The sequence below is a fragment of the Mauremys reevesii genome, linkage group 5 (assembly GCF_016161935.1).
Source record: "Mauremys reevesii isolate NIE-2019 linkage group 5, ASM1616193v1, whole genome shotgun sequence".
Taxonomy (NCBI): Eukaryota; Metazoa; Chordata; order Testudines; family Geoemydidae; genus Mauremys; species Mauremys reevesii.
Window position 1 is genome coordinate 40,052,650 of NC_052627.1, and position 144,179 is coordinate 40,196,828.

General features: G+C 41.4%; 2 protein-coding genes and 3 long non-coding RNA genes across 5 annotated transcripts; 2 read left to right on the forward strand and 3 right to left on the reverse strand.

Annotated features, from left to right (window-relative positions):
- Positions 1-27,050: 27,050 nt before the first annotated feature.
- Positions 27,051-33,083, forward strand: RPL7L1 (ribosomal protein L7 like 1). The gene is made up of 7 exons (XM_039540858.1): positions 27,051-27,268; positions 27,553-27,661; positions 29,971-30,134; positions 30,334-30,471; positions 30,763-30,872; positions 31,524-31,736; positions 32,128-33,083. Exons 1-6 carry the CDS (start codon positions 27,099-27,101, stop codon positions 31,730-31,732), a joined length of 900 nt encoding a protein of 299 aa, XP_039396792.1. The 5' UTR covers positions 27,051-27,098; the 3' UTR covers positions 31,733-31,736; positions 32,128-33,083.
- A 4,230-nt stretch (positions 33,084-37,313) lies between these two features.
- Positions 37,314-42,123, reverse strand: MAD2L1 (mitotic arrest deficient 2 like 1). Its single transcript, XM_039540859.1, has 5 exons — positions 41,706-42,123; positions 41,075-41,221; positions 40,113-40,233; positions 39,279-39,382; positions 37,314-38,301 (listed from the first exon to the last, which is right to left on the reverse strand). Exons 1-5 carry the CDS (start codon positions 41,776-41,778, stop codon positions 38,129-38,131), a joined length of 618 nt encoding a protein of 205 aa, XP_039396793.1. The 5' UTR covers positions 41,779-42,123; the 3' UTR covers positions 37,314-38,128.
- Positions 42,124-42,185: 62 nt separating this feature from the next.
- LOC120406288 lies at positions 42,186-68,853 on the forward strand. Its single transcript, XR_005599201.1, has 3 exons — positions 42,186-42,343; positions 65,536-65,613; positions 68,670-68,853. It is a non-coding gene; the product is annotated as an uncharacterized LOC120406288 (long non-coding RNA).
- A 4,037-nt stretch (positions 68,854-72,890) lies between these two features.
- Positions 72,891-101,000, reverse strand: LOC120406666. The gene is made up of 4 exons (XR_005599460.1): positions 100,896-101,000; positions 83,054-83,184; positions 81,418-81,509; positions 72,891-73,106 (listed from the first exon to the last, which is right to left on the reverse strand). It is a non-coding gene; the product is annotated as an uncharacterized LOC120406666 (long non-coding RNA).
- A 32,143-nt stretch (positions 101,001-133,143) lies between these two features.
- LOC120406667 lies at positions 133,144-136,296 on the reverse strand. The gene is made up of 3 exons (XR_005599461.1): positions 136,119-136,296; positions 134,730-134,807; positions 133,144-133,413 (listed from the first exon to the last, which is right to left on the reverse strand). It is a non-coding gene; the product is annotated as an uncharacterized LOC120406667 (long non-coding RNA).
- Between the last annotated feature and the right edge of the window lie 7,883 nt (positions 136,297-144,179).

A 144,179-nucleotide genomic window follows, 5' to 3' on the forward strand; every position in this document is an offset into this window, starting at 1 on the left:
TTAGGGACTAATTAGGGCCCAACATGGGAGACCAATTAGACATTGACAGGTAGCATTGTTTCCCAAAGGACAGGTCGGTTTGACAAACCTGATTAACGTAATTGAGGATGTAAGAATAAGATGCAATCTACCTGGAATTTGAGAATTTTTTTTAAAAAGTACTCAGTGAAGTTTTGCCCTGATGCCTGATATACCAGGTGAATAAGAGATCACACACTTCTTTTGTAGGCTGCGAACTGTATTACTAAAAGTGGACTGAAAGAAATTATAAATGGATTAATCCTAGGACAAAAGGAGCTAACAACAAGAATGCCATGCAGGAAGCTATGTTGCACCCAGTTTTGTGTGACCTGTATATCAAACCTTACAAGAGCGGAAGTGGAACAGTGTCTACATTTGCAGATTATGTAAAACTAGGGAGAGACGTCTATTTATGGGTAAAAGCCACTTGGACCAGATCAGGTTTAGGGTCCAAGATTCTGCCTCCTTTGCCCAGATCTTGCTCCACCAAAACCCTCCCCCACAAGCCCAGACCATGCCTCTTTAAAACAAAAAAGCAACACCTCAGGGGTAAATTTGTATTACATTAGAGTTTCTAGGAAGGGTAATGCAGGACGCTTTATCCCCTATTCCACCTGGTTCTTTGGTGGGACATCTAGTGCAGGACACTGAGCTCCTCCAGTCCAACGTTTGTGTTTACTACATGCTGCCACAATGAGATCAGCATACAAAACCTCCTAAGGCAGCTGCCACCTCTACTGGACTCTATTTAATAGTCACTTTTTGTAACTTTTTATATCAAGATAGCATTTCTCTTCATTTGAACAAAATTTAAGAAAGCTTCCTTGTATTGTAAGTCTACAGGAATGCTGGTATATGTATGAAAATGAAATGCAAGATAATATAAATCTATTAAGACAATGTTACAATGTATTGGCAAAATGTCATCAGTGGAATGCCACAGGAGGTGACACTGGTTTAGATAGTTGTTATGGTCCTTTATTGGGAACAGTGAGTGATTCCAGATACCATATGTGCTGCAATATCTAAGCATAGTGCAGCTGGAGGTTTTAACTACGTTTCCTTACTTTTACTGGTGTTTGTCTCAGCCAAACTGATATTATTTTTAATTAGTGCTGGATGAAGACTACAAAAATGTATTCACAAACATTTTGTTCCAATAAAAACCACACATTTACTTTGGCAGTATTCGTGACTCCTCATACTTACTTTCAATAAACATTCTTACCAATGGATGTTTGTTTGTAGAAAGAGAAGGTGATGCTAATACGAGTGCATGTATGTATTTATAAGAGTATTCATGGTGCAAGAGTTTGTGTGGTCACCCTGAAACCTCTTTGAGGGTTTGGAAGTCATTCAATACCATGACCCAGTCACACAGTGCAAATTATGAAAAGCAAACAAAGTAATAGTGGCTGTGAATAGTTCATGAGCCATTCACAGTCTGAAATACATTCGGATAAATCATCTGCCAAATGATTTTGAATAACCAAAACATCAGTTAACTCAGATATTTGTTCACAGATAATTCAGTAACAGAAAAGTGGAGATAAATTCTAGATTTAGAAATATATGAAGAAAAATGAAGTGTTTCAACTAAATATCAATGTAAATGTAAAACATAGTATTGTGATTAAAAGAGGCTTCTCTTAGATTCATAGAATTTAAGGCCAGAAGAGACCATTAGATCATCTAGTCTGAGCTCCTGTATATTAGATGCCATTAAATTTCATCTGTATTAAGCCCAATACCTTGTGTTTGTCTAAAGCATAACTTTGTGGCTTGTGGGAGGCAGGCTGGTGGCCACGGGGAGGGAGGGAGGAGGGTGGGTCCTTGGGCGTGGCCGGCGTCTAGCCTCTCCCAGCCGGTGGCTCACCCACCTCCCGTGTTTTACCTTATACTATACAGATTTCACGAGGAGAACAGCATTTCTCAAATTGGGGGTCCTGACCCAAAAGGGAGTGGCAAAGTTATTCTGGGGGGGCTCATGGTATTGCCACCCTCTTGGCTGGGAACCCAAGTCTGAAGGCAGCACCCCACCAGCAGCAGTGCAGAAGTAAGGGTGGCAATACCATACCATACCATACCAACCTTACTTCTGTGCTGCTGATGGCAGTGGCTCTGCCTTCAGAGCTAGGCTCCCAGCTGGCAGCAACCACTCTCCAGCTGCCCAGCTCTGAAGGCAGCGCCACCACCACCAGCAGTACAAAAATAAGGGTAGCAGTACTGCAACCCCCCTACAATAACCTTGTGACACCTCCACAACTCCTTTTTGGATCAGGACCCCTACAATTACAACACCTTGAAATTTTAGATTTAAATAGCTGAAATCATGAAATTTATGATTTTTTAAATCTATGACCGTGAAATTAAGCAAAATGGACCGTGAATTTGGTAGGGCCCTATATACATGGTATAACACCTAGCGCGCGCACACACACACACACACACATATCCTCCTACAGCCTGTCAGATGCAGAGAAAAAATATATTAAGATCAAAATATATTTCTGTAGAGTACCTGCATCAGGATTATTTCTTGCTGAACTGAGATTGCTCACTGATGGAAAGATTACTTTTTATTACCAAAATGGTACCAAATCATTTTAGTTGTATCATGTATGTATCTATCTATATCTATAATAAATGTGATATATTGTACATATGTACATATTTTGTTGTCATCCCTCACCTCTACCACTTCATAGGTCATCTATTCTGGGTACATGGGGAAAAATGGGAAACCAACAGTGATGTGCTTATTATCATTCTGACCATTTTGTTTGTATGTTGTACATTGTTTCCTCTCCCTTCTTCTGTCTTTTGTTGTCTTAGATTGTCAGGGACTGACTCTTATTTGACAGTACAGTGCCTAGCACAGTAAAAATAATAAATAATAAGGTGTAGGAGCAGGGTTAGCCAAAAGGTAGACTGTGGGCCAAATCTGGACTGCCAGATGCTTTTGAATGAACTGTGAAATATTTTTATTTATTCATTATTGTTATTATTTTAGAATTATTTTCTCTGGAGTCTTGACCTTGACTATTCCTTGACCAAGAAATGTGGACCTTGACAAAAAAAAAGTTGATTACCCCTTGGGTAGAGCATCCTTCAATGGATAATGATCCTTTGGCTGAGCTCTCAATCCTTTACCCCATCCCTTTCTGACCTTCTCCCCAGTCCTCCACGTGAGGGATCTGTGGCAATCATCTATTTAGGGCCTTTTGTGCCCATGGTTGGAGAGGTGGCAAGATTTGATGCTAAAGCATTATAGAGAATTTTCAAATACGTTTCTTGGTGAGAAGTGTTCCTTACCTTATACATTTCAGTCTTCTAGTCTTTGCAAAGAAATTCAGTTTTCTTGAAATAGCCACATATAAATGTGCTGTATCTCTGTCCTAATCAGGCAGTTGTCACAAACTAGTTTTAGATAAAATCAAACCTTCTAACAAAAACCTTCCCTGAATAAATTAACAGGCAAAAAGTGCTTATATGTCCTTTTTGTTATGTACTGTTACAGCACTCAGCATCATGGCTTTATTTAGTACTCATGGGCACATCTTGCATGCTGGTGAATTGCTCTACTGTGATTCATACAAATTAGAAGACTATTTCCTCCTTCTCACCTTCTAATTCCCTTCTATGATCATTATTTCTGTTAAAAAATTGAACCTTTTTAAAAAGGAGTTTTGACAGGGAAGTTTATTGATGACAAATGGGTGCATGAAAAAATGTTTTTTGTACTTAAAGAAAATGTTATGGGATTATTTTTAGGGTGCAAACACCTTGTATCTCAATCACAGACTCTTAGGAGAGAAAGTAAAGACCAGGATTACAAAGAATTAATTTCTTATTGGAATCTCTGTACTGTAAGGGATAAATTGGTCTTGAAATGAAAAAAAATTATAGCTGCAAGCTATTTTGTACTTTCTGTTCTGACTCTTTTGTGGCTCCCCCTCCTGCAATATTGTTATGAATAGTTCATGCCGAGATCTATTTATTAACTTCCTTCTGTTAACTAAACAGCATAATTAGTTGCATTTATAACTTGAAGATCCAATTAAAAAGACTGTCTAGTGGGAGGCAGGATTCCCAATTATTAAGAGTGGAAAAGGCAGCTACTCTGCTCCCAGTGTCTTTCATCTCAGCCATATTTCAATCACTCTTCTCTTTCTCAAATAAAAGTGCAGCTTTTCATCTCCATGGGCAGTAGAAGAGATCATGGAGACCTGTGGAGTCCACGGATAAGTTTGTCTATTTTTCCCCATTTTTATTTTTAAAAGCGGCAGTTATACTTGTCTTACAATCCATGCTCCATTATATTAGACATGACACAAAGGGAAGTGACATTTCATTGTTGTTATAATTTATAAACTTTTTTTCTATTTCAGGATCATTATTCAAGTCTTTGCAAGTGTTTCTGAAGCAAATTTAAATTAATTTACATTTCATTTCTTATAGTCATCTCACTGATGGAAGCTTTTAAATAGACTTCACCACTGTTTTAGCCGTAAATGTCAGGACTTCATTAACAGATGTAAATCTAGTGGTTAATGTCCACTAGAGAACTTTAAAAAGTTTAGTTCTAATTTACGTAAGTAATAATTATGAATGGCAGGAGATCAAATGTTACTAAGTCAGGAAGACAAAAATGTGAAAAGACAAGGAAATAATTTGTTCTAACTCCGTAGTCACAAAAGCTTCTGTATAATCAAGTTTCTTTAAAAAAAAACAAAAAAACCCCCATATCAGCTTGAAATAGAACCAGTTGAAAAATGCAACAAAATATTAGCAAAAACATTTTTGAAAATTTTCACAAAACTTTTCAGTTGAAATTTCAATTTTGAAAAAAATGCTGGTAAAAAAACAGAGGAAAAAACTCGAAATTTTGAATATTTTTTTATCAGCTTTACTTTTTTTATTACAAAAAAAAAAGTCTGGGAGAAAAATGAAATCCTCAAAAAGGATGTGCTTTTCTGGATAAACTGTACAAACTTCACAATTTGTGGAGGAAGAAGACCAGTGTTTAGTTACCAGGAAGGCTTAGGAGACTGGATGCTTGAAACAGGGTTGTATTGTATTAGTGTAATCAACATATACATAAGACCAAAGACTGATCCCCACATAAGCAAAATTTCCATTATCTACGATGGGATCAGGATTTAGCTCTGGACCTTGATGTGCTAAACTACACAAATGTGAACTGAAAAACCAGGGTGTCTCTAAAGTTCCAATCTGTATACCCAAGGATGCCCATGGCCTCAGCTCTCATGAAGTACAAAACCAGCAATGAAATTTAAGTATTGTTTATTGCCCGTTCATTTTTTTATTTTTTATTTTTTATTTTTTATTTTTATTTTATTTTATTTTATTTTTAAAGTGAATTACTTACAACTTTCAAAGTCAAAAATTTAATCTTTTCCTCATTTAAGATTAAATGAATCAGTTTTTGAGTTATTACAAAAAGAACAGGAGTATTTGTGGCACCTTAAAGACTAACAAATTTATTGCCACAAGTACTCCTGTTCTTTTTGCGGATACAGACTAACACGGCCGCTACTCTGAAACCTGAGTTATTACAGCGCATGAAAGCACCAATTTTGTAAAAGGTACTTTTTTATATTTGAATAACTAAAAACAACTCAATGTTTTCTTTTAAGGCTTTTGAAAATTCTCCTTTGAGCTGAGATAGTTTGAAATTTTTTAGCCCCAAAAGAAAACCTTTCCAGGAAGCTATTAGGGAGTGAACAAGGTTGAAATCAATGGAGCTGGAGGATGTGGCCCTGAAAACTGAATGATTCTTTTAGGTACCTTTGGTGATTCTGAACTAGGAAGACGATTGCTGAGATTATTTGTGACCTTAGGTAGCTGGGTTTTGTTCCACACTTTATTTAAACTAATACATTTACATTTTTAAACAAAAAAAATCAGTGTCTTTTTGGGGGAATTGTATATGGCTTTGTTTGTTAAATAAAAAAAGACAAAATTGCAGTTCACCTTAAAACTTTTAAACAGATTACACAATCTATTCAGTTTATGTTGCTCTCCTGCCGGAAGCATGTGCAAGTTGATTGCGGGTTTCGGTGATTTGTTTGTTTTTCTCAGAGGGGTTTGTTCACTTGTGATTCAGTCTACAAATTTTCAGAAGATGAATTATTTCAATAGAGCAACAGCTGAAATCCTAGGCAGGTGAATGCCCATCTTCCCCTGCTTTGAGGATCACTGGAGCATAGGATGGATGGAGACATCCAGACACCTAGAGTGAGGCAGCAATGCACATGCCCAGAGACAAACACTTAGGTGCTGGGAGTACTTTTACCCTGAATGTTTAGGCACCTACAGAATTCTGAAGCCTAGAACTGGGATTTAGGCACCTAAACCTCAGATTTAGGCATCTAAGTCTGGCGTTTAGGTTACTGAGTATCCTTGTTAATCCCACTGTCAGATACTATAGTGATGAGGGTAATATAAGAACCTATATAGAATAGAATAAAGGCATTTAACCTTCCTTTCCTTTCTTTGTACTTACTAACATTGCCATTCACATGCTGTCAAAGTTAAGTGCTGTCAATATTTCCATTATAAATCCTAAAATTTGGGTGGATATTTAATAATAAAATACATTGCACTTGCATAGTTGTCTAATTGCATCCAAACTTAATTATAAACTGTCAGGGTTCCCTCCCCAATCTGAACTCTGGGGTACAGATGTGAGGACCCACATGAAAGACCACCCTAAGCTTTTTTTCTACCAGCTTAGGTTAAAAACTTCTCCAAGGCACACATTCCTTTCCTTGTTCTTGGATGGTATTGCTGCCACCACCAAGTGATTTAGATAAAGATTCAGGAAAAGGACCGCATGGTGTTCCTATTTCCCCAAAATATCCCCCCAAGCCTCTTCAGCCCCTTTCCTGGGGAGGCTTGAGAATAATATACCAACCAATAGGTTAACAAAGTGAGCACAGACCAGACCCTTGGGTTTTTAAGACACTAAAAACCAGTCAGGTTCTTAAAAGAAGAACTTTATTATAAAGAAAAAAGTAAAAGAAGCACCTTTGTAAAATCAGAATGGAAGGTAATTTTACAGGGAAATAAAAAGATTTAAAACAGAGAGGATTCCCCTCTAGGTTCAACTTCAAAGTTACAAGAACAGGAATAAACCTTCCTCTTAGCATAGGGAAAATTCACAAGCTAAAACAAAAGATAATCTAACGCATTTCCTTGCTATTACTTACAATTTCTGTAATCCTAGATGTATCATTTCAGTAGGAGCTCGGTTACCTGCTTGTTCTCTCTCTCTCTTTCTCCAGAGGGAACAAAAACAAAGAGATCACAAACAAAACCTCTCCCAGCCCCCAGATTTGAAAGTATCTTCTTTCCTTATTGGTCCTTTTGGTCAGGTGCCAACCAGGTTATTTGAGCTTCTTAACCTCTTACAGGTAAAGGAGGGATTTTATGCTACTCTTAGCTATATGTTCATGACATAAACCAAATTATTTATGAACATTGATTATGATGCAGGTATTTAGGCTGATGTTTGACTTGCCAGTTTGAAAAAATGGCACATAACATTCAAAAGGTACTAGGTGCCAAAAAAGATAGTAAGAACCGCTTCAAAAACATATAAAAAAGAGGGATGATCTTTCCTTTCTTCTCTAAACACTTACACTCTAAGGCCTAATTCCTGTGATGAAATCAACAGTGATTCTATTGGACAAAAGGGTCCAATGATGTGGATCTGATTGCAGGATCAGAGCCTGAATTTTGGAAAAGATACAATGACTGCAGGTAACCAATAATGAGACAGGAACAGGAGAAGAGAAGAGAATGCAAGGGTTGTAAAGATAAACTCGCAATTAGCTGGGGAATATCTTGTTTCTGTATTGTTGGTATAACCCAGGTCTCCTTATTGTATTTTGTCTACAAGGTCATCCTTCCTTTCTCTCTGAGCACGAAACTCACATTTAAGAGAAATATTTAAAATTATATGAAGTCTCTTTTGCCATTTTGTGCAGTCATTAACAGTAAAAGTACTAAGTGCTGATTAAAAGTCTCCCATTTCAGCGAATGAACCAAGCTCCTAATACGAAATTTGGCTATCGCTAATTCCCTACAGAAAGGCGCCAGAGATTTATTTTGCCAAGCTCTGATCTAATCTTGGGAACATTCTAATGGGGAAAATACCTTGTGATTGTACCCATTTTCAGATCTTATAAGAAAGTTTATATGATTTGGAAGGAGGCCTATGAACTGCTCTATACACAAACACATTCCAGTGATTTAATCAAGAAGTAGGCTGGGTGGTCCAAGTCTCCATTTCACAAAAACAACTATCATATGGAGATGGACTAATGTTTAATAAAAATATTTGTGCAAAATTTGTAGATACGTGCATATTTTTTCTTGTCTTGTTTAAATAAATATTCCTCCTTCTAAGGTAGTGCACTCTGAGGCTTTCTTGTCAGAAATGCCTACAAATGTATTGCATGTTGTAGAGAACCTGTCCTGGGCACAGTAGAAAGAATGGAAGTGGGATGGGCCCAACTTTGGTGTCTGCTTCTTCCAATCAGAGCAGATTTCTCATGGAGCAGCTGCTGTTGGACATGAACTCTAAACTTGAGATGCAAGAAATCTTTAGGAGATAGCACTAGTGATCCACTCCTTTCTCCAGGTTACTCCGTAACACAGTTTAATAAAAAAAAAAGTGTGAATATAGTGTAATATCAGTTACAGTGAAATCCTGGCCCTATTGAAGTCAATGGCCAAGCCCTCATTGATTTCAACAGGGCCAAGATTTCACCCTTAGAAAGGATCCCCTTCTATATTAATTGTAATCTTGAATATAATTTAGGTTTTGAGCTAATAGGGAATACTGAAGTCTCAGTTTGTGGGATGGAAAGAGATACTTTAGCCATATGCCTAATTTGATTTAGATTGCCTTTCCAGGTGTTTGTAGATCAGGTTTCAGGAATTAATCTGTCTCTTTTGTGGATAGGGTGGTTTGTCCTGTGTTATATTAGGATGGTTGATTTTAAAAAATATTATTTCTATATCTTTTATATTTGATTTTATCACTAGGATCTTAAAGTTGAGATTTTCAAAATTGCTTGACATTGGCCTAATTCTTCGCTTACTGAATTCAACAGGAGCAGAGTTAGGCCAAAACTGACCACTCTTGAAAACACCACTTTAGTAAATACCTTGCAGTGCATTTTATAAGTGGATACAATTAAATACAATAATTACCATTCAACTGTGACAAACTGACTATTGATTAATGGCAAGTTCATTGTTAATCAATGCACTCCCACCTTGATACATGACTGATAGCTAAAGGCCTGACATTACTGACATATACTCCTGTGAGCAGTCCCATTGACTTCAGTAGTGCTACTCATGACTGCAAGCATTACACATGCTAGTATGTTAGCAGGACTAGTTATGAGACTTGAGAGCACCTCTCAATCAAGAGGTAATCAGTATCTTGTAGAATTGAACCCTAAATTGCTGCTCAATATAATATTTCATTATGTTTTCATTTTCTTTTCAAGCTGCCTTTAATGAGAGAAATAGAGATCTGATATTTGTCAAGTACTCCTCAGTGTGAGGAATCTCTCCATTGTACAGCCACTTGGTGAGGTCAACTGAAATAATTCAGAAAAGGCAAATGTGTTCAATAAATGCTTCTGTTCTGTATTTGGGAAAAAGTCGATGATGTATTCAGATAGGATGAAATACTTTCCAACAGTAACTAAGGAAGACGTTAAACCGCTAGTTCTCACAGAATACTCCTGATCCTGCTGCAGCCTGTGCCTGCTCAACCCAGGGCTGGTTGCTTGGTTGTCCAGACATTACTAAAGTTAGTCATTTTAAAATCAGCAGTTCTGGTTAACTTTTTCAGGATGTCTTAGAACAGTGAGGAACTTCCAGAGGACTAACAGAAAGCTAATCTTGTGCCAGCATTTGGAAAGAGTAAATGGGATGCCTTGAATAATTATATGCCTGTGAGCCTAACTTTTATGCTACGCAAAATAATGGGAACGGCTGATATGGGACTTGATTAATACATTAAAGAATGATATTATAATTAATTCAGTCAACATGGATTTATGGAAAATAGATCTTGTCAAACTAACTTGATATCTTTTTTGATGATATTACAAATTTGAATGATAAAGGTAAGGTTGTTGGTGCAATAGACTGAGACAATGAAAGAAAATCAACATGGCACACATTAAATGGATTAAAAACTAGGTAACTGATAGGTCTCACGGTCATTGAAAATAGGTACCAGAGGGGTAGCTGTGTTAGTCTGTATCCACAAAAAGAACGAGGAGTTCGGTGGCCCCTTAAAGACTAACAAATTTATTTGGGCATAAGCTTTTGTGGGTAAAAAACCTACTTCTTCAGATGCAAAAAGAATGCATCTGAAGAAGTGGTTTTTTTGCCCATGGAAGTTTATGCCCAAATAAATCTGTTAGTCTTTAAAGGGGGACAGGACTCCTCGTTGTTGTAAATAGGGACTCATCATCAAATGGGTGTGTTTCTAAGTGGATCACTGCAATGATCATTTCTTGGATCTATGCTATTTATTTTTATGAATGACCTGGAAAAAGTGATAAAATCTTCAGTGATAAAATTTGCAGATGAGACAAAGATTGGGGAAGTGATAAATAAATAATGAAGAGGACAGATTACTGACAAAGAGCAATTTGGATAACTTAATAACTTGGGGGCAAGCAAACAATATATGTTTTAATATGGCCAAATATAAAGTCATAAAGTCATACTTAACGGATGGTGGCTTTTTCCTGTGACTCTGAAAAGAACTTGAGGGGGGTCATTGTAAATAAGAAGCTGAACATGAGCACCCAGTGCAATGCTGGGGACAGAAAGGCTAATTTCCTTGGATGCATAAACAGAAGAATATTAAGCAGGAGTAGAAAGGTTATATTACTTCTATATTTGACACTGGTGGAACTTCTACTGAAATGCTGTGTCCAGTTCTGGGGTCCACAATTCAAGAAGGATGTTGATAAATTGGATAGAGAAGAGCCATGACAATGATAACAGGATTATAGTGAAAGACTCAGTGAGCTCAATCTGTTTAGTTTAACAAAGGGTAGGTTAAGGGTTGGCTTGATCACATTCTATAAGCACCCACATAGGGTAATTTGATAATAGATGGGTCTTCAGTCTAGCAGAAAAAGATAAACAAGATCCAATGGCTGAAAGCTGAAGCTAGGCAAATTCAGACTAGAAATAAGGTGCAAATTTTTAACAGGGAGAGTAATTAATGATTGGAATAATCTACCAAGTGTTGTAAATTACTGGCAATTTTTAAATCAAGTGGATTTTTTTTAAAGATATGATCTAGTTCAAACAGGAATTAATTCAGAAAGTCCTAATGCCTGTGTTACACAGGAAGTCAGACTAGATTATGTCAACCATCCCTTCTGGTTTTATAATCTATGAAATCATTTTCAGCCTTTTCTCTCTTTCTAAGAGCAGAGAAAAGAACTTACTGTTCTGTTACATCGTCTTATTACTGGATCAGAACCTCCTTTTCTTTCCCTTTGCAATTCCTTTCAACAGCATAAAATACTATTAACTATAATGTTTTTCTAAGACTCTTAAGCCTTCCTGTATCTCCTCACTCATTTACCCTCCATCTCATTTCACAGATCAGTTAAAAACACACTTTTTTCTCCCCATCTCGTATTTCTACATCCTCTTTTCTCCCTTTTGCTATTAATTATTCTTTAATTCTCTAACTCAGTGGTTTATAACCTTTTTTTTCATTTGCAGACCCCTAAATATTTTCAAATGGAGGTGCAGACCCCTTAGGAAATCTTAGACATAATCTGTGGACCCCCAGAAGTTTGGGGACCACAGGTTAAGAACCACTGTTCTATGCTAACTGCAACCTTTCGTGGACTCTTTAGACATAGTTTGTGGCAGAGGCAATGTGTGTGTGGGGGCATGCGGGGTCATATCCCCGCCCAGATTCTTGGTCATATGATGTAGCCGGGCCCACCTCCCTGCAGTTGAGCCGGCAATCTGCACGGGCAGGCAGAGGCAGGAGCAGAGGAACATCTGGGAGCTGCACAGAGCTTCTTCTTGATTGCTATATTCAAAGCAATGTTAGGGCCTGAACTGAATGTCTGTCTTCTTTTTCATTGTACTGTCTGTTTTGAGGTTGCAAGAAAATAACAGCTGTAGAAAAAATTGCACAAATGTAATTAGCAAAAAGGAGGGGAATTCAATGAGCTCCTAGAAATTTCATGTGAATTCTCCCTGTATCATTCCAATTAAGTCTGAAATGTCTCCTGATTTTTTATGAATCACACATCTAACAGGTGTTCACTTAAATTTGGTTGTTATTATCTATTATTATCATAGAACTTACAAGCCTTAATCATGGACCAGGCTCTGTACAAACATAGAATAAAAAAGATGGTCCCTGCCCCAAGGAGCTTACAGTCTAGGTATAAGACAAGAGACAACCGATTTGGGGGAGGGGAGGTGCAAGGAAACAGTGAGACAATATTGGTCAGCATTCTAGGAAGTGGTCTCAGGACACCACTAGCCTAATTCTTGTCAAGTTTTTTGTAGGCATCATGAAAAAGGTGCATTTTAAGGAGGCTCTTGGAGGATAAAGAGGTGGCTTTGTGGATATTTATGAAGGCATGAAAGTGCTTGTTTGAAACTTTAAAAAATGGGTGATGGAGCTAAAATCATGGGCTGATTGAGGGCAGGAGTCAACATCTCAATATTAAATGAGAGATGATAAATAGGGCAGGGAAAAGCCGCGAAGGGACTCGATGAAAGTGAAGATAAGCAGCTTATGTCTGATAGGACAGAGTAGGAGAAGCCTGTGGAGTAATGGGTTCCAGGGTAAAATAGGGAAAGACCAAATTTGTTTTTACATTCAAACCTACTACAAATCTTCATGCTGGATTTGGTGCCTAGATAATATAGTGATGGGTGTATTAGAATTTCCTAAGTATCCTGACTCATATGCCAAAAACCAGCATGCCCTCACTACCCATTTCCCATTTTTTGATGAGGCCCAACTGGATAACCTTATTTTGAAATAATACAAACCTGCCACTTATTCAGGGAACTCATTTTCCCTAGTCTTTTCTATGCCTGGCAGTGTATGCTGTTGACCTTTCTGCTTTTCTTTGCAGTCTTTAGCATCTCTGTCCTTCTGCATTTCTCATTGGAGAGGACATCATTTAAATGCTTTCATGTTTTAACATCGGTTGGATTCCTGCTTTCCCGCTCAAACACTGGAGTTATCACAGAAAGAGATGACATTTTAATAGCACTTGCAATACATTTTTCTTCTTATCAGTTCACAAATACATTTAAAGGACCTAGTGTCCCATGTTATCTTTGCTTTTGAAATATATCTCTGTGGAACCAATGTATTTTTCTTTTTTGTTTTTTATTTTAGTTTACAATTATTTTCCTTGAGTAAATGTATTGCCCATGTGAAAGACGCCAGATTAAAGAAAGTGAAGTTTCTTTTATCCAGGATAGATAATAGGATAGTAAAGCACAAGCCAATGAAGCACAAGTTTGCCTACAGCTACAGACCGATGTGTCCCCACCCTAACCTGGAGGCAGCACTGTGATGGTGTAGTTCAGCCTCCATGCTCAGATGGCCTCTCTAGTGCGAATGCCAACAGGGATGCCAATTAGTGTGCTGTTGGTTTTTGTGATGGCGTCACCAATCTGCCAGGAAGTGAGCTGAGACCTCCAAAGTCACACCCATAAGCATGGGTTCAAATAGATTTTTGTAGAAAAAAATATTCGTAGGAGATTTTCCCTCTGATTCTCTGCCTACCCAACCAAATGTCTGTCTCCCTCAGCTCTAATTCTCTCCCTGCCAACCTTCAGCCTGGCAGAGAGTGATCTCAGGGATTAGTCAGTGATGAGGGCAATACAATATATAGAATAGAATTATTAAATTCAAAGACCTCTGTACCCATTGCCACTTTCTCTGCTTACCTTGACTGTACTGTTCTCTCTAGTGCTGCTGCTGTCTCTATGGTTGGCACAAGGCAATAGCATTACTGGGAACAATGCTCAGAAGCACTCTCACTTGTTTCACCCAATCCTCTCCCCACTGCCAAGCATGAGTGCTGCCCTTCAATTGGAGCTGGTAGTGCTACCAAAGATGCCATCTCCCAAATGGCTCTGTAGCTGCACTGGCTCAGCAAATAATTGGTTTGCCCTCGTTTACAGAAGTTCACATGCAAAGTGGTGGACTAGATACTTGAAACTCTGCATATGGGTCACTAAACTGATTTGTGCTTTTTGATCACTGCTGAAGTGCATTGGATTCAAACTGGTGACCTACGCGGAAAAGGCTCCATATCCAGTCCCAGTTCTATGAGTCATCCAGTTACTTAGGAACTAGTATTCTGAGTGTGACGGGGGAAAAATGCTACTGACAAAGTTGTTAATTGAGCTTTAGTTGCTTTGAATAGATACAGTCAGTTGATTTTTGAGTAGAACTCCTGATGAATTTTCCTGTTTTACTAAAGATCACATTTATCTTCAGAATGGCAGGTCTTCCTGAGTGAAATACAGTCATTCTTATACTTTCAACTGAGTGACAGACAAAAAGCCACATTTACTAAAGTGGTGTGGAATTTACAGTCTCATGCTTGCATAACACTGCAGCTGTAGCATGATCAAGTCAGCCAACTTTAACTCCAGTGTGCATTCTGGCAAGAAAAGAAAATCTTTAAGCAGTTTTACTGTAATGTGAGCAGGGGAAAAAGGAAGATATGACAAATTTTTAGGAAAAGCAAAGTGTGGATAGTTATAGACAGGGCTGGCGCAACCCATTAGACAACCTAGGCAGTCATCTAGGACGCTAACATTTGGGGGGCGGCAACCACGGTGGCCATCGTCATCGGTATTTTGGGGGTGGGACCTTCCGCCACCTCCATTGGGGGCGCATTTCGGGGGCGGGACCTTCCGCCGCCTAGGGCGCCAAAAAGGCTGTGGGCCCAATCCTGAGAAATACTATGGGTCCTTAGTTCCAGATGAAAACAATGGGAATTGAGGGAGCTCAACATCTTGAGGGAGAGGAGTGGAGGAAGATCCAGGAATGCACGCTTAAAATATTGGCATTAATGTTTAATATGGTTCAAAAAGGTAACATCTGGGTTAAGAAAGGCTTGAAGAAATGGTTATGAGTGATTTCTACCCCCCACCACTAATTTTTGGCTCACTCCACGAGGTTCTGACATATCACAGACCTTTACACTGTGTCTGCTAAATGTTATAGTAAATTATTTTGTGCTAGATGTTAAAATGCACACCGTGTGAACACGCAGTCATATTACTCATAAATCAGTCCCATATTTGCTCAAGCCAACTTGATTCTTCAACAAGCCAAGTTATTCAAAGAAATATCACTTCATCACTGAAGACATGATTTTAATTTGAAATCAGATAAGGAAAATGAACTAGAGTCCAGGTTTTCTTGAGGGAGCAAGGTATCGGGGGAGAGGAAGACACAACACAAGATACAACTATGGTATTTTGTTCCAAGCAAATGAGAATGTTTTGGAATTCACAGTCTCCATAGCAAATGAATCAATAATTAAATAACAAACAGAATGGGTGCCTTTTTTTTCAGTTAAGCTGAGCAGAAGCATACATGGCAGATAGTCATGAATTTAAAAAGTAGGTTAAGTAGGTGGAATATTTAAAATACTAACCAAATTGTATGAATTAATAATAACTAATATAAGGTCTGCTGGATATAACACAAATAGCAATGGATTCTGTGGTTTAACTAGGTGTATTTTTTTCTGCTTCATCAATACTTCAGTTGCATATAGTTATATTATAAAACTGTGTTGTCCAAAGGAATGAATCCTGTGATTGTAGTTACTGGTGTTTTTATCCAATCCATGAACCAAGATCTTTTATATAACTGTGTATATTTGAACTTCTGCCAGTAAATCTGTTTTTTGGTTTTTTTTGCTTTGAAGCAAAATTTTGGCCTATATATGTCATATTCTGATGAATAATACCTTCCATCAGTGTAACATCTGCTTAATCTTAAATTATGTTTTCATAATGTGCTGTCTAATGTCTCCTGTATAATGCAGAATATACAACTATCTGAAACAATTAGGACAATGCAATCAATGAGGCTATCCTGGCTGGCAGGTGTCCACAAGACATGTTTGTAGATAATTGTTCTTAATTTTTTTAACCATATTTTAGTAATTTATACATAAATTCTAGACCCACTAAAATCATTTGCAAAACTCCCAATGACTTCAACAGAACTAGGATTTGGCCCTAAATTTCTATTGTTATAGTGTGTTAAGGTGACCAGATGTCTTGATTTTATAGGGACAGTCCCGATATTTGGGGCTTTTTCTTACATAGGCTCCTATTACCCCTCACCTCCATCCCGATTTTTCACACTTGCTATCTAGTCGCCTTATAGTGTGTGTATGTGGAAATTGCTATGACAACATGACAAAATCATGTGGTGTCCAGACTGTAATGTGAGAGTCTCAAAATATATTTTCAGATTGTTTTTAAATAGAGGGTCTCTAAATATGCTTAATTATCACTATGATACAATGACAGTTAAAACATAGACAGCACAGTCTCTGCTTTGGAAGAATCTATAACAAAATGCGGGAAATCATTGGGTCATATTCTCAGTTGTCATGAATTGTCTTTATTCGTAGGCAAACATACTCATTTACACCATTTGAGAATCTCATCCATTCTGTTCAGTGAGGATTCAAGCCTGCAAGGTGCTGAATGGATGCTGAGAGATAGCTGAGACCGGGCTGTTAAAAGTCCCATCGGCAGTGCTGCCCAGCTAAGGCAGGCTAGTGCTTACCTTTCAACACCACGCTGTGCCCTGGAAGCGGCCAGCAGTGGGTCCGGCTTCTAGGCAGGGAGGCCCCGGGGCACCATGCGCTGCCTCTGCCCCGAGCACCCACTCCGCACTCCAATGGGAGCTGGCGGGGGGCAGTGTCTGTGGTCGAGAGTCGCGCGAAGCCGTTTGTGTGCCTCCACCTAGGAGCCAGACCTGCTGCTGGCTGCTTCCAGGACACAGCATGGTCCACGGTGCCAGGACAGGCGGGAAGCCTGCCTCTCTACCCCAGCTGCTCCGCTGACTGGGAACCACCGAAGGTAAGTCCGTGCCCCAATCCCCTGCCCCAGCCATGAGCCTCCCCCAAACCTGGAACCCCTTCCTGCACCCCAAACTCCTCATCCTTGGCCCCAACCCAGAGCCTGCACCCACAGCCCAGAGCCGCCTCCTGTACCCCAACCCTCTGCCTAGCCCTGAGCCCCCTCCCCCAAACTCGGAACCCCTTCGTGCACCCCAATGCCAGCTACAAAAGGGCCATGCAAATGCCTGTTCTCACTTTCTGGTGACATTTTAAATAAGAGGAGGGCAGCATTATCTCCCTTAAATGTAAACAAACTTGTTTGTCTTAGCAATTGGCTGAACAAGAAGTAGGACTGGGTGGACTTGTAGGCTCTGAAGTTTTATATTGTTTTGTTTTTGAGTGCAGTCATGTAACAAAAAAATCTACATTTGTAAGTTGTATTTTCATGGCAAAGAGATTGCAGTACAGTACTTGAATTGAAAAATACTATTTCTTTTGTTTATCATTTTTACACTGCAAATATTTGTAAGCAAAAATAATATAATATACACTTTGATTTCAATTACAACACAGAATACAATATATATGAAAATGCAGAAAAACACCCAAAATACTTAATAAATTTCAATTGGTATTCTGTTATTTAACAGTGCACTTAAAACTGTGATAATCACGATTATTTTTTAAAATCACAATTAATTTTTTTGAGTTAATCACGTGAATTAACTGCAATTAATTGACAGTCCTACTTTTAACCGAGCAAAACAACTGACCAGGAAGATGGACTTGATGTATTTTATTAAATACTCAGCAACGTTCCGTATTAAAAATGGTCACAAGATAGAATCATTCAGTTCCCCTCAGGAGGCAGAAAAATACCTCAACTCTTCCCTCACAAGGGGAGACTATAGAATGAGCCAACCATATGGAATTTATGTACTGCTTTCTGAGATCTGATATGGTTGCTCTAAACAAGTTGATGGGTGCTAGTTGATATTAGTTCCTTTTTCTTTTTTTTCTCATTGGGGTTAAAGAGTTATTATCAATTTACTTCCAATTGCCTTAACTCATGGGAAAGAAGCATCGATGTAAAATCTATCATTTTGATTAGTAATTGTGTGTGTGTGTGTGTGTTTATATACACACACACAATTACTAATCAAAATTATATATATTTATATATATATATATCACTGCTTTATTAGATGGTGCTTCTTTATGGACTAATGTATCAAAGTTCTATTGGTAATAGGTGATTACTATACTTGCAGTGTTTGGGACTGTGAGGATTTCCAAATTTCACTTGATCTGGATTTCACTTTGGGTGTCAAGTGTGTATTTTTGGACCATTTAAATGGATTCTTGTTTTTGACTGTATTGTACTCTCCACTATCTTTTCTATTTTGTTTTTTCACTTTTTAAATTCCTCTTTCTGTCCCCCTCATGTTACCCTCCCATGCTGGGAATTCCCTTCACACTCCTGGGAAGTGACATCCTACCCCTGGATTATATAACTTTTGCTGTTTTGATATGCAAGAACTATATGCTGCTCAGGAAAATTAGCAATTTCTCATTTATTCATAAAACCACTTTGTATTTTATCCGGTATATTTTAACAATGAAGGATCTGATAATTACATGTGTCTCTTGGAATAGAAAGGGTGCTAATAGCCCTATTTAAAGAAAAAAAATATATAGTCAATTTGATTTAAAAAGAGAGTATTGACATTGGCATGCTCCAGGAGACACATCTAACAGAACTTGAAGCTTGTAAACTGAATAGAGATTGGGTCGGCCTCTCAGTGTCTAGCTGCTTTAATTCTAAAGCGAGGAGCATTGTTATACTGATACATAAAAAGTTGAATGTTAATATTCTGAGCACAAGGTCTGACAATGAGGGCAGATTTACTATCCTCGGAGCTGAAATGGGCAATTCTGTAATCATCTTTGCCAATCTTTACATGCTCAACCATGACGATCTCAATATTTTCACTTTTTTTTTTTTAATCAGTATAAATGGCATGGGCCATCATGCTATTATTATAGCTGGAAACTTTAAAAAAACTGTAGACCAAGTCCTTGATAAATCTGTATCTCCATATAAAACACAAATACTCATCAGGTATTTCATACATATATAGCTGATTTAGGCTTACAAAATGTGTGGAAATTGAATAATCCTATGGCTAGAGACTAGAGTCTCCCCCCCGCCCCCAGCTTATTCAACATATTCAAGATTGGATTATTTCTTATGTCACAAAACTGGATCAATTCTGTCACTGATTGTGGCATTGGTACTATTGTTATATCTGACCAGGCTCCTATGCATGTGTCTTTTATGCCTCAAGGGTATGCACCCCTAACTAAAATGCTATTTGATACATCATTTGTTAACTCTGTCCAGCAGGAGTTAGAACTTTTATTTAAAACAAATGCATGACTGCCTCATCAATTGTCACACTTTGGAAAGCCTTGAAAGCATTCATCAGAGGCCAAATCATCTCTTAATGCCATTTTTAAAAAGAAATGTGGAGAACATAGAGTTGATACCCTTATGAAGGAAATTAAGGCTGTTGATGTAGTCTGTGCGTCTGCCCCCTCTCCAGAGAAACTCAGACCCCCTCATAGATCTAAGATATGAAATCAGCAAACTTCTGTCCCAAAAGGCTGAGTTTGCTTTATTTTGTTTGAAGCAAAACTACTGGGAATCTGGTGAGAGAGCTGGCAAGCAGTTGGCATAGAGATTTAAGCAAAAGGCTAACAGAAATAAGATTGCTTTTAGTCATGATAGTAGCAATACATTATATACAATAAACAATTTCAACAATTTTATTCAAAACTATATTTAGCCGAAAAGGGAACTAGTAAAGATGCCCTAGATAACAGATCTCTGACTCTCAGAAGGAATTTTTAGATATCCCTCTAGAAATCATGAAACTGACTCAGGCTACACAAGAAATGAAGGTCAGAAAGACTCCTCACACAGATGGGTTCCCAAATGAATTTTACAAGACGTTCTCTGAAATTTTACTACCCATATTATTGAATATGTTCAATGAAGCCAAGAATGAGCAAACTCTCCCGCCTACGCTAAGAGCAGCTATAATTTCAGATATTTCTAAACTGTTAAAGATCTTGGATTATGTTGTAATTACAGTCCACATTCTTTAATCAATTGTGACATTAGGTTTTAGCTGAAACTCTTGCTGTGCAATTGGACAAAGTTCTCCTATGTTGTACACATAAATCAGGTAGGCTTCCTTCATAACAAACATGGCTCAGATAATTTGCATTAACTGATTTATATTATTGTATTTGTATTATTGATTATATATTATTCACAAGATTCTAGCTGTAATTTCTTTAGATGCCAAAAAGACCTTTCACCATGTGTTAGCAAAATTTGGATTTAGTAACCAATTTATTGCTTGATTAAGCTTTTATACTCTAACCAGACTTCCAGGGTAGTATCAGGGTAAATCAGAAATCTTAGGCATTATTAAATACGCTCACAAAGGCCTTTTCTTAAATTGGGACTTTCAATAGCAATCCACTTATATGAAATATTTAGGAATATTGGTTCCCAAAAATATTCACGACATCCCTAAGATGAATATAGAACTAATTATTCCCCAGGTGGCTAATGAATTGGGAAGATGGAGTTTGTTAAACCCTTAGTTTGTGGAGTAAAATTAATATACTGAAAATGAACGCCCTTCCCAGAATTTTGTATGCCCTGAAAGGTATCCCTACTTCTATTCCTCAAACTTATTTTAAGAAAATCAATAATATTTTCAGAACTTTCCTTTGGGATGCAGGTCAGAAACTGAGACTGGCTCTGAGCAAATTACAGCTCCCCTGATCTCTGAGATGATTTTGTTTTCCCAACTTGGGAAATTATCATATCTCCCTTTTGTTAAGACAGGCATCTTTGTGGATGTTAGATATGAGCACATAGATCTGAGTCTGGGTCCAGACTGAATAAGAATATACCCTCTCACCCTTTCAGGCATTGTAGGGTCAAATTATTACAGATTTGATGGCTCCAGCGCTCCCACAATAATGGCTGCGAGGCAAGTGTGGTGAAACTTGACTAAAAAATTCTGCATCCATCCAGTCTTCCATGCAGAGGCAGTCCTGTGGAGCAATCCTAGTCTTAAAATCAGTGACAAAACCTTGATGTGGAGAGATTGGACAGACAGAGGAATTATGACTGTGTGGTAGCTAACTGATGATACATTTAAACCATTTGTAGATCTTCAGCAACAATTTGGCTCGCCCTGCTCTGGGGCATGCAAATATCTCCAGTTAAAGTATTTACTTAAAAATATATTTGGATTGGATGCATTGGGAGCTCAAGAACCTCCAGAACTTTTATTATTTTGAAGGAAACTTCCTGGATTTTCTTAGCCAGTGGTATCCTTTTATGATTTTCTGGCCCAAAAAACTTGCCCAAAGATTGGTAATTTGAGAGTTTCTTGGAATAGAGTTTTGGATACACAACTATCTCCGACCCAATGAAATACAATTGTGTCTAATGTTAAAAAAGCAGCTATAGACCAGGGGATGTGGCTTATTTACCAAAAGACACTTTTTTGAATATACTGATCCGCACATAGGTTAATGGTAAATGGGCCTCATAAATGCTGACCCCTGTTGGAAATGTGTTTGGGAGTGCCCTTGTATTGAGATTTTCTGGTATGAGCTGGGTCAAAGGACTAATTGGATATTGGATACTAAGTTGGAGCCCTCCCTCTTAAATTCCATTCTTGGATATATTCCTGATACCTGGAGATTACTTAGTAACAAGGCTGCATGGTTCTAATGTGTAGTGTTGGTCGCTAAAAGATTAATCCTGCAAAAATGGAAAAGTCAATCCCCATCCAATATTGATGACTGGCTGAGTAATATGGCTGACCTCAGCTAACAAATGACTTGCATTCTGAAGAAAGGGAATGCCTGAAAAATTCAAAGCAATTTGAGCTGACATTTTAGAGGTTTATGATTAAAACACACCTTAAAGATAGATATGTTAAAGGTAATAATTGGAGATATACCAATCTCCTAGAACTGAAAGGGACCTTGAAAGGTCATTGAGTCCAGCCCCCTGCCTTCACTAGCAGGACCAAGTACTGATTTTGCCCCAGATCCCTAAGTGGCTATCTCAAGAATTGAACTCACAACCCTGGGTTTAGGAGGCCAATGCTCAAACCACTGAGCTATTCCTCCCCTCCCTTTATCTTAACCTTCTTTATTTATTTTGTGTATTATGATGAATCTGGCATTTTGGCATATGTGGTATTTATATTAATTTGGAAAAATTAATAAAAATTATAAATAATAAAAAATCAGTGTGCTTTTGCTATATATTGCTTTACTACATATACTTTCTTAAACTATAATTAAATGCAATAGACCAAAACTATTAGAACACAAGCTTCTGTCACCCTAATTTCAGCTTAATAAGCATAAAAAATGGAAACTAGATTTAGTTTAGGATTAAGGAGTGGGATTTATGAGGAAATTGAGATTACACTTCTTTACACTGCAGAAAAAAAGATGATTGATTAAAACTAAGGGCTGAAAATAACACAGTGGAAACAGTGGCTTTTTACACAGCCCAAATAAAAAGAATTTGGCTCATAATTAGAAGTAAAAGGACAGGACCTTTAGCAAAGATATAATCAAACTTTTCTTTGAAGTGGAAAAGGGAAAAAATGGAATGGTACATGAGGCAAGTCTGCATATGCAGAAGTCATGCATATTACTCAAAAAACAGTTGCCTTAAATGTAGAATGGTGGATTATGATCTTGTTTTCAATCATATTCATATGGCTCCCTCTTAAATCACAGTGGTGACTGCAATGCCAGCAGAGCACTGGCCACAGCAAGGACAATCGCATATCATGTGCCGCTGCATTGCCCATAATATTAAAGCTGAACATTGGGATCATGGAAATTGTCCAGGGCATCCCCACCCTCGCACCAAGGCATGCATATTTCAGCCACAATACAAGTACTGGAGCTAGTATCAGTTTCCTGTCCCTCCACAGTAGGCCCAATGGTGGGGAAACACTGTGAAATATCCCTGTAATGCTGATGATCAGGGCAGTGGTACTTGATTTAAGGACATGAAGCTTCAATCCCCATAAATTAGTGGTTGACCAAAAAGTGGTAAATGTAATAGATTTGGATTTTGGTACAGTATTTGATACACCTCACTAAATCCTGATCTCAACATAAATTTAAATTATCTTGCTTATGAACACTTATCACATGGACTGAGAATAAATAGAATGACCTTAAATCACAAGTAATTACTAAAAGGCAAAAGTAATAAGTTGGAGGGAGGTGTTTGGGCATGTCATCAACAGCCATGTCATGTGTCAGGGGAGGCTAGAAGACCAATTAGCAGATGGGGATAGGAAAGGTTACACAGGCCTGAACAGAGAGGTCAAGCTGAGTAAGCATGGTGACCTATTTACACTAACTCTCCAAACCTTTTCACCCATTCCTACTTGTTGAACCAAGTATACATTATTTTAAAATATTTTACAAATGATGTTATAAATCACTTGTAAAAGGGGGAGGAGGGCATCTAAAGGGCTGCATCTCACTCACACCGATAGTCTTATGGAAAGCAATGGGACTACTTGCATGATAAGGACTAGTTAAATGGCTAAGGGTTGCAGGATATGATTCAAAATTATTTATACATTATAATGTGTTAGAAAAAGCAATTCATATTTATTCATTGCAGACAGTATTACTTACATCATAGCATCTTCCCAGTAACCCAGAAAGTGTTCCTTTAGCCTGGGCGAGAGCAGAATGGAGTATATCTCCATTCTTACATTCTCTTTGCATTTTCCATTTATGGTACAGTACATTCATCTTTATTGGTCAAAGCTGAAGAGACAGATCTATCACAGGAATAATAAGCTGACCAAAAATATGACACAAAAAGTGATAAATTCAGACATTCCTATTAAGAATATATTAGAATCAGTATCCTGCTCTTACAACCATTGCCAGCAGTGAGTCAGATTCTCATATCTCTTACGCTGAGTGGCATCATCCTCTGTGAGTAGCCTCATTGACATAAAGTGTCGCTGCTTTGCACTCTGCACACATCTTGGGCCTAAGCTAGCAGCTCTTAATCAAGTAAGTACTTCCACTGAATTCTGGGTTGCAGTCACTGAGCCTTTATTCAGAAGTAAGTCATTTACTCATTTAGGAAACATTGTTTCACATTGTGTTGTCCTTTAGGATTCATTTTTTCCTTCAGTTTTTCCCAGGTTAATTATTGTTAGCCATTAAAAATGTTAAAAGGGCATCTGTTACAGTTAGAAGTTCCTTGATGTCAATTAGCAGAAGCTAAAGAAAATATTCAGAAGTGCTTCAGGAAGTCAAGTTTTCCTGTTCACTGTCTGTAAAATGATATCCCTAAAGTCTCTAGTGCTACACTCTGAAACAGAATTCATTATTTCCTTTTAGAAAGTTAGTGGCCCATGAATGGAACATGTTGAACCTCACAGAATGAGGTTAAAGAATCTACTAACACGGAGCTCCAAATGTTAACTTGGTATAGTAAGAGAGGGACTGTAAGGGAAATATAAGAATAGAAGAACACTTTAATTTACACCCAGCAGAGTGAGATACTTAATGTGATTAACATTCTGGGATGGAAACTAATGTTCATCTAACACATCTGTACTTGTCAGGAAAAGAAAGGTGCCAAAAAAAAAAATCTTCATTCTGTTCTAATCCTCTGTTCAGTTAAGTGAAAGGGTGCAGTCAGCTGAATAATTGAGCAATTAATTCATGGCAAGAGGTTAACACTATAGGCTGTTGAAGGGGAGACTTGTTGACAGTCTATAAGTACCTATATGGGGAACAAATATTTGATAATGAGCTCTTTTATCCAGCAGAGAAAGGTATAACACGATAAAATGGCTGGAAGTTGAAGCTAGACAAATTCAGACTGGAAATAAAGTGTACATTTTTAACAGTGAGGGTAATTAATCATTGGAACAACTTACCAAGGGTTGTGCTGGATTCTCCATCACTGCAATTTTTATATAAAGATTGGATGTTTTTTCTAAAATATATGCTGTAGGAATAATTTGGGGGAAGCTCTATGGCATGAGTTACACAGGAAGTCAGACTATCAGCAGTTTTCAACCTTTTTTCATTTGCAGACCCCTAAAATTTTTGAATGGAGGTGCGGATGCCTTTGGAAATCTTAGACATGATCTTCGGACCCTCTGAAGTCCAGGGACACACACTGAAAACCACTGTTCTATGGTAACACAACCTTTTGCGGATCCTTTTGACATAGTCAGCACACCCCCAGTGGTCTGCGGACCACAGGTTGAAAACCACTGGACTAGATGATCACAATGGTCCATTCTGGCCTTGGAATCTATGAACTTATAATGCTTGTTGTATTGTATGTACAATTATCTTTTTGTTAAAAGATAATAGCAATATTCATAAATTAGCAAGAAGCATTTGTAAATATGGCTGCCTCTTACAGAAAAAGAAAAGTGATTTTGTTTGGGTATTATAGCTGCAATATCACACAAGCTAGCATCACGATTCAAAGGTAGGTGTAATACCTGTAATGATATTAACTTTCAACTTGTGCTTGAAAATTATTAGATTTCAAGTTCTTGGTGTCTATCATACTGCAATTAGATAGGGTGCCCCAAAGGACTTTGATTATATGATATGCAGTGTTATTGTAGTCATGTCAGTCCCAGAATATTAAAGACAAGGTGTGTGAGGTAATAACTTTTATTGGACTAACGCCTGTTGGTGAAAGAGACACCAATAAAAGTTGGTCCAATAAGAGATTATCACCCACCTTGTTTCTTTGATTATATGATGCAGAGAGATGCTTCTTTATTTTTTCCATGGTTTGGAAAGTAAAAAGGACAAGGAACTCACATTTGTATTTTAACAGTAGCACCTAATGATGCCAATAAGAGAGCCCCAGGCTGCTTGGTGCTGTACAAACACATAGACACATAGCCTCTGCCCTGAATAACTTATTGTTAATATAATTGTTACATTATTCCAGGCATATGCATCACTCTTTTGTGGAGTCACCAGCATGCAGGAGTACCAAACCTTGACTGGTAGTGTGCAGATCACCCCTTGGCTGAGACAGGCATTGTAGGTACTTCAGGTACTAAGGCTGTGTGGTTCCCAAAAAACACCCTTCCCCAATTGTTTCCTATACTCCTCCTCACAATATTTGGTGCTTTTCTTAAAGCCCCAGCTCCTGGGAAGCATGTGATTAGGTAAGAATCTCAGCTTTCATTTTTTTAAATTAAGTTTCTATCCCTTGTTGTTGTGAAAAAAGCTTGAAATTGTGACCCAAGTGAATCTTAAAGTCTCCAAAACAGACGGTAAATAAAAATAATGTCTTATGTTGTTAAAATGTCATGATTTTTAAGCCAATTGCATGATTATTGAAGGGGCTGACGTTCCTGTCGGAATGCCTACACTACTGTCTGCAATTGCCTTACAAATCTCACAGAACTTTTTCCTCTTAGCTACTTGTATCCCTCCTGAGCAGGAGGGGAGTAGCAGCTGATGCATGGGTTGACACCTGGAAGGACCGGTCCTGTAGGGTTCCAGGCATCTTAAGGGCAGTAGTTCAGCCTTCTCGGGCTGCACTTTCTCCTCCATAGGAGATCACCAAGTCTCACGATTGTTTTATCCCAGCCCCATGCTCGCTGGTGTTGTTTCTGAAGCCCAGCGCCGCTCCAGCTGCACGCGGAGCCCCAGCGCGAGGCGGAGGGCGGAACGCGTCCCCCAGCTCTTCTTAACCTCGGCAGGAAACCCCCCCGCTCCCCGGCCCGCAGTCACAGCCACACCATAGAGACGGCGTCTATGCTTTCAGGGGAGCTAGAGAGGCCGCTGGCGGCGGTGCACGGACGCATGCGCAGTGATGGCGGCTCCTCTCTGGGTGTACGGCGCGGTGCTCGTTGGCAACGCAGCCGCATGCGCACTAGTGGCGTGACGCCAGACTCCGGCGCAGGAGGCACCATGGCGGAGCCGGAGTGAGTGGTTAATTTGCGAGCGGGGGCTGGCAGGGAGGATCCGTTTCCATCCCCGGGGAGGGCGGCCCCTGGGAGCGGGAGGGCCCCGGAGCGCTACCGAGAAGGGGGGGGGGACGCACGTGCGCGGTGGGTCCCCGCGGGCGGGAGCGGGGCAGGCGGTCCCGTAGCTCCCCGGCCCGGCGCGGCGGGAGGGGCCCGTGGCTTGGGAAGCGCTGAGCCGGACTCGCCTGCCCGCCCGGTCCGGCGCGGTGACGGGTCTCGCCTGCCGTGTTCTCTTGCGCTAGGCCCAGAAGGAAGATCCCCCTGGTGCCGGAGAACTTGCTGAAGAAGCGGAAGGCGTATCAGGCCCTCAAGGCCACCCAGGCAAAGCAGGCGCTGTTGGAAAAGAGGAAGGTAGGAGCCCTGTGCCTGCAGGCACCCTGCGCTCTCCCCGGGGCCGGCCGGGCGGGAGCAGCTGCGCCTTTTCTCGTGCCTCTGCAGCTCGTCCCTGAGGTGGAGGCTACTAAAGCACATTCCCCGTGCGAGGCGGGGGCGGCACTTCTATGGGTTATTGCCTATGGAAAAGGCTCCGAGCGTTTGTGTAGTTTAGTAGTTGGGGGGTGGGGTTGCAGTGGAGGGGTGTAGATGTGGGAAGAGGCACCGTTTCTAACGCACAGGATATGGGATTGCTGTAAGGGAGCCGGGGATGGCTCTTGTAATTGCTATATGTATCTGTGGCCTGGGGATTTTATGTGTAGTTTACCTAGTTGTAGTACCAAGCTGAATTGCCAGCCAAAACCTGTCTACACTGGACAAAGAAGTGTTGCAGAAAACATGTTTGGTTCCCAGATTGTGGTTTATGGACTAGTTACTTGTGGTCTGTAGAGAACTCACAAGTTGCACAGAAGCCCCACCCCTCTAAGGGACTTAGGCTCCTAAATCTGGGCCAAATGAAGGTGCTTATCTCTGCTCAGGATTAGCAGTCATGATCTCTCCTGGAGTTACATGCCTAAGCAATCATTTCTCAAGGAAAAACAGAGTAGGGAGTAATATTTTTTTCTTCCGCGCCCCCATGCCCAGTAGCTAGAGCACTTGCCCAGGATGTGGGAAATCCAGGGTTAGTACCTCAGGCTATGGCTACACTTGCACTTCAAAGCGCTGCCGCGGCAAGCGCTTGGAAGCGCTAAGTGTAGTCAAAGCGCCAGCGCTGTCCGTACTCCACCTCCCTGTGGGGAATAAAGTACAGCGCGGCTTTGATCACACTGGCGCTTTGCAGCGCCGCAATTTGCAGCGCTGGAGAGGGTGTGTTTTCACACCCTGCTGCAGCGCTGCAAATTTGCAAGTGTAGCCATGGCCTTTGTCTGCCTGATTTGGGTCAGGGATTTGAACTCCAGATCTCTCATCTTCCAAGTGAGTGCCATAATCTCCAGCTAGTGGGTTTTCTGGAGTGGCTATCTCAGTCTCTTCTGTTGAAGCTGTTCTTACTTTGTATGAAATAATTATTTAATTGGGACAGAGAATGAGTAATTGATTAGAGCAGTGGTTTTCAAACTTTTTTTCTGGTGACACAGTGGAAGAAAAATTTTGATGCCCGTGACGGAGGGGCATGGGTGGGGAGGGGCGCTCAGAGCTGGGGAAGAGGGTTGGGGAACAGGCTTGCCTCGGGCGGCTCCCGGTCAGCGGTGGTGCTAAGGCAGGCTTCAGGCCTGTCCTGGCACCACGGAATACGCTGCGCCCTGGAAGTGGCCAGCAGCAGGTCCGGCTCCTAGGCGGAGATGTGCAAGTAGCTCTGTGTGGCTCTTGCCTGCAGGCACTGGGCCCTTCCCTCCCAGCGGAGCCACGGGGTGGGTGCAGCTCGCAGAGCCCCATGCCCCCACACTGCCTACGAGCCGGACCTGCTGCTGGCCACTTCCGTGGTGCAGCGTGGTGTCAGAACAGGTAGGAACTAGCCTGCCTTAGCCGGGCAGCACCACTAACGGGACTTTTAACGGCCTGGGCAGTGGTGCTGACCAGAGCCGCTGTGACCTTGTACTGGGTTGTGACCTGCAGTTTGAAAACCGCTGGATTAGAGCACTAACTTGTGAGCGGGACATGCTCCATAGCAGGGATTTGAACCTAGGACTCCTACATTCCATATGAGCTCAAGGTTATTGGGGACCACCACATCTTGCTTCTCCATTTTTGGTGTGTGATCTAGCCCCCAAAATCAGAACCAGGGATTTTGGACATTTCCACTATGTTTGTTTTTTTTTTTTGACTGAAATAACTTGCCAAAATCAGCACAAATTTGTGAAATGTTTTGGTCAATCCAAATATGCATTTTTCAATGGAAAAAAGGTTTTTGGCTTTTTGGATTGTTGCTGACCTATGGCTTTCCATGGGTTGGTCTTGCAGTATATTTAGCTGTGGAGCCCTGTTCACTTCAGGCTGCACAGGGTTCCATTTAGTTTCTCAGTCATGCTTAGCTGCATTGCTGACCGATTGAGTGTTCAGGTATATGTTCTGCACTTCTTCATATACATTTTCCTAATTTGCTCAGGTAAAAGGTTCAGTAGGCTGGCTCCTCATGAATTGTAGCTAATGACTAGGTCTGTACTGGGCTGCAAGGCCGGCCCGCAAATGGAGGACACAGAAGGCCGGCCCGCGGCCGCAAGAGGCCGGCCCGCGGGGGGGCATCTACACCTTCTGATAGAGCTGATCATCTCCCATCTTTCTGTATTTAGCACCAGAAGGGGAAGCAGATACAGTTCAAACGTATTGAGACATTTCTTCGAGATTCACGGCGCAAACATAGAGATGATGTCCGGCTGAAGCGCATGGAACAGAAGCCTGGCCAAATGGTTCTACCTCAGGGCCCCAAGTTGGCCTTTGTTGTACGGATTGCAGAGTAAGGAACTTCTTCTTTTATACCATCTCCTTCCTTTTGCTGGTTTCCTCTGTACTTGCCCGGGCTCATTTCCTGGTCTACACCTGCTGCAGTGGAAAGGAAAAGGTGGGGGTTATCAAGATACAGCCCCCTGCAAGTGATCGTGGGGTGATGCCTGCGTGGGAGAAGTACACTTACCAGTGTGTTTTCTCTAATTCAGGATTAAAGGGGTGAGCCTAAGGGTGCGGAGGGTGATACAGATGCTGCGGTTGAGGAAGATTTTCAGCGGCACATTCATTAAACTGACTCCATCCTCACTGAAGATGCTGCGCACTGTGGAGCCCTATGTAGCATGGGGGTGAGTAATCCTCTGATTTTCAGAATACAGTGGTAAACTGTAAATATTATTCATAGTGGCTTTTTTATGTAGTTATTTTCCTCTTGGTTAGTTAACTCTTTCAATTCAGTTCTCAACTTTGGTACCTTGATATCTAAAAAAGGTGTTGGGACCCTTTTCTCTAAATATGCTTCAAATACTAGCACTACTTATTCTGTGGCATGACAGTGGTGTAGAAGAGCCCCTTGGTTAACTCTCTGCTGCACTGTTAATACCTCCCGCAGTAACAACCAGGTATTTGATTTTCTACAGACATCCCAATCTGAAATCTGTACGAGAGCTCATCCTGAAACGAGGTCAAGCAAAGATCAACAAGAAGAGGGTTCCTTTGACAGACAACACTCTGATAGAGGAGCATCTAGGTGAGGAAGAGGACCTAAAAGCAGTGAACTGAGGGAAGTGGGGACTAGTTTTCCCTCTAATTTTTCTACCTGTATGAAGAATGAATTTTGTTACATGCACCAATATGGAGGCGATGTGTGACACACGACCTTCATATTGGTGTACATAATAAAATTAATGTGGCGGGGATGGGGCCGAGGGGTTCTGAGTGTGGGAGAGGCTCAGGGCTGGGGCACAAGGTTGGGGTGCAGGGGTGTGAGGGCTCTGGAGTGAGAGGACTCTCCCCAGCTCTCTCTCCCCACTGCAGCTCTGGGGCTGGGGCTGCAAGATAGGTGCCCCTTTCCTGGCACCAGAAGGGGTGCCCTGGCCGCAGCAGGGCTGGGCTGCCCCAGCCACGGCAGGTTGGGGCCTGGGGGAGGGGTGCCCCTTCCCCAGCTGGTCCCCGGGAGGGTTCATTGAGCACCTGCATGGTGCTAAATAGGCTGCTGTGCAGCTTACATGGAACTTAGGTTTGGGTCTGTGACTTAAATGGTTTGTGATATATGGGGAGACTGCGACTCATTGAGAGAAGATGGAAATATTTGTGTGGAAATGTGAGGGTAGACTGGTGAGGTGCAGAAGGATTTTATAGTTGTGCATCTCCTTATTTATTTATGCCCTTCCTCCCGCAGGGAAGTTTGATGTTATTTGCCTGGAAGATCTTATTCATGAAATTTATTCAGCTGGGAAGCATTTCCGAGAAATCACTAACTTCTTATGGCCATTTCATCTCTCTGTTGCTCGCCATGCTGCACGTAATAAAGTGGGTTTCGTCAAGGAGATAGGTGAACCTGGGTACCGAGGCGAGGGAATCAACAAGCTCATACGTCAGCTGAACTAGTCAGGTGAGGAGTGGTTATTTCCTTCATGTACCAGAGTGTTGATGGCTGTGGGTTCTGCAAATTATTCATACCATCTATTTCTTAAAAATATCGTGCACTGGCCTCATACTTGATTGTACAGAAATGACTGTCAGAGCAGTGGGAAATTGGAGCTCTTGGAGTGAAAAGCTAGCAGCTTGTCAATGTAGAGATATTTAGATTGCATGCAAAGCACTTACAACTCTTCTGGGTACCCTATAAATAAGACAGCACTGGATTGATATTTCTTAGGTTTGCCACTGTATTTTCCTTTAGACATCAGCAGTCTCACTGAACTCTTCCTTAGAAGCCAGTACTTTTTGTACTTGTGATGCTCTTAACAAAGCTGATATCTCTCTTCCTTCTTGTCATCTAGGGTCCATATAAGGATTTTAGGTTTTTGTCTCCTGCTGCAAGCTGTACGTTTGTTCTCGCAGACTGTTGGAACTGAGCAATGTGACATTACATCTCCTATCTGCTAACTTCTTCTGCCTTCAAGGAAATATCATGCATGAAGGAGATGGATTTAGTACTGTTCCTTCTCCAGGAAGAAGTCAAATTGCTATCAAATGTGAGCAAAAAGTGACTTGAACTTGCGGGGAGCAGAGCTTCCCTGTACATCTGATGAAACACATCACTAAAACAAATTTTTACTATTGTTGGTTTTATACCATCTTTCTTTTGAAGGATCTGTCCTTTGGAATGAACTTGTACCTGCAAACAAGGGGTTTGGAAGATGGGGGTTCCTTTGCCATTATTTAATCCTTCATTGCAGCTGACTTGTGCCTAAGGATCTTGTGATTCAGCCCTCCCAAACTGAATCAGTTTGTCTCTAGTGATGCTGCACTTTCCTCCAGTTACCAATTTCCCTTAGTATCACAATCACAGTCGCCTGGTAAGAAGTTTATCCTTCCTGATGCACAGTTAAGGCTGAGAAGTGTATTGTAAATACATCCCTCAGTTGCTGTTGCTGAGCAAGCTGCTAGCAGGAAAACTAATAGAGGTTCTATAATTTCTGAAATAACCAGACCATGTTTAGCCCACTGCAAAAGTGGTGATCTGCTGCTGCTGCTTGATCACATGATGCCTTTTAGATTCTTCTAAATCAGACTTTACAGGGACTCACCATTTCCAGGAAAGGAAATCTTATTTGACCTTTACCTCATTGATTAAAACTGTAAAGAAGTCTTTTCTTACTCAGTGACTTTCAAATAAATTATCAAACTCCGCTGTAATTTGAGGTTACTGTATGTTTAATAAATCAACAAGCAGGAGAGAGGAATTCAGGAGGGCAGTTTTCTTTAGTAAAACTGAGCTTCTGCCTGTACTGAACATGAGAATTGAATATCCTTAAACCTAACTAGTAGTGGCAGAAGAAATTGGAAAACGGTGCTCTGATTGCAGTATGAAACTAAGTGGGATTACACTGCTTGGAGAGGAGTACCTATGCTGTTTTGCAGTCATTTGCAAAGGAAGTGCTTCTGACCATGTCTTGCTGCTGCAGTTGCCATTTGGAAGGGAAGCAAATGATGGTGTTAAAGTGTGTGAAAAGAGGAGGGAAGAGACCGCTGCACTTCAGTAAAAATGACCTTTTCACATAACTTTGGGAACAAATATTAGGGTATGAATAGATTTGTCATAGGCTGAAAACGAAGTGATATTGGTAGTACATCTGTTTTCAATTCCTCTCAAAGTGGATGTGTTAATTTTTTCTCCCTCTAATAGAAAACAGTTCTTGTGCAGATTTTATTGAAGACTTGTATTGGGCAGTAAGTAATTCAACTCTTGGGTTTGACTTAAGTCTTGCAAGATCTTAGGGAACTGCATTGGTCAGTGTACACTAGACTCAGTAAGGAGAATTGTATTTTCTCCCATCTCTGACTTACTTTGTAGTCTTGGGTAATTTGGTGCCTCTCTGTGCCTCAGTTTCCCAATATGTAAAATGAGAACAATTATATTTGAGATATATGGATAAAAACACTGGAGTATTGCTATGGCTGCATAAGAACAAGTGAAGAAATTTGACCTTTTTTTTATGGTATGCTTTACTCCTATAATGCAGATTTCCTCTACTTGAAGTATTAAAGGTGACCTGTAAAGCTTTTGAATTTTTCTATTACTGTCATATAGCATGTAACTTTTTCAAAGACAAACTGTTGTTTTATTTCTTTTTCAACACATGACATAGGCCTTAGCCACTTGTAACTTCATTTTCTGTTAAATAGTTCCATCAGAAACCTCTTGGATGTGTTTAAATTAGTAAACTATAATGTTAACTGCTCTAAACTTGTCCACATGGGGAATTTGCATGAGTTTAACTTAAAATAGTTCTTAAATTGATGCAAATTCCTGGGTGGATGTGCTTTCACATTGAGTGGTTTATCAGTTTAGGATAAAACAAAATAAACCTGGTTTAAATCAGTGTCCATGCATCCTTTTTGCACTGATTTATCTACATTGATTTAAAATTATATCAGTTAAAGCATTGCAGCTTAGACATGCCCTTAGTCTGAGGCTTTTTGCCCCCTACCCTTGGGTCGAAGGCAGTAATGTATTAAAGAGTGAGACAGGGCAATGGTGTTTGCATCTGATTATTATGCAGACAGCAGTGATGAAAGCAGGGAGCTGAGCCTAAGAACCTCTGTCTTGGGATTCCCTAGGGCAAGTATTGAAGCTACTTTATTTTTAAATCATGAAAGCAGGGTGTTTGACAAAAATCAAGCAGAAGTGGATCTTCCTAGACCATGGATATTGTAAACTAAAGTGAACAAATGCAGAAAAGCTTTGCAAATCACCTTTAAGAGGTTATCTGGATTTTCCTTGGACTATAAAGTTTTCAGTAAAATTCTTAGTCTAGAGTAATGCATACTTATACCACACATGTAGAGAACTCCAACAGAGAAACCAAGCAAGAATCTGATTTTTTAGATCATATGTAATTAACAAAATATCTAACCCAGCATTCAGATTTTACTCTGTATTTCAATACAGCTTGATCCTCCATATTCTCAGCCACAGGTCAATCAATGGGACTCTGATTCAACCAGTGGGTCACTGCAGGCATAAATTCTCAATCTGGCTAATTTCCTAGTAGAAAAATATCATTTACATCTATGTATTTTTGAACATTGAAACATGACAGGATTTATCATGACTCAGTCACTTATATGAAGGAGAAAGAACTATTGTGAAAAGGAACTACCACAGCATCTAAAGAAGAGAGTAATTGTCAGCTGAGACAAGCTGAGCAAATTGAGTTTGGGTGTGCATGTGTGGGCCCTTATTTTTTGTCTCAAATGATAGAGCTTCTTTGTTTACAAACTGGGGGGTCTAGGTTTGAATCTTCCTGCAGTTACAGGGCACAGGAGATACACTCCCCAAGCATGACCAGCAGCTGCCAGAACCAACATGGATTAGGCTCCATCCACATGATACCTGGCTCTGGTCCCAGGCTCACCCTCCATACCTCCCCATCCAGGGCTTAATTTTTCCTGGGGCTTTTCACAGCAGCAGACTTACTAGCAAGCAAGTTTTTGTTTGTTTGTTTGTTTAAGAAAGCAACCAAAAAAGCAAAACAAACACAAGAACATGCAAAATACCTTGTGTTTCTATTCTGTTTGGACCAGGAAAGAATAGACCATTGTATATTTATTAGTCTGAAAACCCCCACATAAATAAATTACAATGATTTGGACATATGTGCATATTTTTGTTTTCCTAAAGTTAATTAAGAATTTTAGGTAAAATTGTCAGCGTGGCCACCACCAAGAGGTAGTGGCTGCACTCTGAGGCCATGTGGCTGGTTTTGTACCTCATCAACCCCTTGAGTCAGGGAGGGGGAGGGATGAGTAGTAACCCTACCTCTCTACTCCTATGTCTGTTTTTAAACACCCCCCCTGTAGTCAGCACAGTGTGGTCCAATGGCCAAGGTCTGTATATTGCCTCTCCCTGAGTGGGATAATGCCTAGCAGCCAGAGTCCATGCAGTGTGTCCCTAGGGCAGTGCAGCCCAATGGCCAGAGTTCATCTAACTCCCCCTCCCTGAGTGGGAAAGCGCAGCCTAGTGGCTGGGGTCCATGCTGCCCCCTTTTGAAGGCAAAATGGGGGTGAGGTAACTGGGGCTGCCACAGGGGCATAGTGGCCCCTAGTAAGGGGGCCCAGGCCCTGACAGTGGCAGAGCAGTCCACCATAGGGTCAGTGGGGAATCCAACTGAAACACACTGACCTCATAACCATGGGATGAACCACTCCCTTACCTTCACTGTGTCACTTCCTACCAGTTTTCCAACAGCAGTAGTTCATATGGCATCAGGGTTTCCAGGTTTCCCAGCACCAGACACTCCCTGGGGATCTGATAGCCACAAGCCTCTGGGTCCAGGTTTCTGGACCTTCAGCTCTTGTAGGCAAGGGCTGTAGCGGCTCCTGGGCTGTAGCCTCTGCCAAGCATCCTTCCTCCTTGGCAGCCAGCCCTGACTGAGCAGCTCTGTGGGCTTTTATACCGGTTGGAGCATGCCCAGCAGAGCCTTTGGGGGGGGGGGGGCTTCCTCTGCTAGGAGGGAAGGGATAACCCCCCACAGTACCAATGCAGGGCCAATCTACCCCATCACAGGCCACCAAAAAAAAAAATTTGTTGTGAGAACCCCTGGACTAAAGACAGCATCTTATAAGAGTCAGGCAACTTATAGGCAGAGCTGGTAGCTCTGCCCATAAAATGTATTTTGGCAATACACAGCTTATTTAAAAAAACAAAAACAAAAAAACCTTATTTTTCTGCAAACAGGTAATCAAGAATGACTGCATAAGCTTTTCCATTCTAAATTTTATCATTTACACTCACTTTTCATTTCACTTTCTGGACTGAAACCTCTTTAACTAAAGTTCTGGCTTTTTTAAAAATGAAGAGTTAAATCTAAGTTTAACAGCAAGAGATCTTTTCTTCAAAAGGGCCTTATTGCCAAAATGACTGGAAGTACAAAATGCTCTTCAATCAGAAGAGCTATTTAGCCTTCCTCTGAAGTTCTTATTAATCAGATTATTGCCTTGAAATTAGCACTCTACCCCCCAAAGTATGTTTGAGTGTTTTTCAGGTTGTAATATGCACAGTTGAAGAAAGTTACATATGCTCTTAACTGTTCAGACATTTTTTTTGGTGTAAGGTGTGCAGCTTTAAAGTTGTTCATGCAACTTTGTCATTTTCTAAGTCTGCTTAAAAGGGATAGTGTTGTGTTGAAATAGAAGCAGTTTCAGGTACTGCTTTTGCCTTTAAGTACCCTCACTCGATATTTGTATATAAAAACCTACACTGAGCAGGGGAATCTATACACCAAGTACCATTAAACAATCATTTTTTCTTATCCTGTGCACAAATCCTATAAGCCTATAGAATAAAGTCTCCTGCAATCTTCAGTTACAAAACTTAGACCAGGTGAAACAAGTAACAGAAGCTGTGATAGTGATGCTAAGCCTTTCTGAGGGAATAGTATTTGACTTGCACAAAAACTTAAGGACAGTGTCTAAGAAGCATGAAACTTGTAATTCACAGATACTGCACAAATGTAAAAAGTTTTCATTAAAGGTTTTAGAGCTTTATTCTATAAAACATGAATACAAAATAAGACAAATATTAACAAGAAAACGTTACCTACAGAGTAAAATGATACAAAGATTTTAGGTATAGGTCAGAGTACAAATCAATCATTCATTATATCCAGACCTTTCATTACACAGCGGAAAGGACTGATTTTATAATTTCTGCCCTAGAGCAGAGAGGTGGGAGGAACAGAGGAGACTTCAGTAGTGGATTAAGCCCAGGATCATCTTCATTAACATCACTATCCACCTAAATTGCGATCAAGAACAACCCCGATTTGTCAGAACCATTTTTTTTTAGCATAACAGTATATTTCTAGAAGTCTTTTAGTGTGCACCTCATATGTATTCGTTATGAGATCATACTGAAGATTAGGTAACAATTGCCATTTAAAGAGTATTCCAGAGCAATCGTAAATGTATTATCTCTAGGCATTCTTTCTAAGCCAGGTTTTAGAGGGGTTAAGTGTTTGATATTGCTTTTGGTGCTCCAATATAGAATGGATTTGGCATACTGTTCAGTATAAGAAGAAAATATGGCAGTGTCTTAAGTAGATCCTTTGTGTCTCATTAGAGTGACGATAATAGATCAACAAGGACTCAGCGCAGCATAGCGTGACGTGAACAAGAGAACTGCTTTTTTTTTTTGTTATTATTTTGATCCAAACTCCAGTAAGAGATACAGAAAAAAAACACCCACACAAAATACTGTTCAGGATGAAACTACAGTTCATAGTGTCAGCTTTACAAGAAGGCAGTTTATGGACACTGACCACATTATTCATTCCGTCAAGGAAAAGAATCCTTTTTGTAGGCCACCATGCTATTTACTTTGTGAATGGTGGTAGTGAAGGAACGAAGACGGACCTCTTCAGAGTTGGCAATAAACTGTGGTCCTGACTCTTCCCATTTTTCTGGCACTGCCAAATCTTTGTCTGTGTAAATGAGTAAGTCAAAGGCACCTGCAGGCAAGAGAGTTGTCAATAGTTATGTATACCTTTCAGATTATGCATTTGCATAACCTGATTCCAAACCATTGACCAAAAGCCCCCACAAAACCCAGCTCACATATATGCTACACATAGCCTCGCATACACGCCATGTATAGCCAAGTTAAAAACAGTGAGCTTTTTAAGTTTGAAGCATATTTTCAGACTAACAATTTTCAATCTTGTTTAGCCTCCTAAAAGATCACCTAAAAACACAACTGCAAGTAAGTGCTTACCTTTCAGTTTTTACTTCGTTTATGCAGTTCAGTAGTTCTATAGTATAACCAGGACATGTTGTACAAAAGTTACTTGTATGTTTGCAGTACCAGGGCTTAAATATCCACTTGAGCAATGACTTTATGAAAGTTAGTTCACAGCTATGCTCAAATAAACTAGTAGTTTGTTATTCTATAGTAATTTATTGGAGAACATTTCTGCTATACATAGTAGACAAACTTTTTTTTTTGCCAAATATGTATGCCTAAACTCAAAAGTTCAATAATTTTAATTCAGTAGCAGGGTTCATCTCTTTTTTGAAGAGGGTCACTTAAGCAGGAATAGCTTTACAAATACTTCAGTGGGAGGAAGAGAAAACATGTTTAGAACTATTAGCACATTTAAATAAATGCTTCTCAATTGAAGTTAGATTCCAGACCAGGAATAGCATATAGTTTTAGACTTACAGTATTCACGTTTAACTGTACTTCTTTGCAAAAGCAGACAACTCGCACATAGAATGTTATATAATTGCAGAATAGACATTAGGTCAGGTGTCATACTTAAATCCTTCATTTTGAAGTAGACTGTCATTTAAATCTACATAAGCAGTATACTCATAATTAGAAAGGTGGTAGTCTCATTCTGATTGAAGTTTCAGCTCAGGTTTAAGGTATTGTCTTCTACACAAAGTTTGTAGTGTTTCATTAGACGCAAAGGTCTGGAATACTCACAGGATGTTTCCAACAAAGGCAGAAATGTTACTGTGGCTGTTATTTGTCTGATAACAGATCGAATTTCCTCCTGGATAGCTTTCTGAGATTTCTCTCTTGGTACACTGCAGGAGAATAAGTTGTCGTCAATATAGGGGGAAAAATGAAGTTTCTGTTATGATGGAGAGGTAAATTTGGAGAAACTTCTCATTATTTATTGTATAGCAAGAACAATAACCGCATCTAAAGAGACATATTATCCCTCACTCAAGAAATGTAAGTCTCAATTACACTATTATATAGTAAAATACAAGATGGATGATCAAGGTTTGGAAAGCATAACCAAAAATGACTGTTTAAAGTTTCAGTTCATTGTTCTTCCATGAAGCCCCTCAATGCTTAAGGATACCAATCTCTGTCTTGATTTCCCTGTGATCTGGAGTTCATGGAGTAATACTGTTACCAAAGCAACTGCTTCTCAATATGAGAACTCAAGAAGTAGAACAGTGGTGAAAAAAACACACACCAAGGGAAATTTTTACCTTTTCTATGCAGCTCCTTTTAAAGTAAATAAGAGTTGCATATTCATCTGAGATTAATTTTTTTTTCCCCCATTTGATTTAGTGTGAAGCACACTAGTAGACTAAAAGCTACAAAATGCTGTCAAAGATAACCTGAGCTGGTGTGTTTTCCTTCTATAACTGAGTTTTTTTTTTTTTTAAAACGATTGACCCAGATTATTTTTTTGTGGAAGTTTATAAATACAAAACAAAGGCCTTTAATACTTGCATCTAATCAACTACTAGCAGTAGTCAACAGGAAGGGTTTATAACAGTGTAATTTTGACTATATTACCTCTCATCCTTTGCAGTCTTGTCACATTCAATGTCAAACTGCCACCTTTCAAGAACATCACCGCTTTCAATACTAGAGATTACCACCACCAGCCTCTGTACTAAACACTTGCATAACCAGTCTGAAAGAAGCAAGAGAAAAATAAATTTCCCCAAAGTCAGAAAATATAGATCATGTAGGAGAGTGAGTCTTCATTAACGCTACATTTACTATCTACACTAGTAATATCACTGTTTATGGAAAAGCAGTTAATATAGTCAAACTGAAGACTGCATAGCATACTAAAGTGACAAGCTTCAAGGTGTACATTCTCTCCAATACTAATAGCTAATCCAGAAATATAAAAACAATATGGTACAGAGAAATTGGCTATGTAAATGGGCACACTGAACAGACATGACTGGTGTGTGTACCTGATGGTATGGGCCCCTTTTGAGGGCCTGGAACACCAATTGCACATCCTCCTCTCTCCACTGTTGAAGAGCAGAGCTAATTTTGATTCCATTAGGAGTCCATCTAGAGGCTGCTGACCTGAATTCATGTTGGGCCAATGGTGCACCAGCACTGGGGTTCCCCTACTACAAGCTGAAACCACTAAGAGCTGAAATCACTAAAAGAGCTAAGCTTGCTGAGATCACTGAGTGCTGTGTTAAAAAAAAAATTAAAAAATTCACATTTGAGCTCTGAATGGTGAAGAGATTGAATACATTGCTCACATGAAGACTGGTCAGAATGTATAAGTGTTTGCTAGACTAAGGCTCTCCCTAAAAGAAAGAAATAGAATAGGTAACTATAAATAAAACAGCCTGTGTTGTCACAACATGAAACATCAGTTTATATGCAAGCCACACTCTAAAAACACGTCATGATTCTAAAGACTTATGCTAGGTGATGAATACATGGGAGTTAAAAGCTCATAAAATCGTGTGAGCTACCATCTAGGTGCATTTGAGCTGCGGTACCTTTTAGCTGTTCTACCACGTTGTTCAGGTAGTTTTTAAGTTCAGGATCTGTAGTTACCAGCAGAGTGAGCCCGTATTTCTGCACACGTGTGAAGGTCTCCGAGGGATAGATCCCACGCTGATATAAAATGCTGTTGATGCCATAAGCTGAAAGGCAGGTAGAGTGGCCTGGTCACTGGACTCTCCCAGCCGGCCCCCACGTGCAGCCACACACTCGGCGGCCCCTTCCCTCCGCCGCGTTACCGGGATGGGAAGGGAACAAAACTCCGCAGCCGCGAGTAGCTGGGCGGAGACGCAACTCCCAGGGCTCCCCGAGCGATGTCCGGGTCACCGCGCTGCCTCGGGCTCCATCCCCGGGGCAGCGCGCAGCCTGGAGCGCTGCAGGGACCCCCGGGCGGGGTCCATCACCCCCGGGGCACGGGGGCAGCCCGGGGCGCTGCAGGGACCCCCGGGCGGGGTCCATCACCCCCGGGGCACGGGGGCAGCCCGGGGCGCTGCAGGGACCCCCGGGCGGGGTCCATCACCCCCGGGGCACGGGGGCAGCCCGGGGCGCTGCAGGGACCCCCGGGCGGGGTCCATCACCCCCGGGGCATGGGGGCAGCCCCGCCTCCGCCCCTCCCCGCTCACTCACAGAAGAACTCGGCGACGATCTCGGCGCTGCCCCGCAGGGTGATGCCCTGCTCCCGGCTCTGCTGCTTGGCCATGGCGCAGACAGGCGGCGCCCGCAGTCCCCGACCCCGCCGCCGGCCCGTTCAAATCAGGCGCCTCCCCCTGCGCCGCCGCCACAAAAGCGCCTCATAGGCTCTCGCCAAACCGAGTCCCTTTAGCCGTCTCGCTGACGCATGCGCGTTGCCCGCTGACAACAGTTCCAGCACGCGCCGTCTCTCCCGGAACCTCCCTTCTTGCGCAGGCGCAATAACCTTTTCTGCTTCGGCGGGCCAGCCCGAGTTGCCAGCGTTGCCTGGCGGGGATTGGGGAGCTGCACGTTCTATCTGTTGCGGGGGCGGTTCCTCCGAACGCGCTGACCGGTGGGGTGGGCAGCTGCAGCGCGTGCCCTCCCCTGCGCCTGCAGCGGGCTGTGCGCGAGACGGCGTCGCGTCGTCTCGCGTCGAGCTACGGAGGTTGGCGGGGAGGTTTGAAATTGCAAACGCGCTGGGACGCTGCGCTGATTAGGAGCCCTCGCGCGTGCACGGGGGGAAGGGCTACGAGTGACTGCCAAGAGGGGGTGGGTCCCCATGTTACTAAAAGCAAACGTTAGCTGCAAGCAAGGTGGGACGAGGGTCTGCCGCTGCATCAGCTGGGGGGGGAGGGAGAGCCGCCGCCGCCAAGTGTGTGATCCCGAGGGCTGGGGCCACTGCTCCATGGGGAGAGATTTGAAATGGCTGATAAAGTGCAGTCTGGCGTGTTGCAACGCCACCCGCACCAGGGCCCAGCAGTGGGACTGCAGCCCCTAGCTGGGCACGTGGTTGAAGTATTTGAATACTCTGGAGCGGGGTGGGGGCGTCGTTCGGTTAACATTTTACATCCCTATTTTCAGTATAGCCAGAATTCATCCAGGTCATCTCCTTTTTTTTAATCTGTAAGACTCAGAATTTGTTTCTATACATGAGAAGTAAAAATACAGCTGTTAAAATGACAGGAAAATTAAGGACCATGTTTCCAAGCCTGTTGAAATACATTTCCACTCCCCCCATCTGAAGTTATGAATATTGACTAGGGAATCTGCATTTCAAATGGCCTTACTCTGGAAAACACAGTCAGCCTTCCAAGTACAACAATGAAGAATCCAGACAGGGCTGATGGCCCATCAGCAAAGACAATGGGCTGTGGAATAGCTTGACCTTCCTGTGGGTGTTTTGGCCAGCCTGCAAGTAATGGCAGTTGATACACTGCAAGGGCATGTAACCAGCCCGCATGTCTCTGGACTGGACTCTATCTTGGGATGTCCACAAACTGGTCTGGGAACCAAATTTTGAAATAAAGGGTTGCTGCTATATGCTAAAGCTATATAAGGCAAGGAATGACATCATCTGTTGTTCTTCACTCCCCACACAAGAAGACTCCTGGAAACACCTGAGAAACAAAGACTGAACTGGGGGAAGTGCTGAACCCAGGCTAAAAGAATTTCTAGTCTGTATGTGACAGACCTGGGGATTCCAACCTGTAAAGCCACTGCAGCTTGTTCATTAAGACTCTGCAGGCTGCTTGTATAATCAGCCAGGGTGAGAATTTGCTAATTCATATCCTGTCTTTCTAGTATCTTAGGTGTAGTTTGTATTTATTTGCTAGGTAATCTGCTTTGCTCTGTTTGCTGTCACTTATAGTCACTTAAAATCTATCTTTTTGAAATCAATAAATTTATTTTAAGTTTTAATCTAAACCAGTGAGTTTGGAGTGAAGTGCTTGGGAATCGTAGCTCAAAGGGCAAAGGCTGTTGCATATTCCTCTCCACATTGAGGGAAAGGCGAACTGGATAATAAATTCATACTGGTTGGGATTTGGACCAGGGCAGGATCGTACAAGTCTGGTGTCCTAGGCTGGGAAGCTGGTGGTTATTTTGTCTGTAGCCTCTCTATTGTTGGTTTACATGCAGTGGCTGTTCAGAGAGCCAGCATGTAACTGCAGCTGGGTGTGTCCCTACCTGTGTGAGTGCTGGTGGAAGTGTAGGACTGGGAGCGGGTCTGCAGCTTGTCACAGCAGCACAGTGTGAGAGGGAGCCCAGGCTGGTTGGTCAGAGGGCTCAGTGGTACCCCAGTTCCAGGGGGAGCCAGGACCCATTACACCCACTATTGTGGCAGTTAGCATGCACTGTGGAGACATTCCATCCATTCTCCACTGCTGATTCACCTGATTGCTGGTGCCTGTCAGGTCTGCCAGTTTGGCTACTGATACAAAAGGTAACAGCAACAATGATTTAATCTGCTGATGCCCGCTTCATATCAAAGTGTGCCTGACTGTAAATTTATGTGTGCAGTAATAGCTACATGGATACAGTTGGGTTACAAATTGGCCCAGTGGTTGTTTTTCTTTCTTCTAGCTCTCAGGCATCATCATGTTCTCTTCTGTGATAGTCCCTGGCTTCTGTTCCCTCCAGCTGGCTTTCCACATATTTTAATTGGATTCTCTGGCTATATAGTTTAGGAATAAAGGGAAAAAGCAAATGCACTGTATTGACCAGTTGGACTAGGAGAAATGACACTTCTGTTATCAAGCTTTCCATATTTCTGCTCTAGTTGATTGGGTACACTTTAACACGGAAAAACATTGGGTCCAACTGGAACAAATTATATGCCTAAAACCAACAATCAGTAAGTTGCCGTCAATCACTAAAGCTGTCTGACTGCTTGGATTCTTTAATCACCCTACAGCAAAAGCAAAATAAGTGTGGGATAAGATGTCATCTCATACAAACTTAGCTCCTTTACATCCCCAATGACTCCCATGGCAACTAACTGTATTTTGGTGATGAAGAAATCCCTCTCATGTTGTCTCAGTACAATTGCCTTGGAACTTTATTATTTATATGACCATTTTGGTGTATTTACGAACTGATTTAGACCTTCTGTTGTCATAATCCCATACAGCTCTAAATTGTATTTTCTTGATTTGTCTCAAAGATTACTTTAACTGCTGATCCACAGCAGGTCATAAGATATCCTTTATCCTCCCTGGCTTTTCTCATAATTACTTCTTTCTGTTGGAAATAGTATAATATTACAATTCAGGGCCGCCCAGAGGATTCAGGGGGCCTGGGACAAAGCAATTTCGGGGGCCCCTTCCATTAAAAAAAATTGCAATACTATACAATACTATATTGTCGTGGGGGCCCCTGCAGGGACCGGCGCAAATTGCCCCACTTGCTCCGCCCCCCCCCTCCCCCACGGGCGGCCCTGGGAAAAATAAACCTGCATCTCGGCACAAACCCAGTTTTGGGAAAACTTCTTTACAAGGTATCACTGGTTCTCAGCATCAGCTAGTGCTAAAAAGCACTAAAGCTCATTTAAAAGGGTTGGGCAAATATTTTCCGTCAAAACTTTTTCTGGATCGAAAACTAGTGGTTTTAAAAAGCAGAAAAAAATCATGGACAATGTCTGCTTTCCTTCAAAATTTGTTGTGGTTTTTTTTAATTGAAAAGCTGAAATTAGTCTGCCAAAACCTGAATATGGTTTGGGGTTTCAGAAGTGTGTGGCCAAATATTTGCTGCTTGCTGTGTTTGATTGTTTAAAGAAACAAAAAAAATCCAAAACTTTTGAACCACCACAGCTTGTGACCAAACGCCTGAGCCCATCCAGTCAGAGATTTTTCCAGGTTTCTGATACTCTGCTGGCTTCCTTGACTCATATCTGTCTCCATAATTTTGGGTTCATTTAGGTTAGAACATAAGAACAGCTATACTGGGTCAAACCAAAGGTCCATCCAGCCCAGTATCCTGTCTACCGACAATGGACAATGCCAAGTTCCCCAGAGGGAGTGAACCTAACAGGTAATGATCAAGTGATCTCTCTCCTGCCATCCATCTCCACCCTCTGACAAACAGAGGCTACGGACACCATTCCTTACTATCCTGGCTAATAGCCATTAATGGACTTAACCTCCATGCATTTATCTGTTTCCTAGAGACTGGCTCCATGGGATCCCTCACAAACTGGAGACTGTTACTGTGGGTTTGTCTTTAGTATAGCTTATGTACATACTCCACGAACTGAGCATTTGAGCTTGTTCCAGAATCTGGAGTGAGCCTATGTTGTGAAAACTTAAATGCTCAAAATAGCACATGCATGTGAATGGACACAGGGTTCTAAAATTAAATTAACGCAGGAGTTCTCAAACTGGGGGTCAGGACCCCTCAAGGGGTCACGAGGTTATTACTGGGGGTCGTGAGCTGTCAGGCTCCACCTCAAACCCTGCTTTGCCTCCAGCATTTATAATAGTATTAAATATATAAAAATGTGTTTAATTTATAACGGGGGGGTCCGCACTCAGAGGTTTGCTATGTGAAAGGGATCACCAGTATAAAAGTTTGAGAACCACTGAATTAACCCCTCTGGAGTCTCAGGGAATGTAGGGGTGGGGGGGGGTCTCCCTTGGTAGGGTTGGGAAGGATATTGCTCTTCTCATGTGATTCCTTCCCCAGTGGCTAATTTTAAATGAAGCTACCCTCCCCTGACATGAAGCTCCCTATGGCACTGAAATTAAATATAGACTATAATTTGGCATTTGAGAAGTGAAAGCGATGGTAGCCCTAATGGAAAAGCTAACAGCTTTGCTCTTCTGCAAGCCTCAAACTGCTGAATGAGCTTTAGGTAGGGAAGGCTGTGCCTCCCAAACAGCCTGGCCCTGCCCCCTATCTGACCCCCACCCACTTCCTGCCCCCCGACTGCCCACCCCCCTCAGAATCCCCAACCCATCCTGCTCCTTGTCCCTCACTGTCCCCCAGAGAGCCCCCAATCCCCACCCAGGGACCTGTCCCCGGACGGCCCCCACCCCTATCCACCCCGCTGAGTCCCGACAGACCCCTGGAACGCTCACAATCCAACCCCCCCATTCCTCGTCCCCCGACCGCCCCCCCCAACCTCTGCCCCCTCCCTGTCCCCGGGACTTCCTGCCCCTTATCCAACCCCCCCCGGCCCTGGCCCCTTACCCCAGGCTCCCCTCTCACCCGGAGTCTCAGTGCATCCAGGAGCTTCGCTCGACAGCAGTGCAGCGTGGCTCCGGCGGGACCTGAGCTCCACCCTTCTCAGAGCCGTGTGGTCAGGGAGCGGGGCTGTGAGCTCCACGCCGAGCGGAGACAGCTGAGCTCAGCCCGGAGCTCGCAGCCCCACCCCCTTACCACGTGGCTCTGAGTGGGGCGGAGCTCAGGGGCCCCGCCGGAGCCACACTGCAGCTGTCCGGGACGCTGCTGGATGTGCTGAGGCTCTGGGAGAGGGGCGGAGATGGGGTTGGGTAGGGCCAGGGAGGGAGCCTCAGCCATTCTCGTGGGGGCCCCTGCGGAGCCCGGGGCCTGGGTCAAATTGTCCCACTTGCCCCGCCTCTGGGTGGCCCTGTTACAATTATGTCCCTTGGGCAGTTGCCAATTCTAGGGAGAAAGAAAAAAGGTCTCTATCTGTCACCACTTCTGCGAAATAATTCCTAAAAGGTCTTTGGCATTAGTAGAACAGATTTTCTCATTTTCTAAATGTTCTGGAACTCTTTGTGGTCTTTTGTTCCATGTCTACATGTTCATCATCACATCAGAGTTTGCTCCAGCTCCCGATGTACTTACCCTTTCTTCCTGATCAGCTGCTTTTCTTTATAGCCAGTAATTAGGTGTGTGTATCTGTTCTTATGTTTGAAATTCCAACAAAAGTTCATTAGTATTGGCCTTGGTGGCTAACATACCTTTTTTCCTTTTCCATCTACTTTGGTTTAGATAATGCATGGTAGCTCAGTGTCAACCCAAAAGGTTTCAGCAGTAGCTGAAAAGAAGGATCTGGTTCCAAGGATAAGTGGTCTGTACAATTAAACTTCTCTTCCCTAGGAAAAGAAAACCCTGGCATCTTACCGGCCAACTGCAGCCCTCAGGCTTTGTACATCCAGCTGGAAAAGCAAGTCTTCTCCTTGGCAGGATAGCCTTATTGCTGCTTCTTTCCCTGTAGTTTTCATGGCTTTTAGATCCAGTTCTTTCCAGGCTTAGAAGAGAGAGATCCTCCCTCTATTGAGGAAGCCAGCAGTCTAAAACTTGCTATTCTTCCTTTTATTTCTTGTTCCACTCCTGAAGTCGTCTTAAGATTTTACAGTGCTGCCCACCACCATAGTCTCTAAATATCTTCCAAGCTCAACATTTATGGCAGGCGTTGATGTTCTGTCTGGAGTTTAGACCTTTAATCCCTCCTTGCTCTGACTGGAGTTTATACACCGCAGCACAGATACCAGTTTGTTTCCTTCACTGGACTGAGACAGTTCCTCCTGGCATGGCAAAATTCTCACTTCTTTTTCTCTTAGGTGTGACTGTTAGACTTCCACTAAGCAACTTTGTGGGGTGTTGGGGTGCAAGTTTGGGTAGCTGATGGATGCAGATTTTGTTGCTGCTTTTCCTGAGTAGAGTAGGCTGCCATTCCTGCTGGGTAACATCGCTATTCCCCTCATTTAAAATATATATATATATATTAATATTTAGCAATTGAAATAATTGTTACTATACGTGAGTTCTCTGTTCACCTCTGGCCCCACAGCTTTCATCCAGAGGTTCTTCTGATTTCAATACTGGCTTCTTCTGTCACTGACCCTTCTCTCATCTAGGTGTGCCTCTTCCAGATCGGTATCTACAGCATAGATAGGGTGACCATATTTCCCTAAACTGAAAATGGGACATTGGGTAAGAGACGGTGAGTGCTCAGGGGAGTTTACTTGCAGTTTCATCTATTTTATACATGGTTTTATTTTACTTAAAACTCAGTAGTTACTGGCACTGTTCCTTGTCTTGCTGTTCTTCAGGGTGTGAAGCTGCTTGATACCAGTTGTATTTCTCTGATGCTATTTTTCGGAGAATTTGCTTGCCTTTCAGCACCTTGTCGTATAATGCAGTACAATCTAGAGAAAAGTTAACTCGCTCAGACAAGACAGCCTTCATGGTGGAGACATTCAGACGTGATTTTTTTTTCAGTAGACCACACACCGTTCATAATTGAAAAGACACGTTCAACAGGTGCTGTCTTACCTGGCAGGTACAGCACAAATTCCGCAGCCTTGGCTAGATCTGTGTATTGTACTGCATTACGGTCCATCCGTCGAAAACTCTTCTGCCACCTTTTAGTGATGGGTGTTCTCTGACGGTTCCAGTCTGAAAGACAACAAGAGACAATTGATTTTTTGCTTCTATACAGCCTTTTGTCAAGTTGGTCAAAGCATTCTACATTGAACCTCACAGTAAGGAAGGCCCAGACTCTGAGGCAGTGCAGAAGTAAGGATGGGAATACCAGGTCACCCTTACTTCTCTGCTTTGCCTTGCAGCCAAGTGGGGCTGCTGGCCAGGGGGTCAGCTCTGAAAGCAGTAATGCCTGCTAGCAGGAAATTTCTCTGCTGCTGCTGGCAGGCATCGTTGCCTTCAGACCTAACCCCACCTCTGGCAGCAGCCACAACTCTCCACTTGGTCACTGTACTCTTGGTGCATCCTGCTCAAAGACCAGTGGCTGCAGTCACTGAACTCAGAAAGGAGTGCACCATTCTAATGTGTGCAGCACACTCATTTTACCAGAACACCAGGCTGTTTGGGAAGGGATTATACATCTCTGAGGCACAATCCTTTAAGTAAATTCCTCACTATCCTGTGGTGCAAGCAGTGGGCAGCTGTTCCAGTTTGACCCAGACATAAGAACTACCTGTAGTGTCCAGCTGGAGAGCAGGGGCTGCTGCCCAGGGGGACAGGTTTGAAAGCAGTGCTGCCTGCCAGCAGCAAATTTCTCCCATAAAGCTGCTAGTGGGTAGCATTGCCTTCATAACTGACCCCCAGGCAGCAGCTGCCGCTCTCTGCTCAGCCTTGCAGCTGGAGAGCGGGGGCTGCTGCCTGGGAGGACATCTCTGAAGGCAGCGCTGCCTGCACAAATCAGGGACAAATGCCTAGTTTTAGTGAAAAAATAGGGGCGACCAGAACAGAGCTGAAAAGGGACTGTCCCAGCCAAAACAGGACATATGGTCACCCTAAGCATGGAAGGTTTAGCTATTGTGCATTGAAGTGCTTCTGCGTGTTATGAAAATACTTAAAATAGGTCAGGAGTTATCAGTGTACAATAGAAATAAAATGTGAAAAATGCATGAAATTAGCTTTCTTTTTAGTATCATAGAATCATAAAACTTAAGATCAGAAGGGACCATTATGATCATCTAGTCTGACCTCCCGCAAGATGCAGGCCACAAAAGCTGACCCACCACTCCTGAAATAATTCTCTCCCTTGACTCAGATGTTGAAGTCCCCAAATCCTGATTTAAAGTCTTCAAGTAGCAGATAATCCTCCAGCAAGCTACCCCTGCCCCATGCTGCGGAGGAAGGCGAAAAACCTCCAGGGCCATTGCCAATCTACCCTGGAGGAAAATTCCTTCCCGACCCCAAATATGGCGATCAGCTGAACCCCGAGCATGTGGGCAAGACTCTCGAGCCAGAAACTCAGGAAAAAGACTTTCAATATCCCAACATTGACCCTCGGTACTAATTACCAGTGGTGGCACGTTATTGACCTATTGACTAAATCATGTTATCCTATCAAACCATTCCCTCCATAAACGTATCAAGCTTAATCTTAAAGCCAGAGAGGTCCTTCGCCCCCACTGTTTCCCTGGGTAGGCTGTTCCAGAATTTCACTCCCCTGATGGTTAGAAACCTTCGTCTAATTTCAAGCCTAAACTTCCCGACTGCCCATTTATATCCATTTGTTCTCTTGTCCACTTTAGTACTGAGCTGAAATAATTCCTCTCCCTCCCTGGTATTTATCCCTCTGATATATTTAAAGAGAGCAATCATATCTCCTCTCAACCTTCTTTTGGTTAAGGAAAACAAACCGAGCTCCTCAAGTCTCCTTTCATACGACAGGCTTTCCATTCCTCGGATCATTCTAGTGGCCCTTCTTTGTACCCGTTCCAGTTTGATTTCATCCTTCTTAAACATGGGAGACCAAAACTGCACACAATACTCCAAATGAGGTCTCACCAACGCCTTGTATAAGGGGACTAGCACCTCCTTATCTCTACTAGAAATACCTCGCCTAATGCATCCCAAGACCGCATTAGCTTTTTTAACGGCCACATCACATTGCCGACTCATAGTCATCCTGCGATCAACCAGGACTCCGAGGTCCTTCTCCTCGTCCGTTACTTCCAACTGGTGCGTCCCCAGCTTATAACTAAAATTCCTGTTAGTCATCCCTAAATGCATGAAATTAGCTTTCTTTTTAGTAAATGTATTGTTTCTAGGGAAGTAGGTGGCATCAATATTAAATCACTTTGTGCTAGAGTAAAGCACAGAAAGTGTGACAGTCTACCAGTGTCTGGGCATTTCTGTGTCACAAGTGAAGGTCCTGTACTCAGCCATCACAGGTTACATAAATAATTGATAGAACATTTTACTCTTGAAATAAGTGCTAAGGAAATTGTTTTTGTGAAATTCTGAACTTCTTGACATGTCTTATATTACTGGTACAGTTTGGCTCACTTCAGTTTCTTTCTTGTTGATGTAGTTTGTTTTTAAAAGGTTCCCTTTGTAGTTTTGTATCTCTAGTATTGGATTTACAGGATATACACTGGCACTTAATATCAACAATCAAAATACTTTAAACAATTATTTCAGTTTTGGTTGGCTAAAGCCATCTTTAATAATGTAAACCATGGGCTAGTATTCTAACTAATTTAATCCAATGCTCTTTCACCTACAGTTTTACATATCCAAAGGTTTATTATATGCTTCAGACAAGTACTGTAAAATCGTAGGGGGAAAAAAGAGAACGTCAAGTAATTGTTGAGAGCTATTAGGACACCCTAGACTTCTTTGTTCCTCTCCCAATAACTCTGATGAGAGGAATCAGATATGGTTATTTGAAGTTCAGTTTTTTTCTTGACAAAGATCCCCAAAAACCTGAATGCTCAGTCATGCAAATTGGAAAAAAAATCATCTGGAAATTTGTGTCATTTTCTTTTTAGTGGAGTTTTTTTTAATTAAAAATCAAAATGTATAAACCTGTAGGATTTTCTTAAGGTTTACTTTTCATTTTGAATAATGTAATGATACTGCATGTGTTTTGTAAACTGTGCTTATTCAGATGACTGTTTCTGTCTTGGAAGAAGAAATTGATTTTGGGCTTGCTACAGCCCCATCAAAGTTAATGGGAAAACACCCACTGACTTGAATGGAGCAGATCAAGTCCTTACTTCATATAAGATAATTTTCTTACTAATTTTGAAAAATTTAGTAATTATTATGGAGTAATGATTGGCTAATTTCATTACAAAGACCCTGACTATTTCAAAATAATATTTATGCAAATAAATTAGGAGGGATTTTTATGCTAGCTTTGCATCTGGACTACCAGAAGATGGCACTGTTTACATATGAAATCCGTGCCTTTTCATTTAGCTCATGAAATAGATTTATTTCACGAATCTTCATGGGCTTTAAAATATTTAATTCAAACCCAGATTTTTTTGCCAATTTTAAAAACACAAGAATGTCAAGGAGACATTTAATTGAAAATTGGAAACTAAAAATTCATCCCAAGGGAATTAATCTACGTTTAGACTTTATAGCTGTTTAACTGTTTGTTTCATACACAACATCTAACATTACTTTTTTCCACAAGGAAATATTTTTCAGTAGTATAAATTGTTGTCAATCTAATTTCCATAAAACGTATAAAATAGTTATGAAGTTCTTCCCCCGCATTCACATTTACTTGATTTTGTAAAATGAATTTACTGCTTCAGATAGGGGTCAACACTCTATCCATTTAACAAGTACACCATGAACTTCGCTCACAGTCTGCCTTTTTTGGTAAGGGCAAGAGCCTAGATCAGTGTACAAGCCCATTCTTTCTGTGGTCTCCGTTGAGACTACTGACAAGAATGCAAGTATCATGTGTGATGCTGGCTTTTACAATTTTATAAACTTTTCAAAGTATTCCAGAACTCCAAGTGTTGACCTTTGGGTAAATGATTTTCACTATACACATTATAGAAAAGTAACGTGCAAATTTCGTGTAGTGCACAAAAAAAAGGCAGAGTTTTGCAAACTGAGGATGAAGTGGCATAAATTATATCAAAATGCCTGTTATATTATTGCAGGTTTATTCAGTTGTTAGCATCAGATCTTTGTTGTTGGGTCACCATTTCCTGTTTAGTTTGTGCATTTAATGAAGTATGAATTATATGGTATAAAATAAATGCTGCCTATATTATTTAAATAATATTTCTTTCAGCGCTTTCTTGTGTTTTACAGAGAACGATAAGGGGAAAGGCAGTTCTGTTTGTGATGGATGAAAATATAAAGCAGTTTAATGATGCTAAAAAATGCTATTCCATGTTAGCCTAATGATGGTTAGTTAATGAACTGTATGCAAAAGATGTCAGATTTTTATTTTAAACCTTGGTTTCTATCACACTAAAACCAAGTTAAATGTTGGCAGTTCTGAAGAGCTAGTATAGGAATCATATTTCAGAGTCTGGAAAAGCAAAACATTAACGGGCTTTTCTAAATTGACAACATTGCAGTGTTGTATGATGTCGTGTCACAGTGGTAATGGGTAATGTTACATCCTTTAGACCAAGGTTCTTTAATAACCACAATTAAACAGCTGAAAAGGTTGTAATTTGGGTGCTAATCTTCATGTTGGCTCCCAAGGTAATCTCAGATTAGAAGTTTTCTTATTTTTATATTAAAATAAGATTGGGCTGCTCTGAAATCATTTAGGCATGACAATTTGGTGTATTTCAATCTATCATTTAATTCAAAATTGCTCAGAACTTTTCAGAAGAATACTAGAAATCGAAATGTCCAGGCAGACCATGTGATGAAATGGTTAGCATACCTGTTCTGTTATTAAATACCAACAGAGTGGGAAGGAGAAGAGAGGCTAAGTATGTTTTAATTAATATATAGCCTTTTGGGTGAGACATTTTATTGCCACTTAACATTTTATTGCCATTTAAATTTTAATCTGTAACTTCTGATACATAATCATGATGGGATTGTTGAAGTAAAATGATTCTTGATCCTTTCCCAACTCATTGGTAATACTCCCTGTGATGCTGGCAGATCAGATGCCAGCTCATGCCAAGACCCCTAGGCCTCATCTGAACACTGACAATCCATAGCTGGAAACCAGTCTGGCTCATCTATGTGTTAGCATTGTTAAAATAGATGTTAGGTTTATAAAAATGTGTTTAGTGTTTAGACTTTATGAAATGCTTGTAGGATGCTTCATGTAGTAATCTCACTTATAACATCTGTACCTCATGTTGTTAGTTTATACTGAGTGTTGGCACTGTAAAACTTTGTAATTGTGTAAGTCATCAAACAGGTCACCAGGTGTGAAATGCTGTCTTTCTACAGAAGGTGTTAGGTCCCGCCCACCAAGAAGGCCCACTGAAGGCAAATGAACCATTGTGAAATATCAAAGAACAAAAGGAGATGTACATGTGGTCTTGTCCCATCAATTTGAACCATGGGGAAAGGGAATAAAAATCCCTGACAGGAAGAAACTGGATCTCTATGCTGCTTGGAGATGGCAAAATTTCTAAGCATCAGCAAGAGATCCCCAGCTGCTTAGCCTGAGTTATCTCTAGGGGACTATAGAGTTTGCATATTACAGCAGCTTCTATTACCTTTTGGAACCTAAGACCGTAACTCATAAGAACATAAGAATGGCCCTACTGGGTCAGACCAAAGATCCATAAAAGGTAAAGGTAATAAAAAAAAATCCATCTTGCCTAATATCCTGTCTTCCGACAGTGGCCAGTGCCAGGTGCCCTACAGGGAATGAACAGAACAGGTAATCATCAAGTGATCCATCCCCTGTTGCTCATTCCCAGCTTCTGGCAAACAAAAGCTAGGGACACCATTCCTGCCCATCCTGGCTAATAGCCTTTGATGGACCTATCCTCCATGAATTTATCTAGTTCTTTTTTGAACCCTGTTATGGTCTTGGCCATCACAACATCCTCTGGCCAGGAGTTCCACAGGTTGATTGTGCATTGTGTGAAGAAATACTTCTGTTTATTTGTTTTAAATATGCTGCCTATTAATTTCATTTGGTGACCCTAGTTCTTCTGTTATGAGGAGTAATTAACAACACTTCCTTATTTACTTTCTCTATACCAGTCCTGATTTTATAGACCTGAGTCGTATCTCCCCTTATCCGTCTTGTTTCCAAGATGAAAAGTCCCAGTCTTATTAATCTCTCCTCATACGGAAGCCGTTCCATACTCCATTCATTTTTATTGCCCTTTTCTGAACCTTTTCCAATTCCAATGTATCTTTTTTTGAAATGGGGCGACCATTCAATTGTGTCTGTATGTTTACTTGCTTTAACCTTGTAAAAAAACTCTTTTCTTTTTTTTTAGTTAATTTATTATAGGATTGGCCACAAGCATTGTCTTTGGTGTGTAGGGTCTGAGGTGCAGTTGAACTTGGGTAAGTGACTGGTCCTTTGGGACTAGGAGTAACCTGAATATTGAGGGACTATCACAAAGGCAAGCTTGACTGGGTGGCAAGATAGACAAGAGTGCCAAGGGGACTGCCTGTGACTCCATGTTAAGGCTGTTGCAGTGCTTGAGAAGTTCACACTTGATACTTGTTTGGTGAAATGTAAGTATAGAACTCACAGACAGTTTGGGGTTTGTGCCCTGCTTCTTAACAATATGTCCTGGGGTTGGTACTCACGCTCCTGAGCCTCTTCAGGCAGCTTGACACTCCCAGTGACTCTAAAAGGACTAAGATTGGAACTTACATGAGAGAGCCACATCTAGATACTATATGGTGACTGGTGCTATATAAATAACTAGCATGTAGATGAATGGGTGGTACAAAATACATCACAAAAAAATCTGGAATAAAAAATTGGGTGTAACTCCACAGTTCTCACCTGCAAAGCAAAGTGTTAGAGGAAGAGGGAGAAAAGAAAACTTTTTGGTGCAAACACAATCTCAGAATGTTTGCTCTTTTCCCTAGACCTTTGATACCAGGTTTATGCTAGTGAACAGTAAAACCACGCTGGGTATTGTCATGCAAATAAGCACATAAGTCTTTGTTTTGAATTGTTATAGCCTGCATCTTATTAACCAAAATAGATTTTTCCAGGCTGGATCTACAGTCACACACACATCATGTGCCCTGTTCTCAGAATAATACACCCTTAACATACAGAATCAAACTGAGAAAACAAGGGAAGAGTAATATATAGATATATCCATTTCAGTCTGGAAAGAGCAGTACATTTGGAGAGCATAATTTATTCAGGAACTGAATCCCTTTTCATGTTCTAGACAGATGATTTGAGTTGGAGAGTGGTTAATACAATAAACTTCTATTGTAAAATGCTGAGAAATGCCAGCTAGAGTTCTAAATGGGCTATGCTGCAAAAGCTATACCCCCATGACATAGAGGAAATACCAGAGAACTTTTTATGAAAGAAAGAGATCTTTTTTCCTACCCCATTTTCTCTGTACATGTGGCCCTCTTCTAAATATTTTGTAACGACTCTGCAAGTAATGTATTACTTGGGCTAATTTCAAAGCAACCTCCTGAAATGACTAACAACAAGGAATGAGACACAGACACTCTGTATAAGTTAAAACGAGTGGATGCAACATTATTAACATGTTAATGACAAACAACAGATGTGCTTGTGTAACCATAATCCTACCCCTCTTATAACAGAACTGGGATTGCAGACAATGGCCTTGAAGGCCCCATGGCTTCACCTCCATGTATGAACTGTTTTATAATCTACCTCCACAGCTGAGATCCCTACTACCCTTTCCTTGTGCGATGGTTAAGGATACAGGTGAGGGGTTCCTCAATCTATGACAGACAGGAAAGCTGTCTCCTTGCTGTGCAAATACACTGGGCCCAGGCCAATGCCTCCTGGTCCCTACTAAATGACCGCTCCAAGACAGGGCACGTGCTGATTAGACACCAGCAACTAAGATGAATGTTTTCCTCCCACCTTCTGGATAGTCCAAAAACTGCTGCAACTATGAGGCAAATCCCCTGGAACATCTGCAAAATCAGGGCCAAATCCTGTTTAACATGAATGACCAGATTAAATCCATACAAAATCCTAGATTCTCTTCACACAAATGTATGAGACAACAACCTGGGCTGTGCCAGAATGAATGGTTAGAGAATGCATTTGGGCATGAGTTGTCCAAGAACGGGCCTGTTTTGCTATGGCAGGAGAATTGCATGGTTTGCACTCAGAGTCCAACCAAACAGTGTGCTTGTTGTCCAATGGATTATGCTGTGGTTGCATGTCCATACATGCAGGTTTGGGATGTGGGCTCATTCTTCTTTGTAATGATGATAGGGTTATTATATATATTATATTATATATTATCACCTCAGTAACAAATATGTCTGCTAAAATTAATGTAAACCAGAGGTAGGAGTGTGGAGTTCACATCTGACCAAAAGCAATTTGATTGCCATCAGTCTGCTGATTGAATCAATTATACATCAAGTCCCAGGAGAAGAGGATGGTTGGTTAGCCTGCCAGTATTCTTTGCTCATCCTCAGTGTCTTGGGAAATACAGACTGACCATAAGGGCCTGGTGCAATTTAGCACCAACCACCTTTCCTCATTTTATGAATTCTGTCTATATCAGCATATGTGTTACACTTGCATTATGACCAGCACTCAGTACCCACTGTGGCACTGGCCAGGGTCTGGCATCCATTCTGTCCTTACGGTAATTTGAGGAGCTTTGCAGGCATTTTTCTACTTAATTTGCCTTCCAATCCTGTTTACTGCTCCCAATCTCTGTGTACCATGTGGACCTCTTTGCTTGTCATGTGGCTGGGTGAGCAGGAGTGATGACAGGGTTGGCCTGGCCATTTCTTTTTGTGTTGCTCAGGTCAGATGTTCTGGGACTATGAGCTGAGTTGCACTGATGTAATTCAGGCAGAGACAGACTTTGGGATCATGGGAAATAATTGACAATTTTGACCAGTATTCTTCATGTTCCATCCTGCCCTGTCCCTCTCAGTGCAGTTTTGCTGCACCAGGGAATCTAGCCCTATATAACTAGCAACTTCTTCATTTTATAGGAATACTTTATCATATTTTTCTGCTGTGTCGGTTAATAGTGGAAGAAAGCTTAGGAAACATGGGGGTTATCTGGATTGTTATGACAGGAAGTGCATGTGTTTGAAAATGTGGTCAAGAAATATTTGGTTTACATCAGTAACTTGAAAGTGAGAAAAGATGCTGTCTTTGTGTAAGGAAAACTCCTATGGGCTGAATGAGTTGGTGTGCTGTGGAGGGGATGGGGCACAAATCAGTCTCACAAAACTCAGTTACAACTTTAACTATGGAGTTACATCAGAATTCACAGCTCACAGGGAAAGTAAAGAACAAATCTTTTTAAATTCTTATATATTTTTAATGGCAATGTACAAGTAATAAATAATACTTGGTGCTACATTCAGAATTTTCTTGGAGTTTAGTTCTTGACACATTTCCAGTTTTTCATGCTGTAAGAAAACTTGGGAAGGCTCCTTTTGGATTTTCTTTTTCCTTTGAAGACCAAAAAAGGCAATTAAAGATAATCAGTGGACCCTTTGCAAGGTAGCCAAGAAAAATAAGTGAAGAAAGGGCTTACTGGGACAATTTGATTACCACCACTTCATTGTTAGGTCATAACTGGGCCTTGGAGAACAGTCTTATGCAACAAGTTTCAGTATAGTCAGTGCTGCCAATGTTGTTAGGAGGGAAAATTCTTTAATCTTGTCTAATCTTTTGAAAGTTCATACTAGTTACCAGCAACTTCTCTCTGCAATGATGGCATCATCCAAGCCTCCTGATGAGATGTTGCCAGAAGGAAAAAATTGAAACCAGATGGGTCAGTAATGTGAGAAGCAGTTTGACATTAATTGTTCCCCCATTTCTCCCCTTCTTTGAAATCTAATTTGAGTAAAAATATGGCATTATTTTTCTTGGTGATGTTTTTTGTTTTTAAAATAGCCAAGCTGGTGGGCAAATGGAACCACTCTGTTCAAGGGTAAATATTTACACCAAGCTCTTCAAGGTTAATATCACTCTTAATACCAAGGAAAATTGGTCTCTATAAAGCAATATTGTACCTCATTTGTAGTTATTCTGACTGATTTGCCACAACTTTGACGTGATTAGTTCCTTTAAGTGTCCTAAATATGTTAAAGACAGTGTGGGGAGTGGGGGCGGGGGAGGCAACAAAACAAAACAGCAGCCTGAGGCAATGTCATACAGATTAGCTGTTTCCCTGACCTTAGCATGCACTGTAGAACAGAACAGAACAAAAAGGGGTCATAAATTGACCCATATGGTATTACTGTTACTGAAATTATTGCAGAAATGCAATGTAATTGCAATGTGACGGTCTACGGGGCGCCAAAGGGGTGAATGAGCAAGTCTCTTAGGAGGTCATTAAAAAAGCAGAAAGCGTACCAGGAGGATTCTATGATACTGTACTATGACAGAAAAAGTGTACAGACTATCTGCTTAACAAGAGAAAATAATTCAGTAAGCGCTACCTATCCCATTTAGGGGTTGTCTCGTTGATTTGTGCTCTCTCCCACCACCCGTATCTGTTTGTTGCATCCATCTGCTGTCTCACTTTATATTTCCATTGTAAGCTTTTGGGGGCAGGGACCATCTATTTATTATTTGTTTGTACAGTGCCTAGTAAAGTGGAGCCCTGATCAATGATACAGCTACTGTAATACAAATAAGAGGGAAGTTCCTTAAAATAGGATGAAATGTATCTTCTAGTGAGTAGATCAGGGAAATGGGAATCAGTACTTTTGTGTTGTGTTCCCATTTCTGGGAGTGACTTGTAATATGAATTTGGGCTAATTACTTAACCTTGTCATGTGACCCCTCTGTCATGTGACCCATCTGAGCCTTCACCTCCCATCAGCCCCATCTTTTTGGGGACTACATTTTCCATAATTCCCCTTTCCTTCAAAGGCCAAGTCCCAATGACTATTGACAGCAGTGCCTCCCTTAAGTTTAGTGTTTGCTGAATTTAGTACCAATAAAGTGGCTGAATTTGAAACATCTAGATCCTGAAACACAGAGATAAGGCACGTTAGGGTTTCACTCAGTGCTGCAACTACTTAGCAGTATACTTGATCCTTTCTAAAGGAGCTGCATATATTCTGCTGTGGATTCGTTTTCCTTTATGTCCCAGCGAGTCTTGAACATAAGATGAATCCAAAGTGATTGACATGTCACATTCTAAATTAAACTATTTTTTTGTTTAATCTCTTTTTAACCTGTGCTTTTCTATAAGTAGGTGATAGTGTGTTTTATGCAATATTTTCACAACAGTTCTCAAAACTAGGAAAATCAGCCACTTTTTTTCAGAATGACATATGGGCAGAAAATGACAAGAGCATGCCACTTTAGCAGCAGTAGGAATGCTTAGGGGTGTTTTGTAATTGGAAACTTACCATTTTTTTTTATTACTTGAATCATTTCCAGAAATGCTCTAAGACACTAATTCAGTGCACCTCGTTGGTGCCTATGTAGTAATGAACAGAAGTTGTTTGACAAGTAAAATCTTAAATATTTGAAATGTTGGTAGCTGATAGTAGCTGGTGGGGCCCCTAGTATATTTTTAGGACTCCTAAACTCTTCAAAAGCTGTGAACAGCTTTTCCCCTTCTAAAAAATTACCAATTTGCTGACCTTCCTCTGCTGAGTGCTTCAGTTCTCTGATTGCTGCCATACAACTGTTTTACATTAGATTAATGATGTTTAGACTTCATCTCTGTAGCTGTCTTAATTTTAGTTTATCCTTTTGCGCATTTTGACATATCACATTGCATATAGATTTAAAAGCAATAATAGCTCTTTGTGATCTTCAGGTTTCTACAGACTCCCCCAGTTGAATGATTTTTGTGTTATCTTGACCAGACAAGTACCATAATTATTAATGAAAGGGCAAATGAAAATTTAGCCAAGGTTCCACAGATATAGAATGTACGTAGCCTGAGACCAGAGTTTCATCTCCAGTGAAAACTGAATTGATATTTCAGTAAAATATTGTAACACACCAGGTACACTAATTCACTAGTCAGGATGTAAAAATGACTGATGGCAGCGAAATTGGATCCAAAATTATCTAGATTAACCAAAAAGCTGAAGGAAAGAAACCTCACAGCTTGGTAAAAATTCTACAGGACTACACAAACCAGCATAACCAGAACAATACCCATCCTGGTTCAAATGGTTTATTAGAGGAAATAAAAAAAATGTGATGCCCTTAAAATATGTGATAAACAAAATTAATTTGATACAGGGGAGATTACCTCCATAAAGGTGTGTGTTCTAATGATTTAAAACAGGACAGGGATTCAGGAATCATAGGAGCTATTCCCACTCATTTCTCTGAGTTCCTGTGTGTTACTTACCCCATCTGTGCTTCAGTTTCATTATCTATAACATGGGGTGTTATCAGTTAGAATTACCATGATTAACTTATGTTTGTAAAGAACTTTGCATCCTTGGATATGTTCTGCGGTTGCTAGACAATGGCAATATATGGGAATATACCCATGACAGCCAGCCCCTGTTGAGAGAGTTCTCATGTTGTCTCTGGATGGCAACATCTGAGCACTCAACCTACAGAGTCCCACCAGTGTCACAAAAATACTTAAACATGAATTTGCAGTGGTATGCAACTGTTTTACTAGGCAAAAAATAATTAATGGCAGAATCTGCTTCCTTCTACGTTGAATAACTGGTTTTCTTGTACAGAATAAATTGTTGCTTTTGAAGATTTCATACATAGGTGGCTAAGTGCTTAATGATACACTTAAATGACTGGGATAATTTAAAAACATTTTGAAAAATGTGACTGCAATATATTTCATAAACAGCTCCTGGCCAAATACTAATAAATAAATAAACAGACTTGTCTATTGATGAAAACAACTACACACTGACCTGAAATAAAATATTTACTGATGTATTATCTCTGAGCTTCTCATCTGAAATATACCTATTGGGTCAATAATTATTGACATTCACCTCAACAATAGTCAATATGTTTTTAGTTCTTTTTTTTTATCATTAAGGTTGCCAGCACTTCACACCTCCTCTGCCCCTCTGTTTTTCTTTTCCCAACTGCAGATCCTCTCTCATTCTCTTTGAATGAACAAGACATAAGCTGTGGGCTGCAGGAGTATAAATGTATGGAATGTCTTATCCATTCAAGATTTATAGTAGAAAAGTACCTGTCTTTCACTGCATTAAAGTGAGATTTCGTGGATTCTGCCTTTTCTTCTGTCTGGAGAAGTTGCCATTATTAATTTTTTTGTTTAATTAATTAGCTTGAAAATTAATTGTTACATTTGATTAATTTAATTATTAAACAGGTCAACAGAAACTTTGCCTTCAGAATGTGATAATCCTGTTACAATTGGACTCATTTTGTAAAGTGAAGTAATTATGTCCAGAAAAAATGTCTTCTCTATCAAACTCATTCTATGGGGAAAGTTCTTTAATCTAGAAATCATGTTTGATGATTTATGATCTGCTGTTACTGATATTGCCATGATCCTGTGAAAAATGTGATTTCCCCCCCCATGGAAATTTTTGTGTTTCAAATAAGAAAATGTCAATTAAAATGAAAACGTGTCTAAATCAGGGATATATTAAAAATTGCAACAGCTTGCGGGCAGATTTTATAAATCACCAAATTTGTCCATATCTGAGTAAAGTGAAAAACAGAATTGTCCTGAGTTCATATAAAGAACCAATAAAACGAATAAGATCGATCGATCTATCTAAAAATAAAATAAAGATTTAGGTGTGATGGAATGAAACGCAGCCATTAGCAAGTCAAGTTTAAGTATTATTCATTTGAATTCACCATGATGTATTTTGCATATACTAATTCCACTTCAGACAGTTTTCTATTTGCTTTGATGGATTTGGTCTCCTTTTCCTGTGATACTTGTTGCAGGTAATAGAGTAAATTATATATATTCATAATATAGTTCCTTCTCACCCTTTGAAGGAAATGCAAAGTTTGAGTGAGCAATTGTATTACCAGCATTTGTTTATATCTATAAGTAAGTACATTTCGTACTTCTGATTGTTTCTCTGTCCTTCTTAAGGCCAAATTTGATCATCCTCGTGACAGAGTTTTGTGCGGGGGATCTAGGGTGGATTGGGCTTGGGGCATGAATCCTTTCTATCTCCCTGGGAGTTTGGCGTGCACAGAACGTGCAGCCCTGCTTCTAGCCTACAAACTGTACTAAGAGCTGGGGTCGCTGCACTTCTCTTACAGAACTGGGGGGAGGGAGGGTGAAGCCTGTGGATCTACACAGAGTTTGAGTACCCTGGCTATTTCCATGCTCTTCTCACAACACACCCCTGCAAGCTGCTGCAGAGAGAGGCTCTGCAGCATGCAGTGTGTGTGGATCTTCTTACTCACCCTCTCTGCGCCCCGCCCGCAGTGGAAGTACAGTAGTTCTGTTGCTTTTATAGCTTTCAGCACCAATGGAGGGAAAGGGCAATAGTAAAGTTTGACATGTCTTGTTTGTTCCTTTTAAAAAAAGTTAGTTTTAGAAAACTAACTTTGCTTTGTAACTTGCAATTTCCATCTGTGCACTTAAGTCAATAAATATAGAAAGTTTCAGATCCTGTGTGATGACTGAGGAGTTAAAGCCTTTGACCATGTGAGAGAACACCCCTTACAAGTTTCAGCAATGGTCATGACATGACAAACCCCACATGGGAATGCCCTCAGGAATGCTGACTAATATCCTAACACCCCCCAACGGGAAATCTCAGCAAGGAAAGCTCAGCTAACCTGTTAAACCAATATATTTACTCCAAATTTACACTTGTGTAAAGGACAACAAACTTTACCGTAAAAGCCAGGTGTCTTTCTACAACTCACAAGTAGCAACAAGAATTGTAGAGGATATTTATAACCTGATGCTTCTCTTACTTTTATTAAGTTATCGAAAATGGACTCCCTGGTTACACACATTTACTTTGCAATAATTATTCTGATGCTCATATTATTCCTGCTGACAAATAATTTATTTGTAGCCTTTGTTTTTTAGTAAACCAGCCCAACATATCAGTTTGTTTATTTACAATAAATACCTGTAAATGCCGCATAATGTATTTCCTGCAGAGAGCAGATTTCTCTTTCCCCTTTCATGTTCAGTTATGCTATGACTTCTCAATGTATTTCATTATATAACTGATCATCTCATTGGTAAATCTATTTGCCTATTAATGCCTAAGATAACAACATATCTATTCAATTAGGAAGATCCCTGGGCTTACTTTCTATTAATACTGAGCACAAGCTTATGGAACAAACCCTGATACCTCCAACTAACATATGTTAATGAAATTACCTGAGTGCACATGGTATACCAGTATTTATAAAAAGGTCAGAGTCTATTGGTGGTGGGCAAAGAGGGAGAGGAAACAGACTTCTTCAGTTTTGGTGAATTCAAGTAATATATAGAGCCCAGAGCTGGGAAGCTTGTTCATATTCCACTGGCATATCCTGCTAAAAATCAAAGATCTGGGCTAAGCAGTACATTGTTTCTTGTTTTATACACTGCATTATACAAGAAAGGGATGGGGGGGCATGAATTGGAGAAACTCTTGACCCATCTAGAAAAGAGGGCAGGGGCCATTTTTTGTTCTGTGTTTGTACAGACAATTGGGTCCTGGTCCATGACACGGGATCCTAGGCACCATGGTAATACAAATAATAATTGAGAAAGATCCTTTGGTGCATAATAGCAAATTCTAGAGAAGTTTAGCAGGAAAATATGAAAACCTTGGAGCAACTGTCTTATTAGAATATTAATATTAATTTAAAATGAAATACTGGGATATTTTCATTTTTTTGAGGCATAGTTTTATATTTGCATTCATTTTTACCTGTTTGACTCAGCAAACTCATTGTTTCATGAGGACTATGCAGGAAAACTCGAAGACTGTGCCTTTCCATTCTTCATCCATATAACAGGGCTGTCGTTTTTCTATGCTTACTATATATTCCATGAACTTCATGCCACTAAATTTAATTAAATATATTTTTCACCTACACTTGCATGAAATTAACACTTCCTCCCTTGAAGTGACAATTTTATGGAGAAATTCTTGTGTCCCATGAAATTTAAAAAAAATCACATCCACTGGGCATTTATTTGCACATCTAAAAGTGATAGGCTGTGTTGCATGCCATTTTCATCAGCACACCTGCTGATCTTACCATTGCTAATTAAAGACTGCATTTAAAGCATTATAAACACTTTGTGGCTGTGCTTGATGAAGGCAATGCACCCGCTTTGAAAAGGAACATTAATTCGATGGTTGCCTGAGGAAAGTCAGTGTACTGTCCAGTATATAGATGAAGGTAGTGGCCCTATATAGGAGGAACTTGAGGTAGGTATTAAAACAGAGAGGTAGGTTACAGGATCAAGAGCTTGAGCAAAAGCCAATGTAGTGCTTATTGTCTGTTTCATATTTTCAAGGGAATATATAATACTGTAATGAGAAGACATCATCAATAGCCACAATATGTGCTTGTCCGTCTAGTGGTATTCTGAGAAATGTTAGCTGTCAGCAAGTATCTCATCAAGGACAAGATGAATGAAACCAAAATATTATGAAAATGGGATGTGAAGGTCTATGAATGTTTCTGTTCTTATTAAACTGAAGCAATGTGGTTCTGTTACTGACCAATATTTTTATTCTGCAGGATGAAATTGAAGAACAATTTGAAGTGAAATGTAATCCTGCTGAGAATGGTAAAACCACTATAGAGAATATGAAGTAGGTGGGTGAAATCTCTGATGAAATAAGTTAGACATGCATGACGTTGTGACATTCCCCAGGCTACAATCTGGACTGTTCAACAGTGTTGTCCCCTGAACACTCTACCCTGAGGTGCCTTTTACATTGCTTTACTGCCAGAACAGCCACTCCTGGTTTGCTCATGCAGCCTTCAGCCAGTAAATTCACTCCCAGCTAAATACATGAATGTTCTCCCAGCCACTCATGAACTACATACATGGCAACATCCACAAATTCTTCAGTCCCAGCCTTGTTCCCAAGAAATGTGCATCTTGCACTGCTCAGTATTCTCCTGGATAGTGCAAGCTCATAGTAAGTCCATCATTCCAACACTGGGTAATGATTATGCACCAGCCTTCTTATCCTAAATTGGGATTCCCAAACACTTCAGTCCAAACACACTGGTTTAGATAAAACAATAAAACAAGTTTATTAACTAGAGACAGGTAGATACATTTTTTCCAGGTGAGTTGCCATTTAAAAGAAAGAGCAATGAAATGTGTCTTTAAGCCAAAGAAATACTAACTGCAAATAGAAGTAGGCAGAGTACAGGAACTAAAGTTGGAGATGAATTTCTATGGCTGAAAACTGGAAGTAGTAATAGAAATAATAGTATCAGATCATATGATAAGTAAAACTGAAAGAACCTGTGAAAGAGATACCATGTAAGAGATACCTGTGAAAGCATAGTGTTTAGTGCCTCATATAAATCTGAAAATGAGATAAAAGGAAAAAAAGCACATTGCATCCCATTTCCCTGCCCTTTAGGTCTTCATGGTTTCTATTTAAAGACAGGGCCTAAAGACACACACGTAAGGAACTTTGCTCTGCCTCCCTTCTGCTTTCCCATTGGTCAGTGGCAAGATGAATTATTGTGCAGAAGAATCTGAAATGGGAGCCTGAGAAGATGCTGTTGGATAAGGTGTTTCTGGGAGTCCAAGCCTACACGTTCATTGGGGAACAGCACGTGTACCAGATGGGAGGAGAGAAATTGTTCAAGCTAGCTACCCCCTGGAAAGAAGGAAATCATGGCACATCCAACTCCCCTTACCTGCCTAGAATCCAGGGGAAATGCAGTGGCCCTCATCTTTTCTGGCTCTCCACAGAAGGAATGTGGTTAGGAGCACAAGAGTTGTTCCCCTACACAGCCCCACACTGTATGTGCATGTGCACACTGGTACACATACTTTGGCTTTCTAAAAGCTTGCTGCTTTCATACACATTCCCTTGTCTGCATTCTTTGCTCTGTGCCATTTTTCATCATTCAAGATGATAAATGCCACTTCACTGCATCTTTTCAACAGCTATGTTTGCATTCAGTACTCAGAAGAATAGAAAGAACATTCTGCAAGGGACAAGTGGACAACAGGATGGTGTGCTACCTTTCTGGAGCCAGAACATGAGATGCCACACTAAGATTGAATAGGCTTCTGAAGTTCATGGGCAAGGACCCATTGGTGATGGTTCATATTGGCACTAATGATTTGATCCCAGTCTATAAGTACCTCCATGGAAAACAAATATTTGATAATGGGGTCATCAATCTAGTAGAGGAAGGTGTAACATGATCCAATGGCTGGAAGCTGAAGCTAGACGAATTCGGACTGGAAATAAGGTGTAAATATTTACAGTGAGAGTTTAACCATGGGTGGTTATGCATTCTCCATCACTGGCAATTTTAAAATCAAGATTGGATGTTTTTCTATAAGGTATCCTCTAGGAATTATTTTGGGGGAAGTTCTATGGCCTGTGTTATACAGGTGGTCAGACTGGATGACCACAATAGTCTCCTCTGGCTTTTGAATCTATAAATCAAAACATCCAGACATCATAATATGTGAATTTCCCCCATCCTTTTGGATCTACTTTAACCACTGGTGCTGAGCCAGTAAACTCATAGACATTGCCTGTTGCCTGGGGAGGTTGTGGAATCTCCATCTCTGGAGATATTTAAGAATAGGTTAGATAAATGTCTATCAGGGATGGTCTAGACAGTATTTGGTCCTGCTATGAGTGCAGGGGACTGGACTCGATGACCTCTCGAGGTCCCTTCCAGTCCTAGAATCTATGAATATGAATCTATGAATTTCCGTTTTATGTCTGAAGAAGCTAGAAGTGCTGATCCAGTTACAATGTTGAGGGATGTCACTTGATGTCAGACCAGGAAGATTGATGGTCTGAGCCATCAACTCAGCCAAAGAACTCAGGGCCCTGGGCCTGTCACGTAAGCCCCAAAATATAAAAGACCTAAGTTGAAAAAGGGCTAATATATTTGATATCTGACACTCTTGTTCAATAAAACATCATGTGGAATATTTCACTGTGGCCATAACTCATTTTTTTAAGTTAGAATTTTAAAATTTCAAGCAAAAATACATTGTGTTGAAAATGAGTCATAACCTGAAACACCAAGTCATCTAGAAGTAGAAGGTTCAAAAACTAGGATTTTTGAGTGAGCGTGTAAACATCTTCAATAGAGAGCTGAAAATCTTCTCTGTGACTTCAGACAGTTTGTAGTTACCCTCATTTCTGGAATTATATAAGAAACAGCAGTACACCTGTAATTTGCATCTCCCTTGTGTATTACTATAGCAAATTGGATACAGTATATTTAAAATAAAATTACTCATTCTAGTGCAGCTCCTAGAATATAGCAGTGCAGGTTAGAACATCTTTCCCTTCCAAACAAAGCTACTGAATCTGTTGTTTAATTCATTATTTGTCATGCCCCAAGTGTGCACATGGTATCTGAGAAACCTGCATATTAATGCTGCTTTTTTTCTTCTTTAGCAAGTCTGACAAAGCAAATATACCGAAACGACACACACTATACAGTGTACAGAGAGACTCCATCATTTTCTTTTCAGCTGAAGTAACTTAACTTAACTGCATCTCAGTCACTCTTGACTTTGTATAGCCCGTATATACTTAAAGTTATGGCCACTTTTGCGCTTGGCGGGGTGGGAAGCGTATACTGAAGTTCAAAGAACATACTATACTGCACTTTATCTTATGACATCTTCCTTTTTTGTATTACAGGAAGTACCATGCAGAAAAGCTACACAGACCATTACTGTTGAAACAAAATTGATCTTACATTACCACTGAGTTCATTAAATAATGTTGATTTCAGTAGAACAACGATTGTACATGTGACATTGATAACAGTACATCATGAATTCATTATGAACAGGGCTACTCCAATAAATACCAGCTGAATTCATAATGACTGGATTCTTAAAATGCTACCAGGTTTACTTCAGGTTTTCTGTTTCCATGTGTAATTACTACTGCCAGGGCTATCACTATTACCTACTGTTTTATAAACGAAACCAAACAGAAAATTAAAAATGGTGTACCTGAGTGTTGCTATAAAAATACTGAATGTCTTAAATATCAGTGTTGATGATGCCTAAAGGCAAGAATTATGCTTAGTCAAGATTTGTATTTTCAATTTATTTTCTTCAGCATGAATCTAGCTAGCCAAAGTAGTCTAAGGGATTTTTTGGGTTAGCTTGGTTACTATATTTTTTATTGAAAAATGATTGATTCATTGTTTACAATTATACAAATAGTGAAATAGGCTTCAAAATATTATTTACAAGATGGCTATGAAAATAAAACTTTCTTCAAAAATAATTCTTAAATATTAATCATAGGAGGAAAATTAAAGGCAACTTTTCAGTAAAGTAGCAAATATTTGATTTAAAGTGGACAGGTTTGCACATAAAAGCACAGAACCTTATACAAAAATCTCACACTGTGCTACATTAAATAAAATAAATAAATATTTTTTTTTCTCTTAAAAGAAAAGGACCCTGACTACTTTAGGTTCAGTTTGGGATATCATTTAGCACTCTGGTCCCTGATTCTGATTTCCTGCCATATTTGTACCAGTGTAACATCAGAGATTTCAGTTAAATTATCTCTGCTTTACACACATGTAGGATCAGAATCAGATTCCCACATTTGGCACATATTAAGTTTACAGAATTGACTGTTAGCCTTTTCATCTGTCTGTCACATATGGTTGTTTGTTCCTTTTGCACACATTTCTAAATAGCACATATGCTTAATAGTCCAAACTGGTTTTTCTTTACACACTCCATTAGAAAATACTGCTATGAGGACATGCTGAAGATCATCTCCAATAACTATTTAATATATAGATTATTATATGATGATTTCACTCAGATCAAGGTTATGTGGGGATTTATTTATTTTAATTTCAAGAACCAAAAAAGGGACACACAGCTGAGAGGAAGCTTAGAGGTGAATTGATTAGACTGATGCAGCTCAGATTTGCTCCTCCCTTTTCTCATGGTGTTTTCTATATATTTTTTTTAAACTTGGCATGCTTAGTGATGAATGGTTGTGGTATAATACCTGCTTACAATTAAATTGATAAATCACACATAGTTATTAGGGTAATTAAATTGTAGGTAAGGTTGTTATATGATTGATGAGTCTGTTGAAGGCTGTACATGAAAGCTACTTAAGGCAGAGACTGTCTCTACTCATTATTTGTTCAGCATTAATACAACAAGCCCTGATCCTTACTGAGGCCTCTAACCACTACAGTATTATAAATAATAGAGTTTCATGAGACCAAATACTGGTCCTACATGTCTGCACAATATTTAATCTACATGATGCGTCCAGGATCCATGACTACGATGACTTAAGGGTATAATGTCCCTACTCAGGGACATGTATAGTCCTTATGCAACTACGCATTTCCTACCTTCTGTTCCAATCCAACCTGAGCACTGTTGGGCTGATGTCAGACAGGCACTGGGCACATGTATTGCTTTCTTGAGGGGAGGACGACCCATTTAGTGAGGAAAACTTAGAGGTCTCACATGTGAAAAATCACACTCTGGTGATGGCTTGGAGACAACCTAGGGCATCACTGGGCCAACTGTCTCTCTCTTCACCCTCCCCCCCCAACATTGAGGATAAGATCTCATTTACCCCAAAAGATAAACAGTTACTTTGGGATTCATAAATGGAGGGAAACCACTACAGTGTCCCTGGCTTCTTCTATAGGCACAATAGGATCTTCAGACGGGTGCTTCAGGGAACAGAGTTTATTTGCATAGCCAAGCAACTCCATGGCTTTTGAATATAGAATGAATACAGAACTCCCTGATTTTCTTCTGTGCCTGGGCCCAACCATTCTAGGATTGGTCAGCCCACTGTGGAACCAGGCTATGCAGCTATGGCTATAAGAAGCTACCACACATCTTACTGCCATGTTAGACAGAACATCAGGATTCAGCCCAGGGTGATCAATTGCAAAAGTGCAGATACTCTGCCAGAGCTATTTAATTAATTTAAATGTACCCTGCATATGAATGTTGTTTAATTGTAATTGCTGGAACTTCATGTGAGAAAATTATAAAATATATTTACAAAAATAAATAGGTCCTCCATCAGCTGCTTACCAAAAATCTAAGTATATTTTGGTATACACTATGTACTTTGACATGGGCAGAGAGAGTTTCCCCTCACTTTATTGTATAATATAGCTGTGCAAGTTTTTACATCTTATTCAATAACAAAGCAGCAGCCACCATCTTCTGAGTCTCGGGCCCTGTCTAGATTAGCATTTTAAATAGCATTTTGAACATGATAGCTAACACAATTAAAAAAACAACAACACTTAGTTCTTCCTGTAGACAGAGTTTAGCACCATTAAAGTGGATTGTGCTTATCCTAAGACTCCTTTCTATTTTTTCTAGTGTAGACATGCCCAGAAACTGTCTGGTTTTGAACGAAGCTGAAAGAAAGATGGTGAAGGGGCACTAAGGGGATAGAAAAACAAGCAAAATAGAGGAATGAAAAGGAGAGTTTGAAAGAAGATAAGGGAATAAAGACGGGAAAACTGCTGGGTAAAAGAGTAAAATGACAGCCCAAGTTTAAAGGAATTAAATGATATTTTATTTGTTCAAGTTTCTAAATTTATTAGGCCAAATTCAGATCTGATGCAATTGGGAGTAAGTCCAGATACGCTCATAGAGTTGGACCTGATTACACCAGGGTTGAATTTAGCTCATTGAGTAAAATGTTCAGAAATTTAGCAGCTTAAGTCCCATTTTTCAGAAGTGACTTAGGCATCACATAGGCACTTTTGAAAATGTTATCCTAAATCTTTTTTTCAAGTGACATAGGCACTAAGACCCAACTCCTCACAAGTATTTGTGCTCCTAATTTCTACTGAAACCATTTCCATTTCAGTGGAAGTTAGGAGCTTAAGTAACTGAGGATCTGTGCCTAAGTCCGGAGAATCTTCTTCCTGAAATTTGAAAACAATCTTAGAATGAGACCTTTGCCATGTGATTTTTGTTGTTTTTTGTGGAGATGCTCAGATACCATGGTTGGGGATCCATTTATAAGAACGGAAATAGATATGTGATTATAGACTGCACAACAAGTTCCAGCATATGGACAAAACTGTTAGAAACTTTCTGTGATAGGATGAAGTTCTTGTAGAGCCCAGAGTGAGTGAGAATAGAGTTGATTGACTAGCTGGGCTATCAATCATTTGGAGAGCTCAGGATTGGACTTTCCTAACTCCCAAGGGTTCTGGGTAAGGAAGCCCTCTATAAAACTCCCTGGCTTGCACTTGAGTGTTACAGTGTGGGCGGAGAACTTATTTAGAGGAATTTGGCCTGTTGGAGTTAAGTTATGGAAGAGGGATGGGCAAACGTTTTGGCCCGAGGCCACATCTGGGTGGGGAAATTGTATGCAGGGCCATGAATGTAGGGCTTGGGCATGGGGTTGGGGTGCGGAAGGGGGTGCAGTGTGCAGGAAGGGGCTCATGGCAGAGGGCTAGGGGGCTCAGGGCAGGGAGTTGGTGTGCGGGGTGCAGGAAGGGTTTGGGGTGTGCTTACCTTTAGCGGCTCTGAGGTGGCAGCAGTGTGCAACAGGGCTAAGGCAGGCTCCCTGCCTGCCCTGACCCTGCACTGCTCCCAGAAGTGGCCACCATGTTCGGCAGTGGCTCCTGGGGGGTGGAGTGGGGCAGGCACCTCCGCCGTGTGCTGCCCTCGCCTGCAGGTACCACCCCTGAAGCTCCTATTGGCCGCAGTTCCCCATTCCCGGCCAGGAGCTGTGGGGGGCAGTGCCTGCAGGCATGGAGCCCTCTGCCTCCCCCTCCCCCAAGGGCCACAGGGATGTGGTGCTGGCCGCTTCCGGGAGCGGCGCGGGGCCAGGGCAGGCAGGGAGCCTGCCTTAGCCCTGCTGTGCCATGGGGCTAGCAATACTGTGGGCTGGATTGAAAACCCTGATGGGCCGGATCCGGCCCGCGGACTGTAGTTTGCCCTTCCCTGTTATGGAAGGTATTCCCTGTTGTTTCTTCTTTTTGATTGATTTAAAATAAATCTAGGTGTTATTCTTTATAAAACTCCTCTGAAGTGGGTCTTGCTGCTTATTGGACTTTGCTGCTGTTCAGTGCCATGCCCTCCTTGCTTTGTTCTGAAAATAAAGAAAAGTAATGAAATATCAAATATGGCATTTTAAAAGAATGATATTTAGAAGAGTGATATTCTAAACTTATGATTTTTCAGTCTAAGCCACATGTCCACTGACTCTTCATGTTAATGTGCTATAGTGCTGAGCAGGATACAAAAGTCAGGGTAAAAATATTAGGCTAGGGAAAAAAGGGAAATCTGTCCGTGTTTGATCTTTTTCTGTCAGATTGGAGGAATGAGCTATAGAGTATTGATTTAATTGTGTTAAGTGCCTTGATCCTTCAGTTATGTATCCCCTATTCCACCAATAACAGCTCTGTAAAGATTCCACATGCTGATCAGTAGCTCAAAAATGTTCCTATGGTACCACAGATGTAAGGGTCAAACTTGAGGACATTTCAAAGAATAGACTTTTACAAGCTATAGCAATTGACTCTTTTTCTTTAATTGTGTGCTCCCTGTAAAACCAGGTCCAAATAATATCTAACCTATTATTGACACATTATCCAGCAAGGAATTAGCCAAATTTGACTATTACAAGCAACAACTGATTCCCCGACCCGGCCTTCGGGGCCTCCTGTTGTGACAAGGAAAATGTTGCTTATAAACGCTTTCTTCAAAGTGACTCTTCCAGCTGAATCGGAGGGAATCCAGTCACTCATTTGATGGAGCTTTAACCAAAAACGTGTTGGACAAATTAAATATGGTTTAGCCTCCTGCTCTGGATTACATCAAGAACCTATAAATGCAAAAGGTTTAGTCACAGAAGACCATGCTCTGTAATTAATTATTGTAACTCTCCTCACAAATCAAAAGCAGCCTGGAGTGCAGAGTTCAATATGTCAAGACATGGGTACTAAAGTTTTTTAAAGAGGGGAAAAAAAGAAAAGGGGGGCACGAGGGAAAGGTAAATATATATAGGCTGGAACTAGGAGGCCTGAACTCCTCAGATTGCTAGGAGTGAGCCAAGAACACATTGCTTTAGGGTACTGGCTGAAACTGTGATAGGCCATTTGTCATTCTACTGGTTTCATAAATAAAGAGTCACAAACTCATTGGTTTGTAAAATAATGATAGCTTGGAAGAGTTGTGCTGTTTAGAGCCATTTCCTTCTTTTGTCTCTCATGAAATATTTATGGTTGCGTTTGAAATACCCAATTCACTTTGACAATAGAAAATGGCAAGTCTGATGCCATGCGTTGATATACGCACACATGGTGACACAGGCAGCGGTGAATGAATTTCAACATGGACAAAAGGATTCTTTTGATTTTGATGGTGTCAACAGGAAACTCTAGTTTGGCTGAACAGGACTACACCTAGACCCATTTTTAACAGACTCATGGTAAACAAAATACTAGTTTTGTAATTTGGACCAAAATATGAATCCCATACAAGACCTGTATAACAAGCCATCCTTATTAGCTAAATTTCTGTCAAGACTCAGTTCTAACTTATTTCCCAAACATATATTTGTTTCATTTTCATTGCAAGACCATCTCCATTAAACAGCGGACCCCTGTTGGTTGCTTGAGTGATTACTTATGACAAGTTTCATTGTATGAAGCACAAAGGCAGTTTTCCATGTCCTTGAATGATTTGACTTTCTGCATGAGCAGGAAACTCCATGAAGCCCAAGATGGAAAAGAATGTCACCAACCTCTGTAAACTCTATGGGGCCTTCATCACAACCCTTATGAACATTTGAAGTTTTCTGGTAGTCTAGAGAGGCCTCACAAACCACGTCCCAAAAGAAAACATGCAGAGAGAGGGGAAAAAAACTTTTCATTACTTCTCATTCATCTCTCCTATTTACCTAGCTTCTTTCAGTCTGACTGTATCCCATCTGGTAGGTATGACTACTTTGCCACAGTGGCTGCCTTGGCATTGTAGATAGTTTCTGGCAAACTTCAGCTACCTAGTTTTGAACTTGCAGAGTCCTAATATTGATAGACCAAAGGGAGTTCTTTAAAGATGTACATTTTAACCACACAAACTTCCACATGGCTGGACTTTACAAAAATGAGACAAGCCATTTACAATGCACACTTTACTTCTCTACAGAGGAAAAAGGACACTAAACGATCCAAACTCCTACATGCCACAGGGGGCTACAACAGTGGTCCCCTTAACTCACCCAACCACACACTTAGCCCAGCAGAAGAGTCTGTCCTATCTCAGGGACTCTCTTTCTGCCCCACCACAGCCTTGCACATGATACAGTTCTGCGGTGATCTGGAAGCCTACTTTCGCCATCTCCGACTCAAGGAATATTTTCAACACACCACTGAACAGTGCACTGACCCACAGGAACCCTCCTACCAATTCTACAAGAAGAAGAATTCTGCATGGACTCCTCCTGACGGTCGAAATGACAGAGTGGACTTCTACATAGAGTGCTTCCACAGATGTGCACAGGCTGAAATTGTGAACAAACAGCATCACTTGCCCCATAACCTCAGCCATACAGAATGCAACGCCATCCACAGCCTCAGAAACAACTCTGACATTATAATCAAAGGGGCTGACAAAGGAGGTGCTGTAGTCATCATGAACAGGACAGATTATGAACAGGAGGCTTCCAGGCAACTCTCCAACACCACATTCTACAGGCCACTATCCTCCGATCTCACTCAGGAGTACCAAAAGCAACTGCGCCATCTGCTCAAGAAACTCCCTGTTATAGCTCAGGAACAAATCTACACAGACACACCCCCAGAGCCCTGACCAAGGGTATTCTATCTGCTACTCAAGATTCATAAACCTGGAAATCCTGGACGCCCCATCATCTCAGGCATTGGCACCCTGACAGGAGGATTATCTGGCTATTTGGACTCTCTCCTCAGATGCTACCAGCACTCCTAGCTATCTTCGAGACACCAACGACTTCCTGAGGAAACTACAATGCATTGGTGATCTTCCTGAAAACACCATCTTGGCCACCATGGATGTAGAAGCTCTTTACACCAATATTCCACACAAGGATGGACTACAAGCTGTCAGGAACAGTATCCCTGGTGGCTGAGCTTTGTGACTTTGTCCTCACCCACATTTCAGATTTGGGGACAACTTATACTTTCAAGTCAGTGGCACTGCTATGGGTACCCACATGGCTCCACAGTATGCCAACATTTTTATGGATGACTTAGAATAATGCTTCCTCAGCTCTCATCCCCTAGCGCCCCTCCTCTACTTGCACTAGAGTGATGACATCTTCATCATATGGACCCACGGGAAGGAGGCCCTTGAAGAATTCCACCTGGATTTCATCAATTTCCACCCCACCATCAACCTCAGCCTGGAACAGTCCACACAAGAGATCCACTTCCTGGACACTACAGTGCAAATAAGTGATGGTCACATAAACACCACCCTATACCGGAAATCTACTGACCACTATACTTACCTACATGCCTCCAGCTTCCATCCAGGACACATCACATGATCTATTGTTTATAGCCAAGCCCTAAGATACAACCGCATTTGCTCCAATCCCTCAGACAGAGACAAACACCTAGAAGATCTTTATCAAGCATTCTTAAAACTACAATACCCACCTTGGGAACTGAGGAAACAGATTGACAGAGCGAGACAGGTACCCAGAAGTCACCTACTACAGGACAGGCCCAACAAGGAAAATAAGAGAACACCACTAGCCATCACGTACAGCCCCCAGCTAAAACCTCTCCACAGGGGTGGCTCTAGGCATTTTGCCACCCCAAGCATGGCAGGCAGGCTGCCTTTGGCAGCTTGCCTGCGGAGGGTCCGCTGATCCTGCGGCTTCGGCGGACCTCCCACAGGCGTGCCTCTAGGCATTTTGCTGCCCCAAGCACGGCAGGCAGGCTGCCTCCGCATGCACGCCTGCTGGAGTTCCACCGACACCGCGGGACCAGCGGACCCTCCGCAGGCAAACCGCCGAAGGCAGCCTGCCTGCCACCCTCGCGGCACCGGCAGAGCGCCCTCCGCGGCTTGCCGCCCCAAGCACGCGCTTGGCGTGCTGGGGCCTGGAGCCTCCCCTGCCTCTCCAGCACATCATCAACGATCCACAATCTATCCTAGAAAATGATTCCTCACTCTCACAGACCTTGGGAGGCAGGCCAGTCCTCGCTTACCGACAGCCCCCCAGCCTGAAGCAAATACTCACCAGCAACTACACACCACACCACAGAAACACTAACCCAGCAATCAATCCCTGTAACAAACCCCGTTGCCTACTCTGTCCCCATATCTACTCTAGTGACACCATCAGAGGATCCAGCCACATGAACCACATCATCAGGGGCTCATTCACCTGCACATCTACTAATGTGATATATGCCATCATGTGCCAGTAATGCCTCTCGGCCATGTACATTGGCCAGACTGGACAGTCTCTATGTAAAGGAATAAATGGACACAAATCAGACATCAGGAATGTTAACATACAAAAGCCAGTAGAACACTTCAGTCTCCCTGGACATACAGCCCATATGGACATACCCCCAGCCCTCTGCTTGGCCCTAGTGCAGAGAATGTGGCTGAGACTTATGTGCCTCACCTATGCTTGACTGGTGGGAGTTAGCCTACAGAATCTTTGCCTGTACCAGTATACAAGCAGAACTGCCAAAATTCAGCCACCTGTGTGTGGGAGCTAATTAATGCACCAGGTACTGGACAGCAGTGGTGAGCAGAGTAGTTTTGCCCCAGGACATCAGAAGAAAAAAACTCTCATTGGAAGTGCCATGAGACTTTCATTTTTTCACTTATGATTGTTCACATTCACCCCTTCTTTAGGCTCCATTCTATAACTTTAGAAAGGCATTTCCTTCTAGGAAATAAACTGAACTCTTCCCTTCTTACTCAAACTAGAACCACATACTGCCAGGGCACAGTTTTTCACTTTACTACATCAAGGGGCCTATAAAGGTAGAATTAAATATGCTTTGCAATATGTTCAGCAGGTTGAAAGTCTCAGGCTTTGCATGATTTCTAGTGGTAGTGAGTTCCACAGCTGGGGACTCTCCATTGGGAAAGCCTCGTCACTAACCCCCACCTCCATGATTTTCTGACCTGGGCTCAGTCAACACCATCATCTGTACTGAGTGGAGCTGTCGAACTGGAGTACAGAGAAGCATTTGCAGTCTCTTCAGCATCCAAATGTTAGCCTGTTAGTACTTTCTTGACAAGAAATGGAACCTTTAAATGATTCCAGAATTGCATTGGTAGCTTTTGTAGAGCATGGAGCACTATTGTGTTGTGCTTTCCCATCCCATTACTCCACATAGCAGGCTCACAGCTACGTAATCAATTGTAATTTCTAAATAACCTTCTAAGACAGTCCAAGGCCAGGCAAACGTCTGTTGCATAACAAACAAAACCTCCTCTATCAAAGTCTCTGCTGAAAGAAACAGTATCAGTGTATCTGCTGTATCTTGGAAGGATGAAATGCGGAGGTGACTGTTGGGTGTTGGACCTGCGGTTTCAGAGAGTGTAGGCTGTTCAAACATGACTAAGCCATCTCCTCCAGCAACAATTTTAATAGGTATCACCAAACACTTTTCCACTTGATGCACATAGTTTCATAATTTATTTCCTCTAATCTTTTTGTATCTTAGAAAAAACATGCACATTTCAGTTTCATGATTTTGCTAGTAGACTTCTATTAATTCTTCTCTGGCACTGATTATATAATAATGATTATTTTAAAAGAGAAAGGTATTTAATTTGAAGTTAATAGTACATTTGTAGCCATAAAAATGTGCCATTGAAAGTGTGCTACTGAAAAATAAAGTCAAAGTTTTAATACCTGAAATTGAACACCTATTGTAGGTTGAAACCTGAACTTTGGAGGCTATAAAGTCTGGCTTCATCTATAAATTTTAAGTACCTTTATTACTGCAAAGAAAGCCATCAAATTAAATGAGGCACAGTACCAACAGCTTGATATTCCACAAATCTGTTTTGATGCATGCCATGTAGAAGCTGGAATAGGCTCTTAGAAGCAGAACATTCATAACATTATGTCCTCCATTAATCACCTTAATTAATGTATCTAGAAGGGACGAATGTGGAGGAATTCATATTTATATTATGCTACAAAAGGGTAGCATGTTATACCAGAGTCACCAAACAAATCCTGCTCTCATGTTCACTTTCTCTCAGAACTAGGGCCATGCAAAGAATCACAAGAGATTCTGAAACTCAGTGAATCTTAGTAGGTTTCACATTTTGTTATAAACTTGATGTTGAAATTGTATTGGTCAAAAGAATCATTATGGTTGATAAGCCGTTCAAGCTAATCAGGGCCACTGATTTTGCATCCAAGTCATAAAAAAGTTGTGGTTTTGCTTGGTAGCAATGTGAAAGATAGGTGGGAGTTGGCAGTTTTGACTAAGTTTTTGTATGAGAATTTGGGATTGTTCAACCGTGCATCTCAAATGAAACTCAGGAGATGCAAAAATCTCAGGAATATGAAACAGAAGAAAGTGTTCACACAAACCCTGCAAAGGAAAACTACCAAGTTTGACATGGCTCTGTTGCATCCTCTAAATATTGTCTATGAGCTCCCTGTTACCTTCTGCCTCAAAGTCTTTGGGGGGAAAGAGCACTAAGTTGAGTCTTCCAGGAGGTGTCTAGAAGTGCCAGAATCAGCTGTGGGTAGAACCAATGAATACTGATCCTCTCTACTGGCTAGAAGGCTGCAGAGCAGGCATAAATCAATCAGGGCCCAGTAGGTAGGATAAAAATGGCTGACTGCTTCTTAAAGGGGTTAGTTCTGTATGAAGCTGGGGCAGGGGAGGAAAGATCTTTTATCTGTCTTAACCTAAAAAGCCTAACCTGGTCAGGGTCTAACTCTGGCTGCACCTTTTTGTTTGAATCAGTGGGAGTGTTTTATTTGCTTTGTGGGTTGTAAGGCCCAGGTGGGCCATTCTGAGTTGATTATTTGGACTGCTGTAAGGTTAGGTGAGCATTGTGAGATGTTCCACTGGCTAAGGTGACCCCATGACAATTATGTTTAAACTTGACATGGTTCTTAGTATATAATAAGATAAGGGTTCCTTTTTGCCCTGGGGTGGGACAAAAGAGGGGACAAAGATTTTGGTTATCTTTTTACAGAAAGAGGGCCTTAGTATTAGCTGCAGGATTTATGTCAGGCAGGAACCTAGGGAACGGCAGGCTGATCCTCCTACAGAAAAGGCCAAAGGGACTCTGGCTATTATGGTGGTCTTTCCTTCAGGCCTGAGTCTTCTGACTGTGAACTGCAGAGACTATTTGCTCAGTTTCTAAGTGATATTTTAAATCTTTCTTTAATGAATAAAGTTGTAGTCAGATACCTAAAAGCATCTGAGTGCTTTAAAAAGTGTAATAACTAGATAGAGAAGCTTCATAAATCTACCTATTAGGTTTTCTGTTGTCCGTGTGACCAGGATTATTAATGTAGGCCTAACTTTCAAAAAAGGCTAGTGTTTTGGGGGCTTGCCTTTTTAGGTGTCCAACTTTGGACATCTTATTGGGCTTGATTTTTTTAGAGGACAAACATCCACCGCTTCTGAAAATCAGAATCCTTCAAGGTGTCTTTAGTTGGGCAGCCAAAAAAAAGACCCTCATTCACTAGTCAGTTTTGAAATGTTAGCTGCGCGTTTGTATGCTACTGTTTATCTGATTCAGGGTGGTATATGCTGCAGTTTACTTTATTGCGCTGTAGCTTACTGAATAGGTGAGTTTTAGAAACTACTTCATTATAATAGTGATAGAATCTGATGCATTAGAATCCTCAAGGTGAAAACTTGTTATGAGCAGCTTGAGATATTACACTTAGGCCTGGTCTACACTAGGGGGGGGGTAGAACTACGGTACGCAACTTCAGCTACGCGAATAGTGTAGCTGAAGTCGAACTACCTTAGTTCGAACTACTTACCCGTCCTCACGGCGCAGGATCGAAGTCCGCGGCTCCCCTGTCGACTCCGCCACCGCCATTCGCGGTGGTGGAGTTCCGGAGTCGACGGGAGCGCGTTCGGAGTTCGCTATATCGCGTCTAGATGAGACGCGATATATTGAACTCCGAGAAGTCGATTGCTACCCGCTGACTCGGCGGGTAGTATGGACGTACCCTTAGATATATCGATTACAGCAGAATCTGAAGCAGCAGTAAACTTGGAAAAAGAAATTATATAATATGGAGGCAATTAACTTTATTCTTGTCATACATTTACCATTATGAATTCACTGCTTTATAGAATCAGCATAGGATCTGAGATTGCAACCTCTCGATTCTGCACTAATATTTGTATATCACTTTATATGGGAAAATACATGCCAGGGAAGAATTAACTCACTTATAGCTTTGCGGTCTCCAAGGTTTGTCAGATCTTCCTGTCTGTAAGGCAGTACCACCTCTAGCAAGGTGCAGAGGCATGGTCTCGTGAGTCTGAGGAGATGAAGACCCAAAGGTGAAAAAGGCCCCAAAACAATGGATCCCAGGCCAGATGTCTTGCCCTCAGGCATCTCTCCAGTTCCCCTTCTCCTTTTCTCCCCTTCCCCCAGATGCTGGGATCTGGCTGGTGCTGCTGCTGCCTTAGTACTTCTGTGACATACACTCATGTCTCCTTTGATGGGGTCACATGACTTGTAAGGAGGAAGTAAATGCTACATAGAGCAGAACAAATGTCTGGATATCTTTTAGCTATTAGTTTGCCACGGGTGCATGCCATATAGAGCTTCTATTCCTTTGCTCCTCTCCACTTCTACTGGTCCACTATCCATTTTCCCCACATGGCATACATTATGCTGTATAATTTATATATAGAAATTATTGTGGCTATGGTTTTTGGAGTCATTTATATCCATATGCTTCCCTCCTCTGAAGGCAGTTGGGGGAAGTAAAATATAGCCCTTTGTAATGAACATCAATGACATGAAGGATAAAAGGACTGAACCTCTTTCCAAGTATAAATGGTACTGTTTTTATGGACAAATAGACTTTGACAACTGGTACTGTTTCGCCCAGTTGTAATTAATCACTATTTTTACTCTTTTTTTTTTTTTAATAAAAGAAATGACATGTTTAAAAAAACATATGGGTCAGGATCCAATGCTGCATTTCTGAAAAAGGAAAAAAGCCAAATACCTAAAAGGCTACAGGCCAGATCCTCAGCTGGTGAAAATTGACATGGCTCCATTAAAGGCAATGGAACTACTTTTAGAATCTAGCCTTATATATCTAGCAAATATGCCCTTTTTAGGACTGATTTCTGGGAATAAGTGGCAGATATGTTCTACAAACCCAAATTTAATCCAACAGAGAAAAAATATGTTTTTTCTGCATTTCTTGTATGTCCTTTGTGAATTATCTACTCACTCTGGAAACTGTTATGTTTCACAAAGGCTTTCGAGGAAGAAAAATGGTCTTACAGCTGCCTAAAAGAACTATTACAGTTTATGAACTGTTTATACATTTTGAGACAGCTGGCAACACAGCTGGTTAAAACCAAAAGTGAGAGCTAAATGTTGGCTTAAGTATATTGATATTTTCGTACTGTGTCCAAGATATATTTTGTTCTAGGATCATCATATTGGCCTACTTGTGTTTACTGTCCACCACAGTGTATTAACAATATCACAATAAAGCAATAGAAATGTAAGTTAATTTACTTATTAGCCAATATAACAAAATATACATTATTGGCATAGAATTATTTGGTGGTGGTGTGTTCCTGGCATGTATAAATGTGGTGCGTCAAATGAATGAGAACCAAAATGTTGGAATGAGTAGCAAAGAATCAATCCAATTTTAACTTTGTTTGAGTGCAATCGTCTGCTTTTATTCCCAGTGGTCACCTAATAACTTACACTTCCTTTCTGAATACTTGATCTACATTTACTTTACTCATTGCACCAGAACTCTGTATCAAATGGCAATTAGTGGATGAAAAATGATTTTGTTCACATTGGAGAATAAGTAAAATTACTTACATAGCTCAGAACAATAAAGGAGTGAGTTAACCTCACTGGGCTTGACCTGTTGTTCTCAGGAGGCTAGGTATTCCCTTCAGCAAGGGATGAATATAAGAGGTGCATGTTGAAGTCTCATCCATCCCACGGACCTAGTTATTGAAAGCAAATTAGCAAAATAGTGGAGAAGGAGAAAGTTAGGTTTTCAATATTTGACAAAATGACTTGAAAGCTATTGTATGGTGGTTAGACTAAACATTGCCTTTTTATCATTCAAAACTATGAGGAACATGTGCTGTTTTGCTACTGTAATCATGATGCTGGGTTTAAAAAAAAACAGCCTTCTCTAACCATAACCATTTTCAGACTCATGTTAAGTGCAGGTATTTTAGTGAAAACTGGGCAAGTGTGATATTTCAGTACATGCTCAACAATTTCCACAATCCACATAATCTTTGCCTATCACTAATGTCAGTTCTGATTGTATACTCACTATTTATCCTGCTCCCTGGTACTCATTTCATTAGTAGTTTCTGTTGAGGTTATAACATGACTTTTATGGGGTTCTGGTACTGCAGGCTTCCACTTGTGTTTTATCTGGAGTCATAACTTACCAGCTTAGTTCTAAGGGCTTGTCTACACTTAAAAAGGTGCAGCGGCACTGATACAGCTGTGAAGATGCTACCTACACGAACAGGAAAGGTTCTTCCATCGGTGCAGGTAATCCGCCTCCCCGAGTGGCGGTAGCTATATCCAGGGGCGGCTCTAGGAATTTGGCCGCCCCAAGCACGCCGGTCCCGCGGCTCCGGGGGACCTCTTGCAGACGTGCCTGCGGAGGGTCCTCTGGTCCCGCGGCTCCGGTGGAGCATCCGCAGGCACGCCTGCGGGAGGTCCACCGGAGCCGCGGGACCAGCGGACCCTCCGCAGTCATGCCTGCGGGAGGTCCACCGGAGCCGCGGGACCATTGGAGTCGCCTGCCGCCCTCCCGGCAAAATGCCGCCCCAAGCGCGCGCTTGGCGCGCTGGGGTCTGGAGCCGGCCCTGGCTATATCAATGGCAGAAGCCCTCCCATCAACATAACGCTGTCTATACCGGGGGTTAGGACGGTATAAATATGTCACCCCCTTGAGTGATGCTGTTATACTGACATAAGTTGCTAGTGTAGGACTAAGCCTCAATCTCTGTTTTCCATGGGTAAAAGTTTAAAGGAAATTCTCTTGTCTCTTTTCTTCCAGCCTTGTTAACTTGTAAGATAGTTGAATATTGCCCTTTAGCAGGTCTTCCTCTTTGATTTATGGGACTTAAATCTTTCCATCCCCAGTGTAGCCTATTTGACTCTTATGCATAATCTCATTTACATTGTTCTTACTGATTTCTGGCTGAGGAAGCTCTTCTTTTCCCTAAGGGAACACCATGGTCCTGGTGTATTGTGCATCTTTTTTCTATTGGCTTGCTTTGTCAGGTCTAAGAGATTCTTGTCCCAAGGGTGTTCTGAATGACTAGCAAACAACCCATCTGTCCACTGGACTCCTCCTGACTGGCAAAGAATTGCTTTGCTTAAATGCATCTGGGCCTCCTCCATCTGCATAAGATTATTCCTATTAAAGTTTCAGTATTTTTCTCAGCTATTTTCCATTAACAAAAATAGAATGTGAAAGGAAGTGAAATTTGGATTGTATTTACTGTTGCTAACAGTTTTGTTGTTACAAATGTCATAGAATAATCTTGCAGGAAAACACAGTAGGTGGTAGGCTGACTATATGTTTTAACTTGAGTCCATAAAGTCTAAATTACGTGACCTTATATTGTCAGATTCAAAACAGTTGTGTGGAACTTATTTACAGCACCAAAAATGTTTATTGAAGAAGAAAAAAAATCACACTAGGAACCTACATTGTCCATTATAAGTGGCAATATTTTTCTTTAAATGTTTAACCAGCACCAATATTGCTAGTACTTAAAAAATCAGTGGTGATGAATCCTTATTTGGCCTGTGTTAAATGCTGCAATCCATCATCTTTCTAGTTTTGACGTATACAGTCATGTAAACAAAATAAAACATAAGAGATGTGATCTCTGACCTGTTCATGATGTTAAGCATTATTCAGTGTAAGGGTATAACAAGACTGAGAAGAGGAAAGGAAGAAGTTGGGGGGCAGGGATGAGTTGCCAGAAAGGAGGAAGGCAGCAGAGGAGGATGCAGATGATAGCTGAGAGTAGAGCACAGTGGGGCCGAGATCTTCAGGTTTCGAAGTCTTCCTTGGATGAGGAATGGAGCATGTTTATTTGCATTACAGTAGTGTATAGCACCCCAGCCCCATTGTGCTGGGCACTGCACAAACAGTGGATGTGGAGGAAACAGAGGCACAGAAATTAAATGACTTACCCAGTGTTTCTCAGCAGGTCAGTGGCAGAGCTGGGACTAAAACTAGCTCTCCTGACTTCCATTCTGGTGCCCTCGACACTACCTCTCCACGTATTACCCTTAATGCACAGAAGGTGGGCAGGAGATTAGCTGAGGGGTTGACTCACACATCAGAACTACTGTAATGTACACAAAGGTGTTCTCTGCCTTACACCTACATGCCCAGCTCTGGGCCACCAAAGTAGATGCCATCAAGTGTAGAGCACCTTTATCAGGGACAATATATAAAATGAAATTAATGAGGCAACTACTGCCCAATCATGTTCTGGGTTTTTTTTACGTAGCTGCCAGATACAAAAACTAGAGCAGGGATGAGGTGAAAAGATGTTGGCTTTTGACTCCTGGTCTATAGGCTTATCTTATACTCTCCACGTTTTCCTTGCTCAAGTGTGACCCCTGGAGTAAAAATAAGTCTTTTCTCTTTTACATAATTCTTGCCTTATTTCTAGGTCTACAAGGGTGATATAATTTTAAAATGATGTGCAAACTTTAGCGTTAAAACTGAGATAGATGTAAAAGCACACAAGAAACAGGCCACAACACTGAAGAGCTACATATAAAACTACTGAGGGGGGAGAGGCATGAAAAAGTTGACTGTTCAGTTCCTATAAGCATCCAAAAATCTTCCTTTGTGGGTTCCATTCATCTTTACTGGATTCCATTTTATAGTATGTTACCATGAGGATTATTGTAATGGTCCCTTCTAGCTTAAACCCTATGAATAACAGCAAAAATCTAATTTACAACTGATAACAGGCATTTTGAGATGAGGGCTTAGGCTTTATCAAACTTATTGAGCTAACAGCATGGGATTTCATGTCAACAACTTCAGCACTGGGATGCACTTGGTTATAGAGCACAAGTGTTACATAGAAATGAAGATGTATCAAAATGCAGCTGTGTGTCTTGAAAGCAACTGATGGATGATGTGAAGGATTGCACTTTAATGCCTTCCAGTGTGCAGCACTGAATATTAATAATTCTATTATTGTCTTAACTAGCTAGAAACTCAGAAAATAGGCTACTGTTATAACATTAACCTAACTCCACTTGAAATTGTATCTGATAAAATACAAGTACAGTAGAATTCTGTGGAAGGAGGCTCACAGATTAGGACTTTCATGTTTTAAGGTTTTATATTATGTGAACTTTCCATATTGCTCATATTAATGATAGTATCAGCGTCCAATCCAGTTTCTGAAAACTGCTCTGTTTCTGCTCTTGTAAAAGAAGAGTATGAACTAGACTTTGGTCTTGTTATAATTCTCATACAAACTGCTTAAATAATTCTATAGCAAGATATTTGTGTCAGCTGAGATCCCATATGCTGCTTGCTCTTTGGTTGAATATTATGCTCTCTTTGGTAAAAGAATATCTTTGACATTGGAAGAAAGATCAATAAAACCCTTCGTTAGTTTGGGTGATTAATCTATGTACTTTGTGGTTGAACATCTGGGGCAACATTTACAATGAGAAGGCCATAAATTTTACTTTTTATTAGCCAACGCTGTTACGAACAGTTTTTCATCTGAAGATCTCTCCTGCTTAGTTCAGAGGCAAATAAATTTTGGCAAGACTTGGTATCTCACATCTCCCCAGGTTTTTTTATTTTTTTACATAAGTTTCTGCAAAAAAAATCAGCCATTACTAACTTCCATCCTATTATATAATTCCCCATGTGGCTCATTGTAACTTGCTTCCCATGTCTACACTTCCTTTTTCCATTTTCTTGTCTGCTAGTGTCTGTCATGATAGAACTTCTTACTACATAACACAATGTGTTACAAAGTTCTCCTTTTTTAATGGTAGATTTCGTATTTGCTGGCTTAACGCAGAATGCAATGTTAGTAGGACAAATGTGCAACATTCGTTTAGTTCCAAACTACCTCTGTCCATATTTTTATTAGCCACCAGTTTGTTTCATTTTATTAGTTTAAGGAATTACAATTCTTGTACAATTTCAACAAATGTTCACTCTTTTAAAAAGGAAGCCTCTCATACTTTCTGGCTGGATGATGGCTATACTCCACAGGGCTGTGCTGTTAAGATGTGTGTCTGTACCAGAAATCTTCATCTTGCCTTTCTTGGGTCTAATTCTGATCTCTCTCTAGCTTTACATTAATTCGATTAGGTTAATTCCTCCTGATTTAGCCTGATCTCAGGGCCTGATTCCACAAGGTGCTTAAGGATATGCACATGCTTTTATCTTTTATTGAATTGGGGCCTAACTGAGAGCAGAATTTGGCCTAGAACATATTGCTTTTCAGATGGAAGAACTGGGAGGAATATTCAGGCAAAGAAATGACCACTTGAGAAGTGGAATAGATTTTCATTACAGTAAGACTCAGTCACTGAGTATAGCATCTCCTGGTGCATGTTAACTTCTCTGGGTATGGCTGTCCTTCCTGTAAAGAGCTCCTTTTTTTTTTTTTAAACCTCAATTTTCTCTGAAACCCATCTGGGGCTTCTCAGACCAACACTTTATTCAAAATAAGAGAAGTCCACGAGTCATGTTGAAGGCCCTGTTGCTTCCCTATGACCTCTCTCCTCCACCTCTCTCTGTCTTAGGTCAGCCACACACTCACATTTACTAGAATGATGCTAATGGTCTGCTCTGATGGAGTCACAATGAACAGCTCTTCCAGTGATCTAGTTTGGAACAATACCTCAGAATTTAAATGGTCTTTTTTATGGAACACCCCAGGCAATATGACTGTAAACATGCCACATCTACACTATGAGTTTAGGTCGACTTTAGCAGCGTTAGATCGATTTAACCCTGCATCCGTTCACATGACGAAGCCATTATTGTCGACGTAAAGGGCTCTTAAAATCGATTTCTGTACTCCTCCCTGACAAGAGGATTCGTGCTGAAATCGACCTTGCTGGGTCAAATTTGGGGTAGTGTGGATGCAATTTGACAGTGTTGGCGTCCGGGAGCTATCCCAGAGTGCTCCATTGTGACCACTCTGGACAGCACTCTCAACTCAGATGCACTGGCCAGGTAGACAGGAAAAGCCCCTCGAACTTTTGAATTTCATTTCCTGTTTGTTCAGCGTGGCAAGCTCATAGGTGACCATACAGATCTCATCAGCAGAGGACTCCCAGAATTGCAGAAGATCTCCAGCATGGACCAAATGGGAGGTACTGGATCTGATTGCTATATGGTGATCAAAGGGGGAGGGGAGGGCAGTTGGCTTACAGGGAAGTAGAGTGAACCAAGGGGGGCGGATTTTCATCAAGGAGAAACAAACAGAACTTTCACACTGTATCTTGGCCAGTCATTAAACTGGTTTTCAAAGCCTCTCTGATGCGCAGCATATCCTGCTGTGCTGTTCTAACCGCCCTGGTGTCTGGCTGTGCATAATCAGTGGCCAGGCAATTTGCCTCAACCTCCCACCCCACCATAAATGTCTCCCCCTTACTCTCACAGATATTGTGGAGCACACAGCAAGCAGTAATAACAATGGGAATATCGGTTTCGCTGAGGTCTAACCGAGTCAGTAAACTGCGCCAGCGACCTTTTAAACGTCCAAAAGCACATTCTATCACCATTCTGCACTTGCTCAGCCTATAGTTGAACTGCTCCTTACTACTGTCCAGGCTTCATGAGCCAGGGGAGCAAGGGGTAGGCTGGGGTAGGTGTGACTGCGCGGTGCTTCTGGCTGGGAGAGCAGCCTGAGGCAGAAGCCTCCAGCTCGCATGATATTCCAGGCAGGACTGAATCTCCATGAGAAGAAACTTAAAGAAGAGAATGACTTGGAGTCACTTCCATTTATGTCCAGGTGCCCCTGACCAACCTCACCGAGGTCTGCCAGGAGCACCCATATCTACCCAGTCGCCCCAACAGATCTCACCGAGGTCAGCCAGGAGCACCCAGGAGATGATGACAACAGCGAGCACTTGTACTGCACCGTCTGCTGCCGTGAAGGCAAGAACCTGCTGCTGTGTAGCAATGCAGTACCGCATCTGCCAGCAGCACCCAGGAGATGTACGGTGAGCTGAGCGGGCTCCATGCTTTCCAGGGAATGTCATCTGCACAGGTAACCCGGGAAAAAAGGCGAGAAACGATTGTTTGCTGTTTCTTTCACAGAGAGAATGAGGGAGGGAAGCCTGACAACATGAACCCAAAACCACCCACAACGTTTTTGTCCCATCAGGCAGTGGGAGCTCAACCCAGAATTCCAATGGGCAGCAGAGACTGCAGGAACTGTGGGATAGCTACCCACAGTGCAATGCTCCGAAAGTTGACACTAGCCTTGGTACTGTGGACGCACCCCACTGACTTAATGCACTTAGTGGGACACACACAGTTGACTGTATAAAATCAATTTCTAAAAAATCGACTTCTATAAAATCGACCTAATTTTGTAGTGTAGCCCTACAGTCTACATCAGTAAGCTCCAATACAAAAAGCATGGCCTTATTCTTCATTGCTCTATATCTGCATGTGTCATCTATAATTTATTCAAACTCTAAATGTAAATATTCCTCATTGTTTAAGAATGCTTTTGTCTGGGATTTGCAAAATTCACTTCTGCATCCTGAATGTATATTGGAGTACCATAATTCTGTGCACATTTTAGAGTGGTACAAAGTTGAAAACACCAGGTGGTTCAAAACAAAGGCTATCAATGAATGCAGAATTCCAGTTTTCCAGTGGCATTGCTAGTGTAGTTGGACTGTGCTTTTTGTTCTATAACTATCTCTTTTATGTGAAAAGAATGACATTAGCTGCTCCCACGTGCATTAATTCAGAGAATAAGAATGCCTGAAATGTATTGCATTACTAGCAGCCCAGACTGAGACATTTTTCACTAATGAAAATGGAATCACAACATTTTCAACTCTCTGATCCTTGGAGGGTAATATTAAAAGTGTGAGTTGCACGTCCCAGCCAGAAAGCCATTTTGTTGTCCGTGCCGGGTGAAAAATAAAGATTTAAAACCAGGGACCAAATCCCCAGCTGATGTAAATAGTCATAGTTCCATTGACTCCAGTGGAATGTTGATTTACGCCAGCTGAGGATTTGGCCCTAGAAATACATTTGAGGATCTCTAAGTGTCACGTTCAGGCAGTTTCACAGAAAAACCTATTAAAATAGTGACAGTATAGACATAATAACATGGTCTGGAACCTGCCTGTTTGAGGGATTGCTTCTCTCTTCAATGACATTGGCATCAGTGAAGGTGCTTGAGACATAGACCTTCCATTTAATGGCTGGGGGCTGCTGGCAGAGCATTCTCTAAGAGTTCCTCAGCTCTGGAATTCAGTCTTCTGTCCTTGGTCCAAATGCCTTGAATCTGTTGATCTTCCAACACTGCAGTCATTGAGAGAGGATTGAGGTGTGTGGTGATGAGAGGGGAGGTATTTAGGGAAGTTGAGAGATGGGAACTTTGTTTTTTGGTGAGGTTTTATTGGTTTTGTTACAAATTATTCTGTTTCCAGGCTCTTGCTGATTAACTCTTCTTATTCTATGACTCTTTCAATATTTTTAAGGACTCTTAAAGCCTGAGACTGTTACCTTTCTCTATTTGTTCAACACAAATGAATATTTTACAACTCTGCAATGTAGTTGAAATGAGTACAATTTCATTGACTATAGTGGAGTTCTGTCCACTAACACCAAGGTTGTATTTTCCAGTATTTGTATTTTTGGAACCATTCAACCAACCAGCTGCATTTGGTTCCAGGTACTGTATCGAGCTCAACCATATATCAGTCAATGGGATTGCATCTGTTAACACTGGGATTAAGTTTGGCTTGGAGAAAAGATGCAGATCAAACCCAAGCCGAAATATCTTCCTAGGTCTGAAGTCTCTCAGATCATTGAACCGGTCTTCAGTGTCAATTGCCTTTCATTTCTGGCATCATTTTTTCCACTTTTTAGACAGCTGGTTCACTAAGACCTCAAACAAACTCTGACTTTTTGGAAGTGATTTGTGGCAGGCAGGCTGCATCTCTAAGGCCACTTTCAGAAAAGGGAGATTGATCTCTTTTCTTGAACCAAACAAACTGTCTTTCAGGTGCAGTTAGCTGCTTGGTTTGCAAGCTCAGGCTGGGTTTAATACAATGTTATCTCTAAGGGAGCAGCCATCCCCCACAGTTCAGAATTAGCAATACTGTTTTTCATAGAGCTGCAATCACTGCCAACTGCCCTTGTAGTATTTTAGGGACTGATGCATCCCAGAAGGCACAGTACAAATAGAGAAGTTTGTTTTCCCTATAGTAACCATTTAGATGGCTCTTTTTTCCTAGTGTGATCTCCATTTTTAAAAATATATAACATATGGCTAGACTCCAATATTCTTGTTCTCATCTGTTTTCTTGTATATGTGAAATGTCTTTTAAAACAGATGATATATATCAATATGACAGAATATAGTGGCTTTGCTATTTTTTAGCGGCTATGGTTTTTATTTCAGAAGTTTGTGCTATACACAACACATGTTTACAGTACAAGAGAGGAATTTGTGTATGTAGGATCCAAACACTGAAAACCTTAAAATTATGAAAATAATTGTAGTTTATTTCAGATAATGCTGTGCATTTTAAGAAATATTAGTTAGTATCACAAATAAAAGGTCTGATTTCATATATATTGTGAACTCCAAAATACCCTTTAGTTAATTGGGTGTGAAAAAAAATACAGGATTGGGCCCAAACTATGCTTACATGTGTTTAGGTCTCAGTGCTACCACAAAACAAACAATTGTGGACATTGATAGAAGAATTGGATTCTATCCCCAGCTTTGCTACTAGCCTGCTGGATGACCTTGGGCAAGTCACTTCTCCTCTCTGTGATTCCATTTCTCATTTGTAAAACGGGGGATAACATGGACATTCTTTGTAAAGAAGTTTGAGATCGACTGACAGATAGCTCTTATATAGTGGTTTTTATTACTTGCTCCTGGGGCATTTCAACTGTGCACTACCCTTTGCTCCAGGGGCAAAGTAATCTGTGCCAGTTCTCCCCCTCTGCACTGCTGGCTGGAGCTCTGGTGTAGGGAGATGTGGATGGCTCCACCCCCTCCCAACTCATCTGCATGGGCTTGGGGAATTGCAGCTGCTCTCTTCCCTCCTCCCGCCCTCCCCACCACATACTCAACCTGGGGTACAGCTATCCAGCACAGGTGAGTGACAGTACACCTTACTCCCCTGAGTGGGCACAAAGTTACAGTCTCACCCTTAGTTGCTGTACAAGACACAAAGATATTCCTTGCCTTGACGAGCTTACAGTTTGAATAATCAGACCTAGAGTGCCACTTCAATGGGTGGAAATGGACTGCAGGGGAGTAGATAATATTCAGAGAGAAAAGGGGAGCAAAAGCCACCAGGATACAAGGGTTGCCCCTCCTGTCCCAGGCCCCTCCTCTCCTTGGCTTTCCTATTGGCCAGACAGAGGGAGATGGAAGTGGATTGGCTCCTTGCTCCCTCCTCATTAATTTAAACCCTTGCCTGTGCCTCTTGGAGCCTCATGTCTCATTTCTGGCCACTGGACCTTTTAGCCTTTCATCTGCACTGGCTACTGGCTACAATTAGAAGAGACAGGAAGCATGCACAGTTAAAGGGATATTGCAGCAAAAGGATTCACTATTTGTTTAGAGAATAGCTGTGATATATAGTAGAAGACTCTAGTTTACTCTAGCTACTTTTTCTTTCCAAATGTTCTGAAAGAGATTAAAGTAACAAAAGTTTTGCAGAAGTGATCCCCCTCCCCATTTCTGACTGCATCACTATAGTTCAGGGGAATTTCTGTAGGGATTTTCAATCAGTCTGTAGATAATGAACCCAACTGTGAAACAATTACTCTCAAAGTAAACAAAGATAGTCTCACTACTTCTCTATTCAAGGTAGAATACAGGGAATCCTTTAGCCAGGGATTATCATTTGACATATTTGGGGCCATTTCTTGATCGTAAACCTTGAAGCTTGATTACACTACAGACTATATTTGATGGTCTATTTGTTTAATAAATTCTTCTGTGATTTGTCTGGACAAATTCCCAGCTGATTCATAGCACCTTTTGGAACTGATCCAGCAACAAATCACAAACAGCTTTGTGACTTCCACCAAATGTAAGATTACTCCTTATGTTGTAACTAATGCTCTCTGTGTGGAAGAAGAATAATAGAAAAAGGAGAATCTACCTTCTAAAAAGACACACCAAAAATCATTCTTATGCCAGCTCTCAAGTATACAAAAGGATAATGATTAAAGAATGGATCACAATGCAACTGCCACTATTTTTTAGTTGGTGTCATTGTTTAATGCATTCAGATTTGCTTAATCTCTAATGCTTTTCTCTTCTGATGAGACAAGTCTAAGTACTCGTGGTTCAGTGTGGTAACAATGTGCTACTTTCAGTGGCATGTCCTCTCTTGTAATCATGTGAATCAGTCTCTAGTGGGATGGGATAACCCACTCCTTCTATTAGAAGTCTGTCAAATCCCTGGGAAGCCAAGAGGCAAAGACTCACAGAGTGAGAGCCATGAGATAATTCACTTAAAGATGCTTTACCATGGCATTTTTTGTTCAGTCATAAGTGAGCTATTATAAACCTAGGAAGCTTTCTTGTTTGTAAACGCAGAGTAATTCCCTATTGAGAAAACTAACAGACTTGAGTACTTATCAGTATAATGTCAAGTATCAGGGGGGTTTTGTATCCACAAGATACAAAAACAATGAAGAGTCTGGTAGCACCTTAAAGACTAACATTTATTTAGGCATAAGTTTTTGTGGGTAAAAAACCCACTTCTTCAGATGTGTGGAGTGAAAATTACAGATGCAGGCATTATTATACTGACACATGAAGAGAAGTGGAGAGCCAGTGTTGACAGGGCCAATTCAATCAGAGTGGATGTAGTCCACTCCCAATAATTGATGAGGAGATGTCAATACCAGGAGAGGCAAAGTTGCTTCTCTTCATGTGTCAGTATAATAATGCCTGCATCTGTAATTTTCACTCCATGCATCTGAAGAAGTGGGTTTTTTACCCATGAAAGCTTATGCCCAAATAAATTGGTTAGTCTTTAAGGTGCCACCGGACTCCACGTTTTAATCAGTATAATGGTGTTTGGGGTGGTGGTGCCAGAATTGATTTTCATGAAGAAATCTGGGCGGTGTCATCAGATGACATATCATGCTAAATATAAAAATGACATCATACTATATTAGGGATTATAAAATGTGTGTTATGAGCCCAATCCAACTCCTAGTAAAGTAAATAGACCCCCATTGACTTTGAGAGTTGGATCAGGCCTTGTGAAAGGATAATCGGATTCATTGTTACAGCTGTACATACCAGGAGCAAATGATGTGCTATCAGTCTGAATGACTTCTTTTGAATTAAGACAAACAGAGACAACAAATAAAACTATTTGTTTTATTTTTAACAGGAAAAAAAACCAGAAGCATTTGTTATTCACTCTCTAACACTTACATCTGGATAGAAAATGGAGAGTCTCTCTCTCTAGTAATAGCCATCTGAAATTGATTCAGAGCCTTCTTCCTTCTTCCCCCAAAGGCAGTGTTATATATTTAAAGATCCAGCACACAGCATCTCCTCCTGTATTTGGATTGTTTCATGTAACCATAACACATTCCACAGTCTGTGACAACCATCCAGGTTGAACCATGACACTGCAAAATATTTTCAACAAACTCTACCCATTCTTACACTGTCTTCAGTAGAAGTCACAGACTTTTCCATCAAACATGTTGCCATCCTTGAGCAAATAGGGGACAACTTTAAAGTTGGCATTGAAATCATGTTAAACATGACAAATTTACGTGAAGCCTGGTGATGTTTTAACTGCTTTGGGATTTGAGATGATGTGGCCTTAAAGCCCTTGGGTATTGGGAATGAAGGAAAAAAGATAAATTTTTAAAAGTATTTCATTTAGAAACTATTTTCTGTACATAGGTAGTAACATAGGTAAAGGGAAATTTCTGAAGAATACTCTCAATGACTACAATGCAAAGAAATTGCATTTCTTAAGTTAAAGTATGTGATACAAATTTGACAAAGGTGGGGCAGAGACTACTTGCATGTTCTGTTTTTGTATAGCACCTAGCACAATGGGGCTCTGGTCCATGATTAGGGATCGTAAGTGCTATTGTAATGCAAATAATAATTTTATTGTTATCTAACCCAACTGTACCTCCTTCTCACCTGATAACCTGGAGAGTGAAGAACATGGTGTGATTTAGTTTTTTTTAAACTTTGAGTTTTCTGGCATTAGCATCTCTAACATTATTTAGGTGGGTTTTTTTTAGAAGTGTAGGGTCAGGTGTAAGCCACACGACTCCTGTTGACTTTAATAAGAGCCACAAAGCCTGAGCATTACATCAAAAATTTGCCTCCAGATTACACAAGAGTTAGATATATTGTTCCCCAAATTGAAAACACCAGCAATATTTGTGTTAGACCTGACTTTGGCTTTGCTTCTGATCTTACACCAGTGATCCCAGAGTATAATTCCATGAAATCAGTGGAATTACTCTGGTGCAAAAATGGTGAGATCAGAAACTGCCCCTTGCCCATTCAATCAGATCCAGCGCATGCACATGTGGAGGAAGTATTTTAAAATTCTATTTCTTTTTTTCTTCGTGTATTAATATAATCCTGATACAAGCTTCTTTTAACAGAAATATGCTCATTCATACACTTCTGCCAATGACTTTTGAAACCAAATTCTTAGCTGTTTTTATTCTGCTGCTTGGAAGTTTGGAGTATGTTAACTTTATGAACTTTATCGAAATTATTGCATTTTAGAGGGATTATCCAATTATCCACTGCAGGTCTAATACAATAAATCTTATGCTCAAGCCAACCATTAATCAGCAAACCCTCGTAGCAATGACAACTCTGTAATTTCCAGTGTCCAGCAGGCTTAAGACAATATCCATATCCCTTCCCTTCATTTCATTTCTTTGCTCAGAGCTGCAAATGACCAATTCTTGTTATTGTTCCAGAATAATAATTGGAATTGTATTTACTATCTTCTTAGAGTGCCTTCACCTTCTTAATGTGGATAAAACCCTAACTGGTCACCGCTGATTTGTGTAACAGGGTGAATTCTTTTTCCCTCTGATGTGAAATTATTGTGTGTAGATTTTGGTCCTAGGCAAATTTTCTTAATCTTTTCTCCTACTTACTTTATCCAAATACACTTTGATCTTTTTAGTTTCTTCTGGATGTCTCTCAGGATTCTGTATTACCACAAATGAAACAAGGTGCGACAGAGATACCATACAGTGTCTCTCTTGAGCTACTTGACCTTTTGCTGCAGAAAATTTGTGTAGATTGAAAAGAATAAATGTAATAATATGCAGTGTGAAATGTTGCTGGTTGTCATGGATTTCACAATCTTACCTTCATTTTCACAGCCCTTTTCAAGTACTGTTGTAAAATGTTGCTGCAAATTGTTTCCTTTCTGGGAAACTGACTTTCCATTAGTGGTAAAAATTTGCAAAGCTCCATTTAGTGATTTCCTACATATACACAAACCTAGTGGAAAGCTCCAATCTTGTAAGTTTTTTTACGTACAAAAGTTTTCCACTTCATTTTTCATCACAAATTCTACAATTTACTGTTTGGTTAATTATGATGTCTGCATAGCAAATGTGTTTTATCTAGGGGATAAAATATCTAGAAAAGCAAAAATAGGAAATTTTCCTTTTGAACTAAAGCTACATACTCCGGTTTTCTGGTCATATTTCTTCCTAATGTGTGACCATAGTTGAATGGATTTTGCACAGTTAAGAACATGGCTGACAGTCTTGTTCTTCCTCAGTGTGTGGGTGGTGAATAGTTACATGCCAAATCAGAACCCGTACAAAACCAAAAAGGCAATCTTATACATTTGGAAAGATCCTAAAACCTATCACTGCATGCAGTTTAATGTCAACAGTAACAAAATTCTAAACAAAAAACTTTGTAAGGATGTAAATGGAAAGTTTTTAGGAGATGAGAAAGTTATTTTTAAAATTTTCAAGGTGCAATATTATATTGGAAGCAATGAGGGAAATGTTCCTTGAATGTTTCATTTCTGGGTCCTTCAGTATGTTCCCTTTTATTCACATTCCAGTAGATGGTGCCAGTGTCACAAGTAACATGTCCATTCTCAGTCGGTTTGGAAGACCTTTTATTTTGGAGTGGGTAGGTGATGGTAAAATTGAATCTAGAGCTTCCAGAACTGTCAGTGGACATGTATATGTGAGCAAGAAAGAGTTCTGTGCCAGAAATATCTCTTTGCTGTTTTGAGGGTACTGGGCTTTAACTGCTTTCTAATTCACTCTAACTCAGTAGAAGCTTAGATCAGAGCAGAAATAGCTGATATGAAAGAATTTAGGAATGTGCAGGTGGTGTAGTGTACATGATCACAGAACATTCTAAAAAAGAAACATTGGCAACTTCTTATCTTATATCTTGCGGGCTTAATGTTAAAAATTAAAAGAAAGTGACAAGTGCTAACATTATCCAACATTCCCCTTTTACTATTATGAACTTGTTACAATTTTAGGGAGGGTTGGTGAGGCATTGATTCAGCTTACTGTCTATATCAGCTTTTAGCTGGGTAGGCACTACTGTTGAAATGAGAAGGAAAATCAGATGATGCCTTGTGTAGGAAGTTATTGCTGAGTGATGTTTTCATAATTGCAGCAATAATGGTGTAAGACTTTTAAAGCTATTAGCATTATTGTGCTTGAGATTTTACTCATATCTATTCCATTTTATTGAACTATTACCTCTGAGTTGGAGAAAAGAGGGGGATCAACAGCTCTGTTCATTGAGATGAAGTGGGCGTTAGAATTTTCCTCAAAATAGTAAGGAAAACACCTTTTTATTTGGCTTCAGCATTTCACTCTGTCATATGTAGGATGATATCACAGCTACCTAGATATTGACTTTGCTGGGCAGTGGAATGTTGTAGGTATGTCTAATTTCACACCTTCTAACTAAATGAGATTTTGGACAATATAAATAAAAAAGCTTGGGGTGGTTAAGATAGGAATGTGACGTTGCACTCTATATGATTTTATGAAAATATGCTAATGTAACTTCACGCAGAAGGTCTCTACAAAGCTTATAATCTACTGAGTGTGATCATCCTATTTGTATAAATGTACCACTCTTGTATCTGAACCTAGAAATATGAAATATAACTCTGAGGGCCTATTGTAATTATGCAAAGTGGTGGTTTGAAATCTTGATGACTCCCATTAACCAGGACAATTGACTGCAGATGGCTGTGTTTTACCTGTAAGTCTTCCTGTATACGTGTGTGCTGGCAAGTGGGTAATGAAGTCTTACAGTGACATGTGATCATGTCACCTGAACTGGAATCCATCTTTAACCTAGTGCTTTTCCACTGGGGGGTGGGAACCCAGAGGGACAAAGGATTCCCACCTTATGCAAAAGATATATACATGGGTGGAACAGAGAAAAAAGAGAGCCATCATGAGGAATCCCCTAGCTACCACCTGAGCTGGAACAAGGGCTTTACCAGGAGAAAGGATTGTGCCCAGAGTAGGAAGGCATCCAGTCTGTGAAAGAAATGTATTAAAACATCTTTCATGGTGAGATATTATCTGTACTCAATTGTATTACTGTATTAGGCTTAGATTTGAGTGATTTATTTTATTTTGCTTGGTAACTCACTTTGTTCTGTCTGTTACTACTTGGAACCACTTAAATCCTACCTTCTGTATTTAATAAAATCACTTTTTACATATTAATTAACTCAAAGTATGTATTAATACGTGGGGGGGCAAACAGCTGTGCATACAGGGTAAAACGAATTTATTTGGGTTTAAACCCCAGTGGGAGTTGGGCACCTGAGTGTTAAAGACAAGAACACTTCTGTAAGCTGCTTTCAGTTAAGTCTGCAGCCCTGGGTCTGTGTTGGAGCAGATGGGCGTGTCTGGTTCAGCAAGACAGGGTGCTGGGGTCCCAAGCTGGCAGGGAAAGCAAGGGCAGAAGTAGTCTTGGCACATCAGGTGGCAGTGCCCAAGGGGGGTTCTGTGATTCAACCCGTCACAAAGAATGATTTAAATTTTAATGTAAGAAAACCTATCAGAGGATTTGAGAGTTAGAAAATGGCAAGCTTCAGAGATCTAAAGTGAGAGTTGTGAAAATATTTTTGAAAATGTACTATTTCTTTTCTTTAAAAAGAAATCCTGCAAATGTTCACTGAAATAAAAAATTGAATCTGGCTAACTATGCATTTGTTGATCACTTTTCTGCCAGTATTCCAGTAAACAAGTTCACTGACAAATATTTGGAAAAAACAGTGACCTTTAAGCATCTATTAGAAAATAATAGTGGAAAACAAATGTTGAACTTCTAAATGTCATTATCTGCAGCTTGAAACCAATTTCTGAGAGTTCCCCATCATCTAATCAGAAAATAAAATCATTCTCATGGGAGCTATATGTCCAATTAAAACAGACTAGGCACAGCTTGGATTTTGACTATCAGTGTCTCTCACAAGAAACTGCTTGTCAACCAATGATTAATTACCAAAGTATTACTGACCAATCAGTAATTACTGACCAATGATTAATTACCAAAGTTACTCAGAGAATAATTAAGAATATTTAGTAATGTTGAGGAAATCTTATGAAAACAATCCCCAAGGAGTGGAGTCCACAAATGGCATTTCAGTGCTATAGCTTCTCTTCTAAACTGCTGTTTCAAATACTCCCCAGAACAGTAGGGCAAAGAGACAGAGAGCTGGCTAAAAGGACCAGCTGGGAAGCCTCCTTGCACAGGGATGTTGTAAAGCCAGTAAAGCCAGCTCAATGGCACACGCTTTTGGCCTTTCTTGTATGGCGAGTGTGCTTGGAGCTTGCTATGCTCCTGAGATCTTGGGCTGGCCGAACAGCCTGCAGTCTCAGGGCTGCTCTAACTTGCTCTGGGGTGTGAGCAAACCTCCAGCTGCCCCAGAATTTAGAGGTGGAAAATCACCAAAGACAGTACTCCACTCAGAGTGCTAAGCAGAGCTTTGGCATCCTCTGGCCTACTAAGTCTGTTACTATCTGATGGCTGTTTGATTATCCAGTTAAGCGAGTAGGTGGTCTCAGTCCTTTCTCTAGTGGATAGGTAGTGCCCATCACAAACCTCAATTGATATTAATAGAGATGCCTTTGTTAATGTTCTCAAAGGAGAGACCAATCAGTGATGGGAATGGGAAAGCAAATTCACTAGAAGTGGGCCCATCACATGAAGATTGGTGGGGGAATTGTGTCCTGAGGTCTTTTTCAACCCTAATCTTCTATGATTCTATGAAATGCCTCTTGATTGCCATTGTTGTACCTGTTCTATAGCTAAAAACCAAATAGAATTCTCTTAAGGTGGCAGGTTAATGATCTTCACAAGCAATAAAAAAAACACTCTAAAAATTAAGGGATAAAATAATAAACAGGATGAACCTTTAGTATCAGGGCCAAATTCGCTGGAGGGTCTGTGCCAACAGAAGCCGTCCAGTTGTCTGGCAGACTGTGGTAGGGCAACTGCCCCACACAGGGAGGAAGGGTTAAAGCAGGCCAGAGGGAGCCTGCACAGAACCCTCCAATTAGAGGAGTGCTCACTAAGTGAGCCAATCGGGAGGTGACTTGTTGCAGGGGCCATATATAAAGGGCTGATCAACACAGCAGGGGAAGTCTCTCCGTGGCCTGCTAGGAAGAAGGACTGGCTGCCTAGGAGCACCATGACTAGAGCAGTGCAGGGCAGGGTAGCAGAGCAGAAGGGACTTCTGGCTGACTGCTGCCAGACTGAGGCCCTGGAGGAAGGGCAGATAATGTGTGAGGCTGCCCACACTTGGCCTGAGGGAAGTGGCCAACACAGACTGCAGTTTGCCCCTGGAGGGACTAGACTGGTGACTGCAGCAGACCACCAACGTGAATCGCAGGACTATAGACTGCCGGTTCCCCCAAAAGGTGGGAAGACAGCAGAGCGGGGCACTGCTGGAGGGCTGTGCCCAGAAGAGGATGCCACAGTCCAAAGAGCGACATGGGTCACAGGGTGGTGGAGACAGCAAAGTGAGAGTAACGGCGAGCAAGAGGAGGGCGCCCTGTGGAAGGCGCCCAGAGCTAATTCCAGAGCGGCTAGCAGGAGGTGCCACGGTGGTGAGTCTTGCACCGCTACTTAGACCATCTGGTGGTGGAAAGTCTGAAAATGTGCTGCTGGCCAAAATGAAGGCTTGGCCAAAATGGAGGCCCAGCCAAATAAAGTCTTGATGCACCCTTCTCCACATCTCTCAGTGGAGATTAAAGTTGTCATTTAATTGTAGAGTCTGCTGAATAAGCTGGCAGTGGAAATCTGCGCCTAAATTAATGTCATAACTGCTAATTTATGTTCAGATGTACTCATGCCTCAAAGTTTGTGTCAAATCTATGTCTATACAAATAGGTTAATCCACTTCACTACAAAGACATTGGGACCACTTCTGCAAATTTACTTTACCACATAGAACTTCCTGCTCCTCATTCACGGCGTTGTCTTTGCTACTGGTTTAGCTTTGGAATGTCTTTTGATGCTTTATTTACTGGTCTCACTAAATAGCATAGAGCTCAGTATTGCTCCTGAATGCTGTGTTATACCAAAGACCTGCACGAGAATAACACATTCAGCTTCTTAATCAATTACACAGGTACAGATGCAGCAACAACTCTTTGCTCACTTTGGGCCCGTCCTGCTCCCTTTGTAGTCAATAGATGTTTTTCTGTTTGCTTTAGTAGGAGCAGGTTCAGACCCTATGTTTGATTCAATTATGTTACAAACCTTAAGCCAAAAGGATTAACGATAAATATTGAACCAATCAAAGGAAAGTCAAACAGCAACCTATTCTGTATTCCAAGTGAGTGAGGTCAGTGCTCCTCTTGTGGAGGGGTGTAAACATGCGGTGCCCCTCCTTTATCCTCTGATGCTCTTTCCAGATGGAGAAAGTCAGTGTGTTAGCTAGGTCAACAGCCTTGCTTTGAGCATGTTGACTTTCTGCAGTGTTCCTGATTGCTGTTTGTTTATTTGTATAACCTTGGAACTACAACCTTTTGCTTTCCAAGAGTGGTGTGATGCTGAGCTGAGTTAATGGAAAGCAGGACAAGGGGAGGGAAGTGGGAGCTGTATCATGCTTTGAACGTTTGGGGGCTGGATCTTTGGCCCCAGTAGAGTCCCTTTTATGCCACTCTGATGGCACATCTGCCTTAACTTGGTTGACCCAAGAATCTTTTGATGGCAGAGGGCATAAGGATACATAAAGGTACCAGTAAACAGCAACAAAGAGTCCTGTGGCACCTTATAGACTAACAGATGTATTGGAGCATAAGCTTTCATGGGTGAATACCCACTTCATCAGATGCATGCCTGGGATGGTACCACGGATCCCCTGGGTTCACCATGTAAGGTCTCTACTGAAAGAAGGTGTTGCACTGGTGGTCATAATCATTGTGAGATGTACGTACAGAAAATATGTAAGGAGTTATGTAAATATGCTAAAAATTGTGTTTGCTAGGCCTGGTAGTTTACGGGCAGGTCACTCAAAGGTAAACACTTCATGAGACAAACTTCTGAAGACAGGAGATAGGAGATACTTATCTCTCTGCTGAACCATTGTGTATTGTCTTGCAGCCGAAGTCTATTAGCACACTGAGTCAAATGCTAATTAAGGGCTTGCACAGACTTCAGAAGAAACTTAACAAGTAGTGGTAAACAGTGGTGGGGACCCCCTGTTTTCAGGTGAATATCTATCAAAGGTCTGGTCTCATATCTGGGGGTGCAGAGAGACACCCTGGAGTCCTTCAGTCTGTGCAGACAAGATGCCAGCAGGTTTGATCTTAGAAAAGGGGGATCTCAACCATTCTGGTTGAAAATTCTGGGGTAACTATCCTCTAGGAGATAAGAGAATGTTTTGTGAGTTAAGTACACGCGCTGGAAAATGTTATGATTTTTTTAATATGTAACCACTTGCTTCCAATATGCTTATTTACTATAATTTGAATCTCTGTTCTTTGACAATAAATGTGTTTTCAGTATGAATATATCTAAGTGCTGTGTGTCAAGTGGAGTGGTGGGCCTGAGTTGAATCTTGTAAGCTGGTATGTGTACTGTTCCTTTGGGAGCCGTGAATCTGAGTTCTCTGGCTGCTCAGTGGAACAAGGGCTGGGCACTCTGGAGGGACGCTCAGGAGGGCTTGGGGGTTGATGTGTGCCTATTGCTAACCTGTCCAGACAGTAAGGCCTAGCAGGTAGTGCCTGAGACTGGTGGAGTCAGGGAATTGATACACAGCAACTACAGACAAGATTTCCTCATACTAAAGGCAGGTGGTAGCAAGGTGCCGCATAAGCCTGGGTACCCCTGGGAAATGTCATGCCTGGTAGGTGAGGTGCTCTGGGGCTGAAGCACCCATGCGGGGGGAAAAACCTGGCAGCCCTGCAGCTCAGCTCCACCCTCTACCTCCTGCCACAATCAGCTGTTCAGCGGCATGCAAGAGGCGCTGGGGGGATAGGGTGAGGAGCAGGGGCAGGAAGAGGTGGGGCAGAGCCAGAGAGAGGCAGGGTGGGGGTGAAGGCTTGGGGAAGGGGTGGAGTGGGAGAGGGGTCTGGGCAGAACAGAGGTTGAGCACCCCCTCTCCCTGGGAACTGGGGAAGTTGGTGCCTGTGGTAAAGAGCTGACATCCCTGAAGTACAGGCAACATCAGAGGTATGCCCTGGAGAGGGTTTGAGGCCAAAATAATGCTGTATTCTGGCACTCCTCAACTGCTACAAATTAGAGCAATTCACACATTTCTCTAACTTGTGCTGGTTGAACTGACCAGCCCCAGGATCTGGCAGGTATAACGCTGGCATTAAGCCACATATCTCCCACATCCTTCAGGTCCTGGTTGGAACACAGCTGAGCTGGACTCAAGGCTCACAAGCTTTATTTTATTTATGTTTTGACTCTTCACAAATTAACCCAAACGAGTCTGCAGGACAGGTGGGTAAAGCACCTGCTTTGGTTAATCATGAGAGCACAGCTATCTTCCTTAAAACACTGGACTAGGGCAGAAACTCTAGAGAGTTGGGAGCCAAGACAACTTATTAATGTTCACAGAAGAAATGATTGATATTTGTATGTATCCAATCAGGTAAAGGTCTGGTAAAAGGTAGGTCATCATGCATCTCATGGTGGTGATACTTACAAAACAGAACTGTTTAAATTATTCTTTACTTTGATGTAATCAGGAAGCCTCTAAGGTTAGTTTCCTCCAGCAAAAAAACCAAACAAACCACACAGTGTGGCAGGATCAGAAATTTTGTTTTAATTCATCTCTAGATAAACATTCACCATTCAAAGATTAATTCAAAAGGAGGTCTGGATTATTGGTCAACCTCCAGTTTGTCTTGTACAGGCACTATTTATCATCCTCACACAGAGGACTAACTTGTTTTTAATGCATCAAGATACAAGTTTCCATTTGAAAAATCCACTGACGAGATGGTTTATTTGGGCAATGCTTGTAACTGTAGGTTAGGTCACCCATCTTTACAAAACTGCAATTGCACAGTTGATTTTATCAGTGGCTAGTCTGAGCGTGATCCAGGTCAGTAGCAATTAAAAGTTGCTACTATCTGCTGGCTGCCTATGGGGCTGATACAAAGCCCTTGGGAGTCTGTTGAAGACTTTCAATTGACTTTAATAGGCATTTGCTCAGGTTCTAAGGGTCAGATTTACAAAGGTATTTAGGTTCCTCCAGTTGCCAAAATCCACCTAGTGGGATTTACAAAAGCACAAGTGAGTTAGGCACTTAACTCCCATTCACCTAAATGAATGAATTGGTGGGTTGAATTTAGAACCAGACTTTGCCTTTAAGGCCCAGGTCTGCACTGGGACACAGCAACACAACCTATCTGTGAGTTCCCTGGCATGTGAGTGTACAAATTGCAACATCTTTTAATAATGCTCAACTCTTGTATAGCGATATTTCCATCACTAGATCTGACAGTGCTTTACAAACAAGGTCACTATCATGATCCCCACTTTACAGATGGGGAAACTGAGGTATAGAAAGGCGAAGTGACTTGCCCAAAGTCAACCAGCAGGCCAGTAGCTCCCCTCTCCATTGACGGTTAGCTGTGCAGGCTGGTGCAGAGGCTATAGACCCACCCATTTCTGCCCCCTTCTGTGTGATTGTCACTGCTCTTTTTACAGAATTTATAGGGTTGAGCAAGCACCACCTGACAAATCTGAGGTAGGTCCAAAGCTGTGGCAGGAAACAGAACTCACGCTTGATAAGTTACAATGGACCCCCACACTCCCCTCTTGCTCTGGTGCTTTATGCCTGATTTTAAGCCAAGTCACCTCTGCTCCAGCCCAAAATGGTCCCCAAGCAAGACGCTGCTAGAACTCAATGATTTTATTGAATTCACATGAACCGCTATTAAGCATTTGGTAGAAGTTAGGTGCTGGAACTAGAGGTATGGGGGGTGCTGCCACACAACCTGCTTGATGCGGTTTCCAATGTGTACAGGATTTACAGTTTGGTTCAATGGTTCTCAGCACTCCCACTAGAAAAATTGTTTCAGCATCCCTGTGCTAGTTGAGAATATAGTCTGTTTCCAATCTAATTGCCTCCCATTCCTGTAAGCATAGTTTAGCAAACTTCTGGAATAGAAGAAGCTGCAGGTGTTTCTTTAGGGTCAATGGCAACACAAATATGGTTGGTCCACCTCCATAGCTGACCAAACCCTCCATGCAGCAATATATAGAGGGGTAACCAATAGCAGAAATATCTCTCCACCGGACTGTAAAGCCATTTCCATTTTCTGTTTTGCTACCTTGAAAACTGCGATATCTTCCAAATAATGGCCATCCTTCAGCAAGGAAATTGCAAACTGGTAATATGACCCCTGGGTGGCACTGACACACATACCCTCTACACCCTGGAGAACTGTTAACATTTTAATTTTTGTAAACATTAATACATGTATCTTAGGTTATTAGCCTCTGCTCCTTCCTCAGGGGCTGCAAAAGTTGTCTGAGAACCAAGGATGGTCTAAAAGTCACATTCTTTGACTGCTGAAAAGTATCAATATTGTGGCCTTCTGCACAAAGTTCTGCTATGTGGGGCGATTTCTCTGCTTCTTCCAAAGCAGGGAGGGAATGCCAACTTGTCTTTGAATTGGTAGGGCTTTTGGCTGCTAGGAGAGCAGATGGAGAAGGACACTGAAGGATCTGCCCATTGGCAAGGACCAGAAAAATGAGGAACAGTTTGAGGCTCTCAAGGCATGGAAGGATCAAGTTCATTACCAGGAAGAGATGCTGATGAACAGGATGCACACCCCAGGGAATGGGAGCTTTCCCAAAGGGAACAGAAGCATGCCCTAATGGAGAGACTGATGCAACTGGTGCCCAAATGAGTTGCCATGACCACTGGTCCTCTCTGGGAACTAGTACTATCTCCACCACTTGCTGCTGCTATTCCTCCTCTAGCTACCACCCAAGTGCTGCTGAGGCAAAGGACCTCTACTCCCCAGACCCTTGAGTGACCAAGGAGGAGCCTGCAGTACTTCTGGGACAACACAGTCCATTGGCACCCAAAACCCTTTGCAGGGGGAACCATGAGTATCCGGGAGAGGAACGATGAGCCTGTGGCACTCGCTGAAACCCAAGAAGTGTCTGTCTCCAAAACAACACACAGGAGACATCCCTGGCTGTTTTAATGAACAATTTTCCACAGTCATTCCCTGCCCTCCCCTCTTGTCAGGGGGAGAGGAAGGGCAAGGAGACTGGTTCAGAGACATTGACATGTGACCATTGTTCATGGAATCTGACCCATTGCCTTTTGATTTATAGTTCCTTTCTAAAAAGTTTCAATTTTGCATTCTATGTACCACTTTTAATAAATGTAATACGTGCCTTGACTTGTGTATGACCCTTCCTAAGTATGATGAATATATGATATTTTCAGGTTCAGGATTAGGTTCAGGTTCAGCACATAAATTTGAATAGTGTAATTTTCTAGTGCCATCAGACTGCAAACACTTTCTATCCCTACCCGTACCCCTGGTCCATAAATATCTGAATTCCAAAGAATAGCCGGGAGGGATGGGGAAAGTGCATTCCTATGTGCTTAGAAAGCATTGGTAGTTCTAAAAGCAGAACTCACAGCATATAAAATGGGTAGATGTGACACTCTGTATCTTGGGGAAACACCCTGCATCCCCATGTTCATCCTTATAATATGATTGTGGGGTATCCAATGAAAAGTTTGTCATGTTGGGTGTCTTTGGAAGGCTCATGATGCACTGAGCATTGTTATAGGTTGTAATTTCATGTATATAGTTATGAGGCTGAAAATGTGTCCTCATGGCTTAAAACAGGCCCAGGCAAAAACTCTCCCAGAGCAGAGGCCCAGGCAAAACTCTCCAGGAGCAGAAGGGCAGTTCACACCTCATCAGGACATGTATGGGACAAACCCAGCCTAGCCTCACAGGAACAAAGGACACTGGCCTAGGCAGCAACAAAGGATCTGTTGGACTCTTGAGTGAGTCACTCCCCTTCCCTTGGTCAGTTTGGGACTACAATGAGGTAATGCTCACCTGACTCTGAAGGGGGAGGAGGGCAAAACCAAGAGGGAAGAAAGGACATGATAAAAGGAAGAGACATTTGCCATGCTCTCTCTCTCTCTCTCTCGTCCACCTCCATCTACAGACACCACTACCCAAGCGACTGAAGCACTGATCAGAGGAGAGCCTGGCTGAAGGGCAACCAGACAGCCTGTGGTGAGAAGCATCTAAGTTGTAAGGGCACTGAAAGTGTTAAGATCAGCTTAGAATGTGTTTTGCTTTTATTTCATTTGACCAAATCTGACTTGTTGTGCTTTGACTTATAATAACTTAAAATCTGTCTTTTGTAGTTAATACATTTGTTTGTTTGTTCTACCTGAAGCAGTGCGTTTGGTTTGAAGGGTGTCAGAGGCTCCCCTTGGGATAACAAGTTGGTACATATACATTTCTTTGTTAAATTGACGAACTTATATAAGCTTGTAGCATCCAGTGGGCATAACTGGACACTGCAAGACAGAGATTCCTAGGGTTGTGCCTGGGACCGCAGATATTCGCTAGTGTCATTTGGTTGCACAATCCAAGCAGTGGCTGCCCAAAAGTGCTCACTCGCATAGCTGGGAGCAGCTTACATGCATGTGTTGATCCAAGATCTGAAACGGCATGTGATGTGAAACCTACAGCTGCTGGATGCTGGTTTTGATTTGTTGTTTGGAGAATAAAGGGGATAACTATAATTGCTTGGCCAGGGATAGTTGCTATCTCTCCAGAAGCATGTCTGGAGGATTTGCCTCCTTTTCTAGTCAATTTAAGTAGCTCTTTAACATACCAGGATAGTCTTTAGGGAAAATGCTAGTCAAGGAATGTGGTGGTGGTGAAATGGAGCAGTGTTTCCAGTATTAAATCCCACCCATACATATTTCTCATTTGCCCTAAAATGTAATTTCCAAATGGGGACAGTCTGGCCATTTGCAAGGACAAAATTTGTTCATAATTTACTGTTATGTATATTTATTACTACCTGTTTGTTTATATGACCTTGTTTTGTGTATATAGATGTCTAGCCCTTACTTTCCTATAATAATGTGCTTTGAGTGGAGTTAATATAAAGCAGATCGGGGTAAATGTGTGGGAGACTGTGAATGTTAACATCAATGGCACTTGCTTTCATTCACTTGGAAGTACCTAATGTGTTAGGCTACACAGAACTAATATTTCAGATCAGAGATGACCAAATATGCTCCCTTTTAGTCAAAACTACACACACACACACACACACACACACAACCCTACAGAGCAATGATTCAGTGGAAGAGGCTAGGAAGCAATGAAAAAATATCTACTCTGACAAACATGAGGAGAACTACTACTTGTGGTTCCATAGAGTATATATTATTGCCTCAAAACCCTACATTCCTTAGCTATCATTATAAAACCTTAATGTTGGAGCACTGTTTCAAAAGATACAGTATGCAGATGTTCAATGTGGGCTCAATTTTTTTCCACATAACAAAATAACTCTCTCTCTCTATTTGCTATTATCCTTGATAAAAATGAAAATCAAAATATTTAAGGGTTGTATATCCTTAGAAAAGACATTTTGATTGTCAGTTGTTTTTCTTCATTTGCTTCAGCCTTTTCTCCCTGAATGTACACAATGGGCAGGGACAAACTCATTCTAATTTTTGAACCCATTTAAATATCATGGGCATGAAGTTTTGCCCCATACTTGTTGGGTTTAGAAGTAAATGCGGGGTGTGTGTGGAGGGGAAGTATTTAAAACAGAAAGGTGAGAAAAATGGAGCTGAGTGAAAAACACTGTGAAAAAAAGAAATAGAAAGGAATGATAGAAATAGCTTAAAGGAAAATTCTTGTGTGTGTGTGTGTGTGTGTGTGTATGGATATATAAATATCACGTATAGCTCTATAGACCATCTTCTTGTGCTGGTTCAGGATTTGGGCAGCTTCTTCTATCTCACCGACTCTGTGGGTCCTCCTGGGCTGCAGCACACATGGGGGGGGGGGAAATGGTGGGTGCTGAGCACTCACCGGCAGCCCCCCTATCAGAACCTCCCCCTCCCATCAGCCCCTCCTGCCTGCTGGAGGGGCCTGGCGATCAGCACCTCCCCCTCCATCCCTGCACCTACCACTTGCCATGGATCAGCTGTTTCGCGGCATCAGGAGGCATTGGGTAAAAGGAGGGAGGAGCCAAGGGCACAGCATGCTCAGGGGAGGGGGCAGAACTGGGCGGGGAAGAGGCGGGGTGGTGGTGGGAAGAGGTGGGGGCAGGGTATGGGTGGGAAGAAGCAGGGTGGGGGTGGGGGAGCAGATTAGAAACTCGGCGCCTGTCCTGACTTGTAACTATGCTGAGCCCCTCCAGAACTCTAACTGATGTCAATGGGATTGAAAGGGTTCAGTCAGCACCTTTGAAAATAAGGCCCAAGATGCCCAAAATCAAACACCCAGAAAGTGAAGCATCCTAACTGGAAGGCACTTTTGAAAATTGTGGCTATTTAGTTTTAATCATTTAGGGCTATATTGAGAATGTTAAAACTATGGTGGCACTGAACTGGGTGCAGAGATGCACACTCGCCAGAGGCATTCTGTCTGTGGAGGACAGAGGTGAGTGAAAGCCTCCAGCACTAAGAAGGAAACACACTCTGAGGTGGCAACAGCTGCATCCTTTACATATGTTCAGTATGGGCTGGTATTCAACAGCTAGTGGACATGGAAAAGGAAAAGCCACTGCTTACCCCGCAAACTATGGTGTCCCTGTGTGGCCTGTAGTGCTACAGAGGGCACTAAGCCTCTTCACCTTGCGGGCAGAGCCCACAAGCACTGGGATTCTAGCAGCCCTCTGTGCAGGGGTGAGGTCAGGATCCCTGTGCCCACTTTCTTTTCAAGAAGAATGTTGATTAAATTGGAGAAGGTTCAGAGAAGAACCACAAGAATGATTAAAGGATTAGAAAACATGTCTTATATAGATTGAGCTCCTGGAGTCTGTCTATTTAGCTTAACAATGAGAAGATTAAGGTATAACTTGGTTACAGTCTATATATATCTACACGGGAAACAAGTATTTAATAATGGGCTCTTCAATTTAGCAGAGGAAGGCATAACGTGATCCAATGGCTGGAAGTTGAGGCTAGACAAATTCAGACTGGAAATGAGGTTTAAACTTTTACAGTGAGTTTAACCATTGGAACAATTTACCAAGGGTCATGGTGGATTCTCCATCACTGACCATTTTAAAGTCAAAATTGGATGTTTTTCTAAAAGATATGCTCTAGGAATTATTTTGTGGAAGTTCTATGGCCTGTGTTATATAGCCTTGGAAACTATGAATCCCCTTCTCTTTTGTGCACTAGTGCAGACTTTGTCCTTTCTGTGGCTGAAGGGACTTGATTTCTGTGGAGAAATAAGAGGAAACAATTTTACAGAATAGCCATTTAGTAGGAAGAGGGCCATCCCTGCCTGTGTGATTTATAAAGGTAGTCCCGTTAGCATTCCCATTGGAGTTACAGGACTTGTCGTGACTAGGATTTGATCCAAAACAGGATTAGCAGAAAAAGCATTATGTTTCACCAAAAGGGATTGAGGGGGAATTGAGAAGGGTGATTAGAAAAGCCTCACACTGTGTTGTTATCATTGATGTATGTATGGATTTATTGAAGTGGCTGCAGTGTGCTGCTTGTTGTGCAACGTACAAAAGAAGACACGGTCCATGCCCCAAGGAGTTTACAATCTCAATAGCAGGCAAAATTTGGACACTTGAATAACCTGGGAGATCTGAAGGGCAGTGTTTAATTTAGGGCATGATCCTGGGCACATTGGGAGCTTTCCCCTTGACTTTAACAGGACCTAGCTTGCCCCTTTAGAATATCTCTTGTTTTCTTTTAATATGAGTTAGTGATAGTGTTTTTGCTGACAAGGGTTAGCATATGTAGACTTCACAGAAAGTGCTCTAAGAAGAGATTTAAAAGAAAATTGAATATGTGGGTGGCTGGTACAGGGTGGGAATTCCAAGCTTAGCAGGTAAATATAAATAAAAGTGCCTTTTGTTATTTCCTTTTCTCAACAGTACCACATAAAGCAGGGGCACAGTTAGTGATAATAAAACCAAATAGTAAATGAAAAAAAGGAGCACTTCAATATAATGTTGACATCTGAAAAAAATTAAAAAGGACAATTTAATATGAGGGTTTGCATGAAATTATTTTTCATTAAACAATCAGAGCTTGTAGTAATGCAAATGAAATCCATTTTTAGCTGCAGGAAATTTCTACAATTTCAGAGGAATAAAAAGAAAAATGAGAATAATATCATGATGGTAATTTCCAGTAATTATAGAAAGGCATAATTGCACAACACAAGTCCTAATCAAAGCTCAGAAGAGTACTTTGGCAATCATTAGAATTTCAGAGCTATTAGCATTTACCTTTGTCATCGGGCACCACACAACAAGCATTATGAATTTCATGTCAATCTCTAGCATAATTTCCCAGATCAAATATCAGTTTATACCAGCTAACCGCACAGATTAGTTTATCTACATGGATTTTTGTAATGTATTTTTGAAAAGAACAAGCTTTGTTCAGTGAATACACTTGGATAAGTGATTTGTCCTTGAATGTAGGTTGCTTTGGAAGGTATTGGGCTCTGTCCTGCAAGTCCTGTATGTGCAGATCTTCCATTGACTTCAGTTAGACTTCCACATATGGAGAGTTGACAGGATCAGGCCCTTCATATTAGTTGTCTATTTGGATCAGGCCCTTTCAATGTTGTCTGTTTTCCCCCTGAAAACATGGAAAGACAGTTTGGGTGACTTTCTAGACTCAGTGTCCAGCATACCCAATTTGTATGCTCGTATGCTAATTTAGTAATAATCTAAGTGTTGTTTAAAAGTGCAGATAACTGCTCACACTAGCTGTGTGTCATACTGCCCGTTTTCACATACATTCACAGTAACTGCATGCATCAGTAAGGTGTGCAATTGTGTATAGACAATTTAGAAAATCAGGCCCTTTAGGTCAAATTTATAGTTGCCTAATCTGTTTATAATTCATTGGTGTATCCTGATGATACACTAGCTCAAGGAGGAGGAGCTAGGTGGCTCTATTTATCACTCTGTTTATACAGGGTGGAGCTACAGCACTTTTATTTCTGTTTTATGGGTAAAGTATAGTGAGTTTTGCTGGCTTCAGATAGGAAAAACTGGTCAGTTAGTTCAACTGACAGTGCATTTAGCTTGAATTTCTAGAGCTAGAGACCTGGATAGCCCCAGACATGATTAGTCCTTGGAAATTAAATATTATAAGTGGAGAGGGGTGGGGAAAAGCAATGTAATGTGATGAGTAGGATTGGGGAGGGGCCAGGCTTTCCCAAATGAAAAATGGCATCACTAAGATTAGTAGCTGAAAAATAACTAAAGTGCATTATTATTTCAAAAATGACTACTAATATTTTCAGTGAACTAAGTTTTACCATACTCAGCAGACGAAGAGTCAGGTGATTAAATGTAATTTGCATAGTAAACAGTATTGAGGTTAAAATTATCTGTTATAAAACAAAAAGATCAGTTCCATAAATGTATTTAACCAAACATATATGGACCTTCTTAGTTCTTTCCAGCTTCCCATATATACATTCCATCAAGTTTTAAACTTAATATCTCTTACTAACAGTTTGGTTTTTAATAAATTCTAATATGTACCTAGTCTTTAGACATATTTGTTATTATGACTTTACAAGCACTGGCTATCAGATAGGAAACTTGTTTGGACTTTGGAGTCCATCAAATTAAGATGTAATTTACCATGTTGGATCGGGGAGCCTTCGAGGTATTTGGGATTGAATAATTTTACCTTTTCTCAGCTGACTCATTGCACTTTTCTATGCATTGTTCACAGGATTGTTTTTGTCGTAGCGACTTACTTTTTAAATACACCATTCTGACACCTTGACAGTTCATGCATTAAGTCAAACTTTATAACTACTGGCAGGCAGTTATTAGATGTATTGCACTTAATTAACTTTGCACCTAATTACAAGCAATGCTGGCCGATTACCAAGGGCATAAATATATTAGTGCCCCAACTGTCAAATCATGAAAATGGCTGTTTGAACAAGTCAAGCAAAAGCAATTACTGCATTGTGTGTAGTGAAATCTAGCAGAGAGCACTGAGAGGGATGAACTGTTTACTGTTTGCAGGAATTTAATTCTACTCTTTGCATTTCAGATGACCTAGGCAGCACAAGGCATGAGAGGAAATTTTGTTTTATCCTTATAAACACATATATACTGTTTCCTAGTTATGGAAGAAAAATAAAAAGTATAGGATGGTGCTGACATTCTTCTTCTAGTTGTTTAAGAGTAACTTTAATTAGAAAACATTCCTGTGTGCCTGGAATGCCCTATATAACTGATAAGATTTTAGGATTCCAGTTTTGTTTATTAAATGTTTAACATCAAGTGTATTTTACTCAGTTCATAAGCCAAACTCTGCTCAAAATTACATTTGTGCAACTGTTGTGGATTTTTCAATTGCATGGGTACAACTCCCATGAAGCAGGACTTGGGCTTGTATAACTAGATGGGTATGAAGCAGAGAATAGATTTTTAAGAACTCATTTGACATTCTATAGAATTTTGCCTTTGTAATATCACAGGAAGAAAATAATCTAATCTATACTACAGGAATCCTAAGGAGTACAAAATTTGTGCTTACTGAAAGGGGAAGAGGAACTTATAGAAGTTCTTTTAATTTGGTAGGCCACTATATTAAAAAATAAAAAGGTAGATCACCAGATAGTCTAAGTATGATTTTCCCACGTGTATCTGATTTCTATTTCATATAGGTAGGTGTACATTCTCCTCTCAATAGTATGTGAAACTTCTGTTTTTACAAATAACTAATGGGTGTTACACATGTATCAAGAAGGGAATATTCACAGTTATTTCTGTGGCAAGTCATCCAAGAGAGCTTGATTGTGGAGAAATACTGAGAATTATAAAGTCTCATCATTTCCTTCATTGTATGGCATTGGGATGTCTTAGTGTCTAAAAGAAATTTCTTTACCATTTTAAGCAGCAGAGAGGCCAGTGTAGCAGGGAAATCTTTTGTAACAAAGGGAGAATTTTCATCTTCTAACAAAACTCAAACCTATGTTATTCTGCTATGCACAAGAAGACCTGAAGACAAAACATCTTTGACTGTTCTAAGACTCTCCTGTATACTTCTTAATCAAGGCTGCTGACAGACTGCATCCTTTTGCTTTGTTCTAGACATTTAAGATCCAGGACCGAGGTTGCATTGAACCAGTGTCCTATATTGGCCCAAAAAAAAAAAAAAGTTGCCAGAACTTGACTTTGCCAGAGGCAAATATTAAAAAAACAGAGTGAGTTTTAATGTGGCACCAAATTAGTGGCTTTAGGGCTTGTCTGCTATTTACAAGCTATGAATAAAGGGGACTGTGACTATACATGTAAACCTTTCCCAACCCAGACACTGTTGCTCACTTTTAAATAGTCTGTCTTGTTGTTCTGATAACTCAAGGAGTAAGTAGGTAGCCCTTTAACAAAAGTTTTTGGATGCTTTTGAGATTGTGCTTGCATGGGAAAGTCAGCTGGCTTTTCTGTATGCAACAATGTAAAACAGAAACTGGGAGATAATGTGTTTTCAAATACAACATTACTTCACTGCAGAATATAACTGTGTCGTACATTGAGATCTTGGGTGGTCAGCAATTTTGCCCAATGTAAAATTAGGGACATAGTGGCAGAAAAAACAAACCTGAGCAGGAAAAATGTCCTGATGGCATGATTTCAGGAAAAAAGCACTGTCATTCAACTGGGCTTTGGAAAAGCATTCTGGCTTCTTAACCATGGCTTATTGCGGTAGTTCTGAGCTCAGCCCAAGGGAGAAGTTAACCCCCTGGTACTGACTCACAGAAAGCTACATGCATACTTGCCTGACTGAAATTAAGATGAATCCATAGATCTTAACCTTTCAGATCTAGATGTATGCCATTAGCCTAAAATTGTCTGGCATGGACCCAAACTGAGCAATACAATGACGTGTATTACAGTAGGAAAACATGAAGTAATGTGGACTTCTGAGTCCTTTGATTATGTAAAAAGTGTAATCCCAGTTTCATGATTCAGTACACTGTATCTCAGGGGTTCTCAACCTTTTTTCTTTTTGACTTCCCCTCTTCCCCGCTATAAAAAACTCCATGGTCCACCTGTGCCACAATAACTGGTTTTCTGCTTATAAAAGTCAGGGCTAGCGTTAGGGAGTAGCAAGCACGGCAATTGCCTGGGACCCCATGCCACAGGGGCCCCCATGAAGCTAAGTTGCTCAGGCTTTGGCTTCAGCTCCCAGCTTCAGCTCAGGGCCCAAAGTTTTTGCTCCATGCAGTGAGGCCTCAGCTTTCTGCTCTGGACCCCAGTGAGTCTAACACTGGCCCTGCTTGGCAGACCCCCTGAAACCTGTTTGAGGCCCCCCTGGGGCCCTGGATCCCTGGTTGAGAACCACTGCTGTATCTGACAACTTTCAGTAATAACTCAAGGTTTATGTAGAACGGGTAAATTTGGTTATTAAACAACGGACCTTGCATTTGGGGTTAGTTAAGAGAAACAGATGAGACAATAATGACAAGTTACTGTAATAGTCTGTTGTAATGTAAATGTACCCCAGGTGCTCACCTACTATGGTCATATGGGCTTCTCTTTTTGGTTCACTTGCCCTAGGTACATGTTTTGACTCAAGAGATATTAGTTACAGTATCTAAACAGATCACTTTGCTAAATGTTCCTTCTTGCAATTCTGATGTAACAGAAAAATTGCATTGCACTCCATCATGTGGAAGGCCTACCTCCAAGGCTTGTTTTTTCCTTTTCTCCTGAACATAGTTGTTACTGAGCATCGTGGTAGAGGGTTAGACAGCAGGAAGTGAAGTATGGTGAAGGTTTCTACCATTGGTATAGGACAGCAGTTCTCAAATTGTGGATCAGGACCCCAAAGTAGATCCCGACTCCTTTTTAATGGGGTTGCCAGGGCTGGCATTAGACTTACTGGGGCCTGGGGCCAGGGCCTGAGCCCTGCCACCTGGGGCCAAAGCTGAAGCCTGAGGTGGCTGGGTTCAGGTTACAGGCCCCCCGCCTGGAGCTGAAGCCCTTGGGCTTGGGCTTTGCCCCTCTCCCTCTCACCCCCCACCCCCACGGCGGCAGGGCTAGGGCAGGTTCAGGCTTTGTTCCCCTCTCCTGGGGTCCTGTAGTAATTTTTGTTGTCAGAAGGGGGTCATGGTGCAATGAAGTTTGAGAACCCCTGGATAGGACTTCACTAAACTCTTGGAGCCCTGAAGTTTTTCCACGTTCATAACATTTTCCATCATGAAGGAATGAAAAACTAGAATTGGGCTATTAGCTGTACTTACTGGGGCTTCTTGGTCATGACTTTTAAAGGCTCAAAACCATAGCATTCTGGTAAAAGAGGGGGCCTTCTGAGATCTAAGGAGACAATGATATATGTATTAAAACCTTTTTGGAAGCCTCCAAAAGAAAACTGGAAACTCCAGAGATACACAAAAACCGATAGGTATGTGGAAACACTCTGCCTAGACCTCACAAACCCTTTTTTGTTACTGCAAGCACATACTTGATAGTTTGATTTTTTTTTTATTCTTTCCATCTGAGCGCATTGTACTATAGGAAACTAATTGACTTTGACTCCATTGCTTCTGTTCCCAGTGGGATAATGCCAGTAATAATTCTTCTATTGATTGTTTAGAGCAATTAGTGGAAAACAAATTTCCCCACAGAACAGATAATTTAGTTCTGTTACTGTCTAACATTAAAGCTAAACAACTTGTTATCTTAATTTTTAATAGGAAACACATTCCATCTGTTTATTATCTGAAGCAAGACAGGTTACCTCATCATTAATGTCACTGGTAATTAGCATTCTTGAGCTGCCACCATCTGCACCAGGGGTTGGCAATCTGTCAGCAGCTTGGAGTGCCAATTCTGATTGTGACTTTCTGTGCCAAACAATGGGCAGACCATATGTGATCCCGAAATTTGTAAACAGTAGTCGGCTAATGTTAGCTAACTAGGCAATTTTGTTGCATGTTTGACTACTGCCTTGGAAGGACATGAGACTTTAAACCTTCAGGGCGAGACCCACTCACTGGGTCACCAGTACTAGACCCACAATGTCACTCTCAATTAATCAGGTTTCTGGTGGCCACAGAGTGGCTTTTGTTTTTGTTTTGGAAGAGGTTTGGGATTGAGTTTTACTTGGAGAGACTGGGGCTTCTTATCTCACATTCCATCAGCATCACTGCAGACCAAGATAACCAGCAGATAAACTCTGACATAGCTCTCAAAGGCCTTGTTAATTGGATACCCTTCTTAGAGGTCATATAGTAGAGAAACAATTTCTTATTCAGCCTCTAAATTTCAAAGGATGTATTCAATTTTTCTGTTACACTGAATGAGATTTTCTTTTTAAAAATGGTCTGAAAAAAGTAGTTCTGTAATCTATAGGCACTGATCATGATGTTTTATTGGATTTTCTTTTATTCTTGATTTGAGAAAACAGGCTGGATTTGTATATGCTTGTACTATTGACTTTTGCTGGACAACTAAAAAAACCTCCCACAAAACCTCAAGACCCAGGGTAGGTAATAAAAATAGTTTCTGAAGCGTCAGAAATTCCTATTTGCAACAATGTGAAAGCTTATTTAGGGAGTTTTTTAAAAAGTGGAGGGCTGACTTTCATACTCAAATTTGCATACACAGTTGTTATGAATCACCTGATTTCACATACAAATGGCTAGCAAAGTGTCTAACTAGCCGTTTTCACCTGACTCATGCATCCAGTCATGTCAACAACGTGTAAAAATATAGGTACAAAATTGAACAGGTCCTTTTGCATGTGATTTTGAAATCTCCATAAAATTGTGGCCAGCTTGGTGTTATATGGATCTTTAAATACACATGGCAGATGAAGCTGTATTGATGGTGTCTTTTGCTTGCAGATATGCAATCTTTTTCACAGCTATCAAGGCAGACAGCAGTTTCTACGTGCTCAGGTCCATCCAGCCCAGTATCCTGTCTGCCAACAGTGGCCAATGTCAGGTACCCCAGAGGGAGTGAACCTAACAGGTAATCAATGATCTCTCTCCTGCTGTCCATCACCACCCTCTGACAAACAGAGGCTAGGGACACCATTCCTTACCCATCCTGGCTAATAGCCATTAATGGACTTAACCTCCATGAATTTATCCAGTTCCCTTTTAAACATTGTTATAGTCCTAGCCTTCACAATCTCCTCAGGCAAGGAGTTCCAGAAGTTGACTGTGCGCTGTATGAAAAACTTCCTTTTATTTGTTTTAAACCTGCTGCCCATTAATTTCATTTGGTGGCCCCTAGTTCTTATATTATAGGAACAAGTAAATAACTTTTCCTTATTCACTTTCTCCACATCACTCATGATTTTATATACCTCTATCATATTCACCCTTTGTCTCCTCTTTTCTAAGCTGAAAAGTCCTAGCTTCTTTAATCTCTCCTCATATGGGACCTGTTCCAAACCCCTAATCATTGTAGTTTCCCTTCTCTGAACATTTTCTAATGCCAGTATATCTTTTTTGAGATGAGGAGACCACATCTCTACACAACATTCAAGATGTGGCCGTACCATGGATGTATATAAGGGCAATAAAATATTCTCTGTCTTATTCTCTATGCCTTTTTAATTATTCCTAACATCCTGTTTGCTTTTTTGACTGCCGCTGCACACTGCATGGATGTCTTCAGAGAACTATCCACAATGATTCTAAGATCTCTTTCCTGATTAGTTGTAACTAAATTAGCCCCCATCATATTGTGTGTGTATATATATAGTTGGGGTTATTTTTCCCAATGTGCATTACTTTACATTTATCCACATTAAATTTCATTTGCCATTATGTAGCCCAATCACTTAGTTCTGTGAGATCTTTTTGAAGTTCTTCACAGTCTGCTTTGGTCTTAACTATCTTGAGCAGTTTAGTATAATCTGCAAACTATGCCACCTCACTTTTTTACCCCTTCCTCCAGATCATTTATGAATAAGTTGAATAGGATTGGTCCTAGGACTGACCCTTAGGGAACACCACTAGTTACCCCTCTCCATTCGAAAATTTACCATTTATTCCTACCCTTTGTTCCCTGTCTTTTAGCCATTTCTCAATCCATGAAAGGATCTTCCCTCTTATCTCATAACAACTTAATTTACATAAGAGCCTTTGGTGAGGGACCTTGTCAAAGGCTTTCTGGAAATCTAAGTATACTATGTCCACTGGATCCCCCTTGTCCGCATGACTTTTGCCCAACAATTTATGTTCTTCTATGTGTCTGACAATTTTAGTCTTTACAATTGTTTCAACTAATTTGCCCACTACTGACGTTTGACTTACTGGTCTATAATTGCCGGGATCACTTCTAGAGCCCTTTTTAAATATTGGCATTACATTAGCTATCTTCCAGTCATTGGGTACAGAAGCTGATTTAAAGGACAGGTTACAAACCATAGTTAGTAGTTCCACAATTTCACATTTGAGTTCTTTCAGAACTCTTGGATGAATGCCATCTCGGTGACTTGTTACTGTTAAGTTTATCAATTAATTCCAAAACCTCCTCTAGTGACACCTCAATCTGTGACAATTCCTCAGATTTGTCACCTACAAAAGCCGGCTCAGGTTTGGGAATCTCCCTAACATCCTCACCCGTGAAGACTGAAGCAAAGAATTCATTTAGTTTCTCCGCAATGACTTTATCGTCTTTAAGTGCCTCTTTTGTATCTCGATCATCCAGGAGCCCCACTGGTTGTTTAGCAGGCTTCCTGCTTCTGATGTACTTAAAAAACATTTTGTTATTACCTTTTGAGTTTTTGGCTAGAATAGAGAATCCCACGGACATTATAAAGATACTCTTCATCATTATATAGTAGTCCAGGACTTTCTAGATATCTGGAGATCTTAGGGTGTACAAAGCCATGGTAAGTGCTGGAGTAATGCCACCGCTTTTTTAAAATGAGAATGCAAAGAAGCCGTTGAAAAGTCTTGCTGTCAATCCTGAAGGGAAATGGGACTTTTGTTAAAGTCCCATTTGTTAAAAGGGAAATCTTTCCATATGTATTCCTGTATATTTGGAAAGTGATTACAATATTGCCCACAATGTACTAATGTAAATACACAATGATAACTTATAGCCCAATCTTGCAAAATACTTGTTGACTTGAGCAACATTACACATGGGACTAATTCAGAGCTCACTGAAATTGATGGAAATACTCCCAGTGACTTCAATGGGTTTTGGACCCAACCCGTATGTGTGACTGTTGACATGAGCAACTTTATTCACATTTGCGAATTTTCTGCAGGTATGGACCCTTACAGACAGAAAGAGTTCCTCCTGAGGAGCTTACAATCCAGGTTATATATGACATGATCAATGGAGAGTTGGCATCAAGCAAGTGGTAAGAGCAAGAGGGAGGCATATAAAGTTATGAAGATTTCTTGTTTTCATATGATATACATCATTTTAATTCTACTTTTTTATAATATTGTATATGTACATAAAGTTAGTGTATATTAGATAACATATTTAAAATATATATTAAGCAGATGCAGGAGTGCAGATGTACACTGGAGAGGCAGTCAAAAGAAGTTATTTTAGAGAAAGGATTGGAAGGAGGAAAAGAAGGTTTTAATAGCACTGTAGGGATGTTTAAATACTTTACTGTAAAGCCTCATCAGCTTTCCCGTGTGTAAAATTCAAAACCATCAAAATAAATAACAGTAGATATAAAATTGAATATAATGGCAATACTGTAAGTCTAAGCAGGGGATTATTGTATCATTGGGCCATTTTAATTAAGTTAACATCCCTTGGCTTAGTTTAAGAGTCGTAACTAATTCTATGTCAATTATCTCAGACAACAAAGCCTGCCTTTGCAGGACATACATCCTTCAGAGCTCAAGCACTAATTCACCAATATTTAGATATATGAATATTTTGTTATGGAACAGTGAATGAAATTCCTATGTGCCTCATTAGTATGTACTGTGCTGTACTATACATGCATTCATTCTCTTTAACTTCTATTTCCAGTTCAATTAATACACAGGCATCAAGGGACCTCATTTAATAAAAACATTAAATTATCCCTTCCTTCCCCCTACCCCCTCATATTTTGAGGGAGTGTCACAGAGGCTGGGTGAATGATGATGTAGGCAAACATGTAATACCATAACTCTGGCAAATTCCATTTAGCCCAAGGAGTTAAGGCAGTACTGAAAGGGTCTGCTCCAATGCCCAATGAAGTTAATGGAAAGACTCCTGTTGACTTCAGGGGACATCAAGCTGAGCCCTAACGAAGACTGAGATGGAGTGGGAGGACAGTTTCAAACACTTGGCAAGAATTCCTTACAGGACAAAATTGCAAAGCAGATCATAGTTGTCCCTCCTCCAGTAAAAAGAACAAGGAGTACTTGCATCACTTTAGAGACTAACAAATTTTTTGGGCATAAGTTTCATGGGCTAAAACCCACTTCATGAGATGCATGGAGTGGAAAATACAGTAGGAAGATAGATAGATAGATAGATAGATGCAGAGAACATGAAAAGATGGGGGTTGCCATACCAACTCTAACGAGACTCTAACTCCAGTGGAAGCTCTTCTCGGAGATCAATAAAGGTAGTGCCAAATCTTTTGAATCAGATATCTAAAGCTCTGAATTGCTTCTGAATGCTCTCCTACACATCAGTTTGGCCTGCCTGTTTCCAGGTGTCCTCAACATCTGCTGCCCTCTGCTTGAACTACACCAGTAAACTTCATATGCACAGTGTGACAGTTTGGACCCCAAGTCCGGGATGCCACCTCATGTGCTGGGATCCCACTGTGTCCGCCTATTCAACAAGCCTAGGCTTCCTCACCCTGTCTTTGCTGTGCTTTCACTAGCACACATACATGGATAAGGCCACACCCAGCTGCAGACAGATTGAAGTCAGCTCTGTGTGAGAGGGTTCAGCTCAGAGATTCGCCCAGCACTCACGTGCACACCTCCTTTGGGGTATGAACCCAAAATAATATTGTCTTGTGCTGTACAGAAAGATCTGCACAGCACAAACTCATAAAAATTCCCCTTTGCCCTCTCCCTCAATGTGGAGAGAAATATGCACAGTTTCCCGGGTGAAAACGCAGTTGTAATTTTTACATAGTTAATATTCCTAACTCCAGATACAGAAATGAAACATGCATACAGATTGGATAAACACATTCAGCAAATCATAACCTTTCCAAAGATCTCTCACATGACCCATCTTGCATAAAACATATCTTAGTTATGCCATATTCCTATCATAACAATATTTCTATGAAGAATATGGAGTGTAATGTCCCACACAGATCTTAATTAAAATAATTATGTTCACTTCCAATTAGAATATGGAATTCTGAGACAGTGTAAACATATCAACTCCCAGCAATAAATGTCAAGATTTTAATGGCACCAGGACCAGTTCTGCAATTCAAATAGAACAATCAGATACCTAAGGCAGGAAAATATTCAATACTTTTTTTTTTTCCTTTGGCTGACTGTGAGACAGCTGGGTCAAATGCCTGCCAGTTTATCTGGAGCTGAAGAATTCCCTAGATCCAGACCTGAGTGACATCTTTTCATGCAGTACTTTTATACATAAAGAAATTTTAAAAGTTGAAATAATTAACACTTCATATCTTCAGACTGGGATTTTCAATGAGCCAAAGGGTAGGTACCCAGCTCATGTAAGCTCATTTGAAAATATCAGTTTAAGGCCCCAGTCCTGCTGAGTTTTACACACATGCTTAACTTTATTCCATCAGAGTCAGTGGAAATACATATAGTGTGAAAATCAGCATGTGTAAGTCTATGCGGGATCAAGGCCTAAGTAAATATCAGTAACTATGGATATAAGATCTAAGTTACAGTTGGTTTGTAGTATTTTCAGAACCATCAGATATGTGTTTAGCTTCATTACGTGATTCTAAAACTATTTGTAATGTTTTTGTTAAAGAATTGCTTTTACAATTCAACTCACAATTTGTTTGCAATATTATTTGTAAAACTAATTGTTCTTCAAAAATTTAATCTTCCCCCTTCCTTTTCACTCAAGCTGCTTTTCCCATGATTTTTTAAAACTGTGCTGGTTTGCAGGCAGCAGCATGATGTCATTTTTAATCACAACACAAGTTTCCTCCTGCTGTTCCTTTCACTCAGAAGAAAATTAATCCATAATCTCACTGATGGTCTTTGTTTTTATAAATTTTAATTTTCATTAAAGGCTGAGATCAGACAAACTGAGTGATTTGTGACATTTTTCAGTTAGAAAAAATATAACACAACAGGTAGTTATATTTCCTGTTTGTAAATAATACACTTCAGAAAAATTAATTAATAGACAAGTCCAATTTGGAAAAGGACATCTTAAATTCTATTCTCCATGGTGATCTTCCATATGCTTATTATACTAGTCAAACAAAAGATGTTGGAAAGTCTCATGAAAGCTAAGCTCCCGTAAACATTCTACTGTTTTCACAAAATTACTTAGATAGTCATTAGTATTTTTTTTTCTAATGAAGCAAGCAAAGCCTAAAACAGTATTGAGGCTGACCCAAACCCCTTGAAGCATGTTAGACAAACATCTGTCAGGGATGGTCTAGATGATACTTAGTCCTGCCATGAGGGCAGTGGACTGGACTAAATGAGGTTCTCTCTCTCGAGATTCCTTCCGGTTCTGTGATTCTATGGTGAGTCAGTTAAATTCAATGAATTTTGGATTGCCAAATCAGGGCATAATTGTGAGCAATACTTATACAGGAAGACAGGAAGTCCTACTAAAGTCAGTGGGACTACTCACATGAGTAAGTGCTCAGCAATGAGTAAGAGTTATACAATTGGACCTTGGATGAATAGTAAATAAAAGATGATAAAAAAATCAAGGATACTTTACTTGTCAGGTGTGGGTTGTTTTACACACTGCATTGATTAGGATATTGTGAAATGTTATTGTAAATAAAAGTATTAAAGCCTCATTAATGAGAGACCTCACTGCGGCACTCGTGTATTGAATCTCACTTGAAAGCAGGGTGAGCGTTTTTGTGTGTCAGGGTTAATGGGTTTGCAGATTAGCAAAGAGAATTAGTGAGAATCTGCAGGAGAAAGTTTTCAAGCCAGTTTCATTTGTTTTGCAATGTGATTTCGTTCATAATGATTGTAACATGCTGAGCTTCTCCAACTGAAGCAGCACTTCTGAATTATCAAGCTATTTTCTTTTTATTTCCTCCCCACTTCCCATGTATTTAACATAATATACCCAGGAAGCTGTATAATGTATGCTATAATTTTGTTGAAGGGTTCCACTGACATGAACGTACCACTCAAGCGTTGCAGCCTTAATAATATAGAATTTGGACATTGCTCTTTATACAATTGGGCATGCAATCTCCTGTCTTTGTGTATGTGCACACACAATCACAGCACCAGATGTTAAGAGGAATTTCTGTGGGCAGGAGGCTTATTTGCCAGGTTCAGGAGTACTGAAACTTTTGGAATCATTTTAGCTGACAGTCTCTCTCACCCTCAGTAATTTTGGATGGATTCCCTAGCCTCTATGGAATATGAGATGAAACGTCCTGCATTAGCTAGGACTGGAATGCTCATAACGAACATCATGCAGTTAAATTGATAATGGTAAATCAGTCACCAACACCAAACTTGCTTCCCCCTCTCTCTTCTTGGCTCTTCGGTATGCCATACTGCAGTTGTACACATTATAGCATCAACAAACTTTTTTTTGAGAAGTGCTGGCACTGACACTCTCAATCTGTAAAGCTTTCCAGAGTGTTTCAAAATAACCCTTTTCTGGCAGTGCTATGAGTGTTGAATTGATATTAGGTATCCAGTCTGAGTTACTGTAGGTCAGATTTCATTGTGCGTGCTGATTTGTAATGGGATGGAAGCACTAAAACAATTTCTTCAAATACTGTAGGCCATTTCTAAATGGAAGGAAAGAGGTTACGATTTTGAATTCGTCCTTCATCATAATTGCCAGGGACAAAGCATGGCTGGGACAGAGCCAAATGTATGTGTTGGAGGCAGGCTGTGAGCTGAGGGAAAGAGATTGTCAATGGATCTGGTCATAGGTCTACTGAAGTGTATCAGAGTCAGTGTAGTTGTATTTGCTTACGGAATTTAGCCCACAATGGGTTTTCTCTATAGACTGCTGGGTTTTACTCCTTCCCCTATGTCAGGAGACATCCCCTGTCCAAGAGGGAGTAAGATAGTGCCCACAGCACAAGGGAAGGCTCTGGGTAGGTAATTGTGGGGGTGAAGGGGAGTCTCCATTGTTCTCCAAAGAGGAGTGTGAAGTGTCAGTGATGTAGCTGTGATCAGAGCAGTTCAAGGCTATTTTAGAGGATTTTCATTCTACTGTCCAACCTTCCTGCACCTCATTTAGCTCCTCTATTGTCAAAGCTCAGCCTGCAGAACACTGCAAAGTCTTTAATATAGAGTTGTAGTCCGAAGGAAACTATCAGCCCTAGGTCTGGGCACTTGGATCAAAATCAAATATTTTATTGCGGGTTAGGTAGTCAGCAGAACTACCCCCACCCCATATTGAAAGTGAGGGCACCTGCAATCTGCTCCATTTCATCCCTTAGGCTCCTGATCATATTTGCAACTTGAATCAGTTAGTCTGCATGTCTGTGTTCCATAGTAAAATAGACTCTTCCTTGGGCAAACAGAGCTACAGTCAGAATTAAATTTGAAGGCATCAGATTAGTTATTATTCAGCTTATTTTGAGGAGGTTCTTTTTTTTTTTTTGTCATGGAAAAGATAATGGCTCCTCATCTCTGCTATGGTTGTATCAAGCCATTAAGATCTGGACTTTCAATTATGCCTTACCATGGCCTCTTAGTTTGTGTGCATACACTTTGAGGTGGCCAATGTTCTGGATATCAGCTTTGGGTATGAGGATTTGTGAACACAAGCCTTGGAGCATCTAAATGCTCTCACAAAACTGCATGTTTATATACTTGTTTTCAAAATGCTGGCCCTAACAATGGACTATTTTCACTTCTGAATTTGTGCTTTGAGACTATTGGTATTTTTTTTATTTGATATGGGAAAAGAGGACACATTTTCAAAACTGGGCACATAAATTGCATGTGCAAATAGGCAATTTAAATTGGCTGAAGAGCCTTCATGTTTCAAATATAGCGAGTGATTATTTTTATATTCAGCTATGCTCACATTTTGTGGGTAATATTTCACGTCTTTTGTTGTTCAGTTTCACTTGGAGACTGTAACATTAAGAGTCAGGGTGTAAGAAAAATGAAGAAATGCTGGTAAAAGTAGTTGATGAAAACCATGCAAAAAACTTGCATGTCAGGTAATGTTCTTTCTGTAATGTATATGTTTGTAATAACAGCTCCTAGTCCTAAAGGGACTCAAATAACAAAGAAACTTGGTCAAGCAGAAAAGAAGTTATTGGAAACTTGAGTGCTGTTGAGTCCCATGATATGCAAACTACACATATGCATAAAATAAAACCTTGTCCAGCTTATTCTTTTGCTAAAATTGTTCCCTTTCATCCATCAGGTTGTTTCTTGATCAGTTGGCTTTTTCTCTAATTAATTTTTTATGCCTAGATTGGTCTCCCTAATTTCATAAAGAGGCAGAGTTAATTATCAATTCTAAATAGTTAACAAGGTAGAATGTAAAACTGGCAGCACTCCAGTCCTGAATTGGAGTGACAGGTCACCACCAGCTTCCTTGTAAGAAGTTAGTCTCCCACATTGAGAGAATAAGCTTCTGTAGCTGATATGTCATTTTTGAGTTGGGAAGCAGAGTAGACCTATGTGGGGAAATGCCACAGCTGACTTTAGGTACTGGCTGCCTCGCAGGGCACCACTTGCTAGGAAACTAAAGACACCATGATTTCCCTCCACCCCCCACAGTTCATTAGGATGGCGACTAGCTGGGCAGTGTACTGCTCCAAGAATAATCAATAGCACAGAACTGCAGGTACAGATTCTGAGCATGGTTCTGGCCAACTGTATTTGAAGGAAGATTTTATTTAATCATATAATCATCAATATCTGCTCCAGCACATTAACACAAATATACAGTACCTTTTAGTGCATCTTGTGAGTTTGATTTATATTCTCGTAATTTGAGTTTTTTACCCATAGAAACCACTTGCTAAGAATAAATATGTATCTTCAAAATATTGAGAGATGGTTACATTACAATAAATGAAGTATTAGAAAGTCTGAATGTTTTTAAATGTGCTAGCATTAAATTTATGTTCCATTCATTTTAAATAAAACAGAAACAAGGAAATTTAAATGAATCCCCTATGCCATAACTAAACTCACCAAGTCACTACTGTCAAGGGAGCTGAACATTCACTCATATTAGAAGTCTTACAAAGTTTGTTAATCATGTAAAGTTATTTTAAAAGCAAACGGACTCTATGGAATCCATTTGTAATGACAGTGTGACATCCAAAATGTTGTTGTTGTTTTATTGCAGTGTTGCTGTAGCAGTGTTGGTCCCAGGATATTATAGACACAAGGTGGGTAAGTAATATCTTTTATGGGAGCAACTTCTGTTGGTGAGAGACACAGGCTTTTGAGCTACACAGAGCTGTTCTTCAGGTCTAGGATAGGTACTCAGAGTGTCATAGCTAAATGCAAGATTGAACAGTTTAAACTTTAGCATAAGTGGTTAGCACATATTAGAATACGTGCTAACTACTTATGCTAAACTAGTTCAATCTTGGGGCTTGTCTACACTGCCACTTACAGTGCTGAAACTTTCCTCGCTCAGGAGTGTGAAAAAACACCCCCCCCAAATGATGCAAGTTTCAGCACTAAAGTGGCAGTGTAGATAGTGCTATAGCACTGGCAGCCATGCTCCCAGCGCTGGGAGCTATTCCTCCTGCGGAGGTGGGTTTTTTACAGTTTTTACAAAATACAAACTTTTAATATCTTCCCAAAGTACAATATCTTTCCAAAGTACATAGCCACTAATGCTCTGAAAAAAAATCACTAAACAGATATGACCTGCTACCTCTCTGAGGTATCCAGCTGGTATACCTCCATGTTTGGCTATGGAAAACATGTATGATTATTTCCACTTGATGAGATGTATGAAAGAAATCCACTATAAAACATCAAAGACCACTGAAAGAATGAAGCACTTGAAGTTAATCTAGTCTAAAAAGACTTTGCTTTAAACATTATATATGGATAGCGTTGCTGAGAACAGACAGAGCACAGGATTTCTTAAATGATGGAGATGATAGATTCAGCAACCTCGCAACTTTGCCCCCTGCCTCCTACAGACAATATTTTAAATAGCTAAAATATGCCACATTTTCTGATTGAGAAAAATGCCCTGACACTAAATCAACCTCTTTCAATTTTGTGTCTAGCATTATTATCTAAACTGCTACAGACTGCTGCACACATCAGTTCAAAATATAAGATACTAGAGGTCATGTCAGGACTGTACATCAATGTAATATGAATGGTATCATTTGAACCTGCTGTCCCCTGTGGACAGATCTTTAGATAATTAATAACACTGTTTTTGCATATAGGAGACATGTATGTAAAAATCAATATTTCACTGGTCTACAATATCAAGGGGCAACTTTTTAATGCATGAACTGCTGAAAATTAAGTCCTTTTTCACTTGCTATTTCAGTATGTCTCTGAGGTAACAAGCTAAAATACCACATTATATCCTTTCAGACTTGCACAGAAACCCATAGTACATCAGAATTATGATGACAGGTGGTTTGCAGTCAATGAGGAAAGAAATTCAAGATGAAAGTATGATAGTTTAGTTTACATTCCCTTAATAACTGTATAATTCATAGAAACCTGTAATAGGCTGTTTTAAATAGGTGTTTACATTCTCATTATTATTCTCTATTGATATAATCTGTGCCAGAAGGTTCATAATAAAAAGCATATTTGGTCTTGTTAATGGAGATTTAACAATGAAACCATAAAGCCATTGGGATGTGATGTGGGGGAACTGTTGAAGTGGGCAGTGGTCCAAATACAGCTAAAGAAAAAACATTTGAAAGTCAAACTGCTGCCACCACCATGATTTTTTTCCCCTGGGGCCTAATATCCTGTCAGCTTCATTTTTAAAACAATGTTGGTTTCCCTACAGAGAAGTAGCTGCAGCTGAGGGAGGAGAAAGAGGATCAGAAATGTGTATGGTGAAGGGTGATGGGGCAAACACAGGGGACACAAATATGAAAGAAAAGACCAGCCAAATTCAGAGGTAGTTTAAATAGATATAACTTCACTGAAGTCAACAGTTGAACCTGCTTGCCCCAGAATTTGGCTTAGGTTAAAGATGGGTGTAAGCTCTCAGTGAAATGTCAACCTATTATCAAAGCCACATAAATTCTTCAGTTCCAAGGCCATGGAATCAGCTGTGTGGAATTTATCTTTTGGGGCAGCTTCCAAGTAAATCCTCCTCTTTGATGTAAACATTTTTCTTGGCGATTTAGTTGCTGTTCTTTCTTCTCCCATGTCATCTAGCTGGAGCCTGCACAATGCATGGTTGCCTTTGCCTGGCAGCCTCTGAGACTCCCAAAAAGATTAGTTTTCACATTCTTCAGTACACATGCTGTCCGAGTCTGGAAATGAAGGCTTCCTAGGATGGCTTTTCTGACCAGGTCTTTGAAAACTGACCACATCTCCTCATAAGAAATTGGAATACACCTTATAGCCTTTCTGGACCACCTTTTCACCACCTCATACATTACTGCTTTGCACATCCACAATCTAAGTGGCGAGGCCCCACAGTCTCATGAGTCCCTGGACCCATCCCACCTCCAAAGATGCTGCTTTCCCCTTCCTCTGGATGTCATACCTCTTCACTCATTGCTGCTTTTCCTCCCTCCCCTCAAGTTCCCAGCCCATTTCCTAACCCTACAACTCTGTGCCCCTCATCAGGGTATCCCCTCCTTCTTCTTTTAGCGATTGCTCATGTGTATTCCACAATAGGTGTGCGTGCTCGCCACGTGCACCGGTGCCGGAAGTTTTCCCACTAGCAGTACCCATAGGGGGGAGCGCCCCCCCACGACCCCTGGAGTGGCGCTTGCCTGGCACGGTATAAGGGGAGCTGCGCGCTCCCCCCACCCTCAGTTCCTTCTTGCTGCCAGTGAAGGTGCGACGGAACTGCTCTGCTCCAGCTTTGCTGTAGCTTGTCCCCAGAACTGTTAGTTCGTTTAGTACCTGTAGTTAGTTTAGTTTAGTTAGTCAGTGGGCCAGGGCATGCCCTGAGCCCCGGGATTTAAGTTGTGCGGTTCTTGTCAGCATTCTATGCCAAGAAGTGACCTGCACACAGACTGTTTGCGCTGCTTGGGAGAAACCTATATCAGCGAGAGGTGCAAGATTTGCAAATCGTTTAAGCCTCAGACCAAAAGAGAAAGGGACATTAGGCTCTGAACCATTCTGAGGGAGTCGGCACTGAACCCGACCCCAGCACGCCACTCTGAGCCGGTACCGGGCACCGCAGTGTTGGTACGCAGCGATCCACCGGTGCCATTGACCAGTCGGCACCGCTCCCCATCCATGGGGCATGCCAAGAGGGCCAAGAAGACTCCCTCTTCGCAGCGGCTCCAAGGGAAGTCTGGGACAGAGGCTAGGCCCATGTCGGGCAGTCCTCGATCCTCACCGGGCCGTAGACCTCCAACTCACTTAGAATGGAGTAGCCCGGCCTCTTTGGAACAGGCCTCTCCAGATGTCCGGATGCCGTCCACACCCAAAGCCCTCCAGGCAGCCCGGGATGTCTTGTCCATTCCAGTGCCCAGAGTGCTGCCAATGTTGGCCCCACGCTCCAGAGGCAAGCCTCCGCTGGGATCTCCGCAGTCGCCCCTGACTCGGTACCGGTCTCAGTCGAGGGAACATTCCCAATGCCATCATTGCCCCGCGTATGCTCGGAGCAGAGTCCACGTGGATCGCACTCGACGCCGACCAGACTCTTGGGCTGGGTTCCGTCCGTCCGGGACTCGTGGCACTGGTCCTCCTTAGAGAGCGGATATCAACGGGACTGCAGCAGACGTTGTCATCGGTCCTCGTCCTGGAGAGGGTACCGCAGTTGGTCACGGCATGGTCGTCAACGCTGTTCCTGCTGGGGCTCCTGCTCCAAGTCGCGGGTCTGCCCATGCAGGCCATTCATAGAGCAGCCATTACCGTCACTACTGGTCCTCCATGTCGAGATCGCGCTCCTGTGACCAGTTGAGAGACAGCAGTGGCTCCTATGCCAGCCCCGTCTCCATTTGTAGCCGTCCTTTGACAGGCCAGACCGGCCAAACCGGGCAGCCGGCCCTGCCTGTGCCACAGCAGGTGCAGTGGCACCGAATGTTGTGGCTGGCCCAGTGGTACCAGTGGGCACCGTGGCCTCCGGCACAGCCCCTGGTGGGAGTTCACTCAGTGGCTGGAGCTTCGGAAGCACCATCGGCCTCCCTCTCCAGACGCCCGACAAAGGAGTCGGTGGGACGATAGTCTTCGGTACCGTGTCCAGAGTCCAGCCAGGTGGTGGATCCTCCGGTGCCGACTGACACCCAAAGCATCACACGGTCTCTTCGCCCGCCCGGAGAAGGTGATTGCAGTCCCGCCTCCCTCCATCCCACAGAAGGACTTTAGGGCCCACCAAGAGCTTTTAAAGAGGGTGGCAGCAAGCCTCCACCTCCAGGCAGAGGAGATGTAGGAGCCCTCAGACTTCCTGTTCAACATGTTGTCCCCATCGGCACCGGGTAGGATGGCCTTGCCGCTCCATGAAGGGGTGGCCCCTATATCAAAAAAGGCAGAACACAAGTAGCTTATACCCACTAAAGGGCACGAGTACCTATATACCGACCCAGCGCCCAACTCCCTGGTGGTCGAGTCGGTCAACCGCAGGGAACGACAGGGTCGGCCAGTCCGACCCCAAAGAACAAAGACTCTTGGAGGCTGGACTCTTTCGGAAGAAAAATGTATTCATCTTCGAGCTTCCAGTTATGAGTGGCAAACCATCAGGCCCTCTTGGGTCACTCCGAATTTAAACTGTGCGGCTCCCTGCCTAAATTTGAGGTATCCCTCCAGGAGTGTGATAGGAGGAGTTTAGGGTGCTGGTGGAGGAAGGGGCAACAGGAGCTCGGGCTTCCCTGCAGGCTGTCTTGGATGTTGCGGACACGGCTTCACATTCAATGGCCTCCACGGTGTCCATGAGCTCCTGCTCTCCGGGCTCTCCAGCGAGGTGCAAACTTCCATGCAGGATCTCCCGTTTGATGGGAAAGCTCTGTTCACAGAGGAAACAGATACAAGGCCACATGGCATGAAGGACTCTCTGGGTCTCTCTGTCCCGGCTCCGGCAAAACCTAAGTTCAAACTGCAGCAGACTCTGACCCTGACCACCTTCCTGAAGTACAAGGCCGCCCATAAGAAGTAACAGGACTATAAAAGACGCCCTCACAGGCAGTCTCGGCCTGTCCCCCAGCCTAGACCCTCCAAGGGCAAGCAGGCGGGGAAAAAGCGATTTTTGACGGGATGCTCGGGGGCAACCTGCCAGTCCTCATCAGGGATCCACCCCCACTAAAGCTTCCCTTCTCCAACCAGTGGGTGTGCTTTCCTTCCAGAATGGTCTTGGCTTACTTTGGACCAATGGTCCTCAATACCATCTCCCGGGGTTACACCCTCCAGTTTACCTCCTCCCTGCCCAACCACCCCCTACCCCAGTCTCTCCTGGGGGACCCCTCGCATGAAGCTCTGCTCGAGCAGGAGGTGGGGTGGTTCCTATGACTAGGAGTGATAGAGGCAGTGCCCGAGGAGTTCATGGGCAAGGGATACTATTCCTGTTATTTCCTTATCCCGAAGGCAAAAGGGGGGGTCTCAGACCCATATTGGACCTATGGGGCCTGAACCAGCACATGGTGAAGCTCAAGTTCTGCATGGTCTCCCTGGCCTCCATCATCCCCTCCCTGGATCCCAGGGACTCGTATGCTGCCCTGGATCTACAGGACGCCTACTTCTAGATCCACATATTTGAGGGCCACGGGTACTTCCTCCGTTTTGTGGTGGGACAGAATCATTACCAATTTACGGTCTTCCCATTTGGACTGTCCACTGCCCCCAGAGTGTTTACAAAATGCATGTCAGTGGTAGCGGCCTACCTCAGACTGCAGGGGGTACAGATATTTCCCTATCTGGACAATTGGCTTGTCAAGGGCACCTCCCGGTCGCAGGTGAGGGATCACGTGGTGCTCCTCCTGTCCATGTGCACTGCCTTGGGCCTACTGGTAAACAACACCAAGTCCACATTAGTCCCGGTCCAATGCATAGAGTTTATCGGGGTGCTCCTGGACACAGTGTCGGCCAGGGCCTCCCTCCCACCAGACAGGTTCAAGACCCTGAAAGGTCTCATCAACTCAGTCACAAGGTTCCCGGTGACAACAGCCAGGGCTTGCCTGCAGCTCTTGGGTCATATGTCAGCGTGCATGTACGTGGTCCATCACGCCAGACTCAGGATGAGGCCCTCCAGCTCTGGTTGGCCTTGAATTTCTCCCAGGCCATGGACAGGATGGACAAGGTCCTCACTGTGCTGGACGCTGTGATTACCTTCCTGTGATGGTGGTCCACCCGAACAACATGCTCCAAGGGGTCCCGTCGCTGGAGTTGGTGTCCGATGCGTCAGACCTGGGTTGGGAGAGCCCATGTGGGGAGCGTTCAGACCCAAGGCCTGTGGTCAGCTCGGGACCTGACCCTACACATAAATGTCAAGGAGCTCAGAGCGGTGCAGCTGGCATGTATGTCCGCCTGCTCGCACCTTGGAGGGCCAGGTAGTCAGGGTCCTCACAGATGACACAGCCTAAATCAACAGGCAAGGCGGGGCCCGCTGCTCTGCCTCGAAGCCCTCAGACTGTGGGATTGCATGTAGCCCATGACATCCACCTAAAGGCTTTCCACTTACTGGGTGCCCACAATGAGAGGGCAGATCGCTTGAGCAGGGACTTCTCCTTGTAACACGAGTGGCCCCTCCACCTAGAAGTGGCCCACTGGCTCTTCCGAAGGTGGGGAACTCCCCAGGTGGACCTATTCGTGACTCAGCAGAAGTGGTGATGCTCCCAGTTCTGCTCCAGGGGGGTCTGGAGAGGGGCTCTATCTCCAATGCCTTTCTCCTGTCCTGGTCGGGCTGGCTTCTCTATGCCTTCCCCCTCGTTTCCTCTAATCAGTAGGATCCTGGAGAAGATAAAGTCTGACAAGGCCTGAGTCCTCCTGATTGCCACAGCGAGGCCCAGGCAGTATTGGTACGGGACCCTCACAGGCCTGGTGGTAGCTCCGCCGTGGCCATTGCCACTCAGCCCAGACCTGCTCTGACAGGACCAGGGCCGCCTCCTCCATCCCAGCCTAGCGGCTATTCACCTTACTGCATGGCTGCTCAGTGGTTAGGTGGAGAGGAAAGGATGTGCTCAGAGCAAGTTCAGTGTGTCCTCCTCGAAAGTAGACGGCCTTCCACTCACCGCGTTTATTTGGTGAAGTGGTCCCGGTTTTCTAGGTGGGTGGCAGACCAGGGTGTTTCCCCAGTGACCACCCCGATCCAGCTTATCCTTGATTACCTCCTCCACCTGAGGGCCCAGGGCCTGGCGCCCTTGTCCGTCAAGGTGCACCTGGCGGCCATATCGGCCTTCCATCCGCCAGTGCAAGGATACACGGTGTTTTCCCATGCTATGACTGGACAGTTCCTTAAGGGTCTAGACCATCTTTTCCCGTATTCTAGACCCCTGGTTCCACAGTGGGACCTAAACCTGGTGTTGGCTTGTCTCACGGTACCCCTTTTTGAACCACTGGCCACGTAGTCTCACCTCTCATGGAAGGTGGCCTTTCTGGTCGCTATCACGTCGGCCAGGCAAGTCTTGGAGCTCAGGGCCCTGACCTCCGAACCGCTGTACACAGTCTTTCCAGCTCCGCCCACACCCTGCGTTCCTCCCAAAGGTGGTCTCCACCTACCACATGGGTCAGGACATTTTTCTACCAGTCCTCTGCCCCAAGCTTCACGCATCCAGTGTGGAACACCACCTCCACATGCTTGACAGGCTGTGGCTTTCTACCTTGAGCGGATTCAGCCATTGAGAAAGTCCTCGCAACTGTTTGTTGCCTCGGATGAGCGTGTGAGGGGCCAACTGATTTCCACTCAGCAGCTTTCCAATTGGATCACTTTGTGCATCCGTTCCTGTTATGAGCTGGTGGGCGTTCCCCCTCCCCCCATTGTGAGGTCACACTCAACCTGGGCACAGGCCTCGTTGGCTGCCTTCTTGGCCCACGTCCCCATCCAGGACATTTGTAGGGCTGCCACGTGGTCATCGGTTCACACATTCACCTCGCACTATGTGATCGTCTCCCAAACCAGGGATGACGCCAGGTTCGGCAGGGCTGTCCTCTGTCCTGGGAACTTGTGAACTCCTACCCACCTCCAACAGATATAGCTTGGAATCACCTACTGTGGAATACACATGAGCAATCACTCGAAGAAGAAAAAACAGTTACCTTTTCCGTAACTGGTGTTCTTTGAGATGTGTTGCTCATGTGTATTCCACATCCCGTTCTCCTTCCCCTCTGTTGGAGTTGTCTGGCAAGAAGGAACTGAGGGTGGGGGGAATGCGCAGCTCCCTTTATACCGCGCCAGGCAGACGCCACTCCAGGGGTCGCCGGAGGACGCTTCCCCCTACAAGTACTGCTAGGGGAAAAACTTCCAGCACCAGTGCACGTGGCGAGCACGCACACCTATTGTGGAATAGACATGAGCAACACATCTCGAAGAACACCAGTTATGGAAAAGTAACTGTTTTTTCTCTCCCTCTCCTACCCACTGTTTTACTTCTCCCCTACTTCTGGCAAGTGCTTAAAGTGATCATGACAAATCCTGTGTGTTGACTTTAATGATGGAATTGGGGAATGAGAGGCTTGATTCAATAGTTTCTTAGCAGAGGTTTGCTAAGACAACATGGGAACACTAGAAACATAAGGTGAAAGAGCCAATTTCCCAACACTCCTGAGTTTTGATTATTTACTTAGCACATCTCAGTAATACCTGAAGCTTATACTCTGGAGATCATTTTCTAATGGAATCTAGAAATACATCTTAACTATTCAGTGTTAAAGCCTCAAGGGACTAAAAATAGGGACACCAATGTACATAACTGGCATGAAAAGAGTGTTAATCATTTGGTATCATCTTGATGTTCCATTAAAATAAATGAAGCAATTAGTAAAAAATAAGCATCTAATCACTGCAGAACAAAAGGAATGTCATAGTTGTTGCTATTTATTTTATGATTTGTCAACATAAAAAACAGGAGTGCAGAAGGGGGAAGGGTAGTTGCAAATCATACACTCTATGGATGGTGCACAAAGTCAAATTCTAATGACTTGAACTGGGTTAACTTTATTGGAGTTGCTAAATTTAGTGCCTCAGTGTGTGCAATAGCCAAAATGGATTACACTGAATTGTATCATCTACTGTAAATTACCTCATTGTTATAAGGAACAGGGTTCAGCAATATTATAAAAGCTCACTTCATTGTCATCTGATTTTCCTCCAGTTTTATGTTAAAGGTCCGTTATTGTCAGAGCTATGGTTATCAGTGTAGAGCAGGTTAAAATCCAGATATGGATTGATTAGTAGGTAGCAAACAAGCTGAGACTTCTACTTTTCTGCTAAACTCTGTTTCTTTTGGTACTTATCCTCTGACCCACCCCCACTTTGTCTGTTTTCCAATTGCATCCTTCTGGTACCTAGACTGTAAATTCTCTGTGGGACAGACAAAATGTCACACTTGTCTGTACAGTCCCCTGCACATTGGGGCTCTGATTCTTAGCTGAGGTGCCTAGGTGCTACCATAATATAAATAATAATGAAAGTACCTAACAATTTGGTGGCACTGCACTTTTTTCATCAGCAGAATATGTGTCTGCTTTATTGCCCTAAGAGTTAGGGAAGTATAGGAATATCTGTTAGGATTCACTAAGTAATAGTATGAGAAGATACAAAATACATTCTGTACAGGATATAGAACTACAATAAAACTAGATGTCCTTACATGTCAGTCAACTTACCATTTCCTACTTCATGGCAAATCAGTCTACTGAAGAGAAAAAAGTTAATCTTCATCCAGAACATTTTATGAAATAAAAAATCAAAGAGAAATGCCTGTGCAGCTCTCTAACTCTTACTAATTCTTATTAAACATCTAAGCAGTAACAATGTAGGTGCAGATAATTTTGTGGAGTCTGACTGGCTCTGCAGGCTCTATGACTGTACCTGGCCCCTGTGTGGGGACTGGACTACAAAGTTGATGGTGACTGTTTCATTACCTGTTAATAAATAATATCATAGACTGAATATGCATTAATGATCCCTAACATCTTTTACACTGTTCTCCCATCAGTGAATATCATAAGCTAAAATGATTTCTGGTGTAACTCAATTGATTTCAGTAGATTATACCAAGGAGGAATTTAGCCCACTTTGACTAACTATAACTCTCCAGGTGGGGGTGGCTCCAGGCACCAGCACGCCAAGCGCGTGCCTGGGGCGGCAAGCCACTGGGGGGGCGCTCTGCTGGTCACTGCGAGGGCAGCAGGCAGGTTGCCTTTGGTAGCATGCCTGCGGAGGGTCCGCTGGTCCCGCGGCTTCAGCGGACCTCCCGCAGGCATGCCGTGGAATCCGCGGGACTGGGGACCTCCCGCAGGCAAGCCGCCGAAGGCAGCCTGCCTGCCATGCTTGGGGCAGCAAAATAACTAGAGCCGCCCCTGTCTCCAGGTATAAAATTCATATTGCCTTTATACAGATGTTAAAATGGATTAGTTTTAGAAACATAAGTAGATTTTACAGTACTCAGTATGCTTGCCCTAACCATTTTTGTAGGCTGCTTTGAGTAAGTCAATTATCTGGATAACTTTTGGTTGTGGAGGAATTATAATATGGAGTATGAACAATTATATTTCACTTACTGTGTATGTATCCAAGAAATGCCTTAAAGCAAAGTAAGCTTGCCATTATTTTCTATTTAATAAAACTCAAGTAAATTTAAAAACAAAATCAAACTTGGCTGAGATCAAACTGCAGTCACCTATAATTTAAAAAAGGGGAACTACATAAAAATGAGGGACTAGTTAAACCAAAATTAAAAGAAACTGTCACAAGAGTGAAATGCTTGCAAGCTGCATTGAAACTATTTAAATCACCATAATAGAGGCTCAAATTAAATGTATACCCCAAATCAAAAACAAAACAAAAAGTAAGAGGGTCAAAAATGCCATCATGGCTAAACAGAGTAAAAGAGTCAGAGGCAAAAAGGCATCCTTTTAAAAATTGGAAGTCAAATCCTACTGAAGAAAACAGAAAGGAGCATAAACTCTGGCAAATCAAGTGTAAAAATATAATTAGGCAGGCCAAAAAAGAATTTGAAGACCAACTAGCAGAAGATACAGAAACTAACAGCAAAAAATGTACATGCATGCAGGAAGCCTGCCAAACAATCAGCGGGTCCCTTGGATGGCATGAGCGAGGTGCTAAAAGAGTACTCAAGGAAGACAAGACTGTTGTCGAGAAGCTAACTGAATTCTTTGTATCCATCTTCACTGCAGAGGATGTGATGGAGATTCCCATACCTGAGACTTTCTTTTTAAATGACAGATACAAGGAATTGTCCCAGATTGAGGCTCCAATAGAGAAGATTTTGGAAACAAATTGATTAATCAATCAGTAATAAGTCATCAGATGGTATTCACCCAAGAAACCTGAATGAACTTAAAGATGAAATTGGTCTAGTCTACACAACACACCTATATCAGTATAACTACATCGCTCAGAGGTGTGAAAAATCCACACCCCTGAGCAATGTAGTTATACCAACCTAACCTTCCCATGTAGACAGAGCTATGTTAGCAGGTGAGCTTCATCTGCCAGCATAGCTACTGTTTCTCGGGGAGGTGGATTAACTAAGCCAAGGGGAGAGCTCTCTCCTGTTGGCTTAGAGCATCTTCATTAAAGTGCTACAGAGGAGCAGCTGCATTGGTGCAGCTGTGTGGATGCAACGTTTTAAGTGTTTCTATTGAACACTTAAGTGTCCTAAGTCTTCCTATTGAAGACTATGAACAGTGGTATGTAATCTATTATTTAAATCAGCCTTTGACCAGATGACTGGAGGATAGCAAATGTAATGCCAAGTTTTTAAAAAAGCTCCAGAGGCAATCCTGGCAACTACAGGCCAATAAGCCTAAATTCAGTACAAGGCAAACTTATTGAAACTATAATAAAGAACAGCATTATCAGACACATAGGTGAACACGATTTGTTGGTGAAGAGTCAACATTTGTAAAGGGAAATCATGCCTCACTAATCTATTAAAATTCTTTGACAGACTCAATAAGCATGTGGACAAAAATGATCCAGTTGCTATCATGTACAGGGACTTTCAAAAAGCATTTGACAAGGTTCCACACCAAAAGTTTCAAAGCAAAGTTAACAGTCATGGGAAAAGAGGGAAGATCCTCTCATGGATCAGTAACTGGTTAAAAGATAGGAAACAAAGGGAAGGAATAAATGGTCATTTTTCACAATCATCCTCCAATGATCTCTACAGGGACCAGTGTTCAACATATTCATAAATGAGCTGAAAAAAGGAGTAAACAGTGAGGAGGCAAAGTTTGCAGACAATACAAAATTACTCAAGATAGTTATGACCAAAGCTGACTGTAAGGAGTTAAAGGGCTCCCACAAAACTGGGTAACAAAACTGCAGATGAAATTCAATGCTGACAAGTGCAAAGTAATGCCCATTGGAAAACATAATCCTAACTATACATACAAAATGATGGGGGTCTTAACAAGCTGCTACCACTCAAAGATCTTGGAGTGAACGTGGATAGTTCTCTGAACAGATGTTTTCAATGTGCAATGGCAGTCACAACAGCTAACAATGTTAGGAACCATTAAAAAAGGGCTAGATAGCAAGACAGAAAATATCATAATGCCACTATAAAAATCCCTGGTACACTCACATCTGGAATACTATGTGCAGTTCTGGTCATCCCATCTCAAAAAAGGACATATTAAAATTAGAAAAAGTACAGAGAAGGGCAACAAAAATGATCAGAAGGATGGATCAACTCCTATATGAGTAGGGAATAAAAAGACTGGGACTGTTGAGCTAGAAAAGAGACAACTAAGGGAGGATAATATAAATATCTATAAAATCATGAGTGGTGTGGAGAAAGTGAATAAGGAAGTTTTATTTCCCCCTTCACATAACACAAGAACCAGGTGGCACCCAATGAAATTAATAGGCAGTAGGTTTAAAACAAGCATAAGGAAGTATTTCTTCCCACAACACACAGTCAACCTGTGGCACGCATTGCCAGGGGATGTTGTGAAGGCCAAAAGTATAACTGAGTTCAAAGAAGAATTGAATAAGTTCAGATAGGATGGGTCCATCAATGGCTGTTAACCAAGATGGTCAGGAACCCAACTCCATGTATTGGGTGTCCCTAAACCTCTGACTGCCACAAACTGGACCTGGACAACAGGAGATGGATCACTCACTCAATAATTGCTCTGTTGTGTTCATTCCCTCTAAAGCATCTGGCACTGCCCACTGTCGGAAGAAAGGATAGTGGACGAGATGGACCATTGGTCTAACCCAGAATGGCCGTGCTTATGTTCTTTTCACTTCGAAAATCAAATATAAACCAAGCAATAAAACGATCTTCTAAAATGGATTTGAATGATTCTGTCCTGAAGAGGAAGAGAGAAAAGCAGCCTGACTGGCTTTAGTATCATATTGGAATTTTATTTACCCTCCCTGATTGGTGGGGAATAGGACATCTGTAGAACTTTGGACCCTATTCAGGGAAGCTCTTAACTTTAAGCACATACCTAAGTCCAGTTGACTTCAGGGGCACCTAAAGTTAATCATATGCTTAAGTGTTGTCCTGAATAAGGATGCTATCCTGAATCAGGGCCCTGAATGCTAATGCCTACAAAGAATCATTAGGTGCAATATATGAACCTCTCCCAGCAGCAAGAAAAGAGTGTTGATTACATCATTAGAAGTTTTTTCAGTAGGTTCCTTGGGTCTCGTCTAAGTGTGGCCAATAGAATTCTATAAGGTCGCCTGAGTCTGTTCTCATTTTTAATAGAGGTGCTGTTGATGGAACTGCAGATGCCAACATTCAATGCCCCCATAGGACCTAAAATGTTTCTTAACTGCTTCCAATATAGCTGATCAAAATTTCTTGAGCAAAGTTTTTTTTTCACTAAAATATGTCTGTTTTCAAAAATTTGTGACCTTTTCCACAATATTTATACATGTTCAATTTATTATTTTTTCCTTCCCCCCTTTCTTATTTTTATTTCTTCAGTAATTTTTTTAAATAATTTGCTCCCTATTGCCTCTCCCCTCCCCCCCCAAGAAAAGCCCCCAATAAAAGTCTGGGGATGAGAGGAGGGAGAAAATCACATATAAATATATATATAAATATATTTAAAAGCTTAGAAAACAGATGTACATTTTTTTTAAATGTGGAAAAAAGGAAAAACTGGCAAATAGTTCAGTTTTAACCCTATGAAACAACTTTGAAATTTTTAAGGAAATTGCTTTTTCTCTTTTCTACCAGTTCTAATCCCAAACCACACCCCTTTGGGCTTTTGGCAAATTTGCAGTGCAGCCTGTGCTTGAGCAGCCTGCACTTGGACCTTTTTTGGCCCTTTACATGACTAGCTCAAGCTGAGTTGTAGCATACCAATAACCCAACGTAAGAGAACATTTGCTGCAGTGTTGCTCCTTGTATAACTTGGAAGTCAGTAACAGTCACTTTACAAAGTAAAGTGATTTGAAGATGATAAAGCACTATTATTGCTAAGGCTGCATGTTATTTATTTATGTGTAACTTGTTGTATTGGTCGCTCTTCAGCAAACTCTTTTCAGAAGTCCATTTGTTAAGTCTTAGATCCAGGCGCACACATTTTGACAATAAATACAGAGTCAGCTGGATGGCTCATTGTTGTTTCAGCTTTCTCAGCAGGGAAAACTGACCTCACATTTATATTGCAAGTCCTTCGTCTGTGGTGTGTGTATTTTTTCATGCTTTTTACCTGCCTTCTTTCTAATGATAGTTAAATGTATTAAGTAACATGGTTTTGGCTTAAAGGTAAAATTTAGAAGTTTGAATAGACAAAAATCAACACTGCCATTTAATTTAAGAAACTAATGAATGTAACTGTTAATATTCAAAAACTTAAATAGGCCCCAAAATAGTAGAGAATGTTATTGTAATCAGAACTGTACTTGAACCATTTTTTGGCCCTTAGATGACTGGTTCAAGCTGAGTTGTAGCATTCCAATAACCAAACCGAAAAGAACAGTTATGCAGTGTTGCTCCTTGTGTAACTTGGAAGTCACTAATGTTCAGTTCACAAAGTACAGTGATTTGAAGCTAATAAAGCACTATCATTAAAGCTAAATATTTATTTACATATAACTTTTTATATTGTTCCCCTAAACTACTCTTTCCTTTATGGACAGGCAACATAGCTGGACTGATGTAAATGTGGCTAAACTATTTCCTATTGTTTGTAACCTATGGTAGTACAAGTTATGAAGATGTGGGAATTGAAAGACTCAACCTACAAAGAATAAAGCACTTCTTATTTGCTATTAACTCTTTGTTAATTGTGGTTCATTGTGGTGTGTAGATTGTCCTGTAACTCACACGGTGTTTTTCATGTTCCAAGACTAGTTGACTAGTGGCTTAATTTCTTCTTTGCCCTTCCTCATCTCCTTTGGAGAGTCTTGGGCTCCAAAGTGTGCTAGGAAGGAGCAGTTCCTGGGGTTTGGGTAGCATGAGGAAATTGTTGCTGGCTCATATATAGAAGGAACAAAAGTGAGAAGGCTTTTTTGTTCCATTTTCTGGACACAATCTGGAGAAAGGAAGTTTGATACAAAAGTTATTTTAGGAGAGCTCATATTTTCACTTTGCCATCTGCCAGATAGTCATTTTACTCTCACCA

Bases quoted from the DNA above. Each gene is read 5' to 3' on its own strand.
- RPL7L1 (XM_039540858.1), top strand. From the start codon at position 27,099: ATGCTTTCAGGGGAGCTAGAGAGGCCGCTGGCGGCGGTGCACGGACGC. The intron at 30,472-30,762 runs GTGAGTAATCCT...GATTTTCTACAG, and splicing joins GAGCCCTATGTAGCATGGGG to ACATCCCAATCTGAAATCTG. The intron at 30,873-31,523 runs GTGAGGAAGAGG...TTCCTCCCGCAG, and splicing joins TCTGATAGAGGAGCATCTAG to GGAAGTTTGATGTTATTTGC.
- MAD2L1 (XM_039540859.1), bottom strand. From the start codon at position 41,778: ATGGCCAAGCAGCAGAGCCGGGAGCAGGGCATCACCCTGCGGGGCAGC. The intron at 40,234-41,074 runs GTACCGCAGCTC...TGCTTCTTTCAG, and splicing joins CGTGGTAGAACAGCTAAAAG to ACTGGTTATGCAAGTGTTTA. The intron at 38,302-39,278 runs GTGAGTATTCCA...TCTTGCCTGCAG, and splicing joins GCCTTTGTTGGAAACATCCT to GTGCCTTTGACTTACTCATT.